At 39.4% G+C, this 144,179-nt stretch overlaps 2 protein-coding genes across 2 annotated transcripts; both read left to right on the top strand.

Moving 5' to 3' along the window:
- Positions 1-94,949: 94,949 nt before the first annotated feature.
- On the top strand, positions 94,950-120,907 carry LOC120524999 (cornifelin homolog). The gene is made up of 4 exons (XM_039746919.1): positions 94,950-95,006; positions 114,294-114,417; positions 118,219-118,403; positions 119,433-120,907. The coding sequence occupies exons 2-4, from the start codon at positions 114,303-114,305 to the stop codon at positions 119,604-119,606; spliced, it is 474 nt and encodes a 157-aa protein (XP_039602853.1). The 5' UTR covers positions 94,950-95,006; positions 114,294-114,302; the 3' UTR covers positions 119,607-120,907.
- Positions 120,908-128,525: 7,618 nt separating this feature from the next.
- On the top strand, positions 128,526-141,919 carry LOC120524998 (cornifelin homolog). Its single transcript, XM_039746918.1, has 4 exons — positions 128,526-128,616; positions 136,758-136,881; positions 139,869-140,053; positions 141,082-141,919. The coding sequence occupies exons 2-4, from the start codon at positions 136,773-136,775 to the stop codon at positions 141,253-141,255; spliced, it is 468 nt and encodes a 155-aa protein (XP_039602852.1). The 5' UTR covers positions 128,526-128,616; positions 136,758-136,772; the 3' UTR covers positions 141,256-141,919.
- The last annotated feature ends 2,260 nt before the right edge of the window (positions 141,920-144,179 follow it).

The raw sequence follows: 144,179 nt of genomic DNA, 5'->3' as shown, positions 1-144,179 counted from the left end.
ATTCAACCCAGTGACTGGGAATAAGGCTTTGTCCAGAAAAAGCTTTTCTTTTGTCTTTAATGCTTCTAGGTTAGGCTATGGCACTCCATAAATTTTGAATTGAATTAGATTGTCCTTTTGTGGTAGACCACCTGGACCCACTGCAGTTTGCCTATCAGACAAAAACTTGAGCGGAAGATGCAATTATCCATCTGCTCCACAAGGCTTATTCTCACCTGGTCAAAGCTGGCAGCACTGTGAGGATTATGTTTTTTGATATCTCTAGTGCCTTCATTACCATCCAGCCATCCCTGTTAAGGGGTAAACTCAGAGACATGCTGGTGGATGAGTCTATAGGGTTCTAGATAATGGACTATCTGTCAGGTAGACTGCAGTTTGTGAGACTCAATGACTGTGAGCAACACTGGAGCACCACAATGAACAGGCCTGTGTCCTTGTTTTTTCTGTATGCCTCAGAGAATAAATATAACATCAGGTCATGTCACTTGAAAAAATTCTCTGATGATTCTGCAGTTATGAGGTGTATGGATAAGGGCGTTAAGACAGAGGAGAGAAGTCTTGTGGAGAACATTGTTGGTGCAGTAAGAGTTTTTCTGCAGCTTAACATCAGCAAAGCCAAGGAACTGGTCATTGACTTTTACCACACCAAAAAGCTTCTGTGTCTTGTAACTGTTAAGGGCAGGTTGGACTGGTCATTTAAAACAGAGAAACCAAAGAAGAAAGGGCACAGCAGGCTCTTTTTTCTTTGGAAACTGCTCTCCTTTATTATGGGTAGTGACATCCTTCACATCTTCTCCAACTCTGTATTGGCCAGTGTGATTTTCTACGCTGTGTTGTGCTGGACTGGTAATATCACTTCAAGAGAGGACCACCAAATCAACAAGCTAATCAAAAGGGCAGGCTCCGCGATAGGACGGACTCTTGATCCCCAGGAGATAACAACTAAGTAGAGAATTAAAACAAAATTATCATTTTTGTGTATGTTCAGAGCATATTCCTTATCTATCTATCTATCTATCTATCTATCTATCTATCTATCTATCTATCTATCTATCTATCTATCTATCTATCTATCTATCTATCTATCTATCTATCTATCTATTGTGACAGATTAGGGCATTCTCGCACCCTTGTACCCTCAGACCACACGTCAGACACCAGATAAAAGTCCAAATACTTGATTTATTATTATAAATAAGTGCACAAAGCACCCTCCTCTCCACAATACTCAAACAAATACACAATAATCAATAAACCAATCCTCCACTCCCAGACGCTTAGCCACCCTGCCTCCCAACTCAGCTCGCCGTCTGGGAGCTCCCACAATCCTTTTATTGTCCCTGACCCAGAAGTGTTCTAATCCGCAGTCCATGTGATCTCCTATCACTTCCGAGTCAGATAAAAAGTCCTTTTCTTCACCCCGGAAGCACGTCATTCCCCTTGTCCATGTGACTCGGACGTACTTCCAGGGCGTAGATCAATCTATCTATCTATCTATCTATCTATCTATCTATCTATCTATCTATCTATCTATCTATCTATCTATCTATCTATCTATCTATCTATCTATCTATCTATCTATCTATGTATTTAAAGTGCTTCTGATGACAAGTAAAGTTCTACCTATCTATGTATGCACACTGCTTGACACTGCTGCCTCATTAATTCTGTGCCTGATCTTTATCTGTGTGATTCTAATATTGGTGCAGGATTCCTGCTTTCCTGGTCCTCTGATTTCCTCTCAGATCTCCAAATGTATGTTTGCTAGGATGGCTGTCAACTCTAAATTGGTCTTCTGTTTGGACACGTGCTATGTATATGTAGACAATTTAATGCTTAATATAGAGACTATTTTATGATGTAATAGAGTTTTATAATGGGTGTGGTGTGCCTGTTCCTTGGTATCAATGTACATGTGTTGTAGCTAGAATTATATATACAGTGACTTCTGTAGTAAAGAAAACGCATGGCTGTTCAACAGTTGCATCAGTGTGTGTCTTGTTTACTTTTAATGTAAGTGAAAAAAAACACAGCAGCAAGTCTATGCATATACCATGTGATGGACCGCCAAGTTAGGCTCCGGACACCAATTATAACATTAGAACATCAATCCATCCATCTGCCAAACCTGCTCATCCAGAGCAGAGCATCTTCTAATGGTTACTGATAATGCATGATAATACACCTGGTTTTTCACTGGCTTTGGCAAGGCACTGGAACACCTTTGGGATGTGGTAGAATAGGAGATTTGCAACATGCAGCTAACAAATCTCCAGAAACTGTGTGATTCAATCATGTCAGCATGGACCAATATCTCAAAGGAATGTTTCCAACATATCGTGGAATCTTTGCCATGAGGAATTCAGGCTATTTTGAAAGCAAAAGGAGGTCCTGCCCATCTGTGTGACATTTGTATCTTCTCCCTCTGTCTTCCTGGGTATTTCCTCTGGCCACTCCAGTTCTCTTTCATTTTGTCAGCGATGTACATAGGAAGTTTATTAATAACTTGAAATTTAACCCATATGAGTGAGTGTGGGCTGGTTGTGTCTCTTGTGATGGACTATCCATAGCAGTGTCACTGTTAAGCTAGAGCCCATTCCTGCAAGCATTGGGTCCTCTGACTCTGTCACAGTAGGACATGTCCTTTAGTCCTGTCATGCATTTGGTTGCTCTCGTCTGCAGAGCTCCAAGTGCTGCTGTGTCTTTTTTATTGTATTATTTTTTTTATTGTTTGGTGACTTTAACTGCACACAATACTCCAGATGTGGTCACAGAAGTGCATTATATGGTCTGAGCATAACATCTCTTGATTTATATTCAATAGTTTTGATAATATAATTTTATTTGCCTTTGTAATCACTTTTGCACATTGCTTAGATGATGAAAATGTTGTGTTATCATAAACCCCTAAATCCTTTTCCGAGTTTATGCCCCCTATGACAGTATCTTCCATCATTATATTTATAACTGCCATTTATTTAGCAGCTTGCACTTTTCTACATTAAACTGCATTTTCCAAGTTTTCAACCAGTTCTGAAACTTGTCCAAGTCTTTGTGATTTGTTTTTGCAGCTTCCTCAGTGTCTGCCATTCCCCCTCCTTTTGTGGTTTTCTATGTTACTTCATTCAGTCTTGAATTTCTATATATTGCAAACACAAGGGGATGCCACTGAGCCCCAAACCTCACACACAATGTTATCCAATACAACTTTGGGTTCAAATAAAAAGTTTCTATTATCTCTGCCACCTTCCCAAGTGAACACTGCTGAAAAGCAACCCAATTGCACATTAAATATGTGGTCTTGCTCCCCTTCCGCTTCTCCCGGTTAATTTTACCTGCTTCCTCCTGACTCTGACTCCTTGAAGTAAGGCAGCAAGCTCCTTTTAAGCCGGACCCATGAATGCTTCCAGTGTCACGACATTGCCTTTTGGGAGCACTTCTGACTCATATGAAAACCAGGGCAATCCTCCCAAGCAGTACCTTTTGGTGTCACACATGGACCCCGACAAAGGCTCAGCTTGCACACTCCAAGCCCCTCTCAACTGTCCAGATGCTCTAACTGGGACCAGCTGATACAAACACTGCCAAATTGCATGGGGAATGAACTGCTCCATGTTGAATGATACCTAGCATCACCCTGTCCGTCTATTATTCTTTTATTCCATTAGGCATGAGCATCGTAAGGCATGTCAGCCTGGTTGTGCCTCCATCTATGTAGTTTTTCCATTATGGTCTCCGAGCTGTGTAACGAACCACCCTACATCATTTATGGGACGCCCGTCCAGATTACTTAATTGAATGAATATATATTTTGCATCTATCTATCTATCTATCTATCTATCTATCTATCTATTATATAGCAACTGTTCTATCTATCTATTATATAGTGCCTTTTCTATCTATCTATCTATCTATCTATCTTTGACCTTATCCTGTTTTCTAATTTTATTATAGGTGATACAATGTTGTTTATCATTTTTTGTGATATTAATGCACAAAGCTCAGTGTGTGATGTTCCCGGTAGTGACTAGGCTTGTGAAATGTTTTGGTCAATGTCTAAATTTCTCATGGTGTTTCCTCTCCGACATCACCACAGATACAGAGTCTAAAGGTTGGGACTTCTGACTTGTGATGAATGGTGCTGGTGTACGCTGTACCTTCTTGCAAGCTTGCAATACAAAAGTGGATTTGGAAAATGGCAGGTGGACAAACGTGAGCCATGACAGGCTTTCTCAGATACCTGCACTAAATCCGTAGTGGGCACATGCTATTTACACTCTTCACACTAGTGGGCCACAGAACCTATCACATTTTTATGTTAAAAACATTGCATAAATGTGTACTGCTATAGCCATTCCTTTCTTGAGGTTGTTTCAGTATACTATTCATCGAAAGATTTCAAAATACTGGTTGTGTACATTTTATTACATAATCAGTTATGGAAAGTGAATAGACTTGGCTAAGTAATGTAAACAAGGGCACCCTGATGTTTTATATTTTTAAGAAAAAAGAAAATAATTCTTATTGCTTATTTACTTAATGTGGCATTCAAGTGGGTCCCATAACAGCTCTGATCAACAGCAGATCATTTGGGTGCCTGTGTCATAACTTGAACTGTTTATTTTGGTGCAGTGCCCTGAATCTTCTGATGCCGCAACTCCTGTCTTGTTTGGCCCTTATTTATACGCGCCATCTGCTATCACAGACCTCCCATGTCTACACTGTCTGCCAATGCTTTGCACTCAGTGATAACTCTTTTTGTAGGCTTCGTTTCACTTGATAAAAATTTCTTCTGCTACTTTAAATTTGCCATGACCGCTACCTGCAGAAGAATAAGAAACCCCTCCTCCTTGCAAAGTCCAACTCACTTTTTCTTCTTCTTCTTCTTTATCATTTCCCCTATTGGCAAAGAACTTGTTTAATCAAACTATCCCAGAACGTTATAACTCAGATTGCCTTTTCTCTGATGTCCTGTTCCCTTCTGTTTAAGGCCTGTATTGCAATTAAACTAATAATTTCAACCTTGTTCTTCACATTTAAGGTTGTTAGCATCCAAAAACAATTCCTCATTTCTTAGATGTCCTATGACTGTAAATTCTCTGGCTCTTCTTCCTCCTTCTCTCCTATCATTTTCTATACATTTCTCAACTTCATTAGAATCCACACACCCACAGTTCTCTTCTGATTCCAAACATTTCTCCTGTCTTCATTTCTTCACTCCACCTAAGCACACATTTCTTGCAGATGTCAGGGCAGTGGATGTAATTTCTATTTTGTAAAAATGTTCTTAAAATTCAGTCTCCATTCTGTTATTTGTCATATCTTCTCAATAATTCTTCTTGTTTCTTTTGGGCAATAACTTGTAAGGCAGAGTGGTGGCTCTGAGGCAAGGGATCGGCAATGGCAATCAGAAGGTTGACGATTCGAATCCCGTAAATGCCAAAAGGGACTCTGCTCTGTTGAGCCCTTGAGCAAGGCCGTAAACCTGCAATTGCTGAGTGCTTTCAGTACAACAGCAACAACATTTATTTATATAGCACATTTTCATACAAAAAATGTAGCTCAAAGTGCTTTACATAATGAAGAATAGAAAAATAAAAGACACAGTAAAAAATAAAATAAGTCAACATTAATTAACATAGAATAAGAGTAAGGTCCGATGGCCAGGGTGGACAGAAAAAACAAAAAAAAAAACTCCAGACGGCTGGAGAAAAAAATAAAATCTGCAGGGATTCCAGGCCATGAGACCACCCAGTCCCCTCTGGGCATTCTACCTAACATGAATGAAACAGTCCTCTTTGTATTTAGGGTTCTCACGGAAGGACTTGATGATGATGTTCACGTAGACTTCTGGCTTTTAGTCCATCAATGTTGGAGCATCATGATGCTTTGAGTAGGTGGTGGTGGCGCAGGCCGGACTTTTAGGATTAAATTAAAATGAAGTTATAAAAAGGCCATGTTAAAGTAATGTGTTTTCAGCAGTGTTTTAAAGTGCTCTACTGTATCAGCCTGGCGAATCCCTATTGGCAGGCTATTCCAGATTTTAGGTGCATAACAGCAGAAGGCCGCCTCACCACTTCTTTTAAGTTTTGTTCTTGGAATTCTAAGCAGACACTCATTTGAGGATCTGAGGTTATGATTTGGAATATAAGGTGTCAGACATTCCAAAATATAAGATGGAGCAGATTATTTAAGGCTTTGTAAACCATAAGCAGAATTTTAAAGTCAATTCTAAAAGACACAGGTAACCAGTGTAGTGACATCAAAACTGGAGAGATGTGCTCGGATTTTCTTTTCCTAGTTAGGCTTCTAGCAGCTGCATTCTGCACTTGTTGCAAATGATTTATGTCTTTCAGTAGTGAGAAATGTGCTATATAACTGCAAAGAATTATTATTATTAAAATCGTTTCAAGTCTTATCACACAATTTTTTCTCACAAGATGGCTCTACTTTAAATTCAGCTTATTGTTCTTTAGCGCTGTTGAAAAGTTCAGACTCAAAGCACATCCAGAAGTTTGTTTGAAGTGACTGAAACATTTGGTGTAATATTTTAGGCAAAATTTAATTTTAATTTGATTGTTTTTTATGTTCCATCTATCCATTATCCAACCTGCTATATCCTAACTACAGGGTCATGGGGGTCTGCTGGAGCCAATCCCAGCCAACACAGGGAACAAGGCAGGAACAAACCTCAGGCAGGGCACCAGCCCACCGCAGTTATTTATTATGTTCTTTTTGTGATATCATTACACATCATTTTGTTATCTGTTCTTTGTATTCACAACTATTTTTTGCAGGTTATTTTTGGCAACAGTCTTCTACTGGTTAGGCTGTTCAGATGTTACATGAGTTGTGATGTCACTATTTAAGATGGCGGAAAGTTTTAATAAATATTCAAACTTTATTTTATAAAGACAATCATAAAAAGAATATCTTTTCTGGTTTTTGGCTGTTGTTTTGGCTTTGGTGTTTTGATATTTCTGTTTAATGGCTCTTGCTACTCTCACTATTCTTTAGATAATCCCTTTAATTTGGCTGCATTTATTTTCCTCCCAATAAAAATTCACAATGCATTAACAGAAGTTTGCTAAACCATACAAAATGTACATGCCTAACACCCAAACCACTTTCAGCACGCAGTGTCATGAGTTGGTGTTTGTTTTAAATTGTAAACCCTTGGCCTCAAAGTCTTCCTTTTGGACTGTTTGAAGACAAATGATTTTTTGTTGATGTTAGTTTTTCAATTGGATGCATTTTTAACTTTGTTGTGATATCATCTCTGCGATGTGACCAACTAACAAAGCTTCACTTTGGAGTGGTCTGAGGTGGCTTACCTGAGACACATTTCTCTTGATATTACATATTTAGTATAAGACCTATGAGTCCTTGATATTAACAAGTCATTTTACCAGCATGTCAATATGCCACACAGCACAGACATGAATAACCCGTCTACTGATGTTTTGGGTAATAAAGATCAAAAGGAGCCTTTGTTAAGGTATTGTTACGTAAGAGTAAAGGACTAATAGATACATTTTTAAAACTAAGTAAAGATCTCTAAGAAAACAAAAACAAAACACCAGACTCATTTCCTGTCACATGTAGAGGTTCTGTTAAACTGAACTTGTAGTAGGAATCCTACTTTGCCAGTTATGATGACAGTCTTGGCAATTGCAATCCTAAAAATGAATTTGAGACATGTGTTTCCTATCTGTATCGTATCTGAGTAAACATAACAGATAACAAATAACATTCACATCTGGCATTACAATGCATCTCAAGTGTCTCCATTGTTCCAGGACAGAGATCCAATGTCACCTTCCCTGCACAAAAATTCCAGTAAGCTTTCACTTGTGTCATTGTTGTATGTGGATAGAAAATGTATTTTCATTTTCGCTTGTGCTAAATGTGGTCTAACTCAGACCACCTCTGAATGTGTGAATGAGTGATGCGACCACAAGTACGTTAATGCCTGTTTTTCCATGTGGTCAAGTGCTATCCGATTGTGATTGGATCACCAAAACCCATGTTAATGCCAGGGGTAAAAGAGGCCTATGAGAGAGAAAAGTTGGATGTTTTAGTGTATTAAGAAATAAAAAGTTGCACTTGTTCTTTGTCATCAGCGTGTCAGTGTCACTTTGGAATTCCACCAGGGTAGAGGATAGCAATCACCTGCATGTCTTGTGATATCAGATCTTGGACTGCAAACAAAATAAACAAGTTGAAAGAAGACAGCAATACCTTTTTTAAAGTAAATGTGTCACTTATGTGAAAAATCGGCCATTACTGACAGTCTTTCACAATGTGTGGAATTTCACCTGGAGAAGCAGAGGCGTCGTTTGTTTTTAATAAATGTATTAGTTTGTATTGTAAATGGAAATATTAACAATACAATTAAATAATTTAAAAAGGATTTGTGGATGAGTAACAGATCTGAAGCAGTTCAAAATAAATTGAGGTGCCATCTGTGCTGCCTTGTTTAATATATAGGCACAGAAAACCAGGAAATAAACAGGCACACAATGGCACCAAGAACAAAAACAGGCACTGGGTACTGAATCCGCCTCACCGAGTGTTAACCTGAAAAGGCTCAGTAGAGCAGGTCTGGCTTTGGGAGAGCTCTGTCCTATGGTAGTACAAGTCCAAAATGAGATGCCGCCTTCCAGGGATGTCTGGTTTTAAACCATCCTGACTGGAAGTGGGGGAGCTTCTCAGGATCAATCATCCCTCATTTGCCATCTTTTCAGCACTATGGTGGAAAAAAGAGGTAATATCATTAGTGAAAGCAACCTACCACCCCTCCAGGTCGTACCATTGATGAGCCTGGGAAGGTATGTGTGACAGATTGGATGAAAAAAGAAATCCACAGTGATCATTACCTGGTAACATACTGGAATACTGGTTGATAATGAGCCAAGAGAGTTAAATAACTTGCTTGTCAAGTTCTTTGGGTTCTGTGATATATGATTCTAATACATTTGAACGTAACACCGAAACAGTTATTTAAAGAAAACTTTACTAATTAAATTATCAAGTGTTTCACTTACAGGTCAGCTATCTATTTATTCTCGTTCATTAATTCTCCAGAGAGCATCTCCCATTTACAATAAGTAAACATAAACTGTTATATATTGTAAGGGATTGTTTGAAAATTACTTATCTTGACATTGCTTGTGTGGGTATAAATAGTCTTTACAAAGTAAAAAATCTCTAGGTTTGAAAGGTCCACAAATATATTTATAGGTCCACTCTATTTATGAATCCAGGCTGCACCTAAAGTAGCTGATCAACAGCTCTAGTCAGGGTTTGCTAGACTGAAGTCATTAGTCTGCCCAGAGAAAATGAGAATGACTGGAAGAAAAAATATAAATGAATGCAGGGTCTGAACCAGGAGACCAAAAACTATGAGACAAGAACAAGGACAACAAGAACTATAGAGTTCCAAATCATTTAGAAATCAAGCACTATTTAACAAAATTAAAGTGCAAGAAGTGCTTTGGAATCTAAATAGTCGGATAAGGAAGTGAACCGAGAATGACCCTTTTATCCTGATGAGTAATGAGTGACAGTATCACGATCTCTGAAGCCACACCACTTACTGGGCAAAGCTTGAGAATTTAGCTCAGCTGAACAAAAATCAAAATGTGGCCGGAATTACTTTAAAATGGAGCATTGAATTGAAAAACAAACAATTTCATCAGACTCTTCGGTATCGAAAACCCCGATATTGGTATGCAGCTCGATACTAAAGCCAGAAAATAACCTCGCAATAATTTACAAAAGTCTCAGGATCCTGATAGTCGTGGATCATCAGCCTGGGAGTGAAGGAGCACCGGTAAACAAGTAGAGAAATTGTTCCATAATAATGAGTCTGAAACTAAGGGGCTGACCCACCAAAATACGTATTTAGCCTTGGAACTACTAGAAGACTGGTGCCAGGAGATCATAATGTACTTTCTAGTATATATGATTTGATAAGTTTGGTTGGGTAACCAGGAACATTTTTGTTACAAAAAGTCTGGTAGGGTCATATGTGAAGATTACTCTAATGTAAACATAATCATACTTAACAAATAATGTCTGTCTGTTTTTTTTTATTATTATTATTACTATTACCACACTTATATTAACTTCACCTGTTTGTTGTCTGGTACAAATCTATAGACGATAGATGAAAATCCGCGAAGTAGAAACTATATGTTTGTATGGTTATTTTTATATATTTTAAGCCCTTATAAACTCTCCCACACTGTTAACATTATTAGAGCCTTCTAGACATGAAATAACACCCTTTAGTCAAAAGTTTAAACTGTGCTCCATGACAAAACAGAGATGACAGTTCTTTCTCACAATTAAAAGAATGCAAACATATCTTCTCTTCAAAGGAGCGCCGTCAGGAGCAGAGAAGATCAGAGAGAGAGAGAGAGAAAAGCAAACAATCAAAAAATCAATACGTGCTGTTGGGCTTTTAAGTGTGCGAAGCACCGCGATAAAGTGGCATTTCTTAGAGTAGCATCCGTATCCTCTAGGCAAACAGCTTCTGTGCAAACAGCCCCTCTGCTCACAGCCCCTCCGCCAGGCGCAGAGAATGTCAGAGAGAGTGAGAGAGACCAAGAAAAGCAAACAATCAAGCAGCACGCAGGAAGCACATCGTATATCATTGAGGAGTTTTAGTTAATATGTAATACATGCTCTGATTGGGTAGCTTCTAAGCCATCTGTCAATAGCGTCCCTTGTATGAAATCAACTGGGCAAACAAACTGAGGAAGCATGTACTTTAAATTAAAACACACATTGTCCACAGAAATCCGCGAATCAAAGAAAAATCCATGATATATATTTAGATATGCTTACATTTAAAATCCGCGATGGAGTGAAGCCGCGAAAGTTGAAGCGCGATATAGTGAGGGATCACTGTAATACTTATTTTCATATATGCTTATGATTCTCTTTGAATATATGCAAATCATCAACTTTAAGAATATTCTTTTCTACAATTGCATGTGGATGGTGTGTCCAGGGTATAATCTGTCTGTGTCAGCATCCTAATGCTTTGGGGTTAAAAAAAGAGGTGGAACCCTTGGCAAGATGTCCGAACTTTACTAATTAAGAAAAGGAAAACTTAGTTCATGACTGACTTTGACTTGTGATTTCTGTAGAGCATTTGATGCTTCCACATACCTTTTATGATTTGGGTTCATTTTACATTTTTATCTCTCTACTCTGAACCTTTTCAGGACTTTTATTTCTTCAACAAAAGTTTTGTTAGGACACTGCCTGTATTACTGATGCTGATTTTTTTTTATTTAAAAGTTTCAATTTAGTTGCACAGTATTCACTTTTTCCAATGCTTTGGATGCGACCATTTTATCAATTCTTTGTTCTTTGTGGTCATGACCTTTGATGCAATCAGGTCAATAGTATAAAGGCCATTGCTATGAACTACCTGGAAATGTGAGGTTGAGGATTCCACAAAAGGCTTTTTTGGTTTCCTTCTTTAATTAACATTTCACAAATTAGATCATTTTGATTTGTTTTTTCTACTTCATTTCAGGCTTTGAATTTTGGCTTTGTTTGACTGCATTTTATATTCTGGTCCCAAATCGAACCCAAATTGTTTTCTGGTATCCTTAGGAAGGACAATACCTGTTATGGCTGATCCCAAATAGAAAGTCAAAAACTTGTGATGGTAGCAGGACTTTCTGATAACAGTAATTGATATTCCTATTATGGTTGTCTTTATGTCAAAAAGATTGAACTATAGTTAATGAAATCTTTTTTCAAGATTTAGGACAAACCTGGTGATTTTTATGATAATGTTAAAAACTTTGATTAATTAGTTGTTCTGAGAGAACAAAAGGTTGCAGTTGTAAGGGAAAAGAAAAAAAGTGGTTGAAACTGCTCGTCTGTTTAACTAGAACATCTTGACATTTATTCATTAAGAGTATATTTAAATTAGAAAATGACATCATATATAACATTTACCTTTTTAATATTTAACAGTTTACATAAAGAAGTCTTAATTGCATGAATTTGGCATTCATCCATGATTTTTAATGATTATTTTGGAACTTTACATAATACACGCATAAGGGATGTTTAAGAAATGTACCATTTATCTTTATGTTGATTGAATAACTAAAAGGCTTTGTAGTCATTATATGTAAATAGAAAGGTGAAAACTTTCAAAATACCCTTCCATAAACTATTTTAATAATCGTGAATTTCATAAAATGAAACAAAGAACATCAAACATGATAAAAATGTAAACTGCTAAACTGTGACTTCTACGGAAGCCGAGAGAGGACATGCAATATTGTTATTTTTTTAAATTGTCTCCTTGAGGTAACTGACTAATTTTATTGAGATCTCGAGAAAACAAACGTTGTTTTTCGAGATAATGGACTAATTTTATCGAGATGTCAAGAAAACGAAAATTTGTTTTCTTGAGATAACGGAATAATTTTATCGCAATCTTGAGAAAACAAAACTTAATCTTTGCTCCTGGCACCAGGCTTGCTTAGATTGCGACGCCTATACAGCTGAAGCCTTGCTAACCGTCTTCTTAAATGATGGACACTAATGTCATTATTTTCTAAACTAAATCATAAACATATTTCAGCTTGCGTGAGCTCTTGATTGAATAAAAATGTGATGCGCTGATCAATACACTTCTGCTCTTCTGCCATTTCAAACAAGACATGGCTTCAATAAGCTAAACATTAAACATTAGATACAATTATTTTATAATTTTGAGAAAACAAGATCCTTTGTTCATCAAGATCTCGATAAAATTAGTTTGTTATCTCGAGGAAACAATTTTAAAAAATAACAATATTGCACGTCCTCTCTCGGCTTCTATAGACGTCACTTTTAAAATAGAAAAAAATTTAATCTCAAACTTGAGTAAACAACAATGAAAGATGGAATAGCCACTAATAGCAAAATCAGCAATTAACAAATTAATAAACAAAATGATCCACAAAAACCAGAAGTCCAAAGCCTAGAGAATCAAACCACAGACATCACAGAAATAGTTCAATTTCAGTCAGTCCTTAGTGTGCTCATATTGTATTTCAAAGACAAAAAAACACGAATCCTCATTTTATCAGCAACTAAAGAGAGAGAAGGTACAGTAAACTTCTAAATGGATCATCTGCAGTAATGTCATTATCCACTAGAGGGCACTCAAAGATTGTTTAAAGTGTGGCTGCAATTCACTGTTCTGCAAAATTAAACTCATTAAATAGTTTTAATTTGTAAATAGTTAATTTTGTTTACATTCATAAGCACAATAAATATATTAATTTGAATCTCTGAATGTTTACATCATTCCACAATTAAGTGCAAATCTGAACAGAAATGTAATTACGATGTAGCTAATTTTTTTTGTGTATAATATTGTTATAAATCAGTTTAAGTCAAATTATTTTTAAACATCATTACATATTCATTGAATTACACATAACTTTTCTGTTTTTTTGTCACGTCTTAGTTTATTATTTTTTTTTATCCAAATCTATAATTGGTGGCCTGTCATTTCTCCACTTTTTTCAGGTACGTCCCTGTGAATCATTTAGCAGTAGTCCACCATCAAACCTACAGCCCAACATCCCTGGTATCTTCTTTCCATGTCCTTGATATCACCCTGCATTTCACTCACCTCTGCAGGATTTTCAGGGAAAAATTCTAAATGTGAATCCAAAAAGTAAACTTTGAGACACATCTTTCAACCCATTAACGTGATTGATTTGAAAAACACAGTTAAAAAACTTGAATTAGTGAGTAGCTCTGAAAGAACAAAAGGGAGGAGTTGTAGGATAAAAGAAAAAAGTGATTGAAACTGCCTGTCTGTTTAACTAGGACATCTGGACATTTGTCAGTCAGTCAGTCGGTCATTGTCCAACCCGCTATATCCTAAAACAGGGTCGCGGGGGTCTGCTGCAGCCAATCCCAGCCAGCATAGGGCACAAGGCAGGAACAAATCCGGGCAGGGCGCCAGCCCACCATAGTCTAGACATTTGTACCAGTACATTTAAATCAGAAAATAAGGTCATATCTAACATTTATCTTTAATTTTTTTTTTCTGATGACATTTTATACAATAAAAAGTCTTAACTGCTTGAACTAGACGTCTATCCGTGACTTTTAACGACTGACTATGTTGGAACATACAACTTACACAGGGGATGTTTAAGGAATGTACCATTTATCTGTATGCTGACTGAGTAACTGAGATGCTACATAGTTATCATATGCTAGCAGTCATACCACATGCACTTCAGAGCAAGTAATCCACCTGAAGCTAAGCATGTTCAGGTCCTGTCAGTACTTGGATAGGAGACTAACCAGGAAAAGATAAGGTTGCTGATGGAAGAGGTGTTAGTGAGGTCAGCAGGAGGAGCTTACTCTGTGGTCTGAACGAGGATCCCAATGGCCCAGTTCAGTGATGGGGACTCTGTGCTGTAAAAATGATACCATCCTTCAGATGAGATGTAAAACCGAGGTCCTGACTCTTTTCTGCTTCTTTTGGCTGCTCCCATTAGTGGTTGCCAAAGTGGATCATCTTGTTCCGTAAGAGGTCCTAACTCTCTGTTGTCATAAAATATCCTTGGCATCCATTGTACAGAGTAGGGTGTATTCTGATATCCTGGCTAAATTGTCCACCATGGCCTGGTCTTTCTGGCCCATCTAATCATCCCTTGTCTCTAAATGGCTAACTGTCTCTCACCCCTTTACCACCTAATAGCTAATATGTGGTGAGCATACTGGCACAAGAATGGCTGCTGTCACATCATTCAGGTGGATGCTGCACATTAGTGCTGGTTGATGTGGCTCCACACTCACAGTGTAAAGCATTTTGAGTAGTCAGAAAAGTTCTCTATAAATGTAAAGAATTATTATTATATATAAATTAACCTACCTGATTAAAGGAAGTGTTATGTTGGATTTCTTCAGCAACAACATTTACTTCTATAGTACTTTTTCATATAACGATGTGACTCAAAGTGCTTTATAAGATGACGAAGAAAACATTACAAAAAAAGAGAAACATTAAGATAAGGCAATAACATTGAAGAATAAGTAACAATAAAACAAGGTAAGGTCAGATGAGCAGTAAGATAGAAAAAAATAAAAATAAACTCCAGTTAGGCTGGAGCGAAAAAAAAGTCTTGCAAGTCTTGATTATTTTTTTCCATACAGATTTTGATGATAAAGAGCTTTACGTTTACTTGTGATATTTACCCCTAGGTATTTAAACTGATCTGCAATAATTAAAGGGAAGGTGTTTAATCTGATATTGTATGCTTGAGAATTCACTGGAATTCACACTCTTTCCAGTGAAGTTTATTTCTAATACCCTCACTATTTCCATATTTGCCAATCACTAAGATTTTCTGTTTTTTCCTTATTTAGTTTGATAAAGTTACTACTCATCCAATGAGAAATACTCCTAATATTGGATCAGAGAGCCAAGAGCATCAGGGTCATCAGATAAACACATAAATATGGCTGTGTGCCATCTGCATAGCCGTGGTAGCTCATCTTGTGTTTTGAGATAATCTGACCTAATGGAAGCGTAGAGATCAAAAAGAGCAGTGGACCCAGAATAGACCCTTGTGGTACACCATATACAATATCATGGGTTTCTGGAGCACAATCACAACTAACAAAGAATTTTCTACCTGTTAAACAAGACTGAAATCAACTGAAGGAGCTGCTGGAGAGGTCTGCTCATCGTCTAAGGCATATTAATAAGAATACTGTGGTCCATGGTGTCAGATGCTGCACTGAAGTCCAAGAGAACAAGAACATATATAGGGCCTCTGTTTTCATCAACCCACAAATCATTTATTACTTTAATCAGCACAGTTTCTGTACTGTGGTTTGTTCTAAAACCTAACAGAAACTTATCAAGAGTATAATTCTTACTCAAATGATCATTAAGCTGTTTTAATAACGGCCTTTTCTAGATTTTTACTTAAGAAAGGCAGGTTAGAAATTGGTCTAAGATTATAAAAGACAAGGAGTTTTAACAACTGCAGACTTTAGAAAGTCAGGGAAGACCCCTGTATCTAATGATGAGTTCACACAAGCACACTATCAATAAGGACATCAGAGGCTTCTTTGAAAAAGCCATTTGCTATTGGTCAGGGGTTACATTAAACATAGCATGTGGAGCTCCACCAGTTGATGGACATAAAGGTTGTCCATGTTGGAATTCATTTATAACGATGGCTCAAGTCACTTCTTTATTTACCAAGTAATTTCCTCAACGGTTTCTCTTTTGTAGCCAATGCTGCTGGGATGGTCTCTGGTGTCACCCAACCCTACATTGTCCCAAGCAATTTGCAGAATATTATTTTAAGCGTTTGTTCTGTAATTGTTACTAAATAATTGCAGCAATTTTCAAAATCTTTCTTTCTTTCAGTCTTGTCTAACAACAGAATAACCTGCCGGAAAGAGTTTGTACCCCAAAACTACCACGAGAAACTGAAGGTCATCGATTGTCTCTGCAAGAAGGTTTTCGGTTTGCATGGGAGCCATGGTCACAATGGAATTGGTAAGCAGCATGAGACATGAGAGGAGTGGATTTTGCCAGTTTAATGATTCTCTCAGAAATAATTTTCCTTTTCTTTAGCTCATATTTGTTTTGAATGACGTCTCAGTTAAGGACAGGAGGTGCCTATTGTCTTTTCACTAAAGCAAAATGAATAATTTTGAATAGTCCTGCAGCCCTTTAGGACCGACATTGCCTACCCCTGCATTAAATCATTAAATACTATGGTTTAGTAGATTTGTCCAAGATACATTATATTTTGTTATTTTTGCTAACACTTTTATCCTGGTGGCTTACAACATTTGGGATAACGTTATTGGTCAAATTTCTTTTGTTTTTCTAACTGGTGCACAGGCAGGTGATATGATTTGCTCCTAGTCAGACAGTGTCAGGGACAGGATTTGAACCCACAATCTCATGGTTTGTAATTTAAAGCCTTAACTTCTCTGTCACACTGTTTCTGCCCTCAGATGCCTATTGCCATGGTCAAGACCAAAGTGTTTGCACAAGTCCTTACTGTGCCAGTGCACAGACTAAAAGCACCACTTGCCTGCAGGCACTCTGCTTACTTACACTCAGATCAAATGAAATGTTCTTCTTTGTGTAGTAGAAATCAGACCACATTTCTTTTCCATTGTCATGCATTCGCATCAGAGGATCACCTTCTGGGCTTATCCAATGTTTGCAATACCCTGCCGTGACATAGAGGGCACCGTTATTAACTGTATCATCTTTTTTTCTCCACTACAGCACTGAGAAGATGCCCCTTGAAGCCAATTAACCCCATCCCTTCCCAACAGAAGGGTTCTACAGTCATATGAAAAAGTTTGGGAACCCCTCTTAATTCTTTGGATTTGTGTTTATCATTAGCTGAGCTTTCAAAGTAACAACTTCCTTTTAATATATGACATGCCTTATGGAAACAGTAGTATTTCAGCAGTGACATTAAGTTTATTGGATTAACAGAAAATATACAATATGCATCATAACAAAATTAGACAGGTGCATAAATTTGGGATATGACATCAATACTTAGTTGAGCCTCCTTTTGCAAATATAACAGCCTTTAGACGCCTCCTATAGCTTTTGATGAGTGTCTGGATTCTGGATGGAGGTATTTTTGACCATTCTTCCATACAAACTCTCTCCAGTTCAGTTAAACTTGATGACTGCCGCGTATATGACAACTTGCTTCAAATCATCCCTTAGATTTTCAATGATATTCAAGTCAGGAGACTGTGACGGCCATTCCAGAACATTGTACTTCTCCCTCTGCATGAATGCCTTTGTAGATTTCGAACTGTGTTTTGGGTCATTGTCTTGTTGGAATATCCAACCCCTGCGTAACTTCAACTTTGTGACAGAAGTTTGAACATTATCCTGAAGAATTTGTTGATATTCTGTTGAATTCATCCAACCCTCGACTTTAACAAGGACCCAGTCCCTAAACTAGCCACACAGCCCCACAGCATGATGGAACCTCCACCACATTTGACAGTAGGTAGCAGGTGTTTTTCTTGGAATGCGGTGTTCTTCTTCCACCATGCAAAGCACTTTTTGTTATGACCAAATAACTCAATTTTTGACTCACAAGTCCAAAGCACTTTGTTCCAAAATGAATCTGGCTTGTCTAAATGAGCATTTGAATACAACAAGCGACTCTGTTTGTGGTGTGAGTGCAGAAAGCTTCATTCTCATCACCCTGCCATACAGATGCTCTTTGTACAAATTGCGCTGAATTGTAGAACGATGTACAGATACACCATCTGCAGCAAGATGTTCTTGCAGGTCTTTGGAGGTGATCTGTGGGTTGTCTGTAACCATTCTCACAATCCGTCTGTATTTTTCTTGGCCTGCCAGACCTGCTGGGTTTAACAGCAACTGTGCCTGTGGCCTTCCATTTCTTCCATTTTCTGATTACATTCCTTACAGTTGAAACTGACAGTTTAACCTCTGAGATAGATTTTTATAGCCTTCCCCTAAACCATCATACTGAACAATCTTTGTTTTCAGATCAGAGTTGCTTTGAGGATCCCATGCTGTCACTCTTCAGAGGAGAGTCAAAGGGAAGCACAACTTGCAATAGACCACCTTAAATACCTTTTCTCATGATTGGATACACCTGTCTATGAAGTTCAAGGCTTAACAAGTTAATCCAACAAATTTGGTGTTGCAAGTAATCAGTATTGAGCAGTGACATGCATTTAAATCAGCAAAATTACAAGGGGACCCACATTTGTGCACAGCCGGTTTTCACATTTGATTTAATTTCATACAACTAAATACTGCTTCACTAAAAATCTTTGATCAGAAAACACCCCAGGACTCAGATGTTCCTAGGAAATGAAGGAAATCTTTTTTGTTGAAAGTAGAGTCAATTATTATGCAGGGTGAGAGGGGTTCCCAAACATTTTCATATGACTGTAAGAGTAAGGAATGAATGAATTCCACGTTGAAAGTGACCAGTCTAGAACACATAAACTGTCACCTATAGCTACGAAGCAGCAGCTGCATGTGCAATACCATTGTGCCATCCACTAAAATCTGAATTTTTTTAATTCTAAAACATTTTAATAATTGCAGGATAGTAGATGACTGTTTTCATCAATTACTGGCTTCATCACACACCTCTCCCTACTCTCTTCAAAATGTGCAGTTTGGCATCCAACTTCCCTTGGCTGCTTCTTTTAGTTACAATGAAATTTTTTCTTATGTTGCACTGTGTCACCTGAAAGATTCATTAAAACTATGTGTGTTTAATGCTGTCTTCTCCCTGCTCTCTTCTTCCTTTATAGAGCTCCCAGGAAGACATCATAATCATCTAAAGATGATTTGCTCACAACATAGGATTCCATTACCAGTCCCAATGACCAGATAAGAACAGGCTAAACTGACTGAAATGATAAATTTAACCATCAGATTCACTCAAAAGTGAAAATTATAACCCAAGAGCTTCAGACACAACAGCATTTCTTCTTTGGTTTTTTATATTCCAGTTGCTTATGCGACTTTTTCTGTTGAAATATGTAATAAATCCATTGATGATGCATTGTTTTTAAGAACATCAAGCTTTCTTCAATTACTGTATAATTCATTTTTCATTCTACACACAATTTATGAAAAACTATGAACTTTTGCTATATCCTCTGCAATGTAAAATCATCAGTATATTATGGCTAGTTATGTCTATGTTTTAACTGAAAACATTTGTACTTTTCACTGTAATATTAATATACATGATTTTCAGTGTAAACAGCTACATTCTATAAAAAATAAAAGGCAACATACATTATTCAATTTTTACTTTATGTATTTATTATGTATGTATTTATGTATCTATTTATTAATGAAAAAGCTCCTCAGTATCATGGACAACCCCTCTCACCCCATGCACGCCTCCTTGAGGAACCATCAGAGCACACACAGCAAAAGACTCATTGCCCCCAAGTGCAGAACTGAACGCCACAGGAGATCTTTTCTACCTGTGGCAGTAAGGCTTTATAACTCCTCTTCGTTCTGTAGGCGATCTTTTCAGCCTTTGTGGCGGTATGTTAGTCCCATTATGTCATCACAAGTGGCTAGCTCATTTTACTGAGACACAAGTACTAAGTCACTTTTCATAACCTACATTAATAATCTGTATTTAATAATAATCTATATATATAATTCACTAAGGCAAGACACCCATGGAAAGCACGCCGACAAGTAAGACACTTATGGCACACGCCGGAGGTGAATCGCCATATGCAGCGTGTAAAACGGTTTGCGAGGGGTATCCCATGGGATCCTTAAAATAATCCTTTCCAACTGCGGTTAAAACACAATGAAGTAAGTAGTCTTTAAAACCGAGTTTTCGGTTACGACGCACGACCGCGTGCACCATAGCAAACTGTTTTACACGCTGCATACAGCAATTCGCATACGCGACAAACGTGCGTCTTCTTAGATGCTCCTGCAGGAACACGGAAAGTCTATGTGAGTCTCAGGTGCATCAGGACTGTGCAAAGAAGACAACGACTCAAGTGACGAGTTGGAGGTGGGCACATGCGCGATGGCGGTCTGCCAGTTTTCAGTCATAGACGATTGTGTGTTGGTTTGTTCCATGCATTGTTACAATGTTGCTTTTCTTGCTGATTTATTACATTACCAATTTTTCAAATGTTAATTTTCTCCCTGTGCTTAAAAATCATTAAAAAACTGGCCTGATTATGGGGCGTATGGTACGCCGCCGGTTGGCTAGTCTGTTATATTTGCACAATTACTATTTTTCTCTTTTTAAATCTTTATTGTACTATCTTTATTTCTCTTGTTGCACTAAACATGCCAATGACATAAGAATTTCCCTCGGGATGAATAAAGTTCTTATCTTATCTTATGTTATCTTATCTTAATGCTATAAGTCTTATGGGAAAAGATGGTCTGCTGTGGCAAGCCCTAACGGGAACAGCCAAAAGTAGAAGAATTTATTGCTATGCCCCTATAACATAAACCCCTCTCTCGCTCTAATATGTGCATATATACTAAGGAGGGTGGGACACAAAACAAGTGCTGGAAACATGGTGCTCCAAAGATGCTGAGTTTATTAAACAAGAACCGAACAGAACAGCAATAAAACTTCCCCAGCCTGCTGTTTAGGGTCACTAGGCACACCTATAAAACAATGAAATGTTACTATTTGTTTTGTCTTTACCCATTTTTCATACACTGTTGACTTTTGAAACTTTCTTTCTCTCTCCTCATCCATACACACCTGTCCCCACACCCACTTACATCCTGTCTCCTCCTTCACCCTGTGCATGCACCTTCTGTCTTTCAATGTAGTTGTAAAAATGCAGAGCCTGCCCTAAACAGGGTAAAGAGAAAACATTAATTACAGTACGTCATTATATATATATATATATATATATATATATATATATATATATATATATATATATATATATATATATATATACACTCACCTAAAGGATTATTAGGAACACCATAATAATACGGTGTTTGACCCCCTTTCGCCTTCAGAACTGCCTTAATTCTACGTGGCATTGATTCAACAAGGTGCTGAAAGCATTCTTTAGAAATGTTGGCCCATATTGATAGGATAGCATCTTGCAGTTGATGGAGATTTGTGGGATGCACATCCAGGGCACGAAGCTCCCGTTCCACCACATCCCAAAGATGCTCTATTGGGTTGAGATCTGGTGACTGTGGGGGCCATTTTAGTACAGTGAACTCATTGTCATGTTCAAGAAACCAATTTGAAATGATTCGAGCTTTGTGACATGGTGCATTATCCTGCTGGAAGTAGCCATCAGAGGATGGGTACATGGTGTTCATGAAGGGATGGACATGGTCAGAAACAATGCTCAGGTAGCCCGTGGCATTTAAACGATGCCCAATTGCCACAAGGGGGCCTAAAGTGTGCCAAGAAAACATCCCCCACACCATTACACCACCACCACCAGCCTGCACAGTGGTAACAAGGCATGATGGATCCATGTTCTCATTCTGATTATGTCAAATTCTGATTCTACCATTTGAATGTCTCAACAGAAATTGAGACTCATCAGACCAGGCAACATTTTTCCAGTCTTCAACTGTCCAATTTTGATGAGCTTGTGCAAATTGTAGCCTCTTTTTCCTATTTGTAGTGGAGATGAGTGGTACCCGGTGGGGTCTTCTGCTGTTGTAGCCCATCCGCCTCAAGGTTGTGTGTGTTGTGGCTTCACAAATGCTTTGCTGCATAACTCGGTTGTAACGAGTGGTTATTTCAGTCAAAGTTGCTCTTCTATCAGCTTGAATCAGTCTACCCATTCTCCTCTGACCTCTAGCATCAACAAGGCATTTTCGCCAACAGGACTGCCGATACTGGATGTTTTTCCTTTTCACACCATTCTTTGTAAATCCTAGAAATGGTTGTGCATGAAAATCCCAGTAACTGAGCAGATTGTGAAATACTCAGACCGGCCCGTCTGGCACCAACCACCATGCCACGCTCAAAATTGCTTAAATCACCTTTCTTTCCCATTCTGACATTCAGTTTGGAGTTCAGGAGATTGTCTTGACCAGGACCACACCCCTAAATGCATTGAAGCAAGTGCCATGTGATTGGTTGATTAGATAATTGCATTAATGAGAAATTGAACAGGTGTTCCTAATAATCCTATAGGTGAGTGTATATATATATATATATATATATATATATATATATAGTGACAGTAGGGGTTGCTGTCGCTCCTCCAATCCTGCAGACAACAAGTTCAGACACTAGGTAAAAGTTTTAGAAATAATTTTAATTTCTCCTATACTGTGCACAAAGCACCTCCACCTCCACAATACTCAATAATCAATACAATAATGTTAATAAGTCAACAATAAACAATCCCCGTCTCCTACCAGATGCTCTGTCACACTCCCTCCCAACTCCGGCTTAGTCTGCTGGGTTTCCCATCGTCCTTTATATAGTCCATGATCCGGAAGTGTGTCTGTCCTTCAGTCCATGTGATTCCATAGCACTTTCGGGTCAGATGAAAACTCCTATTTTTCCTCAGCCCGGAAGTACTTCAGTTTTTCCGTCCCTGTGACTAGGGAGTACTTCCAGGCTATAGGGAAAATATAAAACCCCTTGTCTCCATGCAGTGTCCTCCAATGGCACCCACGGGACCCAGAAGGGCTGTGAAGTCACACTCCATCTCCCATGATGCCCTGCGTGTGTATATGTGTGTATGTATATGTAGCTGGAAAACCAAAAAGGGGAAAAATGAATCACGTATCTTAAAATAGTTTGTTATTCCTAATTCCTAAATTATTAGACTTAATAGGAATCCTAGGCAGTATATAGCAAATAAGGAGGGGTGGTAGGTGGATGAGGGATGGTAATTAATGAGGTGGGGTTCGGAGGGTGTTAGTCATAAAGTCTTATTTATTACTAGCTGTGCAAGCTCGTGCTATGAAAAGCCTGGGGTCCCAGAAACTATAGAAATTGTTAGAAAAGAAACTGAAATGCACAGTTGGTGGTTTCGTTTTGTGGACACACTCGCCCCCCAGGTCTATCAGCGGCTAGGTGAGTTTCACTTTGGTGACAGAGTCGCTTTCTTTCAGCTTCATGCTGTAGCTTCGTACTTCTTTCTTCTTCCTACTCGTTAACTTGGGGCCAGCTTGCCAGGTCTTTGAGCTTCATACTGTAGCCTCACAGTTCTGGGCCGCCTCCTCTTCTGGGCCAGACAGACAGATAGACATACACACATACTTTCACGTATAAATGTTTATATATAATCTGTGCATTTTCTTCTTTTCAAACCTGCAAGTGCTGGGTTCATGTCCAAATGTCTGTTAATGACATTTTCATTGGGTAGCCACATTTCAGCCAGTTCTATACCACTTTTTGTGTTAGCCTTGAATTCGACTTGCATTAAATCCCATTTAAATGTGTATAAATCAGAGACCGTCGGTCCTTGCAATGTTCCTGTATTCGTGTGGTGAGTGTCTTTGATGTTTATCTCACATATACTGCCTGACATGCATTACACAGTATGTTGTAAAGTGATTTCCATGTCTTTGCTGCCGATTTCATGCTTTTAGCATTAAAAAGGACTGTGTGAAGAGTGTTTGTAGGCTTGTGCACTATTTTGATGTCTGACCTGGACAGGAAACATGTTCCTAGTGATACCCTGTGAGTGTATCTGGTGGGATGAGGGGTAGTGTTGGAGTCGATTGTTTGCTGGGGTCTCTGAAGTCTCCTATATTAACATTGTCTGATGAATGTCTTTGGGTAGCCGTTTGATGTGAACAGTTGGGAAAGATAGTGCCTTTCATTCTTTTTAATCTCCTTGGTATTTCAATGGGTATAAACTCTTGTGAATATTGTCCTTGATTAGGTTCCTATACTCCTCCTCCTGCCCACTCCTGATGCAGACCACGATAGCAGTGTCGTCAGTGAACTTTTGCACGTGGAAGGACTCCGTGTTGTATTGGAAGTCCGATGTAAATAGGCTGAACAGGACTGGAGAAGGTACAGTCCCCTGCGGCGCTCCTGTGTTGCTGACCACAATGTCAGACCTGCAGTTCCCGAGACGCACATACTGAGGTCTGTCTGTAAGATAGTCCACAATCCATGCCACCAGGTATGAATCTACTCCCATCTCTGTCAGCTTGTCCCTAAGGAGCAGAAGTTGGATGGTGTTGGTATTTATTGCTGTCAGGGAAAAAAAGGATAAATAAGAAGTAATTTGTTCCCACCCCTCAACCCTTGTCCCCTTCCTTCAGCTCTCCATCATTTTGCCTTTCCAAGTGAGGATAGACCACACTTCTCAAAGTCCCGGTCCTCTGACATGCCAAGAGACATCCAAAACAAAACAAATTCCCAGCAGCAGTATAGTAAAGATTAGAGATATCTAACGATACTACAGTCCACATGTAATAAACCTAGGAAGGATATGGTAAACAGTCCCCTTAGGTGAAAAGAAAAATGAAAGGCTAATAACACTGTAAATAGCTATTTAATTAGCGGTTACCAAAATGTGAATATATTTAATAGAAGAAATTTCAATCTTGTGATTTAAAAGAAACGAACAAGAAATCAAAAAAATAAAAACAAAAAATATATAGTTACAACAAATTTTGTATTACCAATAGACCAAGTTGCAAGCAAAATTTTCTTTGCATTACCAGGGCACAATATGACTCATGTTCATGTTTTAATCCCCTCTTACTGACTGAGAATCAACATCACATTTTCTTTAATCCGTAGTTTGTCAAAACAGACAATCAGGCTCCTCGGTTTTGAGGCATTCAGTCCTTGTATGCTTTAAGCTGCTGAGATCTCAGTGTCCAATTTAAAGTCCTCTCCAATTATTTTAAAAAATAGTTTAGCTATGAATTTCATTTGGTTTGGACTTTGTCAGTTTTTAAGGTGACTTCCAATCCTGATATTGTTCCCTCTATGTCTGTCTTTTAGCACAGCTAGTATATCACTGAGCAGGTTGCATTTTGATTCTATAGCAGTTGTTTTTTCTCAGCGATGAATGTCAATTGTTCAACTTCTTCAATATGAGTTGTCAATGTTTGTTTAATTTCTTCAAGCTGAGCACCAAAAACACTATTTTTTTCTCAAATTTACTCATATTTTCCTCTATTTTTTCAATAATTTTTGCTAGAATTTCTTTAAAGGTTTCAGCAGTTATTAAATAAATGTACCTCCTGGTCTTTTGTATCCTGAAGCAGCTTGTCAATTCTATTGTCAATTTTGTCATTTCTCTTGTGTATATTATTCTTTATATCCTTCTTTATGTCACTGTTCATATCATTTATATTCCCCACGAGTGTGGTAATCTTTACCTTCGGCTCAGACTGTTTGTTTCCACCTTCTCTGTGCTCCAAAGGCGGAGTTGTGAGTCTGGTTGGAGTTGATGCTGTTGGCTCACAAGGGCTGTTGGTAGCAGTTGAGGATAAAGAGGCCATGCTCAGTTCCAATAGTCTGCCTGAGATCAGCAAATGCTCACTGCCTGTCTCACTTGCAGTTCTACTATCACTTTCATTCTCAACTGTAGCCAATGCCGCAGCATCAGTTCCTGGCTGATCCATTCCTTCACCTGTCTCTTCAGCTTCTGGCAGGCTGTATCATGAACTTGAACTTGAGACTGGTTCAGACTTTGATGAAGCTTTAGCTGCCTTTTCCTTCTCTTACTGAACCCTTGGTCTTTTGCTCATGCTTGTACTCTATATACATGTAATTAAATCCTCTCAGGTTGACTAAATACAGTATTCCTTGGACTAATGGTAAAGAAAAGTAAATTAACACTGCTGCCTGCGGACCTCCATCCTAGATGTCCATCTCTCACAACAGATGACTCCAACTCCAGCAATTCAGCCTTTTGAGTGTCTGTTAAATCATCATCAATAGCAACCTCAGTATGAGAAACTGCAGTGGCAGTGGTTAACGCGTCATTAGGGTCATACTAGCCCTTCAAAATATTAGCATGTAAGATCTGAATGGGCTCAGTACCATGATCTTGTAATTCACAGGGCTCACCCGTTCCTCTACTTCAGTTGTACCCTGCCATTTTGCTTCTTTGCTTCCTGTTCACGCTGTTGATGCTCCACAGTGACAGGAGACAATTTAGAAATTTGTTCCTACAATGAAACAACCCAATAGACAAATTTCAAACCCTGAGTTTCAGCCTGAACACCTCAAACAATATTCAACACACCTCATAGTCATCTGCCGAATAGCGTTTTAAATAGATTTAAGCCATTAGAAGGTTGAGGGGGTTCATGAACAGCAAACATGAGAAAAAGTAATACCATCTCCCAGGATGTTAGGTCATCATGAGCCACACACCTAATCATCTGCTTTAAAGTCTTGTTAAATTGTTGAGACAGGCCATTTGTCCGAGGATGATAAACAGTGGTGCTCATCTTTTTAATTGCAAGGCTCTGTTTCAGTACTCTGGAAGTAAAGTGCGTATCCTGGTCAGTTCAAATTTTGTGTGGAATGCCAATATGAGTAAAATCCTCCAACACAGCCCTTGCAACAGCCTGCGAGCTCATAGCAGTACAAAGAAGAAATCATAATTATCAAGTCTCTCAAGAGGGGGGTTTATGTAACCGGCAGATAATCTCCAATAAACAAAGGGGCCACAATGTTAGCCTCAGTCTTGCCTGTCACAGTGCATCAATGTGGGTGTGCATTAAAAGCAAAAGAGGAAACACTCAGGGTCATCTGAAGATGCCTTCATGGGCAAATACTCGGGTCAGGTGGAAGGGGAATGCGCTGAGGCTGTTGAGGTTCCATTTTTTGCAAAACCCCAGCAGGTATCACTTGTAAATTATGGGTTGAAGAGTTGCATGAGACACCAGAAGGCTTACTGCAAAGGGCAAGATGAGAATGTTTTGCTTCCCATTGAAATACTGTCTAAGAGGGAGTCTGTGAATAGCAGCTGTGCTAGTCTGCTAACGGTTTACTGTCTAACAGAGTGCAGCTAAAAGAGTGTCAGTGTGCAACCAGTAGCCATGATGAATACACAGCAGACCAGCTACCGAGCTGTCTTTGTTCAGCTGCCACCATCAGAGACGGCAAATAGACAGTGACAGTGGTGATCTGCAGCGATAGTAGGGAGCAGGTTGAGGAGACCCTGGAGACGTGGAGGTATGCTCTAGAGAGGAGAGGAATGAAGGTCAGTAGGAACAAAACAGAATACATGTGTGAATGAGAGGGAGGTCAGTGGAATGGTGAGGATGCAGGGAGTAGAGATGGCAAAGGTGGATGAGTTTAAATACTTAGGATCAACAGTACAGAGTAATGGGGAATGTAGAAGAGAGGTGAGAAAGAGAGTGCAGGCAGGGTGGAATGGGTGGAGAAGAGTGTGTGGCGGACAGCCAGGTCCCATGACCAGCTGGGATGCCCTTTCAATGTATGTCCCAGGGGAGCAACCATGGACTATGACGATGGTGCCTCAGTTTCCTGCAGGGCTCCTTGGGAGATGGACTCCTACACAGCCATGTTGGGATCTGGGGTGGCTGCCAGGGGGAGCTGCATGGGTCCCAGAGCCCTGCTGGACAAATCTTCAGCCCCACCCGGAAGTGCAACTGGAACCAGGTGGTGAAGCACCTAGAACACTTCCGGGTAGGCTATAAAAGGGGCCAGCCACCACCACTCAATGGCCAGAGTCGGGAGGAGGACAAAGCTTCAAGGGAGGAGTGGTGGTACCGGAAGGGCGTGTTTTGGTTGTGTTTGGTGCTTTGTTTGGGACTGTGTTGTGGCTGGAGGGATTACGGGGAAGATGTGCCCTCCAGCTGAAGAAAAATTAACCTTTATTAGATTTTTATATGTGCCTCCGTGTGAGTCTGTGCCAGGTCGGGTGCAAAAAGGTGCTATTGTTACAAGTGTCTGGAGTAATTTGTGACAGACGGGTTTCAGGAAGAGTGAAAGGGAAGGTCTACAGGACAGTAGTGAGACCAGCTATGATATATGGGTTGGAGATGGTGGCACTGACCAGAAAGCAGGAGACAGAGCTGGAGGTGGCAGAGTTAAACATGCTAAGATTTGCAATGGGTGTGACGAGGATGGAGAGGATTAGAAATGAGTATATTAGAGGGTCAGCTCAGGTTGGACAGTTGGGAGACAAAGTCAGAGAGGTGAGATTGCATTGGTTTGGACATGTGCCGAGGAGAGATGAGGGGTATACTGGGAGAAGGATGCTAAGATTAGAGTTGCCAGGTAAGAGAAAAAGAGGAAGGCCTAAGAGAAGGTTTATGGATGTGATGAGAAAGAACATGCAGGTAATGGGTGTAACAGAACAAGATGGAGAGGACAGAAAGATATGGAAGAAAATGATATGCTGTGGCAACCCCTAATGGGAGCTGCCGAAAGAAGAAGAAAATATATATATTGTGACACGTGGCTAGGGGTGGTACCCAGCCGGGACGCCCAAGATGACCAGAGAAGGGCTCACGCCTCCTCCAGACCATGAGGGGGTGACCACCCTGGCTGCTGTGGGGACCATGGGTACAGAGCTTTGAAGATCAACCCTGTAGGGGCCCATGGTCACTGCCAGGAGGTGCCCCAATGCCCGGAGAGCCCTGGTGTGGCGGAAGTGCTGAGGGGAAGAGGAGCAGGGACACCCAGAGTGCTTCCGGGGATGCAGCCAGCACTTCCACCACACTGGGGCGTGTCGGTGGAAGATTCCCAGAGCACACCTAGAGCACATCCTGCACACGCACATTTCTGCCACTGATTTGCACGCCTCCTACAGTGTCTTCCATTTCTGGTACTTTTATGCGGATTCTTTTCTTATTTCTTCTTTCCCTAACAGGGTTGCATTAAGTTTATAGAAACCCATCACTCTTTCTTGCTTCTCTCCTGATTCAACTTCTATTTGCAGAAGATGATGGTCTGAGAAGAACTCGGGGGTCAGTTTGAAATTCATCATTTTAAGGCCCTTTTCTGAGAAGATGTAATGCATTCATAATGATCTTCCTTTCCACCCTATCCATGTGTACTTATTTCTTCAGTTCCCTCTTCTATTCCCGTTATCTCTTAATCTCTGATTTTTTTAACATATCCAACAGGAGCCTTGATGTTTTGTCCATCTTCTTCCCTTTGTCTATTCTGCAGTTAAAATCTCCTACAATTATTTTATCCTTCCTCTCTCCGCACAATATATTCAGTTTTTGCAAATGCTCAAACCTGTCATTTTTCGTACAGAGTGCATATACATTTATGATGTTGAGGGTTTGCTTTGTACTCTATATTCAAGACCGCCAAGTTTTCTCTGATCACCTCTTCAAATCCTTTAACCTTTATGTTCTAATTTTTTCACTAGGAAGCCATTCCCATTGTTTTTATTATTGTTTGATCCTGAGAAGAAAGCTTCTCCTTCAAAAGCTTTCCCTAAGTACACGTAGGACTCTAGACATGGTATACCACATTCCTGTATGCATATACTGTAATGTCTGCTCTGATATTTTTAAAAAATCTGAAAATTAACTCTCTTCTTGTTCTTTTTATTATTCTTACATTAATCGGGGTGATTACAGTTACCCTTTATTTTGGGGGTCTCTCTCTTCTGTCTTTTTCTTCTTTTGTTTCTCAGCCTTCATTTCCCTGTTTCTTTTTTTCCCTTGCTCTTTTGTTTCGATAACTCTTGTTAAGGCTTCAATGGGATCTTTTTTCAAGAAGGGGTTACTGACAATGTAAGGGTTGCTGTCCATCTCTTCACTACTCCCCTCCAAAGTTGTTAAGGTTTTTGCCTAGAAATTTTTACTTTCTCTGGTGATCTCGGAGCAGTCTTTTTTTGTCCCAAACTTGTTGTCTTCTGCTCCTATAGGTCTAAAGGAGTTTTGGCCAATAATTACCTTATTTCCTCCACCTCCAGAGTAGTCCTCTTGATGCTGTTCTCAATTCTTTGTTCTGTTCCCTACTATTTTCTTTCTGCGGGGTGTTTGTCTTCTTCTCCTTCTGTCGTAGTTCCCATCGCTCTACAATTCTCCATCCTCACATTTTAACTAGCATTTTCTTAATCTCTTTGATGCCTCCCCCACTGGTGTTTGGAATTAGTTTGGGCTGACTTCTTCCTCCTCCTTTCTATCTCCCTCCTATTCTTTCTCATACTCCTCATCATTGTTCAATTGACTAGTCACTGGCTTGACTATGCTATCCTTGCTCTTCTTTGCATAGGACTTAAGGCGTGTTTTGTACCTATGATCTTTCTCACCACACAGGTGACATTTTATATTCTGGAGACATTTCCTCACTTAGTGCCCCATATCTCTATAGTTCCTACATTTTTCATTAGTGCATTATGAGGATACATGACCTTCTTTTTCACATTTACGACATACCTTTGTTGCCCATTGTAAAAAATCAGACCTCTTGCCCCACCAAGTTCTCCCTTATCATTTCTTGAAAGTTTAACGACAAAGCTGTAACATCCATTTTTAATATCAAATTCATCTCTCCCTATATTCCTGTGCTATACCATACAAAATCTCTCCATCCAATGGAGGATTTGTAAATTTTATCCTCTATGAAAACATTACTACATTGATTGATTTTACCTCTCTCTGTGATAAGGGCTGCCTTGTTATCCTTTCCAAGGTTCTGGCTGTTTCAACTTTCTCATTAAAAAACCTTCATGAACCTTTTCTTAAGTAAATTGTTAGTAAAAAAAAGTTCCTGATTATGCAAGGCAAAGATAAACCCTACCTACCGTGCTTCGAATTCCAGGCTTCCAAACAAAACCGAAGAGATCAAGGTCTTCCTGTCCATCTTTTACCCGTGAGTCAGCTGGAAACAGATAGCATTCCTCCTGTCCTGTGGCAAGAAAACAAAGGGAAAAAACAATCCCACTTCTGATGTCTGCTTACACTTTTTTCAGGACTGCAACACAGTCTCTTGAATCCTGCAAGATGAAATCTAAAAAAACTTAAACCGCCCCATCCTAAGGAATTTCAAACAGTGGTCGACCTGCCAACCTCCTGCCTGTCTTTTGAAGCCCGTGAGGCGTTCCCTATACCAAAACAAGAGAAAAGGGTATCTCCCCAGCAATGTTGCAGACAATTTTGTTTTACTGCGCATGATATGTACCTCGACACAATCATGTCTGTAAGCTCTGAAGGTAATTCCTTCACCCTCACAGCATGGTTTGTGCTCAGTTGTGAGAACCTCTGCAGAAAGGTGTGTGCCTTTCCTAATCAGGTCTAATCAATTGATTTACACACAGGTTGACTCCAGACGAGGTGTAGGAACATCTCAATGATGATCATTAAAATGTGATGCACCTGAGCCTAATGTCAAGTGTCATATCAAAGGGTTTGAATACTTGTGACCGTGGGATATTTTACTGTTTTGGGTTGCTTTTGTTTTTTATTGAGTTTATGGTTTAATTTAAATTTATTGTTGTTTCACCATTTTCTAATTTTTCTTTATATTTAGTGTTTTATTCTTTTTTTTAGTTTTTGTTTAGTTTTAGTCTTTTTTTACTTAATATATTTCAGGTTTTTTTTTATAAATTTGCAGATTTCTAAAATCCTCTTTTCATTTTGTCATTCTTTCATATTGTGAGTTGTGTGATGAGAAAAAAAAATTAATTTAAATGTTTTAGCACAATGCTGAAAAATAACAAAATGTGAATAAAGTGAAGGGGTCTGAAAATATACTGCTCAAAAAAATTAAAGGACCCCTTTTTTAATCAGAGTATTGCATCATGACAATGAAACTTCTAGGCTATTGATCTGGTCAGTTAAGTGGCAGAGGGGGTTGTTAATTAGTTTCAGCTGCATTTGGTGTTAATGAAATCAACAAGAGGTGCACTAGAGGGGCAACAATGAAATGACCCCCAAAACAGGAATGGTTTAACAGGTGGCGGCCACTGCTATTTTTCCCTCATCATCTTTTCTGTTTTTTTCACTAGTTTTGCATTTGGCTGTGGTCAGTGTCACCACTTGATAGCATGAGGCGATACCTAGACCCTACAGAGATTGGTTGCACAGGCAGTCCAACTTTTCCAGGATGGCACATCAATACGTACCATTGCCAGAAGGTTGGCTGTGACTCCCAATACAGTCTTAAGAGCATGAAGGAGATTCCAGAAGACAGGCAGTTAATCTAGGAGAGCTGGACAGGGCCATAGAAGGTCCTTAACCCATCAGCAGGACCCACCGGTACGTACTCCTTTGGGCAAGGAGAAACAGGATGAGCACTGCCAGAGTCCTACAAAATTAACTCCAGCAGGCCACTGGTGTGAATGTCTCTGACCAAACAATCAGAAACAGACTTTATGAGGGTGGCCTGAGGGCCTGACGTCCTATAGCGGGCCTATAGCACCGTGGAGCTCGATTGGCATTTGCCATAGAATACCAGAATTGGCAGGTCCACCACTGGCACCCTGTGCTTTTCACAGATGAGAGCACGTTCACCAAGAGCACATGTGACAGACGTAAAAGGGTCTGGAGAAGCCATGGAGAACATTATGCTGCCTATCCATGGAGGGACGCACAGACCTCTACAGGCTAAACAACGGCACCTTGAAATCCTTGGACCCACTGTCAGACCCTATGCTGATGCAGTGGGTCCTGAGGTTCCTCCTGGTGCACAACAATGCCCGGCCTCATGTGGATGAAGGAATTGATACCATTGACTGGCCCTCATGCTCACTCGCCTGACCTAAATCCAATAGAATACCTCTGGGACATTATGTTTCAGTCCTTCCAACGCCGCCAGGTTGCACCTCAGACTGTCCAGAAGCTCAGTGATGCCCTGGTCCAGATCTGGGTGGAGATCCCACAGGACATCATCTGTTGTCTTATTAGGAGCATGAACCACCCCCCACCCCCAGATGTTGTCAGGCATGCATACAAGCACGTGGGGGCCATAGAAACTATTGAGTATGAGTTGCTGCAATGAAATTCTGGCAAAATGGACTAGCCTGCTGCATCATTTTTTCACTTTGATTTTTAGGGTGTCTTTGAATTCAGCCCTCTGCAGGTCGATAATTTTCATTTCCATCAAACAATGTGGCATCCATTTATTCATAGCACATTATCCAGTCAGGGCAGCACGGTGGCGCAGTGGTAGCGCTGCTGCCTCGCAATTAGGAGACCCGGGTTCGCTTCCCGGGTCCTCCCTGCGTGGAGTTTGCATGTTATCCCGTGTCTGTGTGGGTTTCCTCCCACAATCCAAAGACATGCAGGTTAGGTGGATTGGCGATTCTAAATTGGCCCTAGTGTGTGCTTGGTGTGCGGGTGTGTTTGTGTGCGTCCTGCGGTGGGTTGGCACCCTGCCCTGGATTGGTTCCTGTGTTGGCTGGGATTGGCTCCAGCAGACCCCTGTGACCCTGTATTCGGATTCAGCGGGTTAGAAAATGGATGGACATTATCCAGTCCATATCAGTATAGATATCCAGCAGGATTTTTTTCCCATTGAGATCTGATGTGTTTTCAAAGTGTTCCTTTAATTTTTTTAGCAGTTGTACTCCATCATTCTATTGGTCACGAGCGATCTATGCTAGAATTATAAGGTGCCATTGTGAAGCACACTCATGCATGAGCCCAAATCCACTCACAATTGGTCAGTTTAGAGATGTCAAACAATAAACAATTACAAATATTGCATACATCTAGGCAATTTTAAGATGTTAAAACAATGTTGATGAGAACAGTCCATTCAGTCCAATAAAGCCACCGGTCTTACCTAAATTCTCCAAAATAACATCAAGTCAAGTTTTGATCGTCTCCAAGGCATTACTGCATTCCCCTATTCCTATAATGTGTGGCAGTTTGCAGATATCTTAAAGAACTTTATGTATTGTAAATTAGGGTCCTGATCATCCACAACAGGTATATCATCAATAAATGTTAAAGTATGTATTTAAGACCTTATAGCAACCAATAAGAGGAGAATACATATTTTTGTTTAACACTCTGGAGAGTATTTTAAATGCCACACTCAAGTGGGTAATTGCTCTGCCATAAAAATCAGTTACCATAAAAAAGGAAGTTCTCCTAAAAACTGCATTTGTACTTTACTTGCAACACCAGAGGGTGCTGTTGAGTTCAAGCAGAGTCTCTCAGATAAAATGGAAATAAAAGTATTGGCAGTAGTAGTATTGTCACAATTAAGGTGGTCCACAAACCAGTGCATAGTTCAAAAGGTTTACATTGTCCATTAGGGAGAGCTTCCTCACCTGTCAAATTATGGCCAGATTATGAAACATTTAGAGGTTGCTCTATTCTGAACATTTTATTTGTATTGATATTGTTTGTACTTTTCTTCAGGGTTCTTAACTGGCAACATAATTAGTAAACAATGAGAAAAAAAATGAAAATGAGAAAATCCTAGTAGCAAAGTGGAGCTCCTAGAACACTCTAGTAGTAAGTAGAAATTTTTACGAACGATAGTAGAAGTTTCTGTTTTAGCCATTTTTGCTGACCGAGTCTCAGCAGAATCAAAGGGAAAGATGGTGCAAAGCCTGCAGCGCCCACTGTTACCAGACATTCCTCAACAAATGAATCTGAACAGCTGAAGTTGGAGGATGTGGTAATAGAAAAACCAAGATCTCAGTCATTTCTTTAGAAACCACCATAACAGTGGACAGTTGACACAGTCAGCACACATGACAGTAGTGAACAACGCAGCTGAAAGAGGAATAAGTCTCATCAAAATGTACAATGACATACTGATGAAGAGCAAACAACCGAAACAGTTAGTTTCTTGATGTGTCACGCACCAGCGCAAGAATTTTCATCAAAGACAGTGCTAATGTTAAAGACCTACAAGTGTTTGTTGAACAGTTGTCTTCTGTTCAGTCTAGATGACATAAAAGTTGCCAAATGGAGTGATCTCTAAATGTTGTTTAATTGTATTACAGTGTTGTGTTTGATATAAATATGATAAATAATAAAAGTAGCCTTGTGGAGAACTTCAATCAGTAAGGTTTTTTTTGGACCATCCTATTGTCACATGTCTTTATTTATGGAACTGTGTTTAGTGGTGCTGCTTTGCTTCTCCACAGATGTGTGTTCAATTTCTGGCAAGCTTACCAGCTGTCTATTCATCCATGGAGCCAATCCCAGCTAGCAATAGCAGGAACCAATCCCGGGCAGGGCGCCAACCCACTGCAGGACACACACACACACACATACACCAAGCACACACTAGAGACAATTTAGAATCGCCAATCCACCTAACCTGCATGTCTTTGGACTGTGGGAGGAAACCTAAACAGACACGTGGAGAACATGCAAACTCCACGCAGGGAGGACCTGGGAAGTGAACCCGGCCACCGTGCCGCCCAGCTTACCATCTGAATGTTTTTTCTTCTCACATCACATTCTGTATGGTGGGTTCATTGGTATTTTACAATTGTCATGTGTTGAGTATGGATGGGTGCCAAACAGTGGCCAATAATAAACCCTCAGGATTGGTTATTGTCATCATCTAAGTGCTGTTGCCTCTGAAAAAGCAGATAAGAATTAGTTAAATGTAATGTTGGGAGGATGCCTGCCTGGCAAGAGGTTGCCAGTTGCCAGTTTGCCCAGATCAGGGGTATTACCTCTGTATGTAAATATATATATATATACATATATATATATATATATATATATATATATATATATATATATATATATATATATATATATATATATATATATAGTAAATAAAGAATTTAAAACTTTTACATGTATACAAGATGTTTTCATGTACAAATGAGAAAATTTCACATATGTACGAGATAAAGTTAGACAAAAAAATTACAAAAGTGAACCTTGGGTTTCCCATGCATACGCAAAAACATCTCATATATACGTGAAACATCTCCTGCATATATAAAAGTATCTCATAAGTATGAGATATTTTCATGTACGTACGAGTTAGAAGTTATTCCATATTTTTTTTCATTGTGCAGCTCAGAACTTCTATATGAGAGAAATTGCGATGTCAGTTTCGGCAGAGGAAGGGTAGGACTATTTTGATAGAAAGGCTTGATGCTGTGTTTTTAAAGGAGGCATATTCGGATTTTGTCAGAGTTTATATGGTAAGAGCAGTTTCTATGGTGGATTATATAACTGAGTTTGAGCAGAGATACATGCTTAAATATAACATGGCTCTCCCAGATTCTGCGCTAGCTTTTAAGCTGTTGGATGCTGTATGTTTAGATACAAATGAAAGGTGCCTGCTGTTAACAGCAAGTACAGAGCTAATTTTTGCTTTGATGAAATCAGCACTAAAGAGCATTTTGGAGAAAAGGCATATCTGGTAACAACGGGCATTACTGTCACACCAGAAACAACATATTTCATGTGTCGAAAACAACGCAACAAGTTGCATTTGCAAAGCAGCCAGAAGAGGTCACCATTGCCATCCATTAAACAAATATGGTAGGCGATCAAAATGCATTATTTGTCAGAGCACCTAGCACTATTTGGGCCAAACACTGCCCAAATAAAAATGAACAGTTTAAAATAATTGAGGAAAATGAAAAAACAGAGGAATGAGAAGAATGCAGCATTATGTTTTTTACAGAGGAATCAAACTCAGACAGACACATTATTTTTTGGTCTTTAGGATTGGCTGTTAATTGATACTGCTTAGGTTAGACAGCTACAGTCAGTCAGTCATTCTCCAACCAGCTATATCCTAACATAGGGTCACGGGGGTCCGCTGGAGCCAATCCCAGCCAGCACAAGGCAGAAGGTAGGAACCAGTCCTGGGCAGGGCGCCAACCCACTGCAGGATAGACAGCTACATTAGTCAGCTTAAATAGAATGAAATAAAAAACCAGCTGAACTCAAACAGAGTTTTCAAATTTGGAAATGGCAAAAATATATATTCCACAGAACGAGTGAAATGTCCTGCAAAGATTGTACAGATATGATGAAGTATTGAAACAGCAGTGGTTCCAGCTGACATCCCATTGTTGTTAAGTAAAACATCCTTAAAAAGAGCAGGGACACTTTTAGACATGGGAAATGACAAAGCAGTGATGCTAAAACAGCCAGTGACCCTTGAATTAACCAGCTCTGGCCACTACTGTGAAAATGTCTTAGATAAAGAAAAAAATGATGATCATTGTGGAAAGAGATTCTAACAATCTGAGCAGACCTGATGTAATGTTTGATGCCTATGCCTTAGCATCCAGCACAAAACATGCCACTGTACAAACAATCCATGAAGCCCACAAGGTCATTTAATTTAATTAATTCTGTGAAAGTGGTAGACACAGATGCATGTCTGTTGGTGAAGAAAGATTCACTGGTCTTGACTTTGCCGATGATGCTATGATCTTCATGGAGTCAATGGAGACTCTGATCAGGGTTCTCGAGGGACTGAGTAAGAGGTTTGAGTGTCTGGGCTTGTGAGTGTCCTGGAGAAAAACCAAGATCCAGGCCTTTAATGACCTCTTGGGCACACCCATCAGCAGTGTGTCTGTCTGCAGAAAGAAGGTTGACCGCATTGAGAGTTTTACTTACCTCGGCAGCAATATCCAAGTCTCTGGTGACTCAGGAGACTCTTCATATGATGTTAGTAGATGGATTGGGGGGTCATGAGGTCACTGGAAAGGGGTGTGTGGTGCTCCCGATATCTCTGCAAAAGGACGAAGGTCCAAGTCTTTAGAGTCCTGGTGCTTCCTGTCTTGCTATATGGTTGCGAGACATGGACGCTATCCAGTGACCTGAGATGAAGACTAGACTCCTTTGTTACTGTGTCTGTTCGGAGAATCCTTGATTACCGCTGGTGTGACTTTGTGTCGAATGAGCTGTTGCTCATGGAGTCCCGAATGAGACACATTACCTGCATTGCAAGGGAGCGTCAGTTACGGTACTACTCATTATTAAGGACCCAAGCAGCTGGACAAGGCTAAGGGGACGCCCACGTAACCCTTGGCAGATAGAGAGTCATTTCCAAAGGGTGGGACTGGACCACATGTCTGCCTGGTATGCCAACCAGGATCCCAAGCTGTTTTGTCGTGTGGTGGGTGTGGCAACGTACTGTACCAGTGCAGGCTTCCTAACCTGACCTGATGTGACCCGAAAGTGGTCTTGAAGTTTCAGTACCTAGGAAGAGAAGTGTCACTGAGATTTTCAGTGACGCCTCACTTGGGAATCTTCCTGATGGTGGACGCTTCATTATCTTGACAGAAGACAAAGGAGGGTTCTCACCCCTTTCTTGGCAGTCAAAAAGGATCAAAAAAGTACTATGTAGTACTGTGGCAGGAGAAACCCTAACAATGTCTGATGGCATCAATAGTGCAGTGTTCCTTTCTACACTTTTTTCAGAGCTTACATTTGGTCAATCAAGAAAGAAATATTCTTTAGGTCATTTGGGTTACAGACTACTCTTTAGTAGAGGCAATTCAATCCACCAAGCCAGTAACAGAGAAAAGACTTTGTCTGGATTTAAGTAGGATAACAGAACTTATTCAAGATGAAAAAGTCCAATGTGTTTTGTGGTCACCTACAAATGAGCAGCTCGCTGACAAAAAAAGGGGACATCACCTTTTGTACTTTTAGAAGCACTTATTGAAGGTTAAGTGACCAGTATAACCACTTTTAATTTTTTGCAGTTTGGGTATTATTAGGGGCGGCACGGTGGTGCACTGGGTAGCACTGATCCCTCACAGTTAGGAGACCCGGGTTCGCTTCCTGGCTCCTCCCAGCGTGGAGTTTGCATGTTCTCCCCGTGTCTGTTTGGGTTTCCTCCCACAGTCCGAAGACATGCAGGTTAGGTGCATTGGCGATTCTAAATTGTGCTTGGTGTGTGTGTGCGTGCGCCCTGCCCGAGGTTTGGTTCCTACCTTGTGCCCTGTGTTGGCAGGGATTGGCTCCAGCAGACCCCTGTGACCCTGTAGTTAGGATATAGCGGGATGGATGGATGGGTATTATTAGTTCTACTGTACATATAAGTTTTTTTTTTTAAAGGAAAGAGATGAGGTTATTAAGTTGTTAAGTTCTGTATCATATATCCGCTACTATTTATAGTATTACATCCCTATTGGGAGTAGTATAGCTGGTGTTTCAAGGGAGCAGACTTTTGAGTGTGTGCATGCCGCAGTGTGGTCAACGTCAAAGGTGTTGTTTCCTTATTTAAGTTTTACAGCTGTTCTGACTGTCTGTGCAAAAATGAAGATGTCTTCATACCTCAAATTCCACTCATTTACTTTTTGATTTTAAACGGCTTCACTTTCCCTGTTTATCCGGTTTTTGAAATGATAATCAAAAAGGCCCAAGTTCGATCCATAAAAGTTGCAGGAATCAATCTGGAGAATCCATTTTCTTCATATAGAAAAAAATTTATGTCACATGGGAAATCCAAACAATGTCTTAATTTGTACAAAAGGAGGAAGAACAAATAACTTTGTCCACCCTAAGGCTCTTTCATAAATTTCTGTGATAAGATAAAGAATATATTCAAAAAATGTCTGCAATGCATAACTATTTTATGCTTTTGCTTTTGAAAAGTGACTCATTGATATTTGTCTGTTGGAGGTTACACTTTAAGAAAGACCATTTAAAGAAGTTGGATAATTACTTACAGTACCTGGTCAACCCCAGGTGCTGCTGCTAGTCATAAATAAACATAACAATATTAACAAAAATGATTTAATAGTAAAAACTGCTAGACAAATTATAAATATAAACAACTGAAAAAAGAAACGTATATTTAAGCACTTAGGCAACTCTGTTTGAAACATTAACAGCAACAAGCAGAAGTGTAGACATTGCAGCACCTGAAGCTGTGCAGGGGAGCATCCTAGGACTTAAGGACATGTCCTACTGTGACAGACTCAGAGAATTAAACCTGTTTAGTCTCGAGAAGAGAAGACTGTACGGGGACCTCATCCTGGCCTTCATAGTTTTCAAAGACATTGATGAAGTAGATCCAACAGAATTCTTTCAACTTTATCGTAAAAACCAGTGAAAAGTCTTTGTAAGAGCATTAAGGGCTGAAGCCAAGAACCCCTTCTTTTCTCTAAGTGTTGTGTGGTCAAACTACCCAGTGTAGAGCAGACCCGGACACATACAGGCGGACATGTTGTTCTTCACCACCATACGTTATATTTACAATAATATTAACAATAAATGGTCACTAAGACCCAGTCCAAAAGTGCACAAACCCCAACACACAGTCCTGGCCACACAAATGCCTCTTCTCGGGCTGCCTCCACACCTCTCTCGGCCTTGTCCTTCTTCCACCCGACTCCAGCCCTGAATGAAGGGAGACGACCCCTTTTATTTTCTCCCGGATGAGCTCCAGGTGGTTCCCGGCATTCCCTCGTTGGCCACGCCCCAGTATGGCGGAAGTGCCGGCTGTTCTCCCGGCAGCTCTCTGGGTGTCCTTCCAAATCTTCCCCCCAGCACTTCCTGGTGTGGCGGAAGTGCTGAGGCAACAGGTCCCCAAGGCATTGGGGCGCCTCCTGGTGGTGACCATGGGCCCCTGCAGGGTGGGGCTTCCATGCTCTCCACCTGTGGCCCCCAAAACAACCAGGAAGGTGGCCCCCACGTGATCCAGGGTGGGCACAGACTCACATCCGGTCCCTCATGGTGTCCCAGCCGGGTCATTGCCCCTGGCATCCCTAACACCAGTCATGGAGATGAAGCAGAAACTTTGACAACTTTAAATAAGTACCTGGAGGAGATAACGGGGACAGCTTAGCTATTAGCTAAACAAGACTTGATGTTATTTTGGAGGAATTAAGTGGATAGGACTGGTGAGCTTTGTTGGGTTTAATGGCTTGTTCTCTTTTAAATTTTTGTAATGTTCTAAACAAATGAGCTTTATGGAGTAAATGGCCTCAACTCATTTGTCAAATTTCTTATGTTCTATGATCTTATGCCACCATAAATGACTAAAAAAATGCAACCTGAGTGGAAAAATGCAATATTTCTGTAGAACACTAGAGGGCATGTGATCAAGCAGGTGGTAAGAAAAGAAAAGGTAGAGAGAGTGGAAGAGTAAGCAGGGTGGCATGATTTTACCATCCCTCCTGGTCTAAAGGTGGTAGCAAATGGTCTGGAAGTGAAGGCTGACTGAGAAGCTTAGGCCTTTTAAGGCAACTGAAGACTCGGGGGTTCAGGGCCACCAGGAACTATCTGACTAACCTTTAGCCAATTAATAGACAAAAAATAAGAAGAGAACCTTTAACCAAGAGACCCTGGTAAGCAAGGATGTCCTAACCTTTTACCCGAGGTTATAGGGTTTTTAACAATTTAGGAAAAGAAATAAACTCCCTCACTCACAACTTGATGAAGAGAAAGACAAACCATATAGCATTCACAAAATGTTATTACTCTTCCATTTCACAGCTCCAGCATCCTAGGTTCAAATCCGTCACTCAGTTATAATCCGTGTGGAGTTTGTTTGAATGTTTTCCCCAGGTCTTTGTGGGTTTTACTCCCACACCTCTCAAGAAATACAGGTTAGGTTGAATGCTGGTGCCTTATCTGTGTGAGTGTGTGTCAGCTGACCCTCTGATGGACTTGCACCCTTGTCCAGGGCTGTATCTCACCTAATATTTGAAATTGACACCCCTGAATTGCATTATGAAAGTCTGAGAATGTTATATTGACATTAATATAATCACAAATCTGTTCCTTAAAATCATAATTAAAGAATCTTGAACAACAGTGCCTATGAAAAGTATTCATCGTCTGGAAGTTGTCACATTTTATTGTTATACAACATTGAATTGCAGTGGATTTAATTTGACTTTTATTACATTGAACAACATAAAAAGACTCTTTCATATCAAATTAAACTAAATTTCATTTGTCACCTACAAATTATACACTGGTTTAATATGCAGAGAAATGGTTACTTGCTCAACTGTATACCATTAAGAAGACTATATAGAAGACTACACCATTAAGAAGAATATAAAGAGACAATGACAATAAATAATATAATAAATAATATAAAGGGACAATAACAATAATACATGACTTTATAAATGCCAAAAATTATTCATAGAATTATAAATAAGTGATAAATAATAAACTGTAACTAAATGTATAGCTTAAAACTTTAAATACCAATGTTAGAGAGTTAAGAATATGGCATCATGTATTTCTGGACACTTTCCTTATTCAAGATGCAGATGGACTCCGGACAGAAGCTCCTCCTCGGTCTCACCAAACTGAGGAGAGACCACAGTACAGAAAGAGGCAGCAGTTGGCATGGCTGGTGTCACTGATGATAGTCTTTGCCCTGATTCAACATTGCTTGGTGTAGATGTCCTGAAAGTTAGGGAGTGCCCACCCTGTGTTGCATTCAGCTGACCCCACCACTCTCTGCAGCATCTTGTGGTCCTCCTGCTTTCTGTTCCTAGACCAGGTGGTGATACTTCCTGTCAGAATACTTTGCGATGGTGGATGTGTAGAGGTTCTTTAGTATCTGTGAGGGCAGCCTGAAATCCCAGAGGTGTCAGAAGGTTTAAAGATGTTGCTCTGCTGCCTTCACCTCCTTTCACCAAGGTCTTGACGTTCTTGGACCAGGCCAAGTTTCTCTGTAATGTAAAAAAGAGGTATTTGAAATTGTTCTCCACAATCCATCCAAGTGCTGTTAATGCTGAGAGTGTGGCAGTGTGTCTGCTCTTTCTTCCCAAACTCCACAATCAGCTCCTTTGTTTTGCTGACATTCAGGAGTTGACTGTTTTTCTTGAAATCTAACAGTGGAAACGGATCTCTAATATTTATATATAATATGCTACTGTGGCTGTTTGTTTGTCTGTCCAGGATTTTAAATCATCTGTATCTTGGAAACCGTTTGACCTATTGACCTGATATTTGGTATACATATACTATGTGACGTCTACTATCTGCTTTCGAGGGAGATGATTGACCTCCAAGGTTATTCCTCTTTTTATTTTTATTTTATCGTAGAATCAATTCTTGGCAGTAGGCAGCAGGCCGGCCATGCAGCACATGCATACGGGCGTCGTTCTCATCCCTACCACCTTCACCGTCACTTCCCCTATCTCTTCATATCTTAAATCATTCTTGAGGCAGAATGAAGACTTAAGTGCCAGCGTAGGTGAAAAATTAAGGAAAACGTACTAATTTCAACACAAACACTGACTTAATCAGTTTTAACACGAAAAGATGCAGACGAAATTAGAGAAGAAGTGGGCCGCTAGGGTGGAGAAAAGAAGAGCGGTTAAGGAAGCAGCAAGCGCATCAACCTCTGAACAAACGAATGCTAAATGTACAGAGAAAGAGGATGAAAGCGATGAATGCTCAAGTCAAGTGTATTCGTGCAGTGCGCCGTTATTGGTTAGAAATATAAAACACAAAATAACTGAACGCTTAAGTTTTTATCTCCTTTAACATCCATCCATTATCCAAACCGCTATATCCTAACTACAGGGTCATGGCGGTCTGCTGGAACCAATCCCAGCCAACACAGGGAGCAAGGCAGGAAATAAACCCCAGGCAGGGCGCCAGCACACCGCAACTGACGTGAGTCAAAGATTTGAATTTCACGTTTAAAGCAAATAAGGTAGAGGCTTTCTGTTTAAAGTTCTCCAGAATGATAAGCATTGTCGTTTCTAAATATTTACCCTGGAAACGTGTTTTGTTCTCACTTAAGAGTGCACTACAGCACAAGTTTACATAAGCAGGTACAGACCTTCCCAGGCTTTCTTTTTTTCTTTTTTCCAAGACATGACTATCTGCAGCTAAATTTAGATCTGCGCCTATGGATTGCTATTTGCATTGCTGTTTGCACTCACAATGTCAATGCACTTTTTTTTCTACTCTGTGCACAATGTGGTCATTCAGAGACACTAATTATTCAAATAAAGGCAAATGAACCTCCTTGATTACACAACATAGTGTGTTTGAGTAGGGCACAGCAGGTCTAATTGAAAACTACAGAGAATGAAATCTTGAGTGGTGGAGGGAGAGGCAGCTTCTGTATGTCTCAGGGTCAACTCATAATCAGCCAGAATAATAGCAGGCCTCACAGATTACAGTTGTGATGTCATGAAGGAAATATGAGAGAACATTACAGGCGATGGACACTGGGAAGTCAGTTGGTTTAGTTATGATTATAGAACTCTTTCATGTGGGCACTGCACTTCCAGGGTGATTAGGAAGTGTGGGCTGAACCATTTTCTTCATGGTGATATGTTATTGGTAAGTGGAAATTAGATTCAATTAAATTAGATTATATTAGATCACCTTTATTAATCCAATAGGGAAATTCACATGCATATAGTAGAAACAAAAAAAAAGGATACAAACTCACAGGACAAAGCACACATCCAATCAATCAATCAAAAAATAAATGTATATTGTACAGATATTTCAAAATTAATTTAAAGAATACATCGGGACAAAGCACTGAATTGCATGATAGCAGTGGACAGAAAAGACCCCCAGAAGCGCTTCTTAGCGCACCATGGTGGAATGAGACTGTGGCTAAAAGTGCTCTAACAAAGCGCCACCTGGAGGGGATGGTGTGGATTTTTCATGATGCCATCCAATTTTTGCCACCATCCAATTTTCAACAACAGTTTACAGTATGACCAGAGTCCTCCTTGCAATGGAGTAGCCTTTTGTTCAGGCTTGTGCTTCTTTTCGTTGAACACCACACTGGCAACTGAGGACTGCTAGAACATTTCCAGTAGCTTGCTGCACATATCAAAACACCTGAGTCTCCTTAGTAACTCCTGTCTTCTCTGACCCTTCTTGTACAGCACCACTATGTTGTCAGACCAGTCCAGTGTGTTGTTTATGTGGACCCCAGCCCAACACACCAAGTACTTGTAGCTCTGTGCCACTTCCACGTCCTCCCTTGACTGGTCTCAGAGACTCCTTGGCACACTGGAAGTCCAACACCAGCACTTTTATCTTGCTAATGTTGAGTTGCAGGTTGTTGTCCCTGCACCACTCATCTTCATGGTTAATGCAGCCCATGATGGACGAGTCATCTGACAATTTCTGTAGATGGCATGCACTGGTATAATACGAGAAGTCTATGTGTTGAGGGTAAACAGGAAGGGAGACAGGACAGTTCCCCGAGGTTCTTCACCACCATTTCTGACACACAGTCTCCCTCAGTCTGACAAACTGCTGTCTGTTGGTAAGGTAGTCCATGATCCAGGTGATTTTCGGGGTATCAAAATCCAAAGCCGAGAACTTTTTTCAAGTCGATAAGGCACAATGGCGGTAAAGGCTCTTAAAACGTCAAAGAGCAACGTAACTGTGTTGCCATATCCCATTCATAGTATGAAGTGAAGGTTTTGCTGATGTGCCTTCTGTTAATAAAGAGAAGTCTTGTCTTGCTGTTTTTTTGAGAAGGCACTGAGGTAACAGACTTGCAGACTTTCTTCTCTACACCTGCTCATGGTGTTTGTGTGACCTCATGCTTGTTTTGGCTCTAATTGGGCTATCTATCCATCTGTCCAGAGCCTGGAGTGCCAGTATTCTCAGTTCTCTTGGAGTTTCAAGTGGCGCGATGCACTACACAGTCGAATGTTAGAGCGGAATTGGAGACTTGTAGGTTTGCAAATCAACATGCATTTAAGTAAGGAACGGGTGGGATCCCTCTTTGAGTTTCTGCTGCCACGATATAGTGACATTCGATGAAATGACTGAAGTGTGGTCTTGTCCCTCTTGGTGCGTACATTACCAGATCCACTAACAGGCCATTGACAAGGGTGGGTAGGGAGTTTGAATATGGGTGGTACAAGCTCACTTCAAGCTCTGTTTCTACCCAAAGAGTAAAATTAGTTAGTACAGCAATGTTACACTTCTTTATTTAAATCTCAGCATGGTCTTGGCCTTTGTGGAGTTTAATGTACACATGTAATTACCTGAAACTACAAGAGAGAATAAAGTAACCACTATTGACGAGTGAAACACCCAAGTCTTAATTTACATACAGTTTTGAGAAATGGATGCTTAAATTAGATTAGTTTTGCTAATGATTCTGTAATTGTGAAATGTGAAACTTACCAAAAAAGTTATTTTGGGGGGAGGTTAAATGTTTTTTTGGGGTAGGAAACAAGGAATATTACTCCCTAAAGACTCATTCACACTTCAATTTTTACCTGTGTAAAGTCATCTGCACACCATTTAGAAAAAAATGTGCCCCTTCTGTGTCATAACATTTTTTCTTTTGTTATTCCCAAAAAGGTTAGCGTCATCAAGCGGAAAAGGAAGCAACTCATCATTTTGCATTCCTAAGCCCAGAGTCACGAGCCACTCCTTACTATTCACAGTACTTGTGTAATTTTTCTTTTTTTTCTCTAACCACTAATGGGTTGAATGTCACATTATGTAGTGGAATTTAAATCTTTATTAGACAAAAACATCTGTCCACCCTTGACATTTTTGGACTAGCTGTACTGCCTGTCTAAGACTGGTTGAAATCTAAGTAAATAATGTAGGCCTCAGTATTAACATTTGTAATGCATCATGCAATGCACATGTCTCTGCTATATGACTTTGGTATTGGATTTGTAAAAGCAGAGTTAATGTTTGTGATGTGCCATCAATTGCAATGATAAATGAAATGCATTTTATTGCTACAGTTACTACAATTGTTTGTAATACGCCATCTATGGGAATGACAGAGACAGACACACAGATACACAGACACATAGTCACTTATTCTTTTATTAAGGTGGAAGGTCATTATTGTTATGTGCACATGATACAGCGCAATGTTTACCTGCTTGTGCTAATCAATATGGAACACATTGCCATTTTCCAGTGCCAGGACTAGTGAGTGGAACTGTTATGGATTGGGTCAAAGGACATAAAGGTTGCACAAATTTTACACTTTTCTGTGTCATAATTGTAAACTAGCTGTGCTACCTGTGTAAGACGGGTTGAAGTCTAAGTAATCAACATAATCCTCAGCATTAACGTTTACAGTTCACCATCTACTGGAATGTATTTTGCATTGCAATGTAGTAATAAAATGCATAGTATTTGTTATTCCAACAGATGCCTCATTACAAAATATGTGTAGCAATAAAATGCATTGGATTTATCATTCCAATATATATATACAGTACAGTACAATATACATATAACAGAATCACTCCAAATATAAGATGCATGCAAATGTTTGTGACACACCATCTGTTGGAATGCCAGAGACATAGCAACTGGAGTCAGACACACATACATAGATAGATCGATAGATAGATAGATAGATAGATAGATAGATAGATAGATAGATAGATAGATAGATAGATAGATAGATAGATAGATAGATACTTTATTAATCCCAAGGGGAAATTCACATAATCCAGCAGCAGTATACTGATACAAAGAAACAATATTGAATTAAATAGTAATAAAAATGAAAAAAAAAAGAAAAAAAATTAAAATAAAATTAATGTTAGCATTTACTCCCACGGGTGGAATTGAAGAGTCGCATAGTGTGGTTGGAGGAACGATCTCTTCAGTCTGTCACTGAAGCTACTCCTCTGTCTGGAGATGACGCTGTTCAGTAGATGCAGTGGATTCTTCATGATTGACAGGAGTTTGCTTAATGCCCGTCACTCTGTTACAGATGTTAAACTGTCCAACTTTAATCCTACAATACAGCCTGCCTTCTTAACAAGTTTGTCCAGGCGTGAGGCGTCTTTCATCTTTATGCTGCCACCCCAGCACAGCACCGCGTAGAAGAGGGCACTCACAACAATCGTCTGGTAGAACATCTGCAGCATCCTTCTCAGAAAGTATAGTCTGCTCTGACCTTTCTTACATAGAGCATCAGTATTGGCAGTCCAGTCCAATTTGTCATCCAGCTGCACTCCCAGATATTTAAAGGTCTGCACCCTCTGCACACAGTCACCTCTGATGATCACAGGGTCCATGAGGGGCCTAGGCCTCCTAAAATCCACCACCAGCTCCTTAGTCTTACTGGTGTTAAGGTGTAAGTGGTTTGAGTCGCACCATTTAACAAAGTCTTTGATTAGCTTCCTGTACTCCTCCTCCTGTCCACACCTGATGCAGCCCATAATACCAGTATCATCAGCGAACTTTTGCATGTGGCAGGACTCCGAGTCATATTGGAAGTCTGATGTATATAGATTGAACAGGACCGGAGAAAGTACAGTCCCCTGAGGTGCTCCTGTGTTACTGACCACAATGTCAGACCTGCAGTTCCCATGCAGACAGACTCATAAACACTTGACCTTTTATTAAGGTGAATATTCTTTAAGAAATAATATGTACAAAATAGGAGTGTTTGAATTGTTTTATGGTGACTATATCCCAGGCTTCCATGAAATGTGATTTTTATTGGACTTAAACAATTGTCATTTTCTACTCATAGTCTAACACGCTTTGTCCTGAACAGGGTCACAGGGGTCTGATGAAGCCTATCCCAGTTAGCATGGGGCACAAAGCAGGGAACAAACCTTGGACATCATAGGGCACTTAAACAATTGTGAATAACAAAATATCATAATTAAGAAAAGAACAGTCTGGATTCACATCTATGGCATGTTCATGTGTTTCCACAATCTGAGCTCATATGTCATATCAGATCATCCAAAGAATAATCAAACTAGTGAGGGTCAAAGCAGCCAAAACCATTGTTTTTGTGAGTCTTCTTCTAACAAAATAAACTTCAATGAAGATGGCTAATTAATCAGGCCCGGACTTTCCCTAATCTACCGAGATGTTGTCTCACCCCAGGCAGCCAGCCTTAGCCATCATCAGCAGCCTTTAATCTGTATAGGATCAAGACAGGGACTGGCTTAAAAATGAAAAAATATAACCTATTAGGGGAGTGACTAATGACTACAATTTTTTAGATTCACCAGTCAACATGACCCACATTGTTTAAAGATGTTGGAATAACATCTAGTGAACTTGTAAATTTCACAGAGATAATGGCCGAAGCAGGAACTTAATTCACATCTCCAAAGCTGTGAAGGATCAGCAACAAACACTACACTGTGTTATTCATTTCTTTCACATAACAATTTAAAACAAAAACAGCCATGAATCAGTCACCAGGAAATAAAAAAAAAATTGAAATTGTTTAATTCTTTGGGTATACAACAGCAAATACACAGGTGAATGGAGCTGCAAACTTGCCTCCTACACTTGACCTTCAATTATCACCTGGACTTGTGCTTCGTAAAGTAAATACATGTTTAAACATTGATTTTGTGCATAATGAATGTAATGAAATAAAATGCTTAAATAGTTAAAAAATATATCTGTATGTGTGTCTCACATTTAATGGCTGGAAAGTATGATTTTAGTGCTGGCCTACGGTGGTGTTCTCTTTTATTCATTCATTGTGTCCCTTTTCATTGTTGTTTGTGAAGATTTTTTTCAGGATTTTATGTTAATATTACTGTGTTTCTTTATTGTTTAGCATTTATGTATTATGCTTCCCAGTATATTTATAGTCGTTGTGCTTTGAGTGTGTAACCCCAAGGAGACAGCGCCACCCTGAGGTCACTGCTGTTCGGACCACCCTCAGCCTTTATATTGATTGATTGCTGAGCATTTTCTCTGTGAGTATTGTTTGTTGGCATTTTCTGATATTTTGTAGTGAGAAGTCAAGCATAATTACACCTTTTATTGGATAACTAAAAAGATTACAATATGCAAACAATGGAACATCGTTACTAGTATTGAAATTATTGGACTCAGAGCCCCCTTAAACTGCACAGTAAAACAACACTTAATATTAAAAAAGTAAGAGTGAAATAGTAAGGTGCATAATAAAATATTAAATAATTTATAGAGCAAGGGAGTGTAATGCATATATATGTACTGTACATTCCAGCCTATATACAGAAGGGAGGTCTAAAAGTGATTTGTATTTTTAAAAATAACTGTTACTGTCAAAGTGATCAGTAATTCAGCAGTTCTGTAGCCTGATAGCATGGGGGTAGAAACACTCCTTGAACCTGCTGGTATGGGTCTGGATACACCCTATACGCCCTGCTAGACGGCAGGAGAGCGAAGAATCCGTTGGGTGAGATGGTTGATATTAGAGAGGATCTGCTGTGTTTTCCTCCTGCAACACATTCTGTAGAGGTCCTGGACGGCTGGCAGCTCAGTTCCAGTGATGCATTTTATAAATATTCTAGCAAATTGTGCTTGCGAAAATTTCTCAGGAATAAAAGTGTTAATGAATTGATGAAAAGACCATCACACATTACAGTAAGAAAGGAGATTATTTTAATAAGTAGTGACTTGTGAAAGGACTCAATATTAGAATTGTCACATGTTTAGTATGGGATGTTATTATAGTCACTTACAACATGAATATTCAGTAGTCAGTATGTGATACAGTATATATATACTGTATATATACACACCTATCTACATTATACATATACACACATACATACATACATACACACACACACAAATGATATATATATGTGTGTGTGTATGTATGTATGTTTGTGTATATATATATATAAAAAAAAATATCTATCTATATATATATATATATCCATCCATCTTCTAACCCGCTGAATCCGAATACAGGGTCACGGGGGTCTGCTGGAGCCAATCCCAGCCAACACAGGGCACAAGGCAGGAACCAATCCCGGACAGGGTGCCAACCCACTGCAGGACACACACAAACACACACTAGGGCCAATTTAGAATCGCCAATCCACCTAACCTGCATGTTTTTGGATTGTGGGAGGAAACCGGAGCGCCCGGAGGAAACCCACGCAGACACGGGAGAACTTGCAACTCCACGAGGGAGGACCCGGGAAGCGAACCCGGGTCTCCTAACTGCGAGGCAGCAGCGCTACCACTGCGCCACCGTGCTGCCCCTTATATATATATATACAGTATATATATATATATATACACAGGTATATATATGTGTATATATATGTATGTGTCTATATGTGTGTATATAGCTTTGGTCACTGAGTGCAAGGGAAAAAAAATAAAATATAGTCTATAAGTTATTAAACAGTAAAACATTAACGTTTTAAGAAGTACAGGTACATTGAGCACTACTGGAGTGGTTGCGGGTAAACTACATTTTAAAGACAGTGTAACACAACAGGTAAGTAACAGCAGCTAAAATGTATATGGATCATCTCTCGGTAGTAGATCCCTTTTGAAAGGCACTACACGACAGCTGTGGTATAGAAATTACATTTTCTATGTGAACGTCCAAATTTCTGCCTCTGGTAATGTGCATTACTGGCATTACCAGCAATTAAAGAAAATTAGTTTTGTGTCCTCTGCAGTGTTAAGAGAGAAAAGCTTTGGTTTGGGATAAAAGGAAAAAAGTTGTAAAGAAAGGAAAGTTGCCTTTTTCTTTTATATAGTATAGAGAGACGTCTCGTGTAGACTGGAGAGACGGCCCTGCCATTAACTGGCCGGGATGGCACTGTCGGTCCTCCACTCCTGTGCGTGTCTTCATAATCTGGCCTGACGACCTCATAATCGTATACGTGCAAAAGAAAGTGCGAAGCACCTTAATATTAGTTCGCCGCGGTCTAGAAATGGGATCCCGTGTTTGCAGTTGTCTGGGCTATAGCTCATGGGAAGGAGGAAAAAATTAAAAGTGTTTACTTTCACTTAAGGCAGAAGCGCAGTCAGCATCTCAAAGGCCGGCACAGCTACGCACGCGCGCCGGCTGCCCAACTTTTATAGTATTTTTGCAGTGCAGGAAACGCCACTTTTTGCAGACACGTTCACGTGATCAAAACGTCTCCGCGCTCTTTAGAGGTCTTGCTTGTTCTCTGCTTACTGCGTTCATAGTCAGTTCACGTGAGCCGCTCGGAGTACATGCATCGAAGCTTCTGAGCTGTGCCTGTGCTATTTCGTGCGATCTCGCAATGTCCACTGCTTTATTTAATGTTAGCTAAGACCCGGCACTTAAAAGTTTCTCTCGCAGTCAGTCAGTCAGTCAGTGAGGGCTTTGCCTTTTATTAGTATAGATTCGTGGCTGTGACTTGGTGATAGTCATACAATATGCTAAACAAACGGGGAATTGTCTAGGCTGTAATATAAACGGAATATCTTGTTTTGAGTTGTCAGTGTTATGGAAGCCATGTAGTTTTTCCATCATAATGTTTCTTGTTGTCTGGCAGTTTGCTTCAGAAAGGTTGTGTGTGTAATTCGTTTTTCGTTCACTGTCTAGGTGCAAGACTTAGTTCAGCTGCCACTGATCTTCAGATAATGTCGCTCTGTGGTTTGTCATACGTTGTCTTTGTTGTTCAAAGGCATCTTGCCTGTTCTGGTTGGTCTGGCGTGATGTCAATGTTTCTACTTCTGTGCGTTGGTGTGAGTATGTCGGCCGGTGAGACTGTTTCTGTTGGTCGCAGCTCAGCTGTATGTGCCTTTTCATTTTATCGGGAGGCTTACCTTGAAGTGAAGGAAAGAGGAGGTGTATATTGGTAGTGTCATAATGCAGTTTCGGTCAGTAACAAGGTATGCACCAAATAAATAGTCAAATACCACAGTCGATCATTGGTCACATTGAAAAACTGAAGACTTGAAGATAAGCCTAAGACTCTGCCAGGAGCACAGATTCCTTGCTATTGTTGTGGAGGGATATAGTAGTTGTGGCAACTGTAGTTTATATCACACAAGCGCAATAATATAAGGATATATTGTAAACAATACACAGAGACATAAATAAGGGTTGGGGGCACCCTCTGGGAATTGTGTCAAAATAATAATCGCAAATTAACGTGTCATGTAAGAAATGTCTCTCCAGATGCGAGTTTCTGATCAGCCTGGAGAACGATGGCAGCAATGCCATTTATGGGGCAGGTCCAGGAGCTCCAGAACCAGAATTGATGTCATGAGTCAGTGATATGCTAGTTTCTGGAGAAGGATTATGAGAAAGTACCAACCCTTGGCTTTAGGTGGAATTACAAGTAGACAAGCACATGTGTTTAACAATATATACTGCATATGTATTGTGAGAGCCAGCCTGACCACAGACAGACAGACAGACACCGTTCTTAAGTCCACAACACACGGTTTATTTACAGTTCTATTTACAAGTTGTCAAAGTCCCGCACAGCACACCGTGCTCCAGCACCAAACACCCTTGTCTTGGGCCTCTCAATGGTCCTCTTCGGGCCACCTTCTCTTCCCACTACGAAGCCTTGTCCTCTTCCTCCCGATTCTCGCTCCCCAACTTTTGGAAGGCGCCCCTTTTATGCTCACCCGGATATGCTCCAGATGCCCCTTAATGAACCTCCGGCAACACTTCCTGGTGTGGTGGAAGTGGCGCATGAGCACTTGGAAGCACTCCAGGTGCCCCTGGAATTCCTTCCGCTACATCAGGAAGTGCTGGCTCTAGGATCCACCCGGCGCCCCCTAGCGGTGGCCATGGGCCCTTATAGGATTGAGCTTCCCAGCTTGGCTCCCGTGACCCCCTTAGCAACCATGGCGGCTGTCTTCTCGTGGCCTGGGGGAGGTATAATCCCTCTCCTGGTCCTTCCAGTTGTCCCAACTGGGTATAGCACCCAGCTGCCCACCACTATATATATATATATATATATATATATATATATATATATATATATATATATATATATATATATATATATATATATATATACAGTATGCAGGGAGAGAGAGAGAGGGAGATGGAAATAAGAAACACAACACTCATTGTTGGGATAAAATTCAATATTCATTACTAAAATAACATTAACTCTTTTAGGGCTAATTATTTTTTTTTCCTTTTGTCCCAGGCCTGAATATTTTTCCCAAACACTCAGTTATCTAAAAAGGGAGCCAGTCAGCTGATGCAATGACCTGTCTTTCATTTTCGATTTCCAGATCGTTTGCATCAAAGTCAGAGTTCAATAAATCAGAGTCCGATATATATATATATATACACAAAGTATTTTGCTTTGTGCATTCGCTTCGCTCTCTTGCCTGATGTTGCTGCCATTCTAGACGTTGTTTACTCTACACTACTCATGCGGATGCAGGGATTTGAAGTCAAGTCAACGAGTCTAACAGTCCTCCAAACAAAGAGGGTCTACCTATTACATAATGGTCCAATTTATCAATGTTTATAGCTTTCATTGCCCTCTGTACCTGAATGCTGACTTTAGTTGACATCCATCCTCAACTCCTGGTGTCGACAAAAGTTGACACCCTCCCTAAAAGAGTTAAGCAAATGAGATTAGCAGAAACCTAAACAATTCCATAATAAAAACAACAGTTAAGCGATGCCAGCTGCGAAAGTGAATGCCAGTCATTCTGCAGTCTGTCAGTGTTTTGTGTAACTGCCTCTTACAGCCAGATTGCTTGACACCACTGCCACAAAAGCTAATGACCCTGTGAAAGTACACTGGGTCCCTTTTTTGGAAGAAAGGTCTGATGAAGTTGCTGACCCTTTGCAGGTAGAGAGAGGTTCATGTCTCCAGATTTAGAGAAACAGACTTTCCCAAATGTCTGCTATAGGGTTAAGGTTAGGAGTGACGGCTGGATAAAACAGTATGTGGATGACAGCTTTTGTGATATAAGATTTTGCATATAAGTTGATAAATATTTTGTATGTCTTAATTTGTAATTTAGGCAAAACTAAGTCAGAAAAGTGAATTTTACGACAGAGTTGGGGAAAGTGCTTGAAACAAATGCTTCTCTGCTAGAGTCTCTCTCTCATCCCCCACACAAAGCCAGGTTGCCTAACTGCCAAGCTTTACCTTAACATATGGTTTTGGGGGTGGCAGGTGTTAAGATGTTCTATTCCCCCATTGGGCTGGTATGGCTGCTTGGAACTGGCTCGTATCAGAAGCCTTTAAGTATCACAATGTTCTATTGGCTCTAGGGATTGGACAGAACATCTATAAATCTGCATGCTTAACCTCACTCTCTCTCTCTTAGTAAGAACAACACAATGAAGAGCACAGCTCGGCAGCCATATTGAACAGGCAAGTGGCGAGCTGATCACAATTGAACCAAAGATATTTTTAAGTAACTAACAAGTCTGTGTGCTGCCTGAAACATCACCATTTAATCAGATTGTATGGTTGCCAATATTCAAATGTACTTTGCATATTGTTATTATTTATGAATATTATCAATAATACATTGTTTAAATTGTAATTTAACTCCTGCTTGCCTTTTACTATACCTAATTGCCTGCGGTTATAGATATAGAAGGGATGGGGGGAGAAGTTTTATACTGTAATACCTTATAAACAGTGGTAAGTCTGTGAGGCGTTCTGACAGAGGCTACATCTTAATAATACAAAAGAGGAAAGTAGGGAAAGATATTACTCTACCAAGACAAAACAATAGCATTCAATTCTCACGACATTTGTGACCACAGCAGGTGTGTGTGTGTGTGTGTATGCGTGGTCTGACATTGATGTGCCGCAAGGGTGAGACATAACCGGGGTGTGAGAGAAGGGCTTTGACCAGTCACTTTACTCTAATACTAGCAGGGTGCCTGCCCCTCGGTACCCTGTCACCGATGAGGCCTTTGTGTCTACTATCAATACAGTTGACATCTCATTGATCATCTAAAGCTAAATAGGAGTGAAAAAAACTCGTTTGTTCTTGTCTAACCAGTTTATGACTAACAGATTGCAGTTAGCAAGGTAGCACTGAATAAATTAAGGAAAATGATCTCAAACTCTTTATTTAGTTACAATAAGAGAGTGATAATCACTGTATTTACTCTGAGGAAACTACTGTGTTTGACATTTTTTTTTTCAGTTGTGCTCTGCTTTTTATTTAAACAATAAACAGCAGGTATGCGCATGCAGAACTAATGCATGAAATATGCCTCCAGACTGGAACTAAACATCTTTCTTTCTGTGTCAATGGCACACATTTCACTGGTTGTGAAATGCTATTTGTTTCTCAAATTACTTTGCATGGCAAAACATGACATTTCCCTGCAAATTCGCTTTTACACAAATCATCTTGCTTATCAGTAATTGAGATTTAAGACAAGAAAGAATGCCACAAAATGGAGCAGGACCTTGAAGCTATACTTTGTTTCTAAGTTGGACAGGGAGCACCAGGCCGGTTCTAGCAATTCTTAAATAAGAGAATGCACCGAATATGTGAGATTCAGAAGATCACACCCAGACAGGAACTAAACATCTTCCTACTTGTGTCAATGCTATGAATAAATTTACTAGTTGTAATATGTTATTTGTTTTGCAAAACTCCAAGCTTTGCTGAGTTTTGCATGAATCGTTTCATCCCTAGCCATAGTAATAACAAACAGACAAACAGAATCAAAAGAAACAAGCTGAAACAGCAACTAGACATCTCTAACACACCCCATAAGTTCAGAGGAAGAAAGGGGTCACAGGAATAGAAATCAACAAAAATTACTACCAGCAATGCCTTCCAGCTGTCACAGTCCATGGCCCAGTGAATTCAGAACTAAACACAAGGACAGGTGCATCTTGAAAGTGTAACAAAATAAAAGACTCATGGAGGAGAAGATGTACATAGACACCTTGCACTGGGAATATAATAGCGGGCAGAACACACAAATAAGCCCATTCTACCCTACCAACCCATGCAATAACAAATTTTAAATAATAAAGTCTTCACTAAATTGGCAGTAGGGGGGGCAGAAAGAGCAAATTGTATAATAGAGTATATTGTAAGGTTTCTAAATTCTTTTGAGACTCCCCCCAATGGGACGACATGCTGAGCAGCGTCCTGAAGCACGATCATAGCGTCTCTGGAAGACAGCTTATCTGTTGGAAGGGTAACCGCAGGCTCCCATCGCTGCAGCGGCCTGCAGCAAAAGCAAATCTGAGTTGACCGTGGTCACACTATAAGTACCTGTCATCGATGGGTCATGCAAGGAACATTATAAATGCAGGGAACAGGATTACTTGGCCATGAACCTGGCCACGATCCTGCCTGATTGCTGTGTCTGTGTATAGTTAGTGGCAGATCCCACTACAATAAATAACCGTGCTGTTCCTGTTTCAAGCTGAATAAAGCTGGTTTTGCTAACGTACTGAGACTCAATCTTGTGTTCTGGGGTGTAAGACAGTGTGGAAAAATCATCCCCAGACACATACATGAACAGAGACACACATGCAAAATACACCCTGTGGTGAGTGGCTAGGGGTGGTACCCAGCCGGGATGCCCAAGAGGACCGGAGGAGGGCTTGTGCCTCCTACAGACCACGAGGCGGCGACCACCCTGGTGGCTTTGGGGACCACGGGAACGGAGCTTGGAAGCTCAACCCTATAGGGGCCCATGGTCACTGCCAGGGGTCACCCCAATGCCTGAGGAGCCCTGGCCCTCAGCACTTCCGCTGGAGGCACCCAGGATGGCATTGCGTCTAGAGAGGCTATGTCGAGGATGTTTTCTCGGACAGACAGGACCCGGGAGGTGAGTTCCCTGCTCGCCGGCCAGGTGTGTTTTGTGCATTGCAGGCAGGGACTTCCCAGATCTGTGTCGGTGGCAGACGCATGCTGGTCTGCGGGGCTCTGGCAGCGTGGGGACAGCAGGAGAAGCTGCAGAGGAGGAGTCGATGCAGCTTGTGAGACCGCGGCAGCTGCGAGGCTGTCCGGAGGCACGCCACCGCACTGGGAGGAGGGGAGACACGATGGCCGCTAAGTAATTTTACAATGCTTAAACTGGCAGGAAACCTAAGTAAGCTAGTTCTTTTTTGGGGCATAATTACAGAACAGGTAGATAAACTAATGTGGAAAACCAGCCCCGGACACAGACAGGCAGACACCAATAGTCCAAACACACACGTTTATTTACAATTAAAAGTGTCCATAAAGTCCAGCACAGCACACAGTGCCCCTGCACCAACCACCCTTAGAGTCCTGACCTTCCAATGCACCTTCCTTTTCTCACCGCCTCCTCTCCTCCGAGCTTTGTTCTCTTCCTCCCGACTCCGGCTCCTTTTATTTCCACCCAGACATGCTCCAGGTGGCCTTTGATGAGCTTCCTGCAGCACTTCCTGGTGTGGCAGAAGTGCCTCATGAGCACCCGGAAGCTCTCCAGGTGTCTCCCGTATTCCTTCCGCCAGCACTTCCAGGAACAGAGCATGGAAGCTCAACCCTATTGGGGCCTGCAGGCACCACAGGGGGGCACTCAGAGGATTGTAGAGCCCTTGATGTCAGCACTTCCACTACACGCAAAAGTGCTGCAAGAAGAAATTCCAGGGACACCCAGAGTGCCTCCATAAGACCATCACAGAGCATCTAGAGCACATCTGGGTGGCTATGAAAGAGGCGGCCTCCCTCGAGTAAGAGAGCTGGAGTTGGAAGGTGGAGAGGCGGCAGGAGAAGTCCGTAAGGGAGAGAACTGAACTGGAAAAGGGTGTTTGGTGCATGGGCAATGTGTTGTGTTCTGGACTTTAGAATTAAACTGTGTGTATTTTGGAACATTCTGTGTCGCTTGTTTGTGCACGGGCTGAACTTACCACAAGATATAAAAGGGAATATAAACAAATGAGGGCTATAACATGGGATTTGGGGCTTGCTTAGTAAAGCCCATGAAATGGAGAAAAGGGTGACTCTAGAATCCGAGCACAAAAAAAAAGTTATCTTTCAACTTTTTTGCATATTGTTTGACTTTGATTTTTGGTGTTTGTATGTGGGTAAATTGATTTGGCACCATGAACTATAGCCTCCACAAAACCAAGAAAGGTGTGAGGCCTCAATAATGTCTAAAAAAGGCAAGGCCAGGCCTCTTTTGCCTGCATGAAAAATGCCTCGCTTCAAGGACCTGAATTCCCACTCAAATAGCCAGCCTCAGGCTTTGCAGGCCTGAAAGGGACGTTAGCCCCAAAATATCCTTCAAAATGTCAAAAGCTCCAGCAGTGGAAGGTAGCCATATACCTTGGCTGGTTCAAAGATGAGCTAAAAAAAAGAATCTTTATATAAAGAAGATTTCACAGAAGCACCACAAAGCAAACAGAGGCACTGAAGGAGTTGCCTTAAGGGCAATCCACAGTGAACAAGTCCTAAAACTGAAAATGAACTTGTCATTACACTGGCTACCTGTGTCATTCAGAATTGACTTTAAAATACTGCTTCTGGTTTACAAAGCCTTAAATAATTTCGCTCCATTTTATATATCGGAGTGTCTGACACCATATATTCCAAATTGTAACCTTAGATCCTTAAATGAATGTCTCCTTAGAATTCCAAGAGCAAAAATTTTAAAAAAGTGGTGAGGCGGCCTTCTGCTGTTATGGAATAGCCTGCCAGTGGGAATTCACTAGGCTAATACAGTGCAGCACTTTAAAAAAACTGCTGAAAACACATTACTTTAACATAGCCTTCTGATAGTTCATCTTAGTTTAATCCTGATGCTCTGTATATTCAATTAATTATCATTATTATTCATGGAAGCTTCAAAATCCGTACTAACCCCTACTCTCTCTTCTGTTTCTTTTCCCGGTTTTCTGTGGTGGCGATCTGTGCCACCACCACCTAATCAAAGCACAGTGATGTCCTACATTGATGGATTAAAAGCCAGAAGTCTACATGACCATCATCATCAAGTCCTTCCATGAGAACCCTAAATACAAAGAGGACTGTTTCATTTTCATTTATGTTAGGTAGAATGCCCAGAGGGGACTGGGCAGTCCCATGGCCTGTAACCCTGCAGATTTTATTTTTTCTCTCCAGCCATCTGGAGTTTTTTTTTTTCTGTCCTCCCTGGCCATCGGACCTTACTCTTATTCTATGTTAATTAGTGTTGTCTTATTCTAATTCTTACTTTGTCTTTTATTTCTCTTTTCTTCATTATGTAAAGCACTTTGAGCTACATTATTTGTATGAAAATGTGCTATATAAATAAATGTTGTTGTTGTTGTTGTAGTAAAAAACACAATCAAGTAATCGGAATACAAAGAGAGAGCAAAATAATCAAAAATCCAGAAAATCCAACCATGAACAGTAATACTCACACTCTGGGAGAACTCACAATAATTCCTGTCCATCTGCCTGTCTCCACAGCCTTTATAGGTCTGAGGACAGTGCCTTAATGGAGACTGACAGGTGACTCCGCTTCTTGGGGTTCCACCCACAAAGAACAGGGAACATACTCCCATTTAAAGAGACAGTTCACCATGCATAATCACATATAACATGAATAAAAATAACATAAAGACATAAAAAAACAATTGTTCAGAATTAACAGAAACATAAAACACACAAAACACCATTTTGATACAGTACATTTGATTCTTTTGATATCCTAATATTTGACTTCTGCCAGTTCCTGACTGCATTATTCCCTGTTATGCTAAGAGAGCACCAAAACTGTGCAAGCTGTGAAAAAAAGAACACAAAGTCACGAAATAACTCCAGAAATGCCCACTGGAGAGGGACAATGAAACTTGGCTAGTAACAAGGGCAAACACAAAGTCTTTACAAATAAAAAAGATTTATTCTTCAAAAAAAAATGCTTTGTACTAACAAGAAGCTCAGTGGTGCATGAAAAGCAAAAGGGAATTGCTGAAAAGGTAAGGCAAAGGCAATCCAAGGCAAACAATGCCCCATTACAAAATCCAGAGAAAAAAAGCAAAAAGGTCAAAAAATATATAATCAATCGCAAAACCACAGGACAAATCACAAAGAAACACTTGTGATGAGTGCTCTACACTCTCGGGTTGCTTCCATGAGCTTCTTGAACCCGGATCTGTTGATAGTCATGACCTGAGATGAGCAAATGAGGACCTACACTCAACCAGGGGTTGATGCAAAAATGTTCAGTGCTTTTATTAAAACTTATTAAGTGCAGTGTAAAAAAGCAAAAAAGCACATCTTCTTTAACTAAATAATCCATAAAATCAGGTGCCAAACAAATTGGAGGTTAAAATTTTTCCAGATCAACTGAAAACAAGGTTAAAATCACAGGCAGGTTTTTCCTTAGAAAACAAACTTGAGCCCCTCTATCTCTCTGTATAAATCTTGTGTCTCTTCAGCTTATCTCAGTAAGACTTTGCAGCATGAGGAGATGCCCAATGACAAGTGCAGTCTGCCATTAAACACTTGCTCAGGGTCCTGCTGCCAGTCTGTCTTTCAGTCCTCCTCTGAACCCCATGCCCATCTCCTGTAACCAGTCCATCAATGCCTACCCAGGAGACAGTCCTACTCCTCTTTGCAGAAAAGAATATAAGATCTACGGCCGCAGTGTCCTTTTAACCAGGGTGCAAAACGAGTTGTAAGTGGACGTAATAAGGCAGTAGTCTGGATGGAATCTGCTTTAGGGATTTGGATTGAAGACTGCCAGAAGAAGAACAACGGCAGTGCTACACAATCTCCTGAAGTGGCTCCTTTAGAAGTGCTGTAACGCTCTCCTTTGTTGTGCAGTAAAACTAAACTCATCGTTATCAGACAAGTCATCGTGTCATTGTTGGTGAGTAACCATAATTAATTTTCTACTTACAGTACTTAGTACATCGTAATGTCTGTAACATATGTGATATCGGAGACGCTCAATATCTTTAAAATAATATTTAGGTTTTACTGTATATAAACTGTGTTTACGTACATAATTTCAAGGAATCTTACCTAATATCTAAGAGAATACAAAGGGTTTATGCTGTATAACTGTGCAGGGAATATTTATAAATAGTGTGGGAGAGTTTATAAGGGCTTAAAATATATAAAAATAACCATACAAACATATGGTTTCTACTTCGCGGATTCTATCTATTCTGGAATGCAACCCACGCGATCGAGGAGGGACTACAGTACTTCATTGAGCAGAATAATAATTGGTGTTAGAACACCAATACAAAGGTTTCTCTAATAACCTATTAACATTTTAAATGAGTAATAAATGATGAGCTACGAAAATTTACCATTAGGATACAGACAGGTTAGCTGCTGAAAATGGGGCTTTGCTCCATTTAATTCCTAATTCCTTAGTATGCTATGAACACCTTAAAGTGTCCCGAGTTTATTGTGAGCATGCAAAAATACCAGGTAATGACAATAAAAAATGTTGTCAGGTAAAGCAAGGGTTAAAAATGTGAGACAGAAACAAAACCTTGGCTACTGAGACCAAAAGGGAAAGATGATGCTTGAGAGTTGGAGATAAAGTGAAATTTGAAACCAAAAAACAAAATTCTATCACTGGGACTTGCTTGGCAAAGATACTAAGGCTAAAGATTATTTAAATGTTATTTTATCTATCGAGGGATATCACATCACTGTGAACAATGCCATATTTATAGAGTAACATCCATTATATTAGAACATTAGAACAATCTCGACGAGAACAGACCATTCAGCCCAACAAAGCTTGCCAGTCCTGTCCACTTAATTCTTCCATCAAGTCGAGTTCTGAAAGTCCCTAAAGTCTTACTGTCTACCCCATTATTTGGTAGCTTATTCCAAGTGTCTATGGTTCTCTGTATAAAGAAAAACATCCTAATGTATGGGCAAAATTTACCCTTAACAAGTTTCCAACTGTGTCTGTGTTCTGGACGAACTCATTTTAAAATAACAGTCTCGTTCTAATTCACTTCATAATTTTAAACACTTCAGGCATGTCACTGCTTAAATAAAATACTGAAAGATATCATCTGCATAGTGACCATCAATGAAAATCAACGTGAAAAATTCATAGCATTAATTTCCATGAAAATAATACTAGAAATGAATTCATTACATTTTCAGAGCAAAAATGGGTATAAAATGTTGTCTAATACTTAAAGCTTCTGAATCAAAGTTCACATCCTTGGGCACATTTTATGGCAACTGCTCCATTATACACTGCTCAATCTCCCATGAGCCTGTGCTTCTTTGCTCAATCCAGCATTGCTCTTCTCTGCTGCTTCCACCACCCATGCAGATTCATAGTCTCCCTCTACTCACATACCACATCTCACATCCCAAATTCACAGTCCAAGCCAGGATTCTTATTGAGACTCCCCAAGAGTGCATTTCTAATTCCAACAGATGGCATATAGCAAATTTTTGTAATAAAAAGCATGAAAATAAATGTTTGTGATGTGAATAACAAATTCAATGCATATGTATCTCTTATGTGACATTTGGTATGGGATTCATAAGAGCAGTTTTATATTTTGTGACGCACCATCTGTTGGAATGACAAATGCAATGCATTTTTTTTTTTTGCTACAAATTTTTATGATGCACCATCTGTTAGAATGGCAGAGGCATAACAACCAGATGAGGTATTGAGGATTTATTCTGGTCTGTTTGTTGTATTGTATTGTATTGTAGATGAAATTAGAGACACACATATATTTTTCCATTTACTAAGGTGGATATTGTGGTGGACAGCAGGACCCTTACCCCAGCGTTTCTCAACCTTTAAGTATTTACGACCCGAGTTTTCATAACAGTTTTAATTGCGCCCCCCCCCAACATTTTTTTGAAATGTAAATGCATATTTTATCATACCTACTTAACTTTTATCGACATTTATCTAACTCTATATTTATTGTTCTAGTATCAGAATGTAGTTTAAGTTAATTTGTTTTGGTTTCAACAGATGTTTTTTTCATATTTTTATCCAGGATATACGGCTATTATTTTTTTAAATCCTGTGTACATGACTCACGTGTTCCTTTAGGACATATATTATACGATTTTAGTTCATGATGCAAGTTCCAGACTGGTTTTTCAAGTCAGAACAAATTTTCAAGAAAGTCATCAAAGGTCACGATGTCACTTCTCGAAAGGTATGAGGAACTAACCAAGTTTTTAATTGGATTAGTTTACTGTCATGTGCTAAGCTCAACACACACAGACCCAATCCAGTTAGGCACTCTTTCATGAGGGATGTAGTGTTATCATCTGTTTACCCCTTACACTTGTCAAGTTCATTATTGGATTGGTCTACTCCGACACCCTAAATAATAACACACACATACATAGGTATACGCATACACACAGACCTTAACCACAACAGTGCCCTATGAATGACACAAACACAGCTGGTTAACTTCTAGCACTTTAAACCACACAAGTGCCTTATGAATAACATAACTTGTCACTGTCCTAGCACTTCATGAGACTTACTTATTATCGGCACGAACAACATACAATATTTTAAATATATCTCAGACCTAAATATTACTTTTGGTATTCAAGAAAATATTCAAACATACAAAGGCTCAGCATCCTTGACTATAGGCCATTTATCAGTCAAGAATACCTTACTTTACGTACTGTTCCCTACTTTTGGGTGGAGCTCTCACCCTCAGCCTTAATAAACCTTGCAGCACAGGGGTAATGGCAAATCTCCGGCTGCACCAGGTGCTCAAAGAAATCTACCTTAAGACATTAAGACAAAACATAGATAAATGAAAACAAGTTAATATTTATTAAAGAACAATAATAAGTAATAGAAAATACGATTGATAGTAAAGTCTGGATAAATAGTTTTAAAAAAAGGAAAGGAATCAGTGATGTCAAGGATGAATATCCTAGGGTGGCATTTGATTTAGCAATCAATATTCATGAAAATGCCATTAACCGACGATCGGATAAAAACTGGTCAAATGTCTTTGTTTTCTTTTCTGACGTCACTCAATGTGGTATTTATTGAAATTAAGTAATATCAGTAGAAGAAAATATAAATAAATAACACAGTCTTGTAAATAGTTTCAGAACGCTTTTAGAAGATTGAAAGCAGTGTCAAAAGAGGATATTGATCTTGAGAGCTTTTAGCTTCAGCAGTCATTCTTTTTCTGCATGCCCTCTGGATGGAATGGAATGATGTACTTACTGTAGACAGAAAGACAGTCCTTTAGTTTCTTGTCGCACCTCATAGACTAATGGGATGCTGGGATATAAGGTGTTTTCTTAATTCAGTGACCAATCTCGTTTAGCCATAACTCTGTCTTCCAGTCCAGCCTTTCCCAACAACTTGCCTACTTTTTCTCCTGTCAGGATCTTCTACAGTGCAATCGGAGGTTTGCCAGTTTAAATCCCATAAGTGCCAAAAGTGATTCCATTTCATTCGGCCCTTGAGCAAGGCCCTTAACCAGCAATTTCTCTGTCCTGAGTATGATGTTAACCTGTATCTAGCCCTGCAAGTAGGTCTCCCAACTTACAGGGAAAACTTGGGAGTTGGTGGCAGGATTGGCACTCCAGCCACTGTACAAACCTCACACTTTTCCACTCGAACTAGTGTGGTGCTGAGGTGTCACCTGTTGCATTGCTGCGCTTCACATCCTAATTTGGGATCCTGAGGTGGTTCATTGTGTGGTGAGTGAGGCAACATGCTGTATCAGTACATGCTCTCCAAAGGATACACAAATGTAGTTAAATAGACAAAAAAGGTCATAAAATACTGATAAAGAAAGGATCCACAGATCGAATTGGGCATAAATTGTCTTCAAGAATCACAGTGGTCTGAGCAAAAATTTTAGGCAGATTTCAGCTTGTACTTTAATATACTGTATTGTATGCTCCAGCAAACAAACTGACATTGGGCAATGTAGGCCCAGTGTGGGCAAACATATTGGCCCTATTTGCCCAATTGGGATTTGCGTATCGAGGCAACATTGGACTCAAAACACTGGCTCAGTGTAGGCAAACAGGCAGGGATCCAAAATTTGGTCAGTAACCTGAAAAACTTCTATATGTTACTAGTCCATCCATTCATTCTCTATACCTGTTTATCCAGGGTAGGATTACTGGGCACCTAGAGCCTGTCCAAGTAAGCAATGATCGCAGGCAGGAACAGTACCTGGACATGGGACCAGTCTATCACAAGGGGAACACACAGAGCATAGAGACAAATTAGCAGCACCAGTCCAACTTACCTGCATGATTTTGGACTGTGGGAGAAAACCGGAGCACCCTGAGAAAATCAACATGGACGAGGAGAAAACAAGCAAACTCCATGCAAGGAGAACCTGCAATGTGAATCCAATTCTCCTTACTGTGAGGCAGCAGCACTACCACTGCTCCACCCTTTAATGGTGCTTTCCTTAAAACTTTGTTTTAGTTTAGTTGTTTTTTAAATTCTGTTTACTTTTTAAGATTTACAATTAATTAATTATTAAGTAAAGGAATACAAAAATACAATACTAATGTGACTTTAAACTGTTTGTTCTTACAAAACACAGAATTCCTTTGTCATTATTTTTACTTGTCCAGCTTTCTATTTATTTATTTGTTTATTTATTTATTTTTTTGTGATGTTACAGTCCTGAATACAAATTACGCAATTTTATTTTTATAAATGTTATTTATACTTTTACAATCAAAAATCTAAAACCTACTGAAAATACTAATTCACTGCATTACTTACTCTGTGACAACATTAAAAAATGTGTTACTATGGGATACAAACCATGACCAGGTCAATGAGGGACTTACTAAACTTGTGTTGCCTGCCATTTTGGGCCACTAGAGGAACTTTGCTAAGAAGCCCCTTGTAGCATCCCCCACATTGGGGCAAGACAGTATTTAATTGTTCTTTTCCATGCCCACACTGCTCATGGTCTACCCACTGGGGGCCATTGTGCGCACATTTGCTGGGCTTGGTTCTAAAATTATGACTTTATCCCTGTGGAAAAATGAGAAACATAATCATACAGTCAGCATGAGTTCATAAGGTGTGAGAGGTCATACTCCACAAGCGGAGTCTACATTTCAGTTCAGATTGAACAATCAGGAAGAGACTCTGTGTTTATTCTTTTGTAAGCATGGCTCTGAAAATCTGTGAAGACATGTACTTGTAATATTTTTATTTTTATACTGTATTGAGGATTACTTGTGTTTTGTTCTGTGTATTGTATTGTATTGACCCCCTTTTATGACACCTACTGCACGGCCAACCTACCTGGAAAGGGGTCTCTTTTTGAACTGCCTTTCCCAAGGTTTCTTTTATTTTTTCCCTGCAAGGGTTTTTTTTGGAAGTTTTTCCTTGTCTTCTTAGAGAGTCAAGGCTAGGAGGGCTGTCAAGAGGCAGGGCCTGTTAAAGCCCATTGCGCACTTGTGTGATTTTGGGCTATACAAAAATAAATTGTATTGTATTGTATGTAGGTTTAATTGTGACAAGAGAACCATTTAATGTACAATATATCTTTCTAGAAACAGCATGAATGGGTTTTCAAAGAACTATTGAGAAAAATTTCCCAGCAGTTACAAATCCCTGATAACATCATGTGTTTGTACTTTTAACAGAGTAGCATAAGTAACATAGTCCGCTAGCTGTAAATTCAAGCTGATTAAGTGAACAATGATTAAGTGAACTTAGCTTCATTTTAGTCTACTGTAAAAACAATGAGGTAGAAATCAACATCTTACTTAAGGAAAAAAACTTATCCTCAAAGTTTAATGAAACCTTTCTGGGTCAGTAATCAGGCTGGAGAAAAACGGTATGTTTCGTCATTTAATTACTTCTCGACAAATGCCTTCGAGGGAGCATCCATTACAGTAGTCTGTTACAGCACCGTCAGAATGATCAAAGAAACAGAAGATAGAGGTTCATTTTATAAACTATTCAATTTACATCAGTGTCAATCAATGTATACATTTACTCTGGTTGGCTAGTTGGTTTACACCAAAATGACATAATGCACGATTAGGCAGGCAGTGCGGAACAGCGGTTAAGGCTTTACACTTCAAACCATGCGGTTGTGGGTTTGAATCCCACCCTTGACACTGTGTGACCCTGAGCAAGTTCTCCTGTGCTGCAGCTGGAAAAAACAAAAGAAATTCAATAGCTTTGGGTAGCGCTGCTGCCTTGCAGTTAGGAGATCTGGGTTCGCTTCCTGGAGTTTGCATGTTCTCCCCGTGTCTGCGTGAATTTCCTCTGGGTATTCCGGTTTCCTCCCACAGTCCAAAGACATGCAGGTTAAGTGCATTGGCGATTCTAAATTGTTCCTGGTGTATACTTGGTGTGTGGGTGTGTGTATGTGTGTGTGTCCTGCAGTGCGCTGGCATCCTGCCTGGGGTTTGTTTTCCTGCCTTGTGCCCTGTGTTGGCTGTGATTGCTTCCAGCAGACCCCCATGACCCTGTAGTTAGGATATAGCAGGTTGGATAATGGATGGATAGATGGATATTGCCATTCTTCTCCTTCAACTTACAGTGAAGACTTGGGGGTTGGTGGAAGGATTGTCAGTCCAGCCATTGTATAAAAAACCTCACACTGTTCCAGTGTGGTGCTGAGGAGTCACCCACCGCTCTTGGGTCCTAATCCAGGTGGTTTGTTGTGTGGTGGGTGCTGCACATGCTCCCAACTCTTATTCTTCCTATATCTTTAGGTTTAGCTGTCATCCCTGACATTTCTGTGTGTGACAACTGTCCAATTTTGCTTACAGGACATCTGATGATCTCTTAATCACCTTTATTACATTTTGTGTATTACATCTTTGTCTTCGTTGTTCACTTGACCTTTATCTAGTTTTCTGGTGTACCTGAACAGGTTTCTGACATTTATTAACCCTTTATGCTATTTCTTTAAGATGAATGCTATGTTACCCTGAAATTATTCTCTCACAACAGAGAACTATCACATCATTTTTCACAGTAGGTACTGTGTATCTTGTGTAATGGTCTCACCATGCAATGTCAATCTCTTCTAATCTATTAGAAGGCATTTAGCTACCATGAGCCTGTAAATTCATACGGTGTATGCCTGTCTCTGGCTGATTATCACAACAAATGAATCGCTGTGTGTGTGGGAGGGAATCCAAACTTGTAGAGCTATGCCCGGTGTAAGGCTGTTTGAGCATGGCTGTGTCTGTTCGCTGACGTAGTACCCCTGCTCAAACTACTGTGCGGCCGTCTGTGATGTTGGAATGAAAGTGAATACTCCCACTGTTGATGAGGCCGACTGCATCAGATCAAAAAAAACAATAAGGAACAACTTAAGCACATGTATATTAGGTAGAATTCCCAATGGAGGCTGACTGGAATTTTCCCCTAGGAACCCCTGCAGATTTTGTTTTTTGTTTTTTGCTCCAGCATCTTGCCTCTGGAGTTTTTTTCTTGTTCTCCTCGGCCATCACATCTGATTTTTCTTTAGACTTAAAAATAAATCTATAAATAAGGACTTTACTTTATCTACAGCATTTCCTGTATATTTATGTTGTGTAAATGTGGATTGAATTTTTTCTTACTTACTCTTTTTCATATGTCCCCTATTCATTCTTATTCTTTTCTAACTTCTCTTTGATATTTTGTAAAGCAATCTGAACAACATCCTGTGTATGAAAATGTGCTATACAAATAAATGTGTTTTGTGATTTGTCCAATTAAAGTTAGACCCCCTTTGTATGCTCTGTTGTCGGCTGCCTTGTTGAAGGTGCCATAGTATCACTTTCTTTATAAATAGGTTATAGAATCATTATTGTCATGTGTACAAAGTATAATGAAATTCTAACTTGCATGAGCTAATCAACATCCAACATATTGACACCCTCTGATGCTGTGATTAGTGAGTAGAAAAGCCTTATCTTGATTAAGAAGTCCTATCAGGTATCAACCCAGTTTTTCAAAAAAAATAAAGCCGTAGCTTAGCGCATACTCTCAGATGTAATTTAAATAAACACAAACTAAACAGATCTGCTAAAATGAAGACGGCATAGGAGTCACCATTCAAATTTACAAACAAAGAAATCAGACTACAGAAGATAACATCCAGTGGCCTAGTTGTGGAATATCAAATGGCCTATTTGTATGAATAGTGGGTCAGATTTGATTTGTGTTGAAAAGCAGCCAAACATTTTGATTTATAACGAGGAAGAACGTTCGTGTGAAGATCAAGTAACCCAATACAGTGAATAGTGAAAACATATTGTATTCAATTATGGGATGCATAATACAGTGCCCTCCAAAATGTTTGGGAACAAGACACATTTTTCCTTGATTCTCCACTCTCCACAGTATTAAATTTACAAATCAAACAATTCAGATGTGATTAAAGTACACATTGCAGACTTTCATTTCAGTTACACCATGTAGAAACTTTGTATACGCGGCCCACTCAATTTTTAAAAAGGTGGATACTTTTGCATAAAATGCATGTGTTTTCCATGTTGACTAGATAACTGAGAGGTGGATTATGCTACAAGAAGAATGTACTTTTTTTCCCTAAGCTTTGTTCACCATTGGCTTGTATTACAACATATGATAAATTTGAATTATCCTTATTCTCTGTGAAAGTGTGAAATTAAAATTTTTTCTCGGTCATCACTTTGAAACTTATGAGGTAAGTAACATATAAAAATGCCATTTCTGTGTAGTATATTTCTTTAAATGCTCAATGAGAACTAGGGAATCGGTTTGTGCAAAATTGAATTTGTCTTGAAACTCAGGGTTTTGTTTCATAAAATAAATTGTGTTTTGCTTCCTGAACATTTGGCGCCATTGACACCAAAAGAATGGCATTTAGTTTATGCCTGGAAGTTGTGAAAGAAGCCCGGAACACAGACAGAGACGGACTCAGAATATCCCAAAACACACACTTTTATTTTTACAGTTCCTGCACACAGCACAGTGCACTAAACAGCCCAAATTCACAATTCTTCCTTTTCCTTTTTCTTCTCTTTTCCTTTGCCGCCTCCACTCCTCTCCCACAAGCTCTGTCTTCTGCCATCCAACTCCAGATCCCTGAATGGAATGAGGCGGCCCCTTTAATAATGCACCCGGATGTGCTCCCTGATGATCTTCCTGCAGCACTTCCTGGTGCAGCGGAACTGCTGCGTGGGCACCCGGAGCTGTAACTGGTTCATGTTTTGGCAGCACTTCCTGGTGTGGCGGAAGTGCTGCAGTCCATGACTCTGAAACCATCCAGGCATCCCCTGGTGGTGGCCATGAATTCCCATGCAATCCCAAAGGGCTGCCATCTTGTGTTCTGGGGTAGGAATTGCCCCTCTCCCAGTCCCCTACTTCTCCAGGTCTCCCAGTGGGGCAATGTCACAAAGTGTATACAATTATTAATTCCGAAATAGTTAAATAAAGACCTCTAGTGAAACAAACAAAAAAAAAATCTGTCAACTAAGATAAGGCATATGCTACATAACTTAGGAGGTCAGGGGTGTGACAGCAGCGGCAATCCGTGTACTGAGTTTTCCTAAGATACAGTAATATGCACAGGGGTACATTTTAGTATGTCTTCATGTGGAAATTATGCAGCATTTCACATTTTTAAAAATGTACTGCAATCCTCCACAGTGATGCAAATGAGAGACATTTTACTAAGATGGTATGGATTATATGCGGTATGCAGCTGCAGAAAAGAATATAAGTAAACACAAGAGTGTGAAGAAGGCAGTGTTTCTTGTTATACACTCTAAAAAAATATTTAACCCCCCCAGTGAGTTTTGCAGTTAGTATGGAAAATAAAAATCTATATATTAGCATAAAAGTAATTAACAGATTCTGAAGTATTAGATTTAGCATAAAGTAGACATGTCAAGCAAATAAGATATGTCAAGCAAATAGTTAAATAAAAAACATTAGTTATATTGCATTTTTTAGTTAAGCTTGAAGCAAAATTACCAATATTGGGAAACTTGGAAGGATAGAACAGAAAGAGAATGACGTACAGAAGCTACCCGAGGACAAAAGAAGGGGGAATAAGAACACCTGCAAGAAAGCAAGGAATAATACCAAAGACGAAATACAGAAAATGTTGATGGTCATGGTACACATGTAAGAAGCCAGCTGCAGAAGGCAGTCAGAAGATGATAATGGTTCCCATGAAAACTTGGGAAGCCAGCTAGCCAGGTGCAGAAGTGAGTCAGAATGGACAGCAAAGGCATTGTTTCAAACGAGGTCAGGATGATAAGAAATCGTTGTATAAACTGTGATTTTTGAACTGTTCGTGGCTCAGCTCGATTTGGCCGAATTGGGTTGAGTCCGTGTTATTGTTTTATTGGAATAAAGCTATATATTCTATTTGCCTATCCTATGACTAATAATAGTCTTCTTTTCAGGTAAAGCCGTGACAATTTCGTTTCAACAATTAGCAATTGCAAAATCACCTGCAAAAACCCAGTTACACTGAAATTGAAACTTGCCTGCTTTGCTCATCACTTATTGAGAACTAATAAAAGTGAGGAATGACAATAGTCTTTGGTGACCTGTGAGCCAGAGGACATGTTGAATATGAGAAATGGTCAGCATGCTAAAAATTTCCAAACCTAAAGAGGGATGCAAACACATCTTCAAGAACACGGACAGAATCACAAGCACATGGGTTAAGGAAACACAAGGCTTCAGTTTTGAAATATTAAGTGATTATTTAAATACTAAAGTTGCCCATAAATGTGCAGTCAAGAAGTAAAACCTGCAAGGTACCCAAATACAAACAGAATTTCACGGTTGTTTGATATTCTTAGGATCTGAATCCTGAACATATAAACTGATGTCAGTTTGGACCAGCTTACAAATAACTACAGGCTATTTGTGAAATAAGCACTAGATAAATGAGCTTGTGTCAAAAGGAGAAGTTCAATGTGAGTTTGGTTATAAAAGACAATGAATTATATTTATGACTAGCAAAATACCTGCGCTTCGCAGCGGAGAAGTAGTGTGTTAAAGAAGTTATGAAAAAGAAAAGGAAACATTTTAAAAATAATGTAACCTGATTGTCAATGTAATTGTTTTGTCACTGTTATGAGTGTTGCTGTCATCAAGGATTTGATTATCATTATTTCTTTCAATCAGGCTCGCATTTGGAGGACGTGTTGTGTTCAAGTTACATTCCTTGTTTGTCAACCATTGTAAAGATAACAGGTTTCAGTCATTGAAGTGTTCACTACCCATATCGCTACTTGTGAATCTATGATGTTTAACAGGCATTCCCGGTATTAATTGCCTGCGAGTATTTAGAGGCAGCGTCTCTATTAAGTTGTGGATTTGCCTGCAAGTATTTAGCGACAGTGTGTCTATTAACTTGTGGATTTTTCTGCGAGTATTTGGCGGCAGCGTCACAAAGTTGTTTTTGTCTAGCTGCATCAGAAAATGTACCACAACGTCTGACATACCTCCTTTTTACTGTTTTCACAGAGCTTGAATTGCTGCTGTCATAATCGATTTCAGTTTCATGGTTTGTTTCAATTACGTTAGTATTTGCAGGACTTGTGTTGAAGTGACATTCGGCATCTGTCAACTGTTGTAAGCATACAACCGGCTTCATCGATAACTTCGCATCCAGCTTTTGAGAGTAGAAAAATTCATAAACATCAAAGTGTCCACTACTTAAATCATCACCTGTGAATCTAAGATGTTGGCATTGGCGGTTCTCCAAAGGTCAGTCAGTCAGTGAGGGCTTTGACTTTTATTACTATAGATTTAAAAAGTAAATGGATAACAGGAAAACTGTAAGTTTAACTGTCTGCATGGGTGGAGATCATTAAACAGTGTAAGAAACCTCAATCCTACAGACCTTATTTCTGCCTGAGATCCCACCACTTACTGTCCGTCACCTATAAAATCCCAATCATTCCTTCTGTTAGTCAGTCAGTTTTTGGTGAAAGTTTGCTGATTCATTATATGGGATGGAATCCCGAACACTTCACGATTCTTCTTTGTTTGTTCACTATATATATATATATATATATATATATATATATATATATATATATATATATATATATATATATATATATATATATATATATATATATATATATATATACTATGGGGCTTTGCCCCCTACTTGCTTCGCTCGCCCACCCCCAACTCCTCTCTCCAAGGGTGTGCTTCATGCTTGCCACTTCGCGTCTCTGTTGGGGCCTAAACACACACTAAAGAGATGCAGATGAATCAGCTGCTGGCTTGCAGCTGCTGCTACTGAGCTGCATGATCTGCATATCGCACTGCATGACGATCATTTAAAAGCCTGTACACCAGCTGCTGCTACCACACTGCGTATTCTGCATGTCGTGCTGCGCGACGATCATTTCAAAGCCTGTACAGCAGCTATCCTTTTGTCTGGCTTCCTTGTCTCTCTGGACATTTAAGTGTCTCCAAGATATTGTTTGTAAGTAGATCGTGATGTGCAAGTAGTCTAGCAGGACTTCAAAGTGTCTCCCCAAGATGATCACGTCTTGCCCCAAAATTTTTTTATATTATATATACATACTGTATTTGTGTACACTAGTTGTCAAAAGTTTTAGAACACTTCAGTTTTTCTTAAAATTTAATCAGTTGAAATGCAATGAATGACCTAAACTGGTACAAAGGTAAGCAATAAACTGCTAGAGGTTTAACTTTAAAGTTTAGGTTACCAAAAACTGAAAAAAGGAAATATCAGAATATTACAAAAGGGTTTTTTTCAGGGAACAACTAATAGGTGATAACCTACAGATGTGGTGAAGCAACTAAAGTAAATTAAGCTTTGCAAGTTGAAGCAAACCATTTACAGAGGTGTCCTAACTTCTGCTGATTACTTAAAGCCCCTCTATCTGTCTTACAGCAGAGATGGAACAGACTTTGTGACTACACCCTCTGAAGTACTACTTGGACAATATTGAGTGATAATGGCAAGAAAATGGTAATTAACAAATGAAACGAAACAGAGTATTGTTATGATTAGAAGTGTAGTCCCTACATTTAGAGTATTTGCAAAAAATCTGAAAGTGTCAGAGAGTACAGTGGTGTCCTACATAATCCAAAGTTCATTGAAAACTGGAAGAAACTCTGATAGGAAGAGATCTGGTAGACCCAATCAGAAAACAAGCTTATGAGGGTCACCAGCTTGTGTGACAGGCACTTCACAGCACAACAGCTTCAAGCACAGCTTAACAGAGGTAAAAAAAAACAAGTCTCAGTTACTACTGTGAAGAGAAGTCTTCAATAGTCCACAGCCATCTAAGACCTGCTGCTGAAAGTCTACAGTTCAAAATAATATTCCATCCTGGAGGAGCTGGACTACCTGTGCAACATGAATTAGCTACAGGTACCACCTGATGCTACCAGTAGTGGCAAGGATATTAGCAAAATGCCAAACTAGAGAAGAATCGGTAAGGAATGATAAGGAGAGAGTAATTGTCTGTGGCCACCACCTGAAAAACCATTCCCTTTTTGGAGGGGTGTCTTCCTGTTGCCTCTCCAGTGTGCCTGTTGTCACTGTCATTTGCACCAAAGCATGTGACGTTGATTCACAATCGCTTATGCTTCTGTTACAGCCTACCAAAAGGCCTAGGTGTAAGCCACATACAAGTGAGAGCGAGAGGGAGACAAAACACAGAAAAAAAGTAAACCAGCTAAATAAAAAGACTTCATTTACTACCAAAAAGGAAAACCTCACAAAATATGGAGAAAGTTACACACAAAACAGAAGCAAGGCAGAAGGACAACACTAACTTAGCTATTTATCTAAACAAAGATTACACACTTAGATACACACTAGCCACATTTCTCACACACAGTAGATGGCTAGCTTACAACAATTACATTTCTTTAACAAGCAATAAGATAAAAAAAACCCAAAGCCAGGTCATCTAACCCTAACCCTCGAACAACTCAACAAACGCTAACCTAACCCCTACACCTAACCCTACTCTTAACTCTCCATACCTTGCTCTGTGAAACCCGAATCCTTCTCCTCTCACACACTCTCTCCATCCTAAAACCCAAACAAGCTTCTTTTTATAACCAACACCCCCACCCACAACCCAGGTGATTTAATAACAGTAGGCAACTCAATAGGTGGGAAATTATGGCAGGGCTCAATTAAGTCACCTGCACCAAATTAAAGACGACAAGCAAAGTTTAACAAAAAGATCTAGAGTAGGTCGTAACACTTCCTAATTGGACAGATTGATATCCCTGAAGTTTAATCGACTTGGTGTTAGAGAGTGAAGATTAAGTGTTCCCTTAATTTTTTAAGCAGCCCCACCCCAGCTCCTCCCAGAAATTAGCATATTTTAATATGCAAATCAATATAAAAAGCCCAGTCTGTTCGGTGCTTTGTTAAAAGACAATGGTAAAAGCATGTGGAAAAAATACAAGTTTCTACCAAATGTGAAGTGAAGGTCTTACTGGGAGAAACAAAGGCAAGGAAAATGTACTATTTGGTGACTTAGGCAGTGGTATGAGCAACAGAAGGAAACTGATGGAGTGGCACTCAAAAGTTAAAGTTCAGAAAGTTGCACACTGCACAAAATAAAAAAGAAGTGGTCAGATGTCAAAGTCAATGTGAAAAAGCAAGTGTCTGAGTGTCATACAGAATCGTACTAGGAACACAGTAAAGAAAAAAAATGGAAATGTTCACTTTAATCTAGAAATTTCCATGTTAATCTCGTAGTTTATTTTATCATTAAAGCACAATGCTGTAAACTTCATCTTAAAATCAATGCTTAATTTACTAGTTTCTCAAATCCCATTGTAGCTAAAGTAGTAGTAAAATGTTATGTGTTCTTTGTGTTCCCTGACCCAGTCATTAATCACTACGTGCTTCTTAAATGGGCTTTCTCTTACACTGACTGGAGCACACAGGCAGTGATCACCACGCAGAATATATTACATTCATGATATTACGGCTCTCTGTACATCTTAGAATACGATGATGTATACTTGATATCATTTTAATGATGAAATACATTAAAGCATGTATTAAACTTGTGGGATCTTGTGGTGCAGCAGTAGCGATGAGCAAGCGCCATATCCAGAGATTGTTCCTGCCTCCCGCAAGATGTTTGCTGGGACAGCATTGGCCCTGGATGGAATAATTTATTGCAGCAGTGTCTGTCAAACAAACTAACCCCCAATTCCTGTCCTTCTATTTCCGTTCTCCATGTAACTAATTGACACACAATAAACGTCTGTAATAAATTTTAACCAAGTGACGCTGGACAAAACATTACCTGCCTTCTCCCAGTATTTGGACTGTAACACCCAGGGAAATAGGACTATTGACCTACTGTATGCAAACGTTAAAGACACATACAGCGCAACCCCACTGCCTGCGCTTGGGAAAGCAGATCGTAGCCTGGTTCTGCTTCAGCCTCACTACAAACCAAGAGTGAAGGCGCTACCTACAACCACATGTTCATTCAGGAAGTGGTCCTCTGAGGCAGAGCAGTCTCTGAGAGACTGGGATATCCTGCAGGGGTCGCATAGTGAGAATATTGAAGAGGCTGTTGACTGCACAACTGATTACATCAACGTCTGTGTGGACATTGTAGTTCCAGTAAGAACAGTATGCTGCTATGTTAACAACAAGCCATGGATTACAAGTGACATCAAGGGCCTTTTGAACCAGAAGAAAAGGGCTTTTAAAGGCAGTGATCAGCATGAGCTCAAGCGCGTGCAGAACAACAACAACAACATTTATTTATATAGCACATTTTCATACAAACAGTAGCTCAAAGTGCTTTACATAATAAAGAGTAGAAAAATAAAAGACACAATAAGAAAACAAAATAAATCAACATTAATTAACATCGAATAAGAGTAAGGTTCAATGGCCAGGGGGGACAGAAAAAACAAAAAAAACTCCAGACGGCTGGAGAAAAAATAAAATCTGTAGGGAATCCAGACCATGAGACCGCCCAGTCCCCTCTGGGCAGAAGGAACTCCGAGTCCAGCGAAGGAGCAGTACAGGAGAAAGCTGGAGCAAAAGTGGCAGAATGACAGCATAAAGGAAGTGTGGGATGGGATGAAGATCATCACTGGCTGCTGCTCAAAGCGGGGTGCCACCATCGAGAGAGACATGGAGAGAGAAAACCAGATGAACAACTTCTTTAACAGGTTTGACCACCCTAACCCACTCTCACCTCGGAGTACTGCTCCCTCCACCCATCCTTCTGCTGATACCAGCATAGAAGAGACATCCCCACCCATAATTACAGCAGTCCAGGTGAGCAGAGAGCTGAGGAGGCTTTGTGCCAGTAAAGCAGTGGGTCCTGATGGAGTATTGCCATGACTGCTGAAGGCCTGTACGCTGGAGCTGGGAAGTCCTCTATAGTGCATTTTCAACCTGAGCCTGGAACAGGGGAGAGTCCCGAGGCTTTGGAAAACATCTTGTATCACCCCAGTCCCAAAGGTATCACTTCCTGATGAGATGAATGACTTTCGGCCTGTTGCTCTGACGTCACATGTGATGAAGACCATGGAGCGGCTGCTGCTTCACCACCTGAGGCCACAGGTTTGCCATGCCCTCGACCCTCTGCAGTTCGCATACCAGGAGAAGGTGGGAGCGGAGGATGCCATCATCTATATGCTACACCGATCCCTCTCCCACTTGGACAGAGGCAGTGGTGCTGTTAGAATTATGTTTCTGGACTTCTCTAGCACCTTCAACACCATCCAACCTCTGCTCCTTAGGGACAAGCTGACAGAGATGGGAGTAGATTCATACCTGGGGGCATGGATCGTGGACTGTCTTACAGGCAGACCTCAGTATGTGCGTCTCGGGAAATGCAGGTCTGACATTGTGGTCAGCAACACAGGTGCACTGCAGGGCACTGTACTTTCTCTGGTCCTGTTCAGCCTATATATATCAGATTTCCAATACGACTCTGAGTCCTGCCACATGCAAACGTTCACTGATGACACTGCTATTGTGGGCTGCATCAGGAGTGGGCAGGAGGAGGAGTATAGGAACCTAATCAAGGACTTTGTTAAATGGTTCGAAGCAAACCACCTACAACTGAACACCAGCAAGACCAAGGAGCTAGTGGTGGATTTTAGGAGGCCCAGGCCCCTCATGGACCCTGTGATCATCAGAGGTGACTGTGTACAGAGAGTGCAGACCTATAAATACCTGGGAGTGCAGCTGGATGACAAATTGGACTGGTCTGCCAATACTGATGCTCTGTTCAAGAGGAGACAGAGCCGATTATACTCCCTTAGAAGGCTGGCATCTTTCAACATCTGCAATAAGATGCTGCAGATGTTCTATCAGACGGTTGTGGCGAGTGCCCCCTTTTCTACGCGGTGGTGTGCTGGGGAGGCAGCATAAAGAAGAGGGACACCTCACGCCTGGACAAATCTATCAATACAGAAGGATTACAATCAAGTGCCTTAAATTTGTAAACAATATGCAGTTAATTTCAGTGTATTTGATAATGACTGTGTCATGGGTGTGGGTAGCACCTTTTTGATACTGAGTGCCACCTGTTTGCAAAACCAAGCAGAAAAGTGCATATGCACGCTGTGAGACTTTACAGCAAGATTAGTTTTTATACATCTTGAAGACAGAGTGGAAACAGACATGCACAACATTGTTGTGCGTATGCACCATTTATACACGAGACCCTTGCTCTCTACCACACGTCTTGGTCACTTATTCCAGTTGTCTTCCTAACATTTGTATTAAATCTGCACAGCTTTCAAATTGTGTCTCCGTGTTCTTGTTGCAGAATTTATTTTAAAGTAACAGGTGGCTTCTACTGTACTTATTCCTTTTATAACTTTAAACACTTCAGTCATGTTCCCTCTTTGTCTCTGTTTGTGTCATCTGAATAGGTGCAGCTCCTTCAATCATTCCTAATAACTCAAACCACTTAGTCCTGAATCAGCCCAGTCACTTTTCTCTATGGACTTCTCTAGTGCTGCTATGTCTTTTTTGTTTCCAAACTTACGCTGTTCTCTGAGGCCTCACCAGTGTGTTACATAACTTAAGCAGAACCTCCTTTAACTCCTTGTACTCCACACCACTGACACTATATAATCCAACATCAGTTTAGCATTCTTGATGGCTTCTGCACATAGTGATAGTCTACTATGACTTCTAGGCCCTTCTCATAAAGGTGTACCTTCAAATTTCAGACCTACCATTTGATTTTTAATTGTGACATTTTTTTTTCTTAAATTCTATACTTTACACTAAATTTTATCTGTCACAAATGCTGTCCAGGTCCCTCTGTGACATTTTTTTCTGATTCTACATCATCTGTAATTTCACCTAGTTTGGTATCATCTACAAAGTTAACTGGCTTACTGGTAATATTCCACTCCAGATAATTTACAATATGTATATTAAAAACAATAGCAGCACCAGCACTGACCCCTGATGGACACCACTTTTAATATCACCTAATCCACATGAATGCCAGAACTCAGTGTTTCCCTGCAGAACATTTTCCAGTGCACTACACTGCACCTTCCAGATTCCTTTCTTCCAATAGTAAAAGACGCATACACACCCAACTGACTAGGCCGTCTTCTTCCATTTGATCTATGATCCAGTTTTGACACTCTTGTGTCTATTGTATTGCTTTTGATGGTGGATGGGGGGTCAGCCTGGGCACTCTGACTGATCTGTGGCTATGCAGCTCCATATGCAGCAATCTGCGATGTACTGTGTGTTCTGACACCTTTCTCTCAAGGCCAGCATTAAGTCTTTCAGCAATTTGTGCTACAATAGCTGTTCTGTGGGATCATACAAGACTGGCTAGCCTTTGTTCCTCACATTCGTCAATTAATATTGGGCTCCCATGTCCCTAATGCTTGTTCACTATTTGTTTCTTTGACCAATTTTGGTGGATACTAAACACTGCATACCAGGGGCCTCATGTATAATGGCGTGCGTAGAACTCACACTATAACATGGCGTAAGCACAAAAGCCGAAATGTGCTTACGCACAGAAAAATCCAGATGCAGGAATCTGTGCGTACTCTAACTTCCACGTTCTTCGTTACATAAATCCCGATCAGCGTGAAAACTAACGCTCGTGCACGCACATTTTGTAACGCCCTAAATCCTCCCAGAATTACGCCTATTTGAATATGCAAATCAATATAAATCGCCCTTAAGCGCAGCCTTCTGTGAAAAGACAATGGGAAAAGCAAGGGGAAAATATAAGAATTTCAACGAATACCAAGTGGAGGCAAAGGAAAAACATACTATTTGTTCAAATAAACCGTGGTATAATCAACAAAATGAAGTTGATCGAGTGACATAGCGTGTTGGAGAAACTTGAAAGCTCACATTCACAAAATCGCACAGTGCCGGAAATAAAAAGAAGTCACATATCAAAGTTGCCGTGAAAAGAAGAGTTGTAAGCCCACTGTCTGAGTGTCATATGAAAGCTTATTAGAGTACAAAGAAAAAAGGCACACGGTGGGGAAAAAGCACGAAATGTCAACTTTAATCTTGAATTTTCCACTTTAATCACGTAGTTTATTTTGTCATTTAGTAGAACATTATAAACTTCATCTTAAAATCGTTTAATTAACCAGTTTCTCAAAATTACATCGTAATTAAAGTAGCACGTTAAATGCTTTGTTTTGTATTTGATCTTCTACTCGTATGTGATCTATGTGTGTGAATCACTACTTGCTTCTTAAACTGGCTCTCTTCCTCCAACTGGACACAGAATCCATTACATTTGTGATATTACAGCTCTCTGAATAACTAAAATACTGAGATGTATACGTGATGTCATTTTCATGATGATAGGAGTTAAAGCACGTTATTAAACATGTGTTTCATGAGCCTCGTGCTCATGACAAGCATTTATCTTTTGTCGAAATTTGTCGCATGCTTTTAGCTGTGTTGTTATTTTCTCTTCTGTTTTATATTCAATATATATTGGCGTGCGCCCAAGAGTCCTTGCTTTTCTTTCCCCAAGTAACCGATCGCCACACAATCAGCTCTGTAATAGACATTAAGCCATCTGTAAGCTTAGCCGATTCTTCAAAACGCTTAAAGAACATTGAAATATCTTCGTAGTACATGTTTAATTATTCTATCCTTCACGACACTCCCAGTGAAGAATATAGATTATTTAAATGAAGTTAAAGTTTTATGTGTATAATTTAACAAACATATTTTGCTGCATTTCACCTTAAAAATGATATCGTCATCATATGTAAATACGCGCTTTATAAAGTGGCCCAGGTTGTGATATTATAACTGTAGTGCAAGTTTACAGTGGGGTGATTGTACTTATAAGTACAAACCGTTCTACAAGGAGCAATTGATTGAGTGCATTTAAAGTTCTTGGGATTAAACTGTTTCTGAACCGCGAGGTCTGTACAGGAAAGGCTTTAAAACATTTTGCAGTGGCTGAGACAGCGTGTCCTTAAAGCTGTATACCGATAATTCTCTTTCCGATCAGCTGCTGCTGTGATTCACACTCAGATACAGTGATATAAATACTCCGAGTCGTGCAGTGAGAGCAATATGGATAAAGATGATCCGCTGTGGCAACTCCTAATGGGAAGAGCTGAAAGAAGAAGAAGGAGGAGAAGTGAGAGTAACAACGCTAAAGCAGTTATGGTATTTGGAATACTATGGCTGTTCCCTGGACCATTATATTGTTACAAGTTAATTACAATCAGATGCATTACACTAATAAACAATATGCGGTTAGTTTCTGTGTATTTATAAAGCCGCGTCATGAAAATAATGAGTAATCACACAAGAACAGTACCATTGCTTTGACACTGGGTGCCGCCAGTTTGCAAAACCATGCGGAGAACTTGCGTACGACAAGGCATGAGGTACCGTGGAAAAGTGCGTGGCTTTACGCCAAGTGTAGGTTTTATACAACGCGATTTGAACGTGGAAAAGTTCTTACGCAACATTTCTGTGCGTACGCACCGTTTATACATGAGGCCCCAGGTGTTGTCCAAAAGACATGCCATTTTGAAGATGTTCTGACTGTCATTCTAATGAGATAATCAATATTATTCACTTCACCCATCAGTGGTTTTAATGTTGTGACTGATTGGTATAAATATATTTAGAGTATAGCTAACCCAAATAAAAACAGTGCAAAAGTAGGCTTCATTCTATGTGTACTTTCTATGTTTGTGTCTTTTAGAACAATTAGAACAATTAGAACAATTAGAACAATCTAGACGAGAACAGGCCATTCAGCCCAACAAAGCTCGCCAGTCCTATTCACTTGCTTCCTCCAAGAAAACATCAAGTCGAGTTTTGAAAGTCCCTAACGTCTTACTGTCTACCACACTACTTGGTAACTTATTCCAAGTGTCTATCGTTCTTTGTGTAAAGAAAAACTTCCTAATGTTTGTGCGAAATTTACCCTTAACAAGTTTCCAACTGTGTCCCCGTGTTCTTGATGAGCTCATTTTAAAATACAAGTCTCGATCCACTGTACTAATTCCCTTCATAATTTTAAACACTTCAATCATGTCACCTCTTAATCTTCTTTTGCTTAAACTGTAAAGGCCCAGCTCTTTTAATCTTTCCTCATAATTCAACCCCTGTAGACCTGGAATCAGCCTAGTCGCTCTTCTCTGGACCTTTTCTAGTGCTGCTATGTACTTTTTGTTGGTATTGTGTGATTTTCACTGTTTTGAGGGAACATCCAAGTAAGAATTTAATTGCACTAAATAAACATAAAAACAAATTTCAGTTTAAACTTATAAGTGTGTGAACAGGACATTCCAATCAACTCCATTTGTAAGTTAGGTTAACTGTTGACTCTAAATTAGAGCAGTATGAGAGAATGTGGATATTTCAAAGAATATACAGGGTGAAAGATTGGTGCCTCATCTACCTTACACTTGACACCACTCGCATTTGTTCCAGGCCCTAATGACCCTTATTTGGATTATGTGAGCTTGTGAAATACAAGTCTTAACGAAGAATGCCTACACCACTGTCACTAACCTTTTATCCATTTTCTGATCTGCTTATCCAGTTTGGTGTTACTTGGAGGTGGTGCTTATCTCGGCAGCAAGGGCCACACAAGGCAGGAAGCAACCCTGGAGATGGAGCCAGTCCATCAGAAGTCAATGTTATGCATACAACCACACTCATTCATTCAGAGCCAGTTTGGAGTGGTCACTAAACCTAATTTGCATGTCTTTTGGGATATCTGAGGAAATTCCACCCAAACACAGTGAGACCATGCAATATCTACACAATGCCTGGCCCTGGATTTGAGCAGAGATCTCTGGAGGCATAAGACATCTGTACATACAACCGCACCACGGTATCACCCTTCAAGTAAATATGGGAGAGTTAAAGCAACTTCTTCTTTAACATTATTATTATTATTATTATTTAAAGTGTTTTTGGGATAGTTCTATTTCTACCACGTACTAGGCCTAGGACAAGACATAGGGCAGTTTCATGCGGTATTATATATGGTTATGTGTTAGGGCAGGGGTGGGCAAATTCAGTCCTGGAAGGCTGCAGAGGCTGCAGGTTTGTGCTCCAAACCAGTTGCTTAATTAGAAAACAATCCGTGCCAATAATTTAATTTGATGGCTTGTTAGTGCTTTAACTCTGCCATATCAGGCCATTCTCATATCCTAGATATTCTTCCCCTTTGTAAGGATATCATCTAAATGATTTGAAAGCTAAAATGGAGTAATACTCAATCTTTCACTTTTTTCTCTTCACTTTCCTTCCAAGTATTTAATTAAAGCCAATAGTGCATGATAAAAACACACAGGTGTAAATGGTAACAAGCTAAATGGAGAAAAGCTGCTTTCATTTGTCATTTGAATCTTAATGCTAATAAAAAGCAGCTAAAAACCAAGAGAACAGCTGTCTAAGACTAAAACAAGCAATAAGGGTTCCGAATTGTAACGAGCGAGACAACTAAAGTGAAGCACAAGTGTTACTTGAACAATAAGTGCTTCTTACTAAGCAATTGGGTTGGAGCAAAAACCTGCAGACACTGCGGTCCCCCAGTACTGAATTTGCCCACCCCTGTTTTAGGGGATCATGTTTGTGTTAAGAAGTTTCCTCACTATGTAACTTGTATTTAAAATGGCTGTTTTCTGTTGTTTTCGGTCTCTGTGGTTTATATACTTTCTATGGTCTGTGGGCTCTTGTGTAGCATATGTGGAATGACACCAGTGGTGGATACAAATAGTGGGCACAATGATCATTATGTCCATTTACAAGAAAGTGAAGTATTTCTGCTGTAATTCTTCTTCTTATTATTTTTATTATTATTATTGTTATTACTATTATTTTTAAATAGTAATATCACTTCCTCAAATAAATGTAAAATGTAAAGGTAAAATGGGCTTCAGTAAATTAATTAATATTTTAAAAGGCAGTGCATCATTCCAGCTCTCATAATTCCAAGAAATCAAAATATATAAAAACAGCAGTTTTTTTATTAGCTAGCTAAGTTACCTTTTGAAGACAGATGATAGAATATATTTAAAAATATTTGATATTTGAGATCTTCTATAATAATAATAATAATAATAATAATAATAATACATTTTAGGGCGGCACGGTGGCGCAGTGGTAGCGCTGCTGCCTCGCAGTTAGGAGACCCGGGTTCGCTTCCCAGGTTCTCCCTGCGTGGAGTTTGCATGTTCTCCCGTGTCTGCGTGGGTTTCCTCCGGTGCTCGTTTCCTCCCACAATCCAAAGACATGCAGGTTAGGTGGATTGGCGATTCTAAATTGGCCTTGGTGTGTGGGTGTGTTTGTGTGTGTCCTGCGGTGGGTTGGCACCCTGCCCAGGATTGGTTCCTGCCTTGTGCCCTGTGTTGGCTGGGATTGGCTCCAGCAGACCCCCGTGACCCTGTATTCGGATTCAGCGGGTTAGAAAATGAATGGATGAATACATTTTATTTATACTGCACTTTATATAAACAATCTCAAAGTGCTACAAATAAAAAATAAAGTAATAAAACAAAAAGACCTAAAAAAATAAGAATAAAAAAAAAACTTCAATAATAAAATATCTTTCTAAAAAGATAAGTTTTTAAATTTTGTTTAAAAACATCAATCAACTGTGGGGCTCTCAGGTAATCCGGGAGGGCGTTCCACAGTCTCGGCGTCACAGAAGAAAAGGCCCTGTCACCCATGCTGCCGAGCTTAGTTCTGGGAACTTGAAGAGTGTTAATGTGTACAGAGCGGAGGGTACGTGAAGAAGTATGACGGGTAAGGAGTTCCTGTAAATAATGGGGTCCATGCCCAAAAATACACTGATGAGTAAGGAGGGAAACCTTATACTCTATTCTAAGTGAAACAGGGAGCCAATGAAAGGTTTTCAAAATAGGAGTGATGTGGTCATACTTTCGCACCCTCATCAGAATTCTGGCAGCACAGTTCTGAATATACTGGAGTCTCTGGATACTCTTACCAGGAAGCCCGATAAATAGCACATTACAATAGTCCAACCTGGAGGAGACAAAGGCATGAACAAGTCTCTCTGCATCCGCCAGGGTAACAATAGGGCGGAGGTTAGCAATGTTCTTAAGATGATAAAAAGAAGATTTACAAAGATATTTAATATGGGTGTCAAAAGTGAGTTGAGAATCCATTTTAAAACCCAAATTAGTGACAGATATAGAAAGAGGCATGTTTTGACCAGAGAATGTAATACCAGTAATGATAGAAGAACGAAGATGATGTGGTGTGCCAACTAAGATGGCTTCTGTTTTGGATCTGTTCAACTGATGAAAGTAAAGCCTCATCCATGCCTCTATCTCCTCCAAACAGGTATTCAAAGTTTATGTTGGCAGAGGAGCATTAACGGAGGTGGGAGTAGTCCTGAGGTAAAGCTGAGAGTCATCAGCATAACAATGGAAGGATAAACCATGTCTACCAATGACAGTTCCAAGGGGAAGCATATAGATGTTGAAGAGAACAGGGCCCAAAACTGAGCCCTGTGGGACACCACAGGTAACATTGTGGGTATAAGATTTTGCGCTACCCAAGGCAACATACTCAGTTCTACCAGTCAGGTACGATGTAAACCAGTTAAGAACATTTCCAGAAAGTCCAATAGCGTATTTTAGGCGATGAAGGAGAATGTTATGGTCTATCGTGTCAAAAGCAGCTGTCAGATCAAGAAGGATAAGTAGAGAAGGAGAACCAGTATCTGCTATCATTAGAAGGTCATTAGTAACACTGACCAGGGCTGCTTCAGTACTATGGCCAGGGCGAAAACCAGACTGAAGCTTCTCAAACAAGTTATTCAGTTTGAGGTGATCATGAAGTTGAGCTGCAACTATTTTCTCCAGAACTTTAGAAAGAAATGGAAGATTGGAGATGGGCCTATAGTTAGAGAGAACTTCAGGATCAAGGGTGGATTTTTTCAATAGAGGTCTGATGACAGCAGTTTTTAATACAGAAGGAATATGACCAGTCAAAAGAGAATCTTCTACCCTCAGCGTTCCTCCTATACCTGTTTTCATTATCCTCAGCCTCTCTTGTATGGCGTCCGTTTTAGGACATTGTCATTTTTCACTTCTCCAATCACCAAACATCAGTATTCCTCCTATGAACACCATACTCTTAGCCAGCACTTCCTCTCTCGATTGCATTCCTATAAAGCCTGCTTCTCAGACTCTTTCATTATGAAGTGACTTGCTCTCCGCTTGCCCACTTTCTCCTATACCTTTCCTCAGTATGGTCCTGTGTGTCATCTGCTGTTGCCCGGCATGTCTTGTTTTGATCACATTTGACTGAGCAACCAACACGAAACTGACCAACCAATTCAAAGATAAACTGGCCAATGAAATTGCTCAGAGGGACTGGACACACACAGGCATACACACTCACAATAACAGTAGGGTTTATTTTGTAGGGCTTTTATGCTGCACTTGGGTGCATGATCCAGAAATATTTCCAGGTGAGCTGGAAGCTTGACAAAGTAGAGCTCCTCAATCCCTGCAGCACCCCCTGGATGCAAATCTGGAGCTCAACAGGTCTGTACTGAACTCCAACTTCCATGAAACCTTTTTGGAATCCGAGGCATCGCTGCAGCCCAGGGTGGCTGTCATCTAGTGCTTCAGGTGAGATACTGCCCTGTGTCTGTTTTCTCTCCTGGTCCTTCCTTTTTGAAGACGTCCCAGCCAGGTAAGAGTCCTGGCCATCTGCCATAATATATTATATACATGTGCATGCATATATTCATCTTGTGTTTCTTGAGATTTTCTTGGTCACAAGTCGGGTTAAAATTGTGAAGTGTACACCCATCCTAGGTGAATGTACTTTGGTCTATATTAATTCACAATTTTTGGATCCAACATATACAGGATTGGTCCACAATAGAAATAAAATTCTGCAGTACTTCTTTACATTCCTTGCTTTGTGCCCAAATAAATGCAAGTTATCGCCAATATACTAACAACCCAATTGTGCTTCACTCACTCAGAATATGGAACCAATGTATCTTAAGATAGGGAATCTTTTATCGGTGGCACCTCTGCACAAGAACCACCTTTTTCAACTCTTGCAAACATGCTGTTTTTATTGTATGGAAAACATTTGGGATTAAATCACTTAGAAATCTGTACATAGACAACATCTTTACATCCTACGAACAATTACGTGTACATTCTAAATTTAACTTTTCAGCAACACATTTCTTTCACTATCTTCAAATTAGAAACTTTCTCAAGCAGAACCTGCCCGATTTTCCTCCCACCTTCCATTAAGCTGTAAAAAATATTGCTCAGTTTCGAGGACTTAGCATTTTTGCAATATATAAAATTATTTTACAGTCCCTCCCTTTCAAAGATCCTAGAGGACAGCGGGAAAAGGATCTCTCACTCAACATCTCAGAAAAGGAGTGGAAGGTAGCAATGCAGAGAATTCACTCGAGCTCCATATGTGCAAAGCATACAATTATTTAACTCAAAATTATATATCGAGCATTTAAAATTGTCCAAAATGTTTCCAGGGTAAGATCCAACCTGTGAACACTGCAATCAAGTTCCGGCCTCACTGGGCCACATGGTTTGGGACTGCACCAAATTAACATCATTCTGGACAAAAATGTTTAAACACCTTTCAGACAGCCTTGGAGTCACAATCCCTCCTAATCCACTAACAGCTGTGTTTGGTGGACTCCCAGAGGGGCTTAAAGTGGTGAACGACAAACAAACTGTAATCGCCTTTACTACACTATTAGCACGTAGACTTATCTTGCTCAACTGGAAGAATCCTAACTCTCCTCTTTTCAGTCAATGGGTAACTGATGTTATATACTATTTGAAACTGGAAAAAATCTAATTCTCCCTTAAAGGATCTGTGCAGAAATTTTTCAAAGCCTGGCAATAACATTTTAGAATAAGCTTCTAAAGCTTTGAGGAAGCAGAATTTCTCCCCATTTCTATTTCTTCACAATTTATCTTTATTCACTTATTAATTCATCTATTTACTTATTTTTACTAGCTTTAAGATTTATTCTGCTGCCCATGCTCTCTTTCTCAGGGGTGGGTTGATCTATTTGTATGGAATTACAAAAAAAAAAGAATTTTTGAATTAAGCACAAAAGATTTCACGCTTCTTATGTTCAAATTTCTGTCACCCAGCCACACATGTACCTTCCGTCTACAAAATCTTAATGGGTCTTTCCACTGACTGGCTCTACTGTACATCCAAAAGATAGATAGATAGATAGATAGATAGATAGATAGATAGATAGATAGATAGATAGATAGATAGATAGATAGATAGATACTTTATTAATCCCAATCGGAAATTCACCTGAATTCTATCTGAGGATCAGAAAGGATTTGGTAGAACAGCACAAGGCTGCTATAAACAGTTTCACTTCAGCAAAACAAGTGTTGTGGATTCAAAGAAGAAAAAGGAAGAACTTGACAATGGTATGAATTCATGTCATGAACGTTTTCAACAGTATTCTGCACAACAGCATTATTTTGCATTTTTAAGGAAATTCTTTTTTTTTTACAGGCGTGATGGAAAACAAGTTGACAATGGTGCTTTGTAACTTCTAACAAGATCAGATTAAGCCTTTGTTAACGTTGTGTTATGTAATAGTAATTGAAGATTATATGTACAGAGTCACCCTCTAGTCTACTGCAGTCATTGGTGTTTTGGATGTGTTTATAAAGCCAAATAAAAAGTTTGTTCTTGTTATACAGCAACACTTCATCATCAGATGGACAGGTAGCTCAAATTCTAAAGTGATATTACATTGTATGGTAGGGTACACGTTTTTCCTACACATTTTTGATTTAAAATCATTTTCATCCTTGAATTAGACAACCTGTGCACATTTCTTCTCTTGCCCTTTCCAATTTTTTAGTATCGACAATCCATGCATTTTTATTTTACTCTTCACTTAAACAAAAGATGCTTGGATTCAAGTAGAAAATATGTATTTTTTTCAGCTTAGTTGGGTCATTTTACTCGTATGTTTGATTTTGTGGTTTGAAACAAGGTATTTAAGGAACATTTAAGGAGTACAGAAGTTCACACAGCCCTGAATCATCTGCTTAGCTCTACCTTCCAACATGCACCCCATGTCGGTATTTAGACAGTCATTTGGAAATAAATTTATGAAAAGCTGTTGATAAAAAAACACATTGGAAGAAAAAACAATTAAAAAATAAAAAAACATAGTGAGAAAGACCAGATTTTCTTAAATTACAACAATGAAACATTGTTTCAGACCAGTGGTTATCAAAATGTTGATTGTGGTCCACTCACGTGACCTGCAAAATGACAGTCATAGAGCAAAGTGACTTTTAAATTGTTTAGCTCAGCGTTTCTCAACCTTTAAGTATTTGCGACCTGAGTTATCATAACAGTTTTAATCGCACCTCCCAAACGTTTTTGAAACCCTAATTAAATTTATTCCTGTATTTTTTGCTGCCAATACAGTGCTACAAGTTTTATTACGCGTATACCTATTTAACTTTTATCGACATTTATCTAATCTGTATTTATTTTTCTAGTATCAGAATGTAGTTTAAGTTAATTTTTTTTGGTATTAATAGATGTATTTTTCTTATTTTCTTTTTTTAACATCTTCGCGTCCCTGTTTTGTTACTTTGCTCCCCACAAGTTGAGAACTGCCGACTCAGCTACATCAGTCGGTTGTATAGATATTTATCTAAGACAATAACTCTGCTGCCTATCATGTGCACTGCTACAAATAGTCTTCACCACTTGAACGTTTTCACAATTTATTATCATACCAGTAATGACGCACTGCATGATAAAGTGCAGTGAATACGCTTGACTTCTACATTTAGCATTCATTTGCTCAGAGGTTGATGCGCTTGCTGCTTCCTGAGCAGCTCTTCTTTTCTCCATCCTAGTGTCCTGATTCTTCTCTTGTTTTGTTGCCATCTTTTCACGTTAAAACAGATTAAGTCAGTGTTTGTGTTGCAACTACTTAGTACATTTTCCTTAATTTTTCACTTAAGCTGGCACTTAAGTCTTCAATCTGCCTCAAGAATTACTTAAGATATGAAGAGGTAGGGGAAGTGACGGCGAAGGTGGAAGGGATGAGAATGGCGCCCGTACACAAGCGCCACGCGGCAGCCCTGCTGGCCGCTGCAGAGAGTTGATTCTACAATAAAATAAAATAAAAATAAAAATAGGAATAACCTTGGATGTCAATCATCACCCCGAAAGCAGATAGTAGACATCACGTGGTATATGTGTATCAAATTTCAAGTCAATAGGTCAAATGGTTTACGAGCTACAGTCGATTTAAAATCCTGGACAGACAAACTGGCAGCGCGGTAGTGCATTTTATAAGAAGAAAACATTGAACTCCGGTAGAGTTAATTTGTTTTTTGACACTGACCAACACAAAAGGACTCTTTAATGTCAAATTGTGTTCTGTACTCTCTTGAAGCAGGCCAGAGCCGAATGCAGGAACCCCACAGCTGCACGCTTTGGCCAGGAGCTTTCCTTCAAAATTTCACTATTGTGAGAGTCAACCGATATTAAAAGAAGTTAAATGTTTTTTGTTTTACATCTTAAAATTACCTCCAAGCTACTGGGGAGAGATTTTATATTATATTATATTATATTATATTATATTATATTATATTATATTATATTATATTATATTATATTATATTATATTATGGGCTTACCCCCTGCTTGCTTCGTTCGCCAATCCCCTGACCTACGTTACGCGCCAGCCACTTTGCATTTCTGCTGCTCGTGTTGTGAAGAGGGGGGCTGAACACACCCCAAGGCTCATCTGAAAACCCTCTTAAACATTGATACAATGGGAAACAAATGCAGTTTTCTTTCACCTCCTCTTTGCTCGATCAGCTGCTGGATTGCTGCTTCTGAAATGCTGCGTGATCTGCATCTCGCACGGCTCTTCGAACATTTAAAAGCCTGTACAGCAGCTGTCTTTGTCATCTACTCTTTGTCTTTTATTTCCAGCCCCGGGAGTAGTTAAATGTCTTGGCACAAAGTCTTATATCGCAGGACGTGAGTTATTGATATTTTAGTTTATAATTTAAAAATGGAATAAGAATCTGAAAATCTAACAACATCACATTAAAGTTTGATAATTTCTGAAAAGAATGATACCAAACATATATATGTAGGTTTTAAAATAAGCCCGATTTTAAGTGTGACAAAAAGTCACATAAAATCGTTGCACTTTTAGGCTTATAGGGAGTTTATTATCCATCCATCCATTTTCCAACCCGCTATATCCTAACTACAGGGTCACGGGGGTCTGCTGAAGCCAATCCCAGGCAACACTGAGCACAAGGCAGGAAACTAACCCTGGGCAGGGCGCCAGCCCACCACAGGGCACACATACACACCAAGCACACACTAGGGACAATTTAGAATCGCCAATCCACCTAGCCTGCATGTATTTGGATTGTGGGAGGAAACCGGAGCGCCCGGAGGAAACCCACGCAGACACGGGGAGAACATGCAGACTCCACTCAGGGAGGACCTGGGAAATGAACCCATGTCTCCTAACTGCGAGGCAGCAGCGCTACCCACTGCACCACTGTGCCACAACTATTATATTATATTATGTTATATTATATTATATTATATTATATTATATTATATTATATTATACTAGGGGCCATGCCCCATTCTTGCTTCATTTATTAACCTCTGGGGCTGGCGCTGGGCACGCGCCGTCTTGTAGCTGTGCCACTCTAAGGACGTGAGGGTGTTCTTAATTCTGAGAAAGTGATTGTGTTTAAAGAGATGGTATATAAAAGAGTATGCATGGTGTGGGAGGAAGACAGTTTGGTTCTTAGCTGTTATAGAGAGAAAATCAATGACTTGAGAATTTCGCTACAACTTTCTATTTTAAATACCAATGAATAATACAACATAGTAAAAAATTAAAGAAGTAAAAAAGTGAAACGTAATAAAATGTAATAAAAAGTAAATCAAAGATTAAATTATATTACTATCTCATCAAAAACAATATCATGAATTACTTTATCCTCTATTGCATAACAATCAAATGTGAAAGCTTCCAAGGAGGTGAATATTTTTCATAGGCACTGAAAATGAGCTTGGATCCATGAGAACTTGCTGAGGGTATAGCTCTGTCTTCAGTGCCATTCCTCCCCGCTCCAGTGCTGTTTCCTTGTTGTGATCGCACCGCATGCTTTTTTTCCAGTTGACACCTCTTTATTTCAGTCTGTATAGTCTGATTGACGTCAGACACTCCCTATGAAACTCACATTGATGTCAACCTGTAGAGATTACTTAGGTCATTGCACTCCTTTAATTCCATACTCCTAAAATTAAAGGTGCCAGAGTTGTTCTTCAGAGAGATGCTATACGGGAAACTTTTTAAGTTTGCAAAAGATCAATCCACATGAAAGTTCCAGAAAGAACTCTTTATTATTTAGATCTGTAACAGGTTCCAGTAGATAACCATGAACAGATGGTAACACATTTGTGAAATACCAAAAGGACTCTTGCTGCATACAATAAACACAGGCAAAGTCCCATTTTCAAAGCACAAAGAACCCTTCCCAGAATGAAATGGGGCTTTTTTAAGCAATAGTTCACCAAGAAACCACACAATCCAGTAAAGAACTATAAAATGCCATTACAGAACCCGTATAACTGTGTGTGTGTATAGTGATCTGATGCTCCATTTCTGTTGCATCAGTGTCATCAGTCTCCGTATAACTTCATGGCCGAGGAGTTATTATTGGTCACTTGCTGTAATTACAGGGTTTGAAAAACAAATCCATTAACAATGGATTGGAATTTTAGTATTTTTCACATAAAATACCTTTACTAAAGTAACTGTGGTAACTGTAACATGGAATTAATCTAATAAGTGACTGTTAGCTGTAGGTGATCTTCTGTACCTTTCACTTTAGTAGATCAGTTTTTTCTCTTAAACACTTTATTTATGTCGGACTGCTGGGACTCCATGTGGTGAATTTATTATCCTAATAGCAGCAACACTGGGTCCCCACAGCCATTTTAGCAGCCAAAAGCGTCACTGTGTATGTGACCCAGCGCTGAGCTGAACATAAGGGACCCGTGTTAGGACCTGCTAACCATTAGGATTAGAAATAGACAATGTTTATTGAAGTGATGATGGCATTAAACAATACATTGTGACAATTTAGACTTAACAGGGTGTACGCGTGAGCGTAATAGAAACGTTAAAGACGTTTTGTACTTCAATACTTCATATTCTTCAAGTGTTTTATAGGAACAAAAATCTTTTGCACGAGTCTCTTTAAACGCTGGACTTTTTATGAATGTATGCACTTTTTATTTACACTTCACAGAAGAGGCGAGGTACTGATAAATTAAAGTTTTTTTCCCTGTTGATGATCCCGACGTGGCTCGAGGAACCAGTTCCTCCTGTTTTCATCATTAACGTAAAACTCCACCCTGATCCATTTAAAACAGAAACCTGTCCTATAGAGGCGTTTTCGGTTACACTTGTCTGAAGATTTAACGGGTGTCAAGCGCAGGTAAGGTCAGCTCTCCTCTCCATCTACAGGCATGTTTGGATTTGAGTATCACCTTATTTCGTTCTTATTCTTTACGAATTGGAAATATGATTTTATTAATTGTATTATTTTTTATTACTTTATTTAATCTCATGAGGGTATCAGTGCTAAGCTTCAACTGGTGGTTTTATCTGTGTTCGTATGGTTATTCTGATTTATATTTAAGTTTCGTCCATTTTCTGAAACAAAAGATCAGTTACAACAACAATAATAATATGATCGTCATCATCATCAACATCATCATCGTCGCGTTATTTAATATACGACTACACTATTCCTAACTTTTGATTTATTCTGCATTACAAATGGATTAACCGATGATAGAGGTAATTCGAGGTTTTAAGTAGTATACTGATTGATACTAGAACCTATTACTTAAAAGGCTGAAGACTTTGGAAGCGTTTCAGTTTTTCGTATATTCTATTATTATTATTATTATTATTATTATTATTATTATTATTATTATTATTATTATTATTATTCATAAGTTATATATTTGCTACACTGTTACATTCTTTCGTAACCTGAGATGAATTGGCGCCCCGTCCTAAGATTGTTTCCCCCTTTGCGCTCGATGCTTGCTGAGAAAGGCTAAATCTGCTGTGCGACCCTGCCCCGCATAAGTGAATATAGAAAATGGATGGATGGATTTTAGTGCGCATTAGTCAGCCCTGCCACCTCACGGGTTCATCGTCCTGTGTTGGTATTAAGTGCCGGGATATTGTTCGTGACCAGTTTGATCTTTTATTTTTTAACTGCGATTTTACTCCACATTTCCCAGTTAATCTCATTTTGCCCTCGAGAGAGTGAAGCCGTGTTTCGTCCCGTCCAGAGCTGGTTCCTGTTTGTGCTCATTCAGTGCTTATTTCGTTGCTGCCGCGATATCAAAACTGCATTGGCTTGAGCGAGTTTGATAATCTAATTTTAACAATTAGTAAATTATTCGCTTACTCTTAACAATTGTCTTTATATATTTATATATGTGCATATAATCGATTTGCGGCAAAAAAAAAAAATCAGAAATTGTATATCATTATGACAGGTACGTTTCAGAATAATATTACTCGTTTCAGATTTTATAATGCTACATATTGAAAACAGTGTTACAAAAATACCATTCTTAAAAACAAAGGTGCCGAAATGGTTATTCTGAGTGATGCCACAAGAGAACCATTTCACGTTCCTAAAAAAACTATCCACATTAAGGTCTCAGAAAGAACGATCTTATTTTGATCCATTAACAGATTCCATAGGTTATAACAGATTAGTGAACTACCCGTGGGTTACTGATTTTTCAAGAACGATTTCTCCATGCAGTAACACAGACTAAGTTCAGGTTTTCTTGATCTTTTAGCTTCCCCGCAAGGTCGCTTTCTATAAGCTGAAGATGTTTGTTTTGTCGAGTTATTATGAACCTTTTCAAGACCCAAAGATCCAAATTCCTATGAAAAGTACCCATCCTAGAATGAAATGGTTCTTTGTCAAGTAGTTGTTTCATCGAGGGACTACACAAAAGTCCAGCAAAGTGCCATTAAAGAAGCAGTATTTTTAAGAGTATTGAAGGCCATTCATTTTAGCTTTACTGGCGCTACAAAGCATACGATTAGTATAAAGACAAAGATTTTCATAAATAGTAACTCATGGCACACTCTTATTGTAATGTATTTCTAGAAGTGAATAATGTGTTCTCTAAATTGTTGATCTGCAAGCGACTTCTGTAGTCTTTTGTTAGTATAAAAAAATTTCTTAATAATAAAATAGGTATTTTAAAGAGATTTAATGTATTTGATTATTAAGGTGCGGACCCAACCGACAATTAAAAAGGTGGTGGCAGCGAATACCATTGTGAGGCAGTGGGTATTGGCTGCTTTTTGGCAGTTCTAGTTATCACAGTATCTAGCCTTTATGACAGCAGTACCCTGCTGCTTGGTCTCTGCGGTTTGAATAAAATAACAGAAGAGACTCCACTAAAGAGAAACTGGAAAAACCGCCCGGACTGAAACTGCTGTAAGGTGGTCCACCTAATCGGTTTGTCAGCAATACAAATTGAGCAGATGTTCTCATTGTTCACATTCCTGCCGAATGCGTTACAAGCTAAAATTACACATATGAAAATCTGCTGCACAAAATAAAATTGTTTTATTCAAAATAGAAAAAATAACTCTGCTTAGTGTACTTAACTATCCTAAAAAAATGTATTTTTGGAATGTTAAACAAATTACTTTTTCATGTTCTGATATTGGAATTATATGGAAAAATTAATTATGTATTAAAAAAACAAACAAACAAACAAACAGAACCCTGGGACAACAATGCAACAAAAAAAGGTGTGTGGGAGGGAGAGTAGTAATATGCATGCAGCAACTGTCAAAATGTCAATCAAATTTGATGGATGACCAGAAGTCCCGCCCCTTTCCTCTGACATCATTAATGTGACCCTTCTTTGAACTTGCCCCCCACACCCCTTCCTGTTTTTTCCTCAGGAAATGGTTAAGATCCGATTGCAGGATGTCTGGTCCTTCCTTGAACCCGCCCCCACTCACCTTTTTGCCCCAGGCCCAGGAAACTGTCAAGAGCAGACTTGATGGATGGGTACCCCCTCTTTGACCTCGGCCCCCCCTTCCGAAGACAAGTTCAGACACGTCCGGGCAAGTTTCTATCCAGACCCTGCCGTCCACCCTTCTGAAAGTGCTGTATAAAAAAGCGGTGCATCTTCGGTTCTAAAGAGTATGTGTAGAAAAATGGAATCTATGCCCAATGCCCCAGTGAAGAGTAGGTTCCGCAGGGTCTATTTGAAGGATCGTTTGAGAAGGTTTAAAAAATGTTTGGTGCCGGAGTTTCTTGAAGATGAAGCGGCAGACGAGGATCGGGCTAAGTTGTGCGAAACACAACACACGACGACAACAAGGAAAACTGTCCGGCGCCTTTAGTATTCAAGGACTGAATTCTGCAAACTGAAGAGGTGACCGAGTAACGGACTAAGGGTTTGAATCATAGCTCGATTCGAGCGATGACGAAGTGGAAAACTCTCCTTAATTTTACGCCACACCCATCCCTTTTACCATAAATACTCAGCCTGTTAGTCACCAGACCCAAAAAAAGGAGGCCCATTTAAGAATTCGTTGAAGCTTTTAAAGATCCCGCATATCGACCGCTACAGACTCTGAAATGACAGGGTGCGGAGTATCAACCTCAGGGCTCCCACCAGAGGCTCCAAAGCTTGAGGCTTCATGGCCTGAATCTTACCAGTTCTATAACTCCGTCCAGATGGACGTCCCCCAAGGACACCAAGAAACTGACTTCCGGTATCTTAGGATATGACCCGATTACAGTCTCTGGACAAGAGACCTTGAGTCAGACTGTGGATTCTATTCTCCAGGTCCGGGGTGGTCTTCCCCGGTCTCCATTGATGATGATCAGACGGATAAACCGATCCCTGCTAATGGTGCTCAGACGGATAACACAGTCTCCGCTAATGGTGCTCAGATGGATATCTCTCACCTAGCTCCAGGACAGCCGTGGGTGAACAGACAAGTTCCGCAGGAACAGATGTCGCTCAAACTGTCTGAGACAGATATGGATTGCCCGGATGGTGTGCTGCCTGAAACCTGGAAAAAGGCCCAGCAGCTTGTTAAAGGGCTGATGACATCTCTGCTAAATATTATTGTCTACTATGATCTGAAAAAAGAATGTCAAGGCTGCAAGATAGATTATCCCAGCCAGAGAAGACATACCTGTCTCTTTGAACCTGATAACACCTACCGTGTAGGACGCTTTCAGAAGATTTTTCGTAAGTCTTGGCTGAAAGGACTGGCTATGAAAATTCTAGGGTATTTTAATATTTTACTGCCGAATCACAAAATATATGCAGTAGTTGAAAAGACTGTGGGTGAGTCTGAAAATACCAACTCAATTTTGACACTATAATGCAGTCATTTTATGAAATGGATGAATACTCCTACTGTGTAACCCGCCATGTGGCAAATGAGTTTTGTAAACGTAATATTAATCATGAGGGTCATATGAATCTGTGGACTAAATATGACTTGGAATTTAATGATATGATAGAACTGATGGGTCTTTCTGAACCTGAAGCAGTCTGAACAAAGCAGAATCCTAAATAAATGTTTTCTATATGTTTAAGTGTTGTCAGTGTCTGTTTTATCACCGGTGATGGAGCAGGTCTTGGAAAAAACATATTATAGCCCAGAGAATGTCAGGGCTTTGGGGGGTAAAGAATCCTTGAAAAGAGCTCTCTTGCATGCAGGTCACCATATTGGGGACCAAGAGTTGACCGACTGGTTATCGGGGCAATACACCTACACGATACATAAGCCAGCCAGAATCCGTTTTAAAAGGAATAAAGTGTTTGTTTCCAATATAGACGGGCAATGGCAGATCGATCTGGTAGATCTGACAAACCTTGCCGAGTATAACCAAGGTTACAAGTATCTGCTGACTTGTATAGATATTCTTTCTAAATATGCCTGGGTTAGGGTACTGAAAAACAAAACGGGTAAAGAAGTAACAAGGGCTTTTCGAGAAATTTTGGAGGAAGGTAGAGCTCCCGTCAAACTACAGACCAATAGCGGTAAAGAGTTTCTCAATCGAGAACTTCAAAGCATGCTCAATAAACACGGGATTAAACATTTTACCACCGCTAGTGAATTAAAGGCTTCAGTGGTGGAGAGGTTCAATCGAACTCTGAAGACCAAAATGTGGCGTTATTTCAGCTCCCGGAATACCTCGTCCTATCTGTTGGGGTTACAGTACTTGGTGAAATCTTATAATCTGAGCTATCACCGAGGTATTAAAAACGGCCCCTGCCAAAGTGAATAGTTCCAATTCTTGGAAAGTCTTTAAAACCTTATACGGCCTAACTAAAACCAAAAGAAACCCAAAATATAAGTTCAAAGTCGGTGATACGGTGAGAGTGTCGAAAATCCGGAATCCTTTTACCAAAGGATATGAACAAACCTTTTCAGACGAGGTATTTACTGTTTCTGAACTAGTCCCGAGGGATCCGAAGATTATGACGGCAAAGACATTATAAGTTCCTTTTACGACGCGGAGTTACAAAAGATTCGTGGTACGGACGTCTTCAGGATTGAAAAGATTCTGCCGAAAAAAAATATTCATAGAAAAAAACATATTTTGGTGAAATGGCTCAGATGGCCCGAAAAGTTTAACAGTTGGATCCCTGAAAGCTACGCGCAAGACATTAAATACTGAGAAGCAAACATTAGTATTTCATTCACGGGTACTTGCAATGGAGAGAAAAAGCTTTTACGTCGTCCTTCCCAGCAATTCTTCCCAAGATGTTTTCCCTAACAATACCATCGTCAAGTTTACTATCAAATTAGCCGCACCCATCGAACTACAGGGACCATGGGAAGTAGGTTTGGCCGAAATCCAGTATCCTCACACCTGGAACACCCTAGACAAACCGGATAACGATTTTATTCTGGTGTCTCCGTGATTAAACAGGTTTTATACTATACCTGCAGGCTATTACTCTAGCGTCGAGAAAGTGACCTCTAAGATGAATGAAGCGGTGTCGAAAGAACCCAAAGCCATTGAGGTTGGTTCTTCAGGCTTACCGATACCGGAAAACACCGTGAGATTCCGCTACAACGCTCTGGAGCGAAGATTGTACGTCGTAAATAACACGAAGGATAAAACTCTTCATGTCAGAGGGCAGTTGGGGAGAATTCTAGGAGCCCATTCGGACAAGACCATAGGCCTGGCGAATGAGGCTCCTTAACCCGCGGATATCAGAGCGGGATTCATACCTTGTATGTCTACAGCGACATTGTGTCTCACCAAAGAGTCGGAGACAGCTACATCCCTCTCTTGAGAAGCGTACATATTGAGGATGAGATGAATAAGATTACCACAATCACCTATGACAAAACGCACTACGCTCCGGTCAGCAAGACTCAGTTTGATATGTTGACCATTGAAATAAAGACGAATCAGAACAAAACGGTTCCATTTCAATTTGGCAAGGTCATGGTCAAGTTCCATTTCAGACCCTCTAAGAGGTGCGTGCACGACTAATACAGAGATGAGATCTTACCTGTACCCTAGCCCTTACGTACATTATTATGAAGCCCAAGCGGGTAGCGGACTCCACGGCTTCTCTGGGGCTCCCGTGATGTACGGTTTTGGGATCGGAGGAATATTTCGAGGTCTGTTTAGAAGAGCTCTGCCTCTCTTGAAAATAGGCTTCGAAATTGTCAAACCACACATTAAATCAGCCGCCAAGAATATCTTTAAAGACGTTGTGGCGGGGCCATGTCCAGAGCTATGACTCGAGGAAGCGAAGAAAATCAAGGGGTGTCGGGGCTGATGGTAATGATGAAAACTACACATAAGAGACCTCCCGGTTCACACGCCGGCCCCATACTCAAAAGGACGCACCATTCAGCTTTTACATCATTTTCTTCTCTGAGCCACAAGGATAAGTCCCGCGCCCGCAGAAAAAAGAAATTGAAAAACATTTTTTAACTCAAAATGTCTTTCGTTCATCGAATGTGTCAAGAGTGTGTGAAATCCGAACTGGACTTGTTTACGGTACCCTATACTCAGACTAGCGTAGAAAAAAGCATCTATGTCGAGGTACCCCCTCTCTCAGCTCTATCTGAAGTTGCGCCGCTAGAGTTTTTGATTACTGGGAACGGTAAAGACTACTTGGATCTGAATAACACGCTTCTACACGTCCGATGCAAAATCGTCAATGCCGAAGGAACTAATCCGCCCCCCGTGGCCAGGGTAGCCTTTGTTAATTATTCGATAGCCGCTTTATTTTCACAAGTAGACGTGACCCTCGGAGAACGTTTAATATCACAGAGTTCCAGCCTCTACCCGTACAGGGCCTTTTTTGAGGAACTGTTAAATTACAGCAATGAAACTCTCAAGTTCCAATTTGCTTCAGGTCTTTTTTACAAAGACACGGCCAACGAACATGAAAAAACCGCCTTGGATGGCCCGAATGATGGATTCAAAAAAAGAAACAGTTAAACAGCACAGGGTAAAACATTAGATCTCCTCGGACCTATTCATTCCGACCTATTTTTTCAGGAAAAATTAATTCTAAACGGGGTGGACGTCAGAATAAAAATGGTTCGGAGCAAAAATGAATTCTGTCTGATCTCTGGAGATGCCGAGAGTTACAAAGTAAACATTTTATCCACCTTTCTTTTTGTCAAGAAAGTTAAAGTTTCGGCGGCGGTGAAATTAGGGCATGCCCACGCTCTCACAACCTCCAACGCCAAATACCCCGTGGAAAGAGTGAATATGAAAGTTCTCAGTATGCCAGCTGGGAGCAATCAGGAGAACTTGTTCTTGGGGCAGTTGCCCAAGTGCGTGGTCATAGGCATGGTGGATAATGAGGCCTTTTCTGGGGATTACACCAGAAATCCCTTCAATTTCAAGCATAACCAGTTGGAATTCCTGGCCTTGTATTTGGACGGAGAGCAGACTCCAGCCAAGCCCTTTCAGCCCAATTTTGCTAATGACAACACAGCTCGAGAATATTACAACCTCATGTTGGCATCCGGGAAGCATTTGAAAGACCAGCCTCTAGCCATTAGCCATTCTGAATTCTGAATACACCCTGTTTGCCTTTGATTTGACGCCTGATCAAGAATGTGGAGACCATTTTTCCTTGGTGAAAACAGGGAACATGAGATGTGAAATACGCTTTCAACAGCCTCTACCCCATACCGTGAATCTAATAGTGTACGCCGTCTTTGACAACATTATTGAAATAAACCAGAGAAGAAACATCCTATATGATTACTAACAAAGCATGAACACCATGCAGATCTTGGAACTCATGTCCGGTAATCCGTACACAGAAAATCAGTTTTACGGAGTGTTGGCTTGCGACAAACTGCCTGAAAAAATACTTACGGAGCTCCCAGCCATGATCATCGTCAACACTCACCGTCAAAATCAACCCGGAGAGCACTGGTTGGCGATACATCTCAGAGAAGATGGAACTGGAGAATTTTCTGACTCCGACGGGGCCCTGCCAGACTTTATCTATTTTCCTGAGGAAATATACAGCTTTTTAAACAGAAACTGTAAAGAAATTATTCACCATAACTGACAGCTTCAAAGCTGGTTTTCCAGTGTCTGCGGACAGCACTGTATTTTTTTCCTGCATCACAGAGGGAAAGGACGTTCTTATCAAGAGATCATGAACCTGTATTTTAATGAGGTCACCAAGAACGATGATATGGTTCAAACTTTTGTCAGTACCTTGTCTAAGAACACTTCTAGAGTTTTTCAGGATCACCACTGTATGCAAAGTTCTATGACCTGTAATTATCTTAATAAAGAATAGACATTCTGTATAATCAAATGTAATAAATGGCGGCGCTTAATAAGGCTCAGAGAAACCATCCTTTCTGATTTAAAAGGGCTTTTTTCTTTTTAACGGTAAGTTTTTTAGCGTCGAGTTTTTTAATGGTGCAACGATGTTTCTTCAGCAACTTGAACTGTCTGGACGTCAGGGGAACGCGTCCTTTTAAAGTATTGAGAGCTATTTCTGACAGAGTGTAAATTTAATCATCCGGAGCATCGCTCTGCACCACTTTTTTTCCACGACAGGAGGCCCTATGTAGGGTCTTGAGAAGAGGGAAATTTCTTTTTATTCTGCACGACATACCTGGTCTTTGTCAAATACTTGGAAAATGGAACGTCTTTATCTTTTCACGAAGTACACCGCAGGCCATTCGGGAGAAAATAAACCGGTATGTAAACGAAATTCCTCAGGCGTATGGGCTTTCAGATCTACCAACAGATAACCGTAAGGTTGTCTTGTAGCGTCCTCAAAGGCCTCCAAGAAAAATGTAACTCGTCCAGGGTACATTTGGTGCGCTAAATTGGAAATTTGCAGTTTACCTCAAGGATTTTTAAAGAGGGTAATGTAATTGGCATTCAGGTTTATCGTTCTACTTTTCTTGCCTTGAAAAAATAAGTTTTGGACTTATATATGCACATTGTAATCAAAGAGCAAATTAAAAAATAAAAAAGGTTCTTACCATCTTCCGCACAATGATTCGGTGACTCTATTACGATGTAGCCCTCTAAGATAAAAATAAAGGATTCAAACGTAATTATACTCAAATATTCACTCACACACATCCTTTCATCAAGCCCTTTCATGAAAGGTCCTGACAGAAAAACTACAACTGATTATGAGCACACGCAAACATATCCAAACTTCATGCGAACATTTAAAAAGAGACTTACCATTTTCAGATTCTGCTCTGATGTATAATTCTAAAAAAAAATATGTAAGGACTGAACCAATCGCTAAGAATTCACTGTGCTGTTTTAATACATATTTGATCACGCTTATAAGAATCATGAATATTCTTACCGTGATTCCGGGCAAGAGCACGTCCTGAAGAATAGGCTGTATGAACGATAATTAAATTTCATTTAGTCTTAGCCATAATTAGCAAAAATCATTAAGAATTTCGTGAAAACGTACCGTCACGGCTTGTATTCATCTTGACATTCCGATCGACGATCAGGGGAAAGGTCTTATGTTCCCGACGCAACTCAATTTATAGAGAAAAGAGCGGTATTTTTATAAGGGCATTCGATTCTGTGCAAGACAAACATTTTAACTGCATATCCTTGTATTGACAGTTTATATCCGGATCTTCTCCTGAGCGCCGAAAAGTGGAAGGCAATTTCGGTTAATTGTGGTTGCAGATGCGTGACCATCATTTTCACTAGACATCCGAGTATTGTGCGTAGCCCGGTCTCCGAAAATTACCTTTGTAACCCTTTGATTTCTTTTAGGGTCATTTAAAAGCTTTTACCTTTCGGGGTTTATGACCATCTGTTGATTAGCATGAGCTCGCAGAACATATCAGGTTAAGGGTCTGGCCGTTTCCTGGCATGTGTCGGACACTATCTGTCTGCGGAGCTCCAGTTCATACAGTATGCAAGTTCCTGTTATACACTCGTGCCTGATCGCTGGGGCATGCAGGGCTTTTGGGTGAGCGAGTGAGACAGGCAGGGAGGGAGGGAGAGCAGAGATTTGTCTACTCCTCTGAGGTTTCCAGTCAGCGTGTATTTCCAACTACAAACCCTTGCCGGCGAGTATGCTTAGAGCTTCAGCCGCTGGGGCATCTCGCAGCCGCGTGCCTGCCAGCTTTATTCAGCACAGAGGCTGTCTGCTCCGCTCCCAGGCGTCATCTGTGTAGAGAGAGAGACAGTGAGTGCTGGGGTTGCTAATAGCAGGTCAGCTTTTTTAGAGCCCCCATGTACTCTGCTGTGTAGAGAGAACCGGCACATTGCTTTCTGTGAGTTGGAAAATTCAACAAATGGACATTTCTGTGAAAGGATTGTCAGGGATATAGAAAAAGGATGTTTTGACTTGACAGTTTCCTGGGCCTGGGGAAAAAAGGTGGGTGGGGGTGGGTTCAAATAAGGGACAGACATCCTTCAAACGGATCTTAACCGTTTCCTGGGGAAAAAAACAGGATGGGTGGGAGCGGGTTCAAGGAAGGACCAGACATCCTGCAATCGGATCTTAACCATTTCCTGAGGAAAAAACAGGAAGGGGTGTGGGGGGCGAGTTCAAAGAAGGGTCACATTAATGATGTCAGAGGAAAGGGGCGGGACTTCCGGTCATCCATCAAATTAGATTGACATTTTGACAGTTGCCGCATGCATATTACTACTGGAGAGATCTTTATGCATAGATAGATAGATAGATGATAGATAGATAGATATGAAAGGAGCTATATGATAGATAGATAGATAGATAGATAGATAGATAGATAGATAGATAGATAGATAGATAGATAGATAGATAGATAGATAGATAGATAGATAGATAGATAGATAGATCTATACTAATAAAAGGCAAAGCCCTCACTGACTCACTCACTCACTCACTCACTCACTCACTCATCACTAATTCTCCAACTTCCCGTGTAGGTAGAAGGCTGAAATTTGGCAGGCGCATTCCTTACAGCTTACTTACAAAAGTTGGGCAGGTTTCATTTCGAAATTCTACGCGTAATGGTCAAAACTGGATGCTAATTTTCTCCATTTACTGTAATGAAGTTGAGCTCGAAAGCCATGGGGGGCGGAGTTTCGTGTGACATCATCACGCCTCCCACGTAATCACGTGAACTGACAGTCAACGCATTGCGTAGAAAACCAGGAAGAGCTCCAAAAAGCGCTGAAGAAAACATGCATTATACAATTGAGAAGGCAGCAAAACAATAAGAAGCGAGCGAGTGACACATACTGTACAAGCATATTCATGCCTGCAGCTACTTCGGAAACAAAGCACGGTGTAAACCTAAAGTTTAAATTAAGTCGATAGACAGGCTGCTGCTGGCGTTTGTCATGCCCACGGCTAATGCGGGATACAAGTTTAATGAGAGGACGCAGGGTATAAACGACAGTTTTGATCACTTTGTAACTAAGTTAAAATTGCTGGTCAAAGTCTGTGCTTATGCAAATTCCGAGAGACTGTGTTTGTGGGGGGATTGACAGTTAAGGCAGGTGGAGGAGTGACGTCATCATCTCCCCTCCCATTCACCTCATTTCACTCTAAGCTGAGCTCCGCGGCTAACGCCGTCTTCCGAAGTAACTTCGTCACACTGCCACCAAATACTCACAGAAAAATCCACAAGTTAATACACACGCTGTCTCTATAGAGTTTCTCCACACTGAATCCTCCAGGCACTACTTACAAAAGGTTACATTGACAATCGTGTTACGTTATTTTTAAAATGTTTCCTTTACTTAGCACAAGCACAGCTGAGAAGCTTCGATGCATGTGCTCCATAACGCGTTAAAAAATAATGCATTTAATCACACTTTGTATTACAAGCAAAGGGGAGCTTTTGTCAATGCATGATTTCCTGGTACACCAATTACATTGATCAGCGGTTCCCGATTCATTTTACCCTCGCACCACCTTAGTTTGAGAAGAAGTATGAAAAAATATGAGGTTAACACAGAAAAACAGATCACCAATTCAAGCTTTATGAATAATCGATTCGCCATCAATAATTGTTTTGGTAAAGCCATACTCAGTGTAATCCTCCTTCCATTTTCGAATTTTTCCGCCACTAGCCATGATTAAATGAACGGTAAAAAAGTAAGAGCGGCGAGGTGACTTATTCAGGCAGGCATATATATGACAGCAACACTCATGACAATGTCAATCATGTTACGTTATTATTAAAATGTTTCCTTTTCTTTTTCATTACTTCTTTAACACACTACTTCTCCGCTGTGAGGCGCAGGTATTTTGATATATATAGCAGAGCTGTACCGGCCTTTGAGACGCTGACTGCGCTTCTGCCTTAAGTCAAAGTGAGCACTTTTAATTTTTTTCATCCTCCCCCTGCGCTATAGCCCAGACAAGTGCAAACACGAGACCCCTTTTCTACACCACGGCAAACTAATATTAAGGTGCTTCGCACTTTCTTTTGCACATATACGATTATGAGGTCGTCAGCTCGGATTATGAAGACACGCACACGAGTGGAGGACTGACAGTGCCATCACAACCGATTAATGGCAGGGATGTCTCACCAGTCTACACAAGACCCACCGCGACTGTCCCCAAAAGGCGCTCATATCGTCAGCAAACACATCTCTCTATACTATATAAAATAAAAAGGCAAGTTTCCTTTCTTTACACCTTTTTTCCTTTTATCCCAAACCAAAGCCTTTCTCTCTTAACACTGCAGAGGACACAAAACTAATTTTCTTTAATTGCTGGTAAGGCACATTACCAGAGGCACAAATTTGGACGTTCACATAGAAAATGTAATTTCTATACCACAGCCATCGTGTAGCGCCTTTCAAAAGGGATCTACTACCGAGAGATGATCCATATACATTTTAGCTGATGTTAGTACTACTTACCTGTTCTGTTACACCATCTTTAAAATGTAGTTTACCCGCAACCACTCCAGTAGTGCTCAATGTACCTGTACTTCTTAAAACGTTAATGTTTTACTGTTTAATAACTTATAGACTATATTTTATTATTTTTCCCTTGCACTCAGTGACCAAAGCTATACACACACATATAGACACATACATATCTATACACATATATATACCTGTTTGTATGTTTGTATGGATGTCTGTATATATATATATATATATATACACACCTATCTACATTATATATATATATATATATACACACACACACATACATACACACACATACATATATAGAATTTGTGTGTGTGTATGTATGTATGTGTGTGTATATATGATGTAGATAGGTATGTATATATATGCGCGTGTGCATTGTTGCAATGTTACTTTTCTTGGTTGTTTATTAAATTATGAATTTTTCAAATGTTCATTTTTTCCCTGTGCTTAAAACTCATTAAAAAAGGTGTTTTTAGCGAGCGGGTCATAAGGCTATAGCGGACTCTTGCAGTGTTAGTTTTCTCTGTTGTTCAAGGTTTTCTTAGTGTTATTCAATGTTTTTACATTTAGTTTATTATTACACTGTGCATTCAGTGGTATAATTAACTATATTTATGCTTAAAAACGTAAAAAAATATATATTTACATACAGTTCATACAGTCTGGAATGGATTACTGTAATTGTATTTACATACAATCCTATGGGGGGAAATTACTTCGGTTCACGACCAAATCGGGTTAGAACCAGAGTTTTGGAATGAATTATGGTCGTGAGCCGAGGTTCCACTGTATTACTGTCATTCAAAATTACAGGCATGATACGGAAATACAAACCAGTATTACTGAGAGAGAAAATTAAAGGCACACAATACAGTGACGCATATTACAGCCACATACAAGGTCCCTTGCCATTTAATATAGACTGTTCCTACTAATGTTTATGCACTACTGTTCTAGCGCCCGTTATTGTAACGGGCTTAATGTCTAGTAATTAATATTGCCTTAGTGTAAAACTTTGTAACAATCTGTAATACACAATATATGAAGAAGATATTTATGAAAAAGTTTTTATTTTTTTTACCTCATGAAATTTTTCTATAAAATTTCATAATAGACAACTTATTTTGTAAATATTCTGTCTGAGTTTGGCAACAGTTTGCCAATTGTCTACAACATTGACAACAACATCTGTAAAACTTCGAACTCTTGATAATGCAACATATAACTGACCGTGGCTGAATACTGGTTCTGGCAAGTAAATGCCAACTTTTTCTAAGGTTTGCCCTTGAGCTTTATTAATTGTTATGGCAAAGGCTAATGTAACTGGAAATTGTCGCCTTCTAGAGGTAAAGGGGAAATTAGTAGAGGATGGAGTTAAAATTAACACGGGGAATATTCTGACGCTCATTTTCTTTTTCTTCAATCGATCTATTTGCTCGTATTTTTCTTTGTCTTTCAGCCTTTCTTTTTTTGATGTTTACTTGCTGAGCTGACCGTTCTTCCAGGAGATGTTACTTATGAGTGTATATATACGATTTGAGTGTCTGTGTCTTTTCTCCTACTTGACGTGTCCTTGTTTTTGGGTGTCATTTTGTTAGTAGATAGTTAGTTAGTAAACATGCGTGGGGCAGTATGTGTGGAGTCTCCCCAGCAATGGATTTTATGTGCGCGGCCGCAACTACCCAATCAGCACTCTTCCCATCAATGATGTTCTTTATTTGCTTATCATGTGCGGCCGGGGCTACGCCATTCGCTGTGTGCCCAGCTTCCAGTCTGTGTGCGTCCACAGTACCGTGTGGATCGCACTGTGCCCCGTGCATGCATACTTCACCAGAAGACACACGCACACGGACACCTGAACGCACACAGGGATTTTATTAAAGAGAATTAATGTATTAAGGAAACTGACGGAAAAAAAGTACTAATTCTGTAACTTTCTTTCTTACCAGTCACACGCTTTTCTCACGTATTTTCTTATTTTACATTATAAGTGTGTTTGTTTGCCTCTTTTTAATTTAGACGATGGCTTACTTTTCAGCGCCCTCTTTTCTAGATTATTATCAGAAGCAGGTCACTTCTGCAGTTTCTCAGTTAACTTCAGAGGTGTGGCATGTTTTTCAAGTTTCTTTGTATAAAAGGGGGTATTATCCGGGTTACAAAAACATTAGAGGAATGCTTTGGTCATATTGTGTTTATTCTGTGACTAAGCTTTTTTTAGGATTATCTTTAAAACCCTAACCAGACTGCAACACAAGGGGCAGCCTCGTGGCCAACCCGTAATAATGCACTATATTGTTCTTTACTGGGTTGTGTGGTTCTTTGTAGAATCATTGTTAAAGAAAGAACCATTTCATGAAAAGTTCTTAGCATATGAAGTTGGCTCTTTGTGCTTTGAGAAGTTTCAAAAATGCAGAAAAAACCTGAAACCTTTAATGTATGATAGGCTAACTAATGGAACACTAACAGAGTAAGAAAAGTTGAACTTTAACTTAACCTGTGTTATGCAGCGAGAGCTCTTTTAAAATCATGACCCATTTTTATTTCACAACTCTTGTTAGCATCGATTCATGATTATTTTAAAGCCTATTAGAGGTCTAAATAATCGAAGGCTCTTCCTAGAACTTTCACTTGGATTGCTTTATTAGGAACACACATAGATATATGATTTATGGCCTGTGTGTCCCTTCAAGCTCTCTTAAAAATAAAGGTGCCAGAGTGGTTCTTCAGAGCAATACCATATGGTACCCCTTATGTTTCCCCATTCTGAAGAACCACCTTGGCACCTTTATTAATAAGAGTGCAGTATGCTGACAAAAAAAGAAATTTCTAATGTTTAATAGGCTAACTAGCAAGACTAACAGATCAAGAATACTTGAAAGTACCCTGAATAATTTTATGCATCAAAAAACATTTTACACTCAGGAAACCTTAATCATAAACTGCTATGCTAATGTTGGTGGTTCTGAAATAAAATTAGTTCCCAAATGACAATTTTGAAGCTGAACCTGCTAGTAGGGAGTTACAATAATCAATGTGGAATGTGATAAAATAATGGACAAGTTCTCAGCATTAGAAAAGAAGAGGAATGAGTGAGCACGGCATATGTTACAGAGGTGAAAATAGAAACGTTTCTTAAGGTGGTTTATGTTGGTAGAATAAGAAAGGAAGGAATTAAAAATGTCACCAAGATTCCTTGCATTAGATGAAGGTCTCATGAGATCACCAAGACTAACTGAGAGAGACTCATTTTCTTCAGTTGTGCTTTAGTGCCAATATGCAGGAATTCAGCTTTCTTGCAATTTCATTTTAAAGAGTTTTTTCCATCTTGATTTTAATTTCACTGAAGCAAGTTCTGAGCTGATAAAGCCCTGATGAAGTTTCACTTTTAACATGGAAATAAAATTGAGTATCATCTGCATAAAAATGATAACCCAGTCCATAGCTACGAATAATATGGCCAAGGGGAAGCATATAAATACAGAAGAGAAGAGGGCCGAGGACAGAGCCCTGAGGAACTCCTTGTGTGACTGGCACTGAGCTGGATCTGCTGTTGCCAAGGTTAACAAACTCTTGCCTTTCAGTCAGATAGGACTTGAACCACTGGAGGGCAGTGCTAGAGATACCCAGCATGTTCTCCATTCTGGACAGTAGAATGTCATGTCTGACTGTATCAAATGCTGCACTGCGGTCTAATAGAATTAATATGCTGGTTTGTCCAGAGTCTGCTGCCATAAGCAAATCTTTGGCTACATGAAGCAGAGTAGTTTCATAGCTGTGCTGCGCTCTGAAACCAGACTGAAAGGGTTCCATCAAATTATTAGAAGTTAGGTAACTGGTGAGTTTGAATTTGTCTTAGATGTGTAGCAAAACTGGTAAATATATAAATTCATAAATAATATAGTAAATTAAAGGGCAATGTGTGTTAAAGATACTTGGCTTTCAGACAGACTTGAGAAATCTGGGGCATCAGTTTGGAAAGAAAGACAATGGAGGTGATAAACTCTGAAAATGTTTAAAGGATCAGTTATAAAATACATTGAAGTACAACTGTAGTGAAGCATAATAGTCAACGCTTTTCTGACTCAGCTCCAAGGGTATGAGTTCAAGTTTGAGGCCAGCCATTGACTGGTGATTTTCAAATACTCTGCTTTTCCTTCCATATCTCAAAGATTTGCTCCTTAAGTTAATAGGGGCTGCAAAATACCCGGTGTAAGTGTAATCCATCTGTAGTTGGTTCCTCTTTAACATCTGATGCTGCTTGGTTTGATTTTGGCACAGTCTTATAGCAAACATTTTAAAATAACAAATAGATGTAGGGGTTTACAGAAAGACTAATTGAATGGCCAGCTTAGGTGCCACTGTTGTCCACTGGCTGTAGTTCATTAATTAATTCATTCATTTGTCATTATCAGTTTTATCAGTTCCTGCCGTGTTCTTTGTGTGTTTTAACAAACCTGCATTGATTTGTGTCCCAGTTCTGCATTTAGTAATTAGTACAATCTGTGCTTGTGCTTTAACTGAGAACTGTTCACAGTGCTCTGCGCCTACATTCAGTGAAGTGCGCTATTCAAAACCTGTGTTGTATTGTATTGTATAAATGGACTTATGAGTTGAAGATCATGTATGAGTAATAAAGGTGTGCAGTTTAAAAATTAGGACCAAGAGATGAGCAAAGACAAGTGAATGATTGATATGTATTTAGTGAAGGTAAATGAGCTATATGAGGAAAATATAAAAAAAATAAAATACAAGTTGTGATCAATAATCATTTCTTCTCATGCCCTTTAACAGTCTTAATTTTATAATCTCATTCTATGTAATTCTCTTCCTTATTTATATAAAGAGGACAGCATGGTGGCACAGTGGTAGCGCTGCTGTCTTGCAGTAATGTGACTGGGGTTTGTGCCCCGGGTCTCCTCAGTGTGGAATTTGCATGTTCTCCCAGTATTTACAGGACAGGGTGCTCTGGTTTCCTATGACATGTAGGGTAGGTGGATTGGTGATGCTAAATTGGCCCTAGTGTGTGGTTAGGGTGTGTGTGTGTGACAGTGAGTGTGTCTGCCCTGTGATGCACTGGCACCATGACCAGAGCCTTGTTCTTTCTTGTGCCCTAACCTGGCTCAAATAGGCTCCAGCACCCTCTGCGACCCTGTTCAGGACTAAATGGGTTAGAGAAGGACTGACTCATTATATAAGCGGAGAAGGCTATATATGCAGTAAACTTAAGTTCACAAAAGTTGGCAATCTCTGGGGAGGTGCTGCAGGAAATATAAAAGATGTACAAATAAATTACATATATGCATACTTATGTATTTACATGTCCACTTGATAAGGTCCACCAGCATTTCCCATGTAATTGAGACAAGGTTAAAAAAGGTAGGATAGTGGATCACATGTATTTAATTTAGAGGGAGAATGAGCAAAAGAAAAGATGTCCTTAATTATAGCACAGAACACGCTCTTAAGAATTAAGGTGCCAGTGTGGTTCTATGGAGCAACACCACAGGAGACCCATTTTTGGTTTCCAAAAGAATCATCCACATGAAGCTTCAGGAAAGAATCTTTATTTATTTAGATACATAAAAGGTTCCATACATAACAAGTAGACTCTTGTTGTTTACAATAACACAGGCTAACTTCAGGTTACCTTGATGTAAAAACTATATTTAGGAAGCCTACTAAACATTACAGATTTATTTTGTCCTCATATTAGGAACCTTTTCAAAGCCCACAGGACCAGATTCATATCCAAAGGACCCTTCCCAGAAATAAACAGTTCAAGTAATGGCTCAGTGAGGAACCATACAACAATGTCATTAAAGAACACACATTTTTGAGAGTGTGGGCTACCAGATATTTTGACTTGAGTGGAAGGAACTGCACACTACTCTTGTTGTATCTGAGGTTCAACTAATGGATGGATAAGTTCCAGTAGTTAGAGGTGACATTGTGTATACATTCCTTTGCTTAGTAGACTGGCTAGCAATTACAGGAGATAGCAGGCAGTGCCAGAGAGAGATGGTGGGAGAGTAATGATACAACACAAGACAAGTGCTTATTTATGAGTTAGATAGACAAGCCTATTTCCACATATGTGTCCTTTCCCTTTTGAACTAGGTTTGTAAGAGTTTTAGGGTGACATTGATCTAAGGTATTGTGATGAAAGAGTGTGGCATTGCTTCAGGTGCACCTGGAGTTCAATGTCAAATAGGTCTACATGCTCTGCGAGAATAAAGGAAGTGTATAAATAAGTGAAACAAGCTTCTTTGACAGTTATCTTTTTTGCTATTCTTTCATTTTTAGATATCAGAAATGGCAATGGCAACATTTAACCAGCCTCAAACTGTGATTACCCAGCAAATTACTGTTATTAAAAGCCCTGAATGGAGCACAGGAATCTGTGACTGCTGTGATGACTTGGGCATTTGTGAGTATCTATCTATCTATCTATCTATCTATCTATCTATCTATCTATCTATCTATCTATCTATCTATCTATCTATCTATCTATCTATCTATCTATCTATCTATCTATCTATTGTCGTGGCGAAAAAATTAATCATCAGAAGGGTTTTTACCAAAAAATAAAGGCTATTAGGACTCGGGATAGACAGACAGAGTTTTAAGGCTTTATTGCAATAAATTAACCACATGGACTTAACCCAATTCGGCCGAATCAGATTGAGCCCCGATCATTACAGCAATTGAAGTTTTTATAACAATTTCTTATCATTTTGGCTCATTCAATTAGCTCATTCTGCACCTGGTTTTACTATCCATTGTTCCTCTTGGTGTCTGTTTGGCTTATTTTGATTGGTCTAAGACTGGGTGGATGGCTTCCTCCCAGTAACTCCTCTGACTACCATCTTACTCCTGTCTGACCAGACCTTGAGTTTCCATGGGAACCCTTATTATCTCCTTACTTTTCCTATTACTGGCCCCCTTATGGAATTTGTAATCTTTCTATGCTGTTACATTTTCTCTAACTGGCCAAGGCTTCAATTCTATATATGGGTTTCCTCTCTTAAGCCTTCCAAATTTTTACAATAGTGACCTGAAGCTTAAGCTTTAATTACTTTTAATAACTTTTTATGGCTCTATATGCTAATTTGCTATTCTCTTATGCTAATAAAAAATTTTCCTTCTACACTATCTATCTATCTATCTATCTATCTATCTATCTATCTATCTATCTATCTATCTATCTATTGACTGTTAGGTCCATAAGCATCTGGACAATGATACAATTTTCATAATCTTAGCTCTGTGCACCACCACAATGGATCTGAAATGAAGCAGCCAGGATGTGAATGAAGTATAGCCTTACAGTTTCAATCTAAGACATTTAAGAAAAACATTATATGAGACATTTAGAAAAGACAGCAGTTTCTTCACATGATCCCCCCATTTCCAGGGGCTCAAAACATTATCATAAATGTAATTATTATTTTCAATACTTGGTTGAAGGTTCTTTCCAGTCATTGACTTCCTGAAGTTTGGAACCCCTGGCCATCTGCAAGTGCTGGGTTTCCTCCCTACTGTTGCTTTGCCAGGCCTTTACTCCAGCTGTCTTCAGGTGCTGCTTGTCGCTGGACATTCTGCCATCAGTTTTGTCTTCAGCAAATGAAATGCATGTCCAGTTGGGTTGAGGTCAGTTGATCGACTTGGCCATTGAAGAATATTCCACTTTTTCGCCTTGAAAAGCCCTTGGTTTGCTTTTGCAGTATGTCTTGGCTCATTGTCCATCTTTACGATGAAGTGTCGTTCTATCAGTTTTGCAGCATTTGTCTGAATCTGAGCAGATGGTATAGCCCTGTAAACTTCAGAAATCATCCTGCTACTTCTCCCCACCATCATTTCATCAATAAACATTAGTGACCGACTTCCATTGGCAGTCATGCATACCCGTACCATAACACTACCTCCACCATGTCTCACAGATGTTGTGGTATGCTACAGATCACGAGCTGTTCCTTCTCTTCTACAAACTTTTCTGTATTCAACATTCTGGTACATTTTAATCTTATTTTCATTTCTCCAAAAAAACTTTTCCAAAACTGGACTGGTTTTTAAAAAATACTTTCTGGTAAAGTCTCATCTGTACTTCCTATGCTTGAGGTTTACTGGTGGATTGCTCCTTGTGGTAAACCCTCTGTCTTTACTTTCATGAAGTGTCCTCTTGATTGTAGACGTTGGCAATGATAGCTCTGTCCCTAAGAGAGTGTTCTTGGTTTGGCTAAATGTTGAGAAAGGGGTTAAACTTCTCCAAGGAATGAATTGAGCAGTCATCTAACACACTTGTCTTCTTTGATTGTCCAGGCATTCTGGTGTTGGTGTGCTCACCTGTGCAAGCCTTCCCTGAATGGTTTGCTTTGTTTTCTCTGCCTAATTATGGGCTATTTTTACTTGCATGGACAGCTCTTTGAACCCCATATTGAGAGTTCACAGTGAAAGTTTCCAAATGCAAATTCCTCACTTGGAATCAACTGCAGACCTTCAGCCTGCTTAAACTTAATAGTTAATGAAATAATGAGAGACCTTCTCCCACCTGGCTATGAAACACCTTCTCAGTTAAATGTTGTGGTAATGCAGCCCCCCTGTACACAGCAGACACAACACCAATGTCCAAAACACACATGTTTAGCTCTCTTTTCTTTGTACACCACACAATGCACTTAAGAGACTCTATCTTTCCTTCCTCTTTTGTCACCCTCACTCCTTCTCTCGCAAGCTATGTCTCCTTCCTCCCAACTCCGGCTCGTCCAACGGAGTGAGGTGGCCCCTTTTATCATGCCCCAGATGTGCTGCAGGTGGTCCGTTATGACCTTCCTGAGGCACTTCCTAGGCATGTCTGGAATCCCCACTGGCAGCACTTCCGGGTGTGGCGGAAGTGCTGTATTCCATGGCTCCACGATGTTCTGGGCACCCCCTTGTGGGCTCCAATAGAGTTGAGCTTCCATGCTCTGATCCCGTGGCCCCCATACAAGCCAGGGCAGCTGCCCTCTTGTGTCCCAGGGGAGGTATGGTCCCTTTACTGGTCACTCAAGGCGTCCCGGCTGAACATAGCCCCCAGCCGTCCACCACAATGTCCAAATACTCTTAATCCTCTGCAAATGAGGGAACATGTATAAAAATGACTGCCATTTCTGAATGGCTGATGTTATATTTTTGTTAAATACTGCCCAAATACTTATGGACCTAACTGTATTTATCTAATCTGTTACAGACAACTACAGAAGTCTGTTTACTGTCAATGCTAGGGAGTGGAGTTCTCTGAATTGGTCACCAAACCCAAATAACCCCAAAGATGCTTAGAAGTAGCCAAAGGGAGTTGTGTTTCTAACAAAAAGTAAGAAATATAGGAGTGTTTGAAACAAGAACCCTACTCACTTTCCTTTTAAAGTATGACAACACTCCTCTAATATCCCAGAATTTTTTCTGTAACATCGATCCCCACTTCCTCTGCCCCTTTTGAAAAAAACTTTTTCCTCCTCACTCCAAACCTCAAAGGCTTTTAGACCACAAGCAATTTTTGAACCTTCATCAGGGATTAATTCTGTGAATATTCTGAATATTCACTTCCTTGGAGAGCATCAGCACTAGAAACCTTGAGCAATTTTTCAACAGCTTACACTAGTTACCTCTGGTCTCTCTGCTGCCCCTTGATAAAGGGCTTGACGATTCTCATGTAAACCTGTCGATTAGAACTTCTACTTGGGATCCACCGTTTGTAAAAAGAGGTCTCCCTGCTGCTTCCTATCAACGTTGGTAATTTCTGATCTATTACATGTGGTCTTTCACTATCCACCCATTAAAATTTTATTTTCCAAAGGGGTATAGTGTCCCTATTGATGGTGACCCAATTTAGCAGGCATTACTCAGGATGAATTTTCTCCTGTAGGGCTTCTAATGTGTCATCCCCTTTCCAGCACTGCACGTAATTGTCTGCACTCCCAGCCCTTTTTCAAACTTTAGACAGTAAACACTCAACGAATTATCAAGTTTTTCATTCCTTGTAGGGAAATGCATTCTGTTTAAATCTGATTAATATTAAGCTATTATGAATAATGTTAATAGCATTGCTTTTTAATGAAAAGTCGATTCTTTCTTTCTTTGAAAGGAGAAATGCAACAAAACAAAAGAAATCTTTATTTTTAGTGGTAAAATATTCCTAATATTAAAGGGTCTTTACTTTCTTTTTGTCACACTTTTGTTTCTTTTTTTGCAGGTTGCTGCGCTACCTGGTGTTTGCCGTGCTTCATGTGCAAGACAGCCAATGATTCTGGCCAATGCGTATGTCTGCCCCTGCTCGACCCTACGCTGACTGGCTACTTTTTAGGATTTACACCTTTAACAATTCCTCCCATCTCTCTAGCCATGCGAGCATCCTTGAGGGAAAGATACGGCATTCAGGTATTGTCATACAGTATTTAGCACTTTGAGCATGGAAAAAGTACTATATAAATAATATATATTAATACTATTGGAGAGTACTAGCTACTAAAGGTTGTGGCATTTGTCCTTGAACTATACAATATTAAGCACAAACAAGTCAAAAGCACTGGAAAAGACTCTTCAAGTAATTAAAACGTTTCAAAACTTTTCATAAGAACAGGCCATTCAGCCCAACAAAAGTCACAAGTCCAATACACTTAATTCCTCCAAGATCACATCATGTCAAGTTTTGAAGGTCCCTAAAGCTCTACAGTCTACCACACTACTCGGTCACTTATTCCATTTGTCTGTGGTTCTCTGTGTGAAGAAAAACGTCCTAACATCCATCCATTATCCAACCCACTATATCCTAACTACAGGGTCACAGGGGTCTGCTGGAGCCAATCCCAGCCAACATAGGGCACAAGGCAGGAAACAAATTCCAGGCAGGGCGCCAGCCCACCGCAGGACACGCACACACACACCCACACACCAAGCACACACTAGGGACAATTTTAGAATCACCAATGCACCTAACCAGCATATCTTTGGACTGTGGGAGGAAACCGGAGTACCCAGAGGAAACCCATGCAGACACAGGGAGAACATGCAAACTCCTTGCATGGAGGACTCAGGAAGCGAACTTGGGTCTCCTATCTGCGAGGCAAACCTGCTAACATTTGTCCAAAATTCCATTGGTCTCATTCCATTGGACCTATTCCTGTCATAAATTTTAAGCACTTCAGTCATGTCACCTTTTTATCTCCTTTTTGCTTAACTCTTTTTTCATTGTAATAAACTTCTTTTTCTTTTTTTTATAATTTTACATTCACAAAGATCAACGCAATACGCCTCTGCATTTACAGCTTCTTCCTTTTTAGAAGTGAGACAAAATGTGCACATAATGGCCCATTAACAGTTCTGTTTTTATTTTATAAAACTTTGTATTGTTCTGTCTACTCTCTTGGTGACTTTGCATTTCAATGTCTACCATTTTGCCTTTGGCAGGGGACCATCTGTGATGACTGCTGCACGGTCTTCTGCTGCTTCTCCTGCAACTGGTGCCAAATGGCAAGAGAACTGAAGAAACGGAAGCAACCTTTGACCATTGTGAATGCCCATACCACAACATTCAATATGGTCCAGCCATCCCAGCAACCTGCCTACTATCCCAAATACTAACAGTTCAGTTCTGTCAGTTATATGATGCACCATACGATGGATGCTATCTCATATTCAATTGCTCGACTTAAGGAGTTTGCATTGCTTTTGGTTTGTTGCTCAGCCATGTGCATTTAGTGTATTCCAACAGGCACAATAAGGTGACTTAGGTCATCTCCGATGGGATGAACCTGTAATCACACTTTGGGATAAAAAAAATTAAATATGTGACTGCCATTCCTAAACAATTTGGATCTTCCAAGTCATACGTTATGGAGATTATTACAAACATTGGTGGGCTCTAGCAGTGCAGTACTGATCATAATTTATTTCGTAAGTTATCAATCGGCTTTAATGTAATGGTTTAATCTCAAGGGTTTAAATGCATTAAGAATATGAGAGAAGATTTGTCCACCGTGATCAAAAGAGAAATTCAGATTGAACAGTCACACTATTAGTAACACAGCGGGCAACAACAAGGAGAGGCAGCTTCTACTGACTGACAAGCCTCAGGGTTCACATTTCATAGTGAGACGAGAGCATTCAGCTTTAGTTTTCATGACTACTTGTGTAACTTTTCTGCCATCCTTCCATACATCCGTTGATTTTTTTGACCTCAGTTTTTTCACATGTAGTAGGATGCTGGCACCTTACCCAGCACCTTCAGGTGTAGATAAGGAACCCACCCAAGGACACATGAACCAAAAAAATAAACCTCAGGAGACTGAAAAGGAAGACAAACCCGCTTAGGCCCATACAGGTAGGAAGCGGACAACTGATACTGCTTTGGGTCCTGGTAGCAGTAGCAACATCTGTGCCACCATGCCAGCTCTATCAGGATCTACATGACATCAAATGAAATTTAAGCTGTGAAGATTATTGGGTAACTACTTACCTACAGTTAGGTATGCAAGATAAAGTAACTGGTGCAGCTTGCGATGAAGAATCGGACTCAAGCTTGTACCTGCACACTGGCACCTTTTGTGTTTTACTTTAGTGTGACTTCCCAACAATAATTCTGGATTCTTCAAGAACCCAATCCCATTGCCAATACAAAGACCCTACTATGACATGCAATAAGAAAGTTACCATTTATTTAATTTAATATAGGCCTAAACTTACCCAAGTGCCCTGGATTTGTGATGCCCTGGATTTGTGATGTCCATGAGCAGCAGTGAATTTTTGAAAGTCTTTAGAATCCGTAAATGTGTATATTTCAGTGTAATAAATTATAATGTACATGTAAATTAGTTGTATACAGATATATTGATGCGTGTGTTGATATTATCATAAATAAATTTGTGTTTATTTAACTTTGTGAATATGCATCTTGCTGTATTATTAACACAAAACTTGTACTTCATCAATGTCTTATCTATTACTGCTTGAGTATGCCAAGTACCTCCAAGTCAGCATTTCCCAACCTTTAAGTATTTGAGACCCGAGTTTTCATAACAGTTTTAATCGCGCCCCCCCAACATTTTTTGAAATGTAGATGCATATTTTATTATACCTACTTCGTTGATTTGTTTTCAATCCTATGTTTGTAAAATCAATATATTTGTATGGAATTACAAAAAAAAAAGAACTTTTGAATTAAGCACAAAACATTTCACGCTTCTTATGTTCAAATTTCTGTCACCCAGCCACACATGTACCTTCCGTCTACAAAATCTTAATGGGTCTTTCTACTGACTGACTCTACTGTACATCCAAATGAATTCTATCTGAGGATCAGAAAGGATTTTGTAGAACAGCACAAGGCTGCTATAAACAGTTTCACTTCACCAAAACAAGTGTTGTGGATTAAAAGAAGAAAAAGGAAGAACTTGACAATGGCATGGATTAATGTCATGAACGTTTTCAACAGTATTCTGCACAACTGCATTATTTTGCATTTTTAAGGAAATTCTTTTTTTTTTTTTTACAGGCGTGATGGAAAACAAGTTGACAATGGTGCTTTGTAACTTCTAACAAGATCAGATTAAGCCTTTGTTAACGTTGTGTTATGTAATAGTAATTGAAGATTATATGTACAGAGGCATCCTCTAGTCTACTGCAGTCATTGGTGTTTTGGATGTGTTTATAAAGCCAAATAAAAAGTTTGTTCTTGTTATACAGCAATACTTCATCATCAGATGGACAGGTAGCTCAAATTCTAAAGTGATATTACATTGTATGGTAGGGTACACGTTTTTCCTACACATTTTTGATTTAAAATCATTTTCATCCTTGAATTAGACAACCTGTCCACATTTCTTCTCTTGCCCTTTGCAATTTTTTAGTCTTGAAAATCCATGCATTTTTATTTTACTCTTCACTTAAACAAAAGATGCTTGGATTCAAATAGAAAATATGTATTTTTTTCAGCTTAGTTGGGTCGTTTTACGTATGTTTGTTTTTGTGCTTTGAAACAAGGTATTTAAGGAACAGTATAGAAGTCCACACAGCCCTGAATCATCTGCTTAGCTCTACCTTTCAACATGCACCCCTGTCGGTATTTAGACAGTCATTTGGAAATAAATTTATGGAAAGCTGTTGATAAAAAAACACATTGGAAGAAAAAAAGTAAAACAAAACATAGTGAGAAAGACCAGATTTTCTTAAATTACAATGAAACATTGTTTCAGACCAGTGGTTATCAAAATGTTGATTATGGTCCACTCACGTGACCCGCAAAATGACAGTCATAGAGCAAAGTGACTTTTAAATTGCTTAGCTCAGCGTTTCTCAACCTTTAAGTATTTGCGACCTGAGTTATCATAACAGTTTTAATCGCGCCTCCCTAACGTTTTTGAAACCCTAATAAAATGTATTCCTGTATTTTTTGCTGCCGATACACTGCTACAAGTTTTATTATACCTACTTAACATTTATCTAACTCTATTTATTTTTCTAGTATCAGAATGTATTTTAAGTTAATTTGTTTTGGTTTTAATAGATGTATTTTTCATATTTTCAATTCTTGTTTTCTTTTTTTAACATCTTCGCGTCCCTGTTTTGTTACTTTGCTCCCCACAAGTTGAGAACTGCCGACTCAGCTACATCAGTCGGTTGTATAGATATTTATCTAAGACAATAACTCTGCTGCCTATCATGTGCACTGCTACAAATAGTCTTCACCACTTGAACGTTTTCACAATTTATTATCATACCAGTAATGACGCACTGCATGATAAAGTGCAGTGAATACACTTGACTTCTACATTTAGCATTCATTTGCTCAGAGGTTGATGCGCTTGCTGCTTCCTGAGCAGCTCTTCTTTTCTCCATCCTAGTGTCCCGATTCTTCTCTTCTTTTGTTGCCATCTTTTCACGTTAAAACAGATTAAGTCAGTGTTTGTGTTGCAACTACTTAGTACATTTTCCTTAATTTTTCACTTAAGCTGGCACTTAAGTCTTCAATCTGCCTCAAGAATTACTTAAGCTATGAAGAGGTAGGGGAAGTGGTAGGGGAGGTGGAAGGGATGAGAATGGCGCACGTAACATGCGCCACGCGGCAGCCATGCTGGCCGCTGCAGAGAGTTGATTCCACAATAAAATAAAATTAAAATAAAAATAGGAATAACCTTGGATGTCAATCATCACCCCGAAAGCAGATAGTAGACATCACGTGGAAGTCAATAGGTCAAATGGTTTACGAGCTACAGTCGATTTAAAATCCGGGACAGACAAACTGACAGCGACGGTGCATTTTATAAGAAGAAAACTTTGAACTCCAGTAAAGTTAATTTGTTTTTTGACACTGACCAACACAAAAGGACTTTTTAATGTCAAATTGTGTTCTGTACTCTCTTGAAGCAGGCCAGAGCCGAATGCAGGAACCCCACAGCTGCACGCTTTGGCCAGCAGCTTTCCTTCAAAATTTCATTATTGTGAGAGTCAACCGATATTAAAAGAAGTTAAATGTTTTTTGTTTTACATCTTAGGATTACCTCCATGCCACTGGGGAGAGATATATTATATTATATTATATTATATTATATTATATTATATTATATTATATTATATTATATTATATTATATTACTAGCAGAATACCCGTGCTTCTCAGCGGAGAAGTAGTGTGTTAAAGAAGTTATGAAAAAGAAAAGGAAAAATTTTAAAAATAACGTAACATGATTGTTAATGTAATTGTTTTGTCATTGATATGAGTGTTGTTCATATATCTATATATATATATATTTCTATATATATATATATATCTATATATCTATATCTATATCTATATCTATATCTATATCTATATCTATATCTATATCTATATATACACAGTATATATATATATAGCAAAATACCCGCACGTGGCAGCGGAGAAGTAAAAAGAAAAGGAAACATTTTAATAATAACGTAACATGATATATATATATATCCGGTTTCCTCCCACAATCCAAAGACATGCAGGTTAGGTGGATTGGCGATTCTAAATTGGCCCTAGTGTGTGCTTGGTGTGTGGGTGTGTTTGTGTGTGTCCTGCGGTGGGTTGGCACCCTGCCCAGGATTGGTTCCTGCCTTGTGCCCTGTGTTGGCTGGGATTGGCTCCAGCAGACCCCCGTGACCCTGTATTCGGATTCAGCGGGTTAGAAAATGGATGGATGTATATATATATATATATATATATATATATACATACATACATATACTATGGGGTGCCAAACAGGCAAATACATTGATTTTATGAATATATAAAGTCGGCGGCAAAATATATAAAGTCAAAACTTGAATATATAAAGTCATTCCCGAATATATAAAGTCAAAACTTGAATATATAAAGTCAACGTCAGAATATATAAAGTTAGTGCTGGAATATATAAAGTCAAAACTTGAATATATAAAGTCATTTAATAAATTAAAAAAACCCTGTTCAGTTAATGTTTTGAAAATGATGCATGTGCCCTGCCCAGGATTGGTTCCTGCCTTGCGCCCAGTGTTGGCTGGGATTGGCTCCAGCAGACCCCCGTGACCCTGTGGTCGGATTGAACGGGTTGGGAAATGGATGGATATTCCAGCGCTGAGTTTGTATATTCTGACGTTGACTTTATATATTCAGAAATATTCCAACGCCGTCTTTATATACTCAGATTTTGACTTTATATATTCGGGAATGACTTTATATATACAAGTTTTGACTTTATATAGTTAAATTTAGTCATCATTGCATAACTTTTTCTTTACCATAGAAATTTAAAGACTAAATTCAACTTCCATTCCTAACAAAGATATTTCTGGCGACTAAATAGAACCCACTTATATCCAAATTCGAGCTATTGAGCTGTCGCCTGCCTGCCTGAATAAGTCACCCTCGCTTCGCTCTTACTTTTTTATCGTTCATTTAATCATGGCTAGTGGCGGAAAATGTATAAAATGGAAGGAGGATTACACTGAGTATGGCTTTATCAAAACAATTATTGATGGTGAATCGATTATTCATAAAGCTTCAATTGATGATCTTTTTTTCTGTGTTAACCTCATATTTTTTCATACACTTTTCTCAAACCAAGGGGGTGCGAGGGTAAAATGAATTGGGTTTTCTACGCACTGCGTTGACAGTCAGTTCACGTGATTACCTGGGAGGCGTGATGATGTTACACGAAACTCCGCCCCCCACGGCTTTCGAGCTCAACTCCATTACAGTAAATGGAGAAAAATAGGTTCCAGTTATGACCATTACGCGTAGAATTTCGAAATGAAACCTGCCCAACTTTTGTAAGGAAGCTGTAAGGAATGAACCTGCCAAATTTCAGCCTTCCACGCACACGGGAAGTTGGAGAATTAGTGATGAGTCAGTGAGTGAGTCAGTCAGTCAGTCAGTGAGGGCTTTGCCTTTTATTAGTATAGATATATTATATGGGCTTTCCCCCTGCTTGCTTCGTTTGCCAATGCCCCGGCCTATGTTATGCGCCAGCCACTTTGCATCTCTGCTGCTCGTGTTTTGAAGAGGGGAGCTGAACACACCCCAAGGAGACGCGGTCGCTCCTCTGAAGCCCCCTCTTAAACATTGATACAATGGGAAACAAATACAGTTTTTTTTTTACCTCCTCTTTGCTCGATCAGCTGCTGGCTTGCTGCTGCTGCCATGCCACGTGATCTGCATCTTGCATGGCACTTCAAACATTTATAAGCCTGTACAGCAGCTGTCTTTGTCATCTACTCTTTGTCTTTCATTTCCAGCCCCGACTGTGGTTAAATGTCTTGGCATAAAGTCTCGTCTCGCAGGACGTGAGTTCTTGATATTTTAGTTTATAATTTAAAAATGGAATAAGAGACTGAAAATCTTACAACATCATAATAAAGTTTGATAATTTCTGAAAAGAATGATACCAAACAATTATATGTAAGTTTTAAAATAAGCCCGATTTAAAGCGTGACACAAAACATCACATAAAATCGTTGCACTTTTAGGCTTAGGATTTTATATATAGAGATTATATTATATTATATTATATTATATTATATTATATTATATTATATTATATTATATTATATTATATTATATTATATTATATTATACTAGGGGCCATGCCCCATTCTTGCCTCACTTATTAACCTCTGGTGGCTGACGCTGGGCACGCGCTGTCTTAGCTGAGCCATTCAAAGAATGTGAGGGTGTTCCTAAGTCCGAGATAGTGATTGTGTTTAAAGAGATGGTATATAAAAAAAGTATGCATGGTGTGGGAGGAAGACAGTTTGGTTCTTAGCTATTATAGAAAGAAAATCAATTACTTGAGAATTTCGCAACAACTTTCTATTTTAAATACCAATGAATAATACAACATAGTAAAAAATAAAAGAAGTAAAAAAGTGAAACATAATAAAATGTAATAAAAAGTAAATCAAAGATTAAATTATATTACTATCTCATCAAAAACAATATCATGAATTACTTTATCCTCTATTGCATAACAATCAAATATGAAAGCTTCCAAGGAGGTGAATACTTTTCATAGGCACTGAAAATGAGCTTGGATCCATGAGAACTTGCTGAGGGTATAGCTCTGTCTTCAGTGCCATTCCTCCCCGCTCCAGTGCTGTTTCCTTGTTGTGATCGCACCGCATGCTTTTTTTCCAGTTGACACCTCTTTATTTCAGTCTCTGCATAGTCTGATTGACGTCAGACACTCCCTATGAAACTCACATTGATGTCAACCTGTAGAGATTACTTAGGTCATTGCACTCCTTTAATTCCATACTCCTAAAATTAAAGGTGCCAGAGTTGTTCTTCAGAGAGATGCTATACGGGAAACTTTTTAAGTTTGCAAAAGATCAATCCACAAGAAAGTTCCAGAAAGAACTCTTTATTATTTAGATCTGTAACAGGCTCCAGTAGATAACCATGAACAGATGGTAACACATTTGTGAAATACCAAAAAGTCATTCTTTTTAAAGGACTCTTGCTGCATACAAGAAACACAGGCAAAGTCCCATTTTCAAAGCACAAAGAACCCTTCCCAGAATGAAATGGGGCTTTTTTAAGCAATAGTTCACCAAGAAACCACACAATCCTGTAATGAACTATAAAATGCCATTACAGAGCCCATATAACTGTGCGTGTGTAAGTGGCCTCTGATATGCTCTATTTCTGTTGCATCAGTGTCATCAGTCTCCGTATAACTTCATGGCTGAGGAGTTATTATTGGTCACTTGCTGTAATTACAGGGTTTGAAAAACAAATCCATTAACAATGGATTGGAATTTTAGTATTTTTCACATAAAATACCTTTACTAAAGTAAATGTGGTAACTGTAACATGGAATTAATCTAATAAGTGACTATTAGCTGTAGGTGTTCTTCTGTACCTTTCACTTTAGTAGATCAGTTTTTTGTTTTAAACACTTTATTTATGTCGGACTGCTGGGACTCCATGTGGTGAATTTATATTCCTATTAGCAGCAACACTGGGTCTCCACAGCCATTTTAGAAGCCCAAAGCGTCACTGTTTATCATGGAAACATCAAACATAAGAAGCAAACCAGCCATGTTTGGTACACAAGTCCACCACAGTGCGCACTCATGTTCCTATCATGACAATTATTATTAGAGATTTGTAAAGGACTATCAAAAATATCTCTAAGAAAAGAAGAACATGTAATATTGAAACAGTATCTGAGCTGAACATAAGGCACCCGTGTTAGGACCTGCTAACCATGTCAGTTGATGTCGATGTCATTATTGAAAGATTTGGATGCAACGTGCCCTTCTTAAAGCTACATGTAATGTCTGTGAAATTCACCTTAAAATAAAATACTTTTTTTTTTGTATTGTAAATAACTCTGAAAAGTAACTCATTTCTCTTATCTATGTTTGCGTATCCTCCCCTATTTACCAGCATTTTCTCAAGGGGTTTTGCTCTCCTCAGCTGTTAGCACTGAATTTACTTTGAAAAGTTCAGCTAAAAACTTAGAGAGGAGCCCTCCGTCCGAAGTCATGTCCTGTCTTAATCTCTGTGCTGAAACATCGCGGCTCTAGTCCCTAATAACTTGTGACACCGAATTTGCGATTAATTAAAGACGACATGAAGCCCTCGAGTCCCTCGATGCATTTCTTTTTCTTCTAGTAACATGGAAACGGAAAAGAAGGATTAGAAATAGACAATGTTTATTGAAGTGATGATGTCATTAAACAATACATTGAGACAATTTAGACTTAACAGGGTGTACGCGTGAGCGTAATAGAAACGTTAAAGACGGACGCAAGTGTCTTGTATTCTTTGTAATACTGTACTACAATACTTCATATTTTTCAAGTGTTTATTGGAACAAAAATCCTTTGCACGAGTTGCGGGTGCGTTCACTTTAAACGCTGGACTTTTTATGAATGTATGCACTTTTTATTTACACTTCACTGAAGATGTGAGATACTGATAAAGGAAAGTTTTTTCCATGTTGATGGCCCCGACTTGGCTCAAGAAACCAGTTCCTCCTGTTTTCATCATTACGTAAAACTCCACCCTGATCCATATAAAACAGTCACCTGTCCTATAGAGGCGTATTCCGGTTACACTTGTCTGAAGATTTAACGGGTGTCAAGTGCAGGTAAGGTCAGCTCTCCTCACCATCTACAGGCATGTTTGGATTTGAGTATCACCTTATTTCGTTCTTATTCTTTACGAAATTAAAATGTGATTTTATTAATTGTATTATTTTTTATTACTTTATTTAATCTCATGAGGGTATCAGTGCTAAGCTTCAACTGGTGGTTTTATCTGTGTTCGTATGGTTATTCTGATTTATATTTAAGTTTCGTCCATTTTCTGAAACAAAATATCAGTTACAACAACAACAATAATAATATGATCGTCGTCATCATCAACATCATCATCGTCGCGTTATTTAATATACGACTACACTATTCCTAACTTTTGATTTATTCTACATTACAAATGGATTAACAGATGATAGAGGTAATTCAAGGTTTCTAGTAGTATACTAATTGATACTAGAACCTATTACTTAAAAGGTTGAAGACTTTGGAAGCGTTTCTGTTTTTCGTATAATCTATTATTATTATTATTATTATTATTATTATTATTATTATTATTATTATTATTATTATTATTATTCATAAGTTATATATTTACTACACTGTTGTTACATACTTTCGTAACCTGAGATGAATTGGCGCCCCGTCCTAAGATTGTTTCCCCCTTTGCGCTCGATGCTTGCTGAGAAAGGCTAAATCTGCTGTGCGACCCTGCCCCGCATAAGTGAATATAGAAAATGGATGGATGGATTTTAGTGCGCATTAGTCAGCCCTGCCACCTCACGGGTTCATCGTCCTGTGTTGGTATTAAGTGCCGGGATATTGTTCGTGACCAGTTTGATCTTTTTTTTAACTGCGATTTTACTCCACATTTCCCAGTTAATCTCATTTTGCCCTAGAGAGAGTGAAGCGGTGCTTCGTCCAGTCCAGAGCTGGTTCTTGCTTTTTGCTCATTCAGTGCTGCCGGGATATCAAAACTGCATTGGCTTGAGCGAGTTTGAAAATCTAATGCTACCAATTAGTAAAATATTTGTTGACTGTGAACTTTTGTATTTATATATTTATATATGTGCATATAATCGATTTGCGGCAAAAAAATAAATTTCAGAAATTGTATATCATTATGACAGGTACGTTTCAGAATAATATTAGTCGTTACGGATTTTATAATGCTAAATAATGAGAACTGTGTTGAAAAAATACCATTCTTAAAAACAAAGGTTCCGAAATGGTTATTCTGAGCGATGCCACAAGAGAACCATTTCTGATTCCTAAAAAAACTATCCACATTAAGGTCTCAGAAAGAACGATCTTATTTTGATCCATTAACAGATTCCATAGGTTATAACAGATTAGTGAACTACCCGTGGGTTACTGATTTTTCAAGAACGATTTCTCCATGCAGTAACACAGACTAAGTTTAGGTTTTCTTGATCTTTTAGCTTCCCGCAAGTTCGCTTTCTATAAGCTTAAGATGTTTGTTTTGTTGAGTTATTATGAACCTTTTCAAGACCCAAAGATCTAAATTCCTATGAAAAGTACCCATCCTAGAATGAAATGGTTCTTTGTCAAGTAGTTGTTTCATCGAGGGACTTCACAAAAGTCCAGCAAAGTGCCATTAAAGAAGCAGTATTTTTAAGAGTATTGAAGGCCATTCATTTTAGCTTTACTGGCGCTACAAAGCATACGATTAGTATAAAGACAAAGATTTTCATAAATAGTAACTCATGGCACACTCTTATTGTAATGGATTTCTAGAAGTGATTAATGTGTTCTCTAAATTGTTGATCTGCAAGCGACTTCTGTAGTCTTTTGTTAGTATAAGGCGCCCAATTTCTTAATAATAAAATAGGTATTTTAAAGAGATTTAATGTATTTGATTATTAAGGTGCGGACCCAACCGACAATTAAAAAGGTGGTGGCAGCGAATACCATTGTGAGGCAGTGGGTATTGGCTGCTTTTGGAAGTTCTAGTTATCACAGTATCTAGCCTTTATGACAGCAGTACCCTGCTGCTTGGTCTCTGCGGTTTGAATAAAATAACAGAAGAGACTCCACTAAGGAGAAACTGGAAAAACCGCCCGGACTGAAACTGCTGTAAGGTGGTCCACCTAATCGGTTTGTCAGCATTCCTAGTTGAGCAGATGTTCTTATTGATCACGTTCCTGCCGAATGCGTTCCAAGCTAAAATTACACATATGAAAATCTGCTGCACAAAATAAAATTGTTTTATTCAAAAACGAAAAAACAACTCCACTTAATGTACTTAACTATCCGAAAAAATGTTTTTTTGAATGTTAAACAAATTACTTTTTCATGTTTTGATGTATTAATTATATTAAAAAATAAATTATTTATTAAAAAAACAAACAGAACCCTGGGACAACAATGCAACAAAAAAAGGGGGAGGGAGTCTTTATGCATAGATAGATAGATAGATAGATAGATAGATAGATAGATAGATAGATAGATAGATAGATAGATAGATAGATAGATAGATAGATAGATAGATAGATAGATCTTCATTTGTTTTAACATAAACCTTTTAAACAAACATCCATCTATCCATTACTCAACCCCCTACGAATAAATACATTTAAACAACATGAAACATACATTTGTGTTAGCTTACTGTATCTTTCAGTTTATGTGGTCAAGATGGATAGATTATTTAGCAAGTGTACAAGACAAAATGAGGATAAAGATTTGGGGCACCAAAGTTATCCCCGTATAATTAAAAGATCTTAATTGAACCAAAACTAAACATGAGTATGTATTCTCTAATGGACACTAATTATAGATTGCATCAAGATGGTGGAGGAGCCAGTTTTAAGGGCAGGAAACAGAAGAGGTGGGCTAAGGAGATCAGAAGCCAGAATGACTGAAAAGGAAGAAAACTTCTGACTTGGTTGTCCCAGTGCCAGTGAGGCATTATACAGATGTTTTGCTGTTGGCATAAAGGAGCCCACATTGTATTTCTTGACACACTTCTACTGAATGATTCATTGGCTGAAAGTCTTCTTTTTTGGTGTGTCAGAGAAAGGATGTGCAGCATTGTTCATCATGGCACTTATGCTTTAATTTTCTCCTTTGCTATGATCTCCAGGGGGTCCAGAGTATGTCCTATAACTGTTCCTGCCCTTTTAATCACTTTATTGATCAACATGCTTCTTTTGAAGTGATGTTACTATCCCAGTGCACCACATCTTACAAAACTGCACTGGTGTTCAGATGTGAAGAATGTCCCTTCCAACATTTCCTAACGAGAAAGAGTCTGCTCTGCCCCCTTCATCTATAGTTCCTCTGTATTCCAAGACATAGTCCAACCTGACATTAATGTTTTCCCCTGAGTGGACTACCTCAACATCCAATCCTTGAAAGTGACCAGACATATGAGGTTCTTTGGTGTGGCAAAAGTCAATAACCAGTTCTTTGGTTTTGCTGATGTTAAGATGCAGACAATTCCCAAAATTCTCCACCTGACTCTTCTCCTCTGTCTTAAGTAAAAGATATTATATTAATGTGTTAAGGAAACTGAAGAAAAAAAATAAGACTAATTCTGTAACTTTCTTTCTTACCAGTCACACGCTTTTCTTATTTATTTTCTTATTTTTGGAAATGCATAAAAAACAATAATCAAAAGGCTAATGCCTTTTAATTTCAATTCTTATTAGCCATTAAGTTCATGTTAATGAACCCGTCTGTTCACTTGCAGACTCATCATAAAATTATATCTGCTTGGTTGCACTTTTCTTTCAGTACTCCATCAAACCTTTACATTATAAGTGTGTTTGTTTGCCTCTTTTTAATTTAGACGATGGCTTACTTTTCAGCGCCCTCTTTTCTAGATTATTATCAGAAGCAGGTCACTTCTGCAGTTTCTCAGTTAACTTCAGAGGTGTGGCAGGTGTTTCAAGTTTCTTTGTATAAAAGGTGGTTTGTCCGGGTTACAAAAACATTAGAGGAATGCTGTGGTCACATTTTCTTTATTCCGTGACTAAGCTGTTTTTTTAGGATTAGCTTTGACCCTAACCAGACTGCAACACAAGGGGCAGCCTCGTGGCCAGTCACTCAAACCACTGTAAAATAACCCACCAATTGAAACTACACTATAACGATAATGGTTCTTAAATGGCACTATATTGTTCTTTACTGGGTTGTGTGGTTCTTTGTAGAATCATTGTTAAAGAAAGAACTATTTCATGTAAAGTTCTTAGCATATGAAGTTGGCTCTTTGTGCTTTGAGAAGTTTCTAAAATGCAGAAAAAACCTGAAACCTTTAATGTATGATAGGCTAACTAATGGAACACTAACAGAGTAAGAAAAGTTGAACTTTAACTTAACCTGTGTTATGCAGCGAGAGCTCTTTTAAAATCATGACCCATTTTTATTTCACAACTCTTGTTAGCATCGATTCATGATTATTTTAAAGCCTATTAGAGGTCTAAATAATCGAAGGCTCTTCCTAGAACTTTCACTTGGATTGCTTTATTAGGAACACACATAGATATATGATTTATGGCCTGTGTGTCCCCTTCAAACTCTCTTAAAAATAAAGGTGCCAGAGTGGTTCTTCAGAGCAATACCATATGGTACCCCTTATGTTTCCCCATTCTGAAGAACCACCTTGGCATCTTTATTAATAAGAGTGCAGTATGCTGACAAAAAAAGAAATCTCTAATGTTTAATAGGCTAACTAGCAAGACATTAACAGATCAAGAAGACTTGAAAGTAGCCTGAATTATTGTATGCATCAAAAAACATTTTACACTCAGGAAACCTTAATCATAAACGTGTTATCATTATTCCATGTTAATAATGGAAACTGCTATGCTAATGTTGGTGGTTCTGAAATAAAAATAGTTCCCAAATGACAATTTTGAAGCTGAACCTGCTAGTAGGGAGTTACAATAATCGATGTGGAATGTGATAAAATAATGGACAAGTTCTCAGCATTAGAAAAGAAGAGGAATGAGTGAGCACGGCATATGTTACAGAGGTGAAAATAGAAACGTTTCTTAAGGTGGTTTATGTTGGTAGAATAAGAAAGGAAGGAATTAAAAATGTCACCAAGATTCCTTGCATTAGATGAAGGTCTCATGAGATCACCAAGACTAACTGAGAGAGACTCATTTTCTTCAGTTGTGCCTTAGTGCCAATATGCAGGAATTCAGCTTTCTTGCAATTTCATTTTAAAGAGTTTTTTCCATCTTGATTTTAATTTCACTGAAGCAAGTTATGAGCTGATAAAGCCCTGATGAAGTTTCACTTTTAACATGGAAATAAAATTGAGTATCATCTGCATAAAAATGATAACCCAGTCCATAGCTACGAATAATATGGCCAAGGGGAAGCATATAAATACAGAAGAGAAGAGGGCCGAGGACAGAGCCCTGAGGAACTCCTTGTGTGACTGGCACTGAGCTGGATCTGCTGTTGCCAAGGTTAACAAACTCTTGCCTTTCAGTCAGACAGGACTTGAACCACTGGAGGGCAGTGCTAGAGATACCCAGCATGTTCTCCATTCTGGACAGTAGAATGTCATGTCTGACTGTATCAAATGCTACATTGCGGTCTAATAGAACTAATATGCTGGTTTGTCCAGAGTCTGCTGCCATAAGCAAATCTTTGGCTACATGAAGCAGAGTAGTTTCATAGCTGGGCTGCGCTCTGAAACCAGACTGAAAGGGTTCCATCAAATTATTAGAAGTTAGGTAACTGGTGAGTTTGGACTTGTCTTAGATGTGTAGCAAAACTGGTAAATATATGTATAAATTCATAAATAATATAGTAAATTAAAGGGCAATGTGTGTTAAAGATACTTGGCTTTCAGACAGACTTGAGAAATCTGGGGCATCAGTTTGGAAAGAAAGACAATGGAGGTGATAAACTCTGAAAATGTTTAAAGGATCAGTTATAAAATACATTGAAGTACAACTGTAGTGAAGCATAATAGTCAACGCTTTTCTGCCTCAGCTCCAAGGGTATGAGTTCAAGTTTGAGGCCAGCCATTGACTGGTGATTTTCAAATACTCTGCTTTTCCTTCCATATCTCAAAGATTTGCTCCTTAAGTTAATAGGGGCTGCAAAATACCCGGTGTAAGTGTAATCCATCTGTAGTTGGTTCCTCTTTAACATCTGATGCTGCTTGGTTTGATTTTGGCACAGTCTTATAGCAAACATTTTAAAATAACAAATAGATGTAGGGGTTTACAGAAAGACTAATTGAATGGCCAGCTTAGGTGCCACTGTTGTCCACTGGCTGTAGTTCATTAATTAATTCATTCATTTGTCATTATCAGTTTTATCAGTTCCTGCCGTGTTCTTTGTGTGTTTTAACAAACCTGCATTGATTTGTGTCCCAGTTCTGCATTTAGTAATTAGTACAATCTGTGCTTGTGCTTTAACTGAGAACTGTTCACAGTGCTCTGCGCCTACATTCAGTGAAGTGCGCTATTCAAAACCTGTGTTGTATTGTATTGTATAAATGGACTTATGAGTTGAAGATCATGTATGAGTAATAAAGGTGTGCAGTTTAAAAATTAGGACCAAGAGATGAGCAAAGACAAGTGAATGATTGATATGTATTTAGTGAAGGTAAATGAGCTATATGAGGAAAATATAAAAAAAATAAAATACAAGTTGTGATCAATAATCATTTCTTCTCATGCCCTTTAACAGTCTTAATTTTATAATCTCATTCTATGTAATTCTCTTCCTTATTTATATAAAGAGGACAGCATGGTGGCACAGTGGTAGCGCTGCTGTCTTGCAGTAATGTGACTGGGGTTTGTGCCCCGGGTCTCCTCAGTGTGGAATTTGCATGTTCTCCCAGTATTTACATGACAGGGTGCTCTGGTTTCCTATGACATGTAGGGTAGGTGGATTGGTGATGCTAAATTGGCCCTAGTGTGTGGTTAGGGTGTGTGTGTGTGACAGTGAGTGTGTCTGCCCTGTGATGCACTGGCACCATGACCAGAGCCTTGTTCTTTTCTTGTGCCCTAACCTGGCTCAAATAGGCTCCAGCACCCTCTGCGACCCTGTTCAGGACTAAATGGGTTAGAGAAGGACTGACTCATTATATAAGCGGAGAAGGCTATATATGCAGTAAACTTAAGTTCACAAAAGTTGGCAATCTCTGGGGAGGTGCTGCAGGAAATATAAAAGATGTACAAATAAATTACATATATGTATACTTATGTATTTACATGTCCACTTGATAAGGTCCACCAGCATTTCCCATGTAATTGAGACAAGGTTAAAAGAGGTAGGATAGTGGATCACATGTATTTAATTTAGAGGGAGAATGAGCAAAAGAAAAGATGTCCTTAATTATAGCACAGAACACGCTCTTAAGAATTAAGGTGCCAGTGTGGTTCTATGGAGCAACACCACAGGAGACCCATTTTTGGTTTCCAAAAGAATCATCCACTTGAAGCTTCAGGAAAGAATCTTTATTTATTTAGATACATAAAAGGTTCCATACGTAACAAGTAGACTCTTGTTGTTTACAATAACACAGGCTAACTTCAGGTTACCTTGATGTAAAAACTATATTTAGGAAGCCTACTAAACATTACAGATTTATTTTGTCCTCATATTAGGAACCTTTTCAAAGCCCACAGGACCAGATTCATATCCAAAGGACCCTTCCCAGAAATAAACAGTTCAAGTAATGGCTCAGTGAGGAACCATACAACAATGTCATTAAAGAACACACATTTTTGAGAGTGTGGGCTACCAGATATATTGACTTGAGTGGAAGGAACTGCACAATACTCTTGCTGTATCTGAGGTTCAACTAATGGATGGATAAGTTCCAGTAGTTAGAGGTGACATTGTGTATACATTCCTTTGCTTAGTAGACTGGCTAGCAATTACAGGAGATAGCAGGCAGTGCCAGAGAGAGATGGTGGGAGAGTAATGATACAACACAAGACAAGTGCTTATTTATGAGTTAGATAGACAAGCCTATTTCCACATATGTGTCCTTTCCCTTTTGAACTAGGTTTGTAAGAGTTTTAGGGTGACATTGATCTAAGGTATTGTGATGAAAGAGTGTGGCATTGCTTCAGGTGCACCTGGAGTTCAATGTCAAATAGGTCTACATGCTCTGCGAGAATAAAGGAAGTGTATAAATAAGTGAAACAAGCTTCTTTGACAGTTCTCTTTTTTGCCATTCTTTCATTTTTAGATATCAGAAATCACAATGGCAACATTTAACCAGCCTCAAACTGTGATTACCCAGCAAGTTACTGTTATTAAAAGCCCTGAATGGAGCACAGGAATCTGTGACTGCTGTGATGACTTGGGCATTTGTGAGTATCTATCTATCTATCTATCTATCTATCTATCTATCTATCTATCTATCTATCTATCTATCTATCTATCTATCTATCTATTGACTGTTAGGTCCATAAGCATCTGGACAATGATACAATTTTCATAATCTTAGCTCTGTGCACCACCACAATGGATCTGAAATGAAGCAGCCAGGATGTGAATGAAGTATAGCCTTACAGTTTCAATCTAAGACATTTAAGAAAAACATTATATGAGACATTTAGAAAAGACTTCTTCACATGATCCCCCCATTTCCAGGGGCTCAAAACATTATCGTAAATGTAATTATTATTTTCAATAGTTGGTTGAAGGTTCTTTCCAGTCATTGACTGCCTGAAGTTTGGAACCCCTGGCCATCTGCAAGTGCTGGGTTTCCTCCCTACTGTTGCTTTGCCAGGCCTTTACTCCAGCTGTCTTCAGTTACTGCTTGTCGCAGGACATTCTGTCATCAGTTTTGTCTTCAGCAAATGAAATGCATGTCCAGTTGGGTTGAGGTCAGTTGATCGACTTGGCCATTGTAGAATATTCCACTTCTTCGCCTTGAAAAGCCCTTGGTTTGATTTTGCAGTATGTCTTGGCTCATTGTCCATCTTTACGATGAAGTGTCGTTCTATCAGTTTTACAGTATTTGTCTGAATCTGAGCAGATGGTATAGCCCTGTACACTTCAGAAATCATCCTGCTACTTCTCCCAGCCATCATTTCATCAATAAACATTAGTGACCAACTTCCATTGGTAGTCACGCATGCCCGTGCCATAACCCTTCTGTATTCAACATTCTGGTACATTTTAATCTTAGTTTCATTTCTCCAAAAAAACTGTTCCAAACCTGGACTGGTTTTTAAAAAATATTTTCTGGTAAGTCTCATCTGTCCTTCCTATGCTTGACTGGTGGTTTGCTCATTGTGGTAAACCCTCTGTCTTTACTTTCATGAAGTGTCCTCTTGATTGTAGACGTTGGCAATGATAGCTCTGTCCCTAAGAGAGTGTTCTTGGTTTGGCTAAATGTTGAGAAAGGGGTTAAACTTCTCCAAGGAATGAATTGAGCAGTCATCTAAAACACTTGTCTTCTTTGATTGTCCAGGCATTCTGGTGTCGCTGTGCTCACCTGTGCATTCCTTCTCTGATTGGTTTGCTTTGTTTTCTCTGCCTAATTATGGGCTATTTTTACTTGCATGGACAGCTCTTTGAACCCCATATTGAGAGTTCACAGTGAAAGCTTCCAAATGCAAATTCCTCACTTGGAATCAACTGCTGACCTTCAGCCAGCTTAATAGTTAATGAAATAATGAGAGACCTTCTCCCACCTGGCTATGAAACACCTTCTCAGTTAAATGTTGTGGTAATGCAGCCCCCCTGTACACAGCAGACACAACACCAATGTCCAAAACACACATGTTTAGCTCTCTTTTCTTTGTACACCACACAATGCACTTAAGATTCTCTATCTTTCCTTCCTCTTTTGTCGCCCTCACTCCTTCTGTCTCCTTCCTCCAAACTCCGGCTTGTCCAACGGAGTGAGGCGGCCCCTTTTATCATGCCCCGGATGTGCTGCAGGTGGTCCATTATGACCTTCCTGCGGCACTTCCTAGGCATGTCTGGAATCCCCACTGGCAGCACTTGCGGGTGTGGCGGAAGTGCTGTATTCCAAGGCTCCATGATGTTCTGGGCACCCCCTTGTGGGCTCCAATAGAGTTGAGCTTCCATGCTCTGATCCCGTGGCCCCCATACAAGCCAGGTCAGCTGCCCTCTTGTGTCCCAGGGGAGGTATGGTCCCTTTACTGGTCACTCAAGGCGTCCCGGTTGAACATAGCCCCCAGCTGTCCACCACAATGTCCAAATACTCTTAATCCTCTGCAAATGAGGGAACATGTATAAAAATAACTGCCATTTCTAAATGGCTGATGGCATATTTTTGTTAAATACTGCCCAAATACTACCTGTATTTATCTAACCTGTTAAAGACAACAGAAGTCTGTTTACTGTCAATGCTAGGGAGTGGAGTTCTCTGAATTGGTCACCAAACCCAAATAACCCCAAAGATGCTTAGAAGTAGCCAAAGGGAGTTGTGTTTTTAACAAAAAGTAACAAATATAGGAGGGTTTGAAACAAGAACCCTACTCACTTTCCTTTTAAAGTATGACAACACTCCTCTAATATCCCATATTTTTTTCTGTAACATCGATCCCCACTTTCTCTGCCCCTTTTGAAAAAATCTTTTCCTCCTCACTCCAAACCTCAAAGGCTTTTAGACCACCAGCAATTTGTGAACCTTCATCAGGGATTAATTCTGTGAATATTCTGAATATTCACTTCCTTGGAGAGCATCAGCACTAGAAACCTTGAGCAATTTTTCAACAGCTTACACTAGTTACCTCTGGTCTCTCTGCTGCCCCTTGATAAAGGGCTTGACGATTCTCATGTAAACCTGTCGATTAGAACTTCTACTTGGGATCCACCGTTTGTAAAAAGAGGTCTCCCTGCTGCTTCCTATCAACGTTGGTAATTTCTGATCTATTACATGTGGTCTTTCACTATCCACCCATTAAAATTTTATTTTCCAAAGGGGTATAGTGTCCCTATTGATGGTGACCCAATTTAGCAGGCATTACTCAGGATGAATTTTCTCCTGTAGGGCTTCTAATGTGTCATCCCCTTTCCAGCACTGCACGTAATTGTCTGCACTCCCAGCCCTTTTTCAAACTTTAGACAGTAAACACTCAACGAATTATCAAGTTTTTCATTCCTTGTAGGGAAATACATTCTGTTTAAATCTGATTAATATTAAGCTATTGTGAATAATGTTAATAGCATTGCTTTTTAATGAAAAGTCGATTCTTTCTTTCTTTGAAAGGAGAAATGCAACAAAACAAAAGAAATCTTTATTTTTAGTGGTAAAATATTCCTAATATTAAAGGGTCTTTACTTTCTTTTTGTCACACTTTTGTTTCTTTTTTTGCAGGTTGCTGCGCTACCTGGTGTTTGCCGTGCTTCATGTGCAAGACAGCCAATGATTTTGGCCAATGCGTATGTCTGCCCCTGCTCGACCCTACGCTGACTGGCTACTTTTTTGGATTTACACCTTTAACAATTCCTCCCATCTCTCTAGCCATGCGAGCATCCTTGAGGGAAAGATACGGCATTCAGGTATTGTCATACAGTATTTAGCACTTTGAGCATGGAAAAAGTACTATATAAATAATATATATTAATACTATTGGAGAGTACTAGCTACTAAAGGTTGTGGCATTTGTCCTTGAACTATACAATATTAAGCACAAACAAGTCAAAAGCACTGGAAAAGACGCTTCAAGTAATTAAAACGTTTCAAAACTTTTCATAAGAACAGGCCATTCAGCCCAACAAAAGTCACAAGTCCAATACACTTAATTCCTCCAAGATCACATCATGTCAAGTTTTGAAGGTCCCTAAAGCTCTACAGTCTACCACACTACTCGGTCACTTATTCCATTTGTCTGTGGTTCTCTGTGTGAAGAAAAACGTCCTAACATCCATCCATTATCCAACCCACTATATCCTAACTACAGGGTCACAGGGGTCTGCTGGAGCCAATCCCAGCCAACATAGGGCACAAGGCAGGAAACAAATTCCAGGCAGGGCGCCAGCCCACCGCAGGACACGCACACACACACCCACACACCAAGCACACACTAGGGACAATTTTAGAATCACCAATGCACCTAACCAGCATATCTTTGGACTGTGGGAGGAAACCGGAGTACCCAGAGGAAACCCATGCAGACACAGGGAGAACATGCAAACTCCTTGCATGGAGGACTCAGGAAGCGAACTTGGGTCTCCTATCTGCGAGGCAAACCTGCTAACATTTGTCCAAAATTCCATTGGTCTCATTCCATTGGACCTATTCCTGTCATAAATTTTAAGCACTTCAGTCATGTCACCTTTTTATCTCCTTTTTGCTTAACTCTTTTTTCATTGTAATAAACTTCTTTTTCTTTTTTTTATAATTTTACATTCACAAAGATCAACGCAATACGCCTCTGCATTTACAACTTCTTCCTTTCAGAAGTGAGACAAAATGTGCACATAATGGCCCATTAACAGTTCTGTTTTTATTTTATAAAACTTTGTATTGTTCTGTCTACTCTCTTGGTGACTTTGCATTTCAATGTCTACCATTTTGCCTTTGGCAGGGGACCATCTGTGATGACTGCTGCACGGTCTTCTGCTGCTTCTCCTGCAACTGGTGCCAAATGGCAAGAGAACTGAAGAAACGGAAGCAACCTTTGACCATTGTGAATGCCCATACCACAACATTCAATACGGTCCAGCCATCCCAGCAACCTGCCTACAATCCCAAATACTAACAGTTCAGTTCTGTCAATTATATGATGCACCATACGATGGATGCTATCTCATATTCAATTGCTCGACTTAAGGAGTTTGCTTTGCTTTTGGTTTGTTGCTCAGCCATGTGCATTTAGTGTATTCCAACAGGCACAATAAGGTGAACCTGTAATCACACTTTGGGACAAAAAAAATTAAATATGTGACTGCCATTCCTAAACAATTTGGATCTTCCAAGTCGTACGTTATGGAGATTATTACAAACATTGGTGGGCTCTAGCAGTGCAGTTCTGATCATAATTTGTTTCGTAAGTTATCAATGTAATGCTTTAATGTAATGGTTTAATCTCAAGGGTTTAAATGCATTAAGAATATGAGAGAAGATTTGTCCACCGTGATCAAAAGATAAATTCAGATTGAGCAGTCACACTATTAGTAAGACAGTGGCCAACAACAAGTTGAGGCAGCTTCTCCTGACTGACAAGCCTCAGGGTTCACATTTCATAGTGAGACGAGAGCATTCAGCTTTAGTTTTCATGACTACTTGTGTAACTTTTCTGCCATCCATCCATACATCCATTGATTTTTTTGAGCTCAGATTTTTCACATGTAGTAGGATGCTGGCACCTTACCCAGCACCTTCAGGTGTAGATAAGGAACCCACCCAAGGACACATGAACCAAAGAAAATAAAACCTCAGGAGACTGAAAAGGAAGACAAACCTGCTTAGGCCCATACAGGTAGGAAGCAGACAACTGATACAGCTTTGGGTCCTGGTAGCAGTAGCAACATCTGTGCCACCATGCCAGCTCTATCAGGATACATGACATAAAATGAAATTTAAACTGTGAAGAGTATAAGGTAACTACTTACCTACAGTTAGGTATGCAAGATAAAGTAACTGGTGCAGCTTAAGAAGAAGAATCAGACTCAAGCTTGTACCTGCACACTGGCACCTTTTGTGTTTTACTTTAGTGTGACTTCCCAACAATAATGCTGGATTCTTCAAGAACCCAATCCAATTGCCAATACAAAGACCCTACTATGACACGCAAAATGAAAGTTACCATTTATTTAATTTAATATAGGCCTAAACTTACCCAAGTGCCCTGGATTTGTGATGCCCATGAGCAGCAGTGAATTTTTCCTAGTCTTTAGAATCTGTAAATTTATATATTTCAGTGCAATAAATTATAATGTACATGTAAATTAGTTGTATACAAATATATTGATGCAGTGTTGATATTATCATAAATAAATTTGTGTTTATTTAACTCTGTGAATATGCATCTTGCTGTATTATTAACACAAAACCTCTACATCATCAATGTCTTATCTACGGAAGCCGTACTACGGAAGCGTATTAGGGCCACGGTGGAAAAAAAATACAGACACAGTGAAGAAAAAAAAAATCTAAATGTCGAGATTAAAGTCGACATGTTGACATTATTCTCGACATTTCCACTTTATTCTCGCCATTTATGTCGAGATTAAAGTCGACATTTACACTTTATTCTAATAGTTTATTTTGTCAGTAGAATGTCGCAAACTAAACTTCTTAAAATGAATGTTCAATTTACTAGATTTTCTCAAACTCCTTCATTAATTAATGTAGTACATTAAATGCTTTATATTAAGTGTACCCCGACCCAGTTTTTAATCTCTATGCGCTTCTTCAACTGACTTCCTCTTGCACTGTGAGGAGCAGACAGCGATCGCCGCACATTGACTTCATGATGTTCCTGCTCTAAGAGCATTCAGAATACTAAGAGAAATACTTGATATCTTCTTCACGATGAAATGCATTAAAGCATGTATTAAACATGGGTGGCGGAAGAAGATATCAAGTATTTCTCTTAGTATTCTGAATATTCTTAGAGCAGGAACATCATGAAGTCAATGTGCGGCGATCTTGTCTGCGCCTCTCAGTGCAAGAGGAAGTCAGTTTAAGAAGCGCATAGAGATTAACAACTGGGTTGAGGAACACTTAATATAAAGTATTTAATGTGCTACATTAATTAATGACGAGGTTTGATAAAATCTAGTAAATTGAACATTCATTTTAAGATGAAGTTTAGTTTGCGAAATTCTACTGACAAAATAAACTATTAAAGTATAAATGTCGACTTTAATCTCGACATAAATGGTGAGAATAAAGTGGAAATGTCGAGAATAAAGTCAACACTTTAATCTCGACATTTAAATTTTTTTTTATGCCTCCTAGGGCCTCGACAAGCCTCATTAGTGTTGTACATGTTAATTGTGAAAGTCTTCCTTCTTGAATTTGTGCTAGCACAAGTGTGGTTCAATGCAACAATGATTAAAGTTTTACATTACTTATGGGTCTCCTAATAAACTTTTGCTACCATAAATGAAGATGGTCTCATTACAGTAGTGGTAGTAGTATTGTGAAATATTAAGAGCAGAGCAAACTTTCTAACTTGCATGTCCGACCAACATGAAACACATCAACACTGTCCAGCACTATCATAAAGAGCAGTGTGTGGAAAGATAGAAGTTAGTTTAGCTGTAGTAGTATTGAATTTCTCCATCATTTAGGAACCCCTTTTGTTTATTTTTTTAAGATGTTATCAAGCTGGGATTTACGTAGTTAGAGAGGAGATGCTGCCTTAACTGTCTGTTGTCAAAAGTGATTTGTTTGTACTTCTTTTGGAACCTTTACAACTTAATATTATGTCCCTTCTATCTATCTATCTATCTATCTATCTATCTATCTATCTATCTATCTATCTATCTATCTATCTATCTATCTATCTATCTATCTATCTATCTATCTATGGCTAAAAGTAAGAGGACATCCCAAATAATTATTGAATTCAGGTGTTTTATTGTAAACAGGTGCATAAACTCAAGCACACAGCCATGCAGTCTCCATTGGCAGAAGCATGGGTGTTACTGCACAGTGAGCTTTAAACACAGAACT

The sequence above is a fragment of the Polypterus senegalus genome, chromosome 3 (assembly GCF_016835505.1).
Source record: "Polypterus senegalus isolate Bchr_013 chromosome 3, ASM1683550v1, whole genome shotgun sequence".
NCBI lineage: Eukaryota > Metazoa > Chordata > Cladistia > Polypteriformes > Polypteridae > Polypterus > Polypterus senegalus.
This window is presented reverse-complemented; position numbering and strand designations above follow the sequence as displayed.

Coding starts and splice junctions, on each gene's coding strand:
- LOC120524999 (XM_039746919.1), top strand. CDS start 114,303: ATGGCAATGGCAACATTTAACCAGCCTCAAACTGTGATTACCCAGCAA. Junction 114,418..118,218: donor CTGTGATGACTTGGGCATTT/GTGAGTATCTAT, acceptor CTTTTTTTGCAG/GTTGCTGCGCTACCTGGTGT. Junction 118,404..119,432: donor GGGAAAGATACGGCATTCAG/GTATTGTCATAC, acceptor TGCCTTTGGCAG/GGGACCATCTGTGATGACTG.
- LOC120524998 (XM_039746918.1), top strand. CDS start 136,773: ATGGCAACATTTAACCAGCCTCAAACTGTGATTACCCAGCAAGTTACT. Junction 136,882..139,868: donor CTGTGATGACTTGGGCATTT/GTGAGTATCTAT, acceptor CTTTTTTTGCAG/GTTGCTGCGCTACCTGGTGT. Junction 140,054..141,081: donor GGGAAAGATACGGCATTCAG/GTATTGTCATAC, acceptor TGCCTTTGGCAG/GGGACCATCTGTGATGACTG.